The 144,179-nt window shown below is 35.9% G+C and overlaps 1 protein-coding gene across 1 annotated transcript; it reads left to right on the top strand.

Annotated features, from left to right (window-relative positions):
- The first annotated feature begins 33,117 nt into the window (after nucleotides 1-33,117).
- On the top strand, nucleotides 33,118-115,668 carry LOC145672356 (endoplasmic reticulum transmembrane helix translocase). Its single transcript, XM_081741546.1, has 22 exons — nucleotides 33,118-33,414; nucleotides 42,488-42,577; nucleotides 46,129-46,325; nucleotides 47,792-48,020; nucleotides 48,267-48,420; nucleotides 52,579-52,731; nucleotides 60,456-60,638; nucleotides 64,639-64,776; nucleotides 67,821-67,941; nucleotides 70,729-70,883; nucleotides 73,553-73,728; nucleotides 77,560-77,796; nucleotides 83,057-83,269; nucleotides 88,263-88,452; nucleotides 91,481-91,644; nucleotides 94,612-94,662; nucleotides 99,878-100,016; nucleotides 103,855-104,051; nucleotides 107,035-107,177; nucleotides 109,318-109,432; nucleotides 111,752-111,895; nucleotides 114,965-115,668. Exons 1-22 carry the CDS (start codon nucleotides 33,154-33,156, stop codon nucleotides 115,070-115,072), a joined length of 3,558 nt encoding a protein of 1,185 aa, XP_081597672.1. The 5' UTR covers nucleotides 33,118-33,153; the 3' UTR covers nucleotides 115,073-115,668.
- Nucleotides 115,669-144,179: the final 28,511 nt, after the last annotated feature.

Genomic DNA, 144,179 nt, shown 5'->3' with positions numbered 1-144,179 from the left:
TTAGTGGCAGAGCACTTGCCTCTGTCTCGTGGGTCATACAACATTTCATCCCACTTGTCACCAAGTGGGCTTTGTGGTGGACAAAAACCGCGTGCATGTTTTTTTTTATTTTTTTTATATAGTTTACCCGTTTTCTCCCACTTTCATTTTCCCACCTCATCAACCATCTTGTCATCACCACGGTCTTCTTTAGCTTCGGTGCATAAACGTGGAGATTTTAAAATATACAAAACGGAATATCTTAACGATATCAGGAAAGTATGACCAATAACAAGAAAAAAAAATGTACTCAATAAGCAGAAAAATGATTCCTTCCATGCTTTCCCCCGCCAACGTTTCCCCATATCAATAAGGAAATTACATTTTGCGTTCTTTTTGATTTGATTTCTGTCTTATTTTTGCTTGATCGTATTCAACGACGTGCGATCAACGCCACTGATGGCGTTTTCAAGAGAGTAACTGAATGCAATTCATCAATAAATACGAGATAAGTGATTCCGTCATGCAAATGTTCTGCAATGTTCGCCTTCTGCGCGGGAGAGAGACATCTGCCATCTGTTGGTAACTCTTGTAAGCATTTGAATGATTCTTGGTAAATCAGCCTACGAAAATCTTGCACCTCTTATTCTGAATACTGGCGCAAATCCGAGGGGATGAGGGGGACATGTTACCCTCAATCTTGGAACTGGGGACACTGTCCCCCCAATAATCCGAATTGAAATATGTTTTTTTGGAGAAGAAATGTGATGATATGTGTCCAACTGCTACAAAGAAAAGTCAGATGAAATTGATGTCGCTCCCAATGTTGAAGACAACTCTGTTCCCCTGATCCTCCACAGTATTGTTTTCAACTTTATAAATATTTTGAACATCGCTTAAAAAAAAATAAATAAAATGGGAACGTTCCCCCTCTTCCCTAATGTTGAAGACAGATTTGCGCCGATGATGCTGAAACCACAGAGCAACTCTCCAATTCCAATTTTTAGTGGTCAACAAAACTGTATCCAGGGTAAATTTTTTTTGCCTCTTTTGAAGTGGAACATTGGAGGGTACTCATAAATTGATTCCAAACCACCGTATTATTGCATCACATTAGACATTCAAGGCATGGGAGTGAAAACGTCTTTCAAAGAATGGCTAATTGCTTCGAGGTGTACAGCGTTAACTGCAAACATAAATAAACTATAGAATTTCCTTACTTTTGGGAGATAGTAAGTTGAGAGCAAGCGGTGAAGAAATGTAAACTTTTATTGTGTATTAATATCGGCTAAAGTTGCTGTAATATAATAATATTCAAATTTATAAAGAGAAGAATACTTTAATATCTTATTAGTCTTTTAATGGTTAGTAAGAAACAAAATATTTCATAAAGGAATTTGTACTAACTATTAAAAAAATGAAAGAAAAGAAAACTACACGGTTTCGATTATACATTAGTACTATTCGTGTCCTATTAGTATACGAGCAATTTTAACTTTCAAATAAACTGGAAAAGAAATTTCAACATTATTATGCAATGGACTACAATAACACATACTAAACAAACTCCCCTTGCCATTTGTAGATATATTTCCGAACTTAAAATACCTACATACTGCTCTGTGGTCGGATCCCAATTAGTTTAGTGGTTGGCTATGAAGCTGTATGCATTTCGATGTGTACGGCAACACTCACTATGAAACGATTTTAATAAGTCCCCTGATGGTAAAAAAATCAGGGTGTTCACTTGGCACCGTGGCAGTTTTTTTTTTTTTTTTTTTTATAGGCCTCATTTCAAAATGACGGCCAATATAGCGTTCAGGTGAGTGTTTTGACATAGTCACGACATTTATATCCCTGCAGCACCTGAAACTTTTAGGACAGTTTTAAAATGGCAAAATAATGTCAACAATGATTAACGGAGTAAGTACTAGTCACTGTCGATCACTTTTTCCCGATATTGACAATTTTTGTTTCTATTACTACAACCACTGCCACGTAAGTTTTGTCGTACACATCGAAATGCATCCAGCAACCGGACTATTTCTCGAAATGCATACAGCTTTTTAGCTTATAAATCGTGTTTCTTTGTAAACAAACTATATAATAGCTATACTGATAAATTAGCTCTGATACGGAGCGGAATGTTGGACGACGAAGAAGAGAGAGGAACAGAAGTTGCATGCTACGAAGATGAAGATGCTGCGTTAGATATGTGGAGTAAAGTGGAAGGACAAAATTAAGAATCAAGTGGTCTGCGGAACAGTGAAGATGAGACCAATAGCAGAAAAACTGCATTAAAGTAAACTGAGATGGTTTGGGCATGTAAGAAGACCTTTGAAACATGTAGCTCAGCGAGCCGAGTAGATGCTATAGAACTGAATGGGCAACGAGCCTGAAGTCGGTTAGACCACGTTTCCACTTTACATGAATCTTGTAGCTGTCATAAAAAAGACATTGCTACCCGATCTTTCTATCTACTGTTTAGATTTTACAACTTCTTGTAAGCAAGAAAGGTATCACCACCCATGCAGCACTGCAGTCTAGTGGACAAATAATTAACCTCCTCACTAAAAACCAGTATTTTGGCGCACTCCCCCTCCCTGTCCAAAAGAATCCGTTGTTTCGGAAGCGGCGAAACTGGTTTTTCCTTTATGTCAGTGGGAGGGCGATAGCAGGTAGCAAGCAAGACGTCCCAGAAAGTTGGACACTGTTCGGTTCCTTGCAAGATGGAAAAAAATGTTTTATGACCCTTTCAAGACTATGTGTACACGGTGAAATATGGTAGGGTTTCAAGATTTTTTTTTTAATGACAGCTACAAGTTCTTCTAACGTGGCAACCCATCTTTAAAGAAGAAGTGGGGAGATTGTGTTAAGAGCAATATAGTGCAGTGTGGTGACACAGCAGATATGATGACACAAGATAAGAACAGGTGGAGGACAGCAATCTGAAAAGCGACCCTAGCCACATTGTCACATTAGACTTGTAGCTGTCATAAAAAAAAAAAAAAAAATCTGGAAACCCTGAAGAATCAAATAAATTGGTCATTTGCTAGAGAGGGAAAAAAGGATAATCAGTGCAGGCAGTGAGTTTTCTAGTTTCAACGAATTGTTTCTAGAGATATTAGAGTAATGTTAAAAAACAGAAATATTTTAGTAAAAAGTTTAATAGCTTAGCAATCACTGTTCTTTACGTGGAACATTGTCGTTTACAATATATATAATCTACTCACTTAATAACGTTTTAGAAGCTAAAGACATATTCTATGTAGGAGATTATACGGAAAAAGTATATCCAAATTTACACATAGCATTTATTCAAGTCATTTGATGTGAGTTTAGTGTCCATTTAAGCAGCACGGCTATATGAGACATGTATCTACAACTTAATGGAATCCGAACCACATGGCTTCTTGACTGGAATTGAATCCGGGTCCAAAGGAGCTTAGCTGTACACCTAGCCACGAGAGAATTTAAAAGATTAAAAACGCAATATCCAAATTTCCTATTTCAAACGTGTTGATAAGACGTAACAGAAAGAAAAGAAGTGTTTTGAATAATGAAGCATTACTGTCGTTAAACTAATATAATTCCCAAAACTGTTGGTAATAGTTATGCTTTTATAAAATGAACTTCGGTGAGGTTCTAATAGAATATCTCAAGCTCACAGTAGTGTTCATAACGGAGAACAAATGAAAATGAAATTTTATATAAAAACTAACTTGCTTTTGTATATGTTCCTTGCTTTATGATATGTTTTCCTTGCCTCCGTGTTTGAATTTAGGAAACGTGTAAAACAAATGGGTAGTCCCATGTCAAAACGAACTAACTGCATTTTTGATCAAGCTGAGATAGAGTGCCATTTTGCAAACTGAGAGCTTTATCATACCAGAATAAACCAAATTGGTAGCTTCTTTAGTTTGCAAAGGAATGGAGTAAGTTGTTGAGATGAGTGGATTTGATGAACTTTTGAGCTCGCAACACAAATGTCACTCTTCTTCAATTTAATCAAAAATGTAGTTAGTCCGTTTTTGACATGGGACCACCCAAATATGACAAGATGTATAATTGTCAGGCACTAGATAAGGTGGTTAAGCAACCAAAGTGTCACTAGTGAAGCGTTGAGTTGCATAACTTAACAATTGTCGTGAACTAAAGAAATGTCAGTTTTGAAAACAAATCAAGATAGCCTGCCCCGAACTGAAAATAGAACTCATAAATAGTTAATGTTGTGCAGAACTTTATTTAATAGTTGAATCTAATACAGGAAAACAAAGGTGCTCGATTAAGGAAGTTACAGAAAGCGAAAAAAGCCAAAATATTTGTATTTATTTAAAAAAAGAAGCAATTTCCTACAGGAAAAAATCCTCCATCCCAAAAAAGCCATCATTCTTGCATCCCTATTTACTACTTATAATAAGAAATTCTATGTACATTCAAGGACTCCGGCTTCCGGTTTAAAAAGAAGGAAAAATTCACTAATGAATTCAGGAGAAGGCTTGGCGGATCCCTTCCTCCTATCCCGGAAAATCAAATACCTTCCTGAAGTAAATTTTACTCATTTCAATTCGATTTAAAAAAAAAATCACCAATACTACCAGACGAAGCTTTCCTCCCTTCCTGAAAAGTTCATACACACTCCTGGGTGAAAATGTTTGACTGTGTCCTAACGGTGAAATTGCTGTCCTTGATACTCTCATAGCTACGAGGGGGACCATGATACTCTCATAGCATATGTTTACTAGTACTGATGGAATAAATTATTTCCGTATTTACTAAATGACTTCACTTTAGGTGTCACTAATAGGTATAAAAATAAATTCTTTAGAAGTATGAAGATCATTTCATAAAGTTTTATAATACCGTTATTGACGTCCATTTAGACAGCCCCCACTATAATACCGTTATTGACGTCCATTTTGTTTGCGCTCTAGCTCATTTTCTTTGTTGCACATACGAAAATTTGTGTTGCACATTTCTGCACAAACGATTGACACCATTTTCGACCGATTTTGACAAGGTGGGGGTCTACCGATTAGACAGCCCCCACTTTGTTTTCACTCTAGCTCGTTGTTCATAGTAGCACAAGCGAAAATTTGTGTTGCACAGTTCTGAACAAACGATTGACACAATTTTGATCAATTTTGACTAGGTGGCAGGGCTACCGTTTACACAGCCCCCCACTTTGTTTCCACTCTAGCTCATTGTTCATGGTTGGAGAAACGAAAATTTGTGCTACACATTTCTGCACAAACGATTAACACCATTTTCGACCAATTTTGACAAGGCAGGGGGCTACGGTTTAGGAGCCCCCACTTTGTTTTCGCTCAATATCATTGTTCATTGTTGAACAAACGGAAATTTGCGTTGCACATTTCTGGACAAACGATGCACAAACGATTGACACCATTTTCGACCAATTTTGACATGGTGGGGCTACCGTTTAGACAGCCCCCCACTTTTTATTCGCTCTAGCTCATTGTTCATTGTTGAACAAACGAAAATTTGTGTTGCACAAACGATGTACAAACGATTGACACCATTTTCGACCTATTTTGACAAGGTGTGGGGGCTGTCTAAATGGACGTCCTATATTGGTTGCCTTGAATATTTTCATGTACGTACATCATTTACTAAAGAAAGTAATGCTAGAACCAATAATAGTATTTCCATGAATTTACCGTTCCCGATTTATCCCAACGTATTTTATTCGAATTTGTTAATTCTTTAATGAATTGGTTTGATTTCCTCCGTAGTGTTTTCGGTACTGATTGTAAAAAATCTGGTATAAATGGTAAAAATAAATCTTGTTTACCGACTACATTTTCATCTTTTTTAATAATAGGTAAAGTAATAGGATTTGTGAAATTGATGAAGTATAATTTAAACATTGATGTAAAGCTTGCTGACATAATTCCCATTCTTCACCAATACATGCTAAGATCCTTACGTTTTTTTTTTTTAATATTTAGTTCTTCATCCAAATGTGATTGACTTGTATTTTTCGATTTTATATTAGAATGTATTTGCTACGTGGCATTGTCAGAAACTGGAATCATTTTACGTAATTTAGACATTATCTACCAAAGATATGCTTGCTACTGTACCAAGCAATGGACTTAAGATTGATGGTAATTATGCACCAACTTTTGTAATAAAATTTTATTTTTCTTCTTAAGTGCTGTACGCTGTTAGAGTAGAGCACGTAAAATCTTTTCATGTCTACGTAAACACTGTTTCTGACGTGGATTCAAAGGAATGTTTCCTCTTATTGTATTTTAGCAACTTGTGAAATGGTGCGTATTAAATCACTGGTTGCATGTTGTAATATTTATTTCAATTTTTCAGCTTACATTTGCGCGAAGCATGGATAGTTCCAATGTGTTGTTTTACCTTCAACATTTTGAACTCAACTAAATGCAATGATGTCGACCAGAAACATTATAAAAATCCCATCTCCCATTTTACCTCTGAATTTTTCCTTGTTATACTGATTACAAATATGATATAATACGAAAACGAAACTTTTATGTGGTTACTCATTTTTTACAATATTACAATGAAATATAAGTAAATTTTGACTTTTAAAAAAATAGTTCAGGAATAAATGTTTCCTTAGTCGAAAACAAATGTTTTGTAGTTAGAAATGTAGTGTTATATCATGACTGTGCCATCACCTTGTGTTGGGAGTAATGATACTAAAAGAACTTATTTCTCCACATATTTTGTGAGAAACGTCTTGAAAGTTGATTTTTTTCTCGTTTGCTATTTTACATTTTTCTTTCATGTATTTTCATTTCTTAAATACCTGAGCCGTAGCTGTTGATGCCCGAGCACAAATTGCGTTTCTTGGCGCTTGAGTTTTGAGTATTGAATGTGATTAACTCATTCCACAAACCACTACCCTACTAGCATGCACTTTCCCGGTAGAAAGGGAATACTTCGAATTTGTGAATCAACATTCATTTCGCCCTTACTGATGACTCATTATGCCTATGTATTTCCGCCCGCCCGCCAGAATTTTGTTGGCGTCGATTTTATGTATGTGTGCATATCTGAAAATTCCCATATGTGTTACCCTTTAACACTTTTCAAAAAATTAAGGTCAAAAAAATCCCATGAAATGGCGTTCTCCCCACAGAATGGCATCACTGACTAAATGTAAACTGCTGAATTTTCATCTTTTACATTCGCGTATACATACATTATTTCACCGGGAAAAATATTCGTAATGCATTATTTGTTTTCTGTGTTAAACAACAAATAAGTGTGAGTATTACGTGCTACACTTTCGAACTCACGACTTGTTTACTTTGACGTGGCATAATTTGTCTACCTAAATTGTATTTATATTTTTATCATTTGGATTTTTATGTACCGTACAATATTATAATGTGCGTTTAAACTATGACCATGTGTATGTTTCCCTTTTGGGTAGATTTTGTACAATGAACATAATATTTTTTATGATGTGTCTTTTTCTTAAATAAATAAGGACCATTGTAAATGGCATTAAATCATTTAATACCAATAATAAATTTTCTTGAATGTGAAATGTGTTCATATCAGGTATATTATATTTACACTTAAATCTAACTTCGGTAATACTATACTGTAGCACTATACAATTTCATTAAATGAAATATTGAACATTTTCGTTAAGTAAATGGTTTACAAAGCAGATTTTACCTGCTCGTAAAGGACTAGCAATTAAAATTGTAGAGGAATGATTAAACATCATCATCTCAGTAAATAGATGTACACAACAAATAGTTTATATATGCATTCACTTACAGGTACATACATAATGACTAGAATATATATGACTACAGTTTTTATAAAATTAAAGCTCAATGGAGAATAAATTAAACAATAGATAATTTATTGTAAACACGATGTTTTTAAAAATGGATGGAAAATAAATAAGAATTAAATAATAAAACAATAAATTAGATAATAAACACAAAGGAAGAGCACTGTAGAGTATATGAAGGAAAAAGATGAGAGAGATAAACATATGATTTCGTCCAAAAGTTCCAGGTCGAGATGATTAGGGATAAGGTAGAACAAAAGAGCCTGAAAAGGAGGTGCAAAGGCATATAGTAATAACATGATTTGCACAGGTGAACTGCAAGGTAGCGCACAGTATCGAGAAGTAGAGGTTTTCGACGAGAGTAACGATCGGTGGGAAAGTTACTGCGTAGCGTTTCCAGATGAAATTTAAGAATAGGAAATGTAACAAGAGAGTTAAGATCACTGGTGAGACTTGTAAAGTCATATACACTATGTAATGTTCTGCTCCTTCTTGCACTGCACAATTGTACCGGCATTATCTTAATACGGGTTAAGTTAGTCTGACCTTTCAATTTAAACAACGTAGAAAATAAACTTTAAAATTATTAAATAAAATCTAATCTCCAAGAATGAGCAACTGTTAACTGGAATATAAGAAAATTTCTTCAATTGCCAGAGATATATGACGGTACCAACTATAGTTATACTTGCACTAAAATGGCTGATATATTCTCAGTTTGCACCATAATTTGCACTATAACAAAACGAATTGACTAATATGGAAATCATAGTTATAAAAAATTGATAGATTTAAAAACGTTCCTAAACTAGAATTAGGTATCTTGAATCCTGCGAACTACGCGTCTGCAGGAGGCACCAAACTGAAAATGCATTTTGGGTTTTAAATGTGAATATTTATTGGAGAAAATGCTATGATGAAACACTTTCCAAACAGCTTCAAATAATAATTGTACAGGCTGATATACAGATAAAATACATCAAAAGGGCAATAAAGTTGAATCTTTTGCGTGGTTGGTTGTAAAACATACCTTTACAATTGAAATAGACTAGTACATCAATTGGCACCAATCCCACTGACAAGTCATACTAGTTTGAGGAAAATTTACCACGGCGCAGGGAGATTTAGGAAAGATTTTTTAAAGAGGGAAAAAGGGAAATTTTACGAATATGAGATAAAATGCAGGGAAATTTAGCTTTTCAATAGATGTTATATTAAACACTACAGCAGTACGACTAAAGACAGCGGCATTCTTTCTACAATCCCACCATACGCACAAACTACAAATTATAACAGACTCTTCATTCTTCACCCAACAACCCTTCCGCGACCTTCCTAGAGAATATTATCGGTCATTGCCAAAAATATCTTTGAAATGGGGATAGACCAACAACAAAAGGAAGTCAACTGCACGTGTTGCTTATGGATTGGGTGGCATTATCACAGTAGAAAGAAATGTCTTCAGAGGTACTCCACGTTGTTATAAACAGTGTCCCTGAACAGTGCTTCGGTTCATTGACCACAGTTAAAGATTGAGAAAGGTCAGCGTAAATGAAATACTCATTATCGAATTTCAGGTGACTAGGCTTTTGTTGTCCATTGGTCCATGGATGGGGGCAATCTAAGAAAAGACAAGTAGTACAGATGGAATTTTTTATCAGTTCTGAGGGAAATTTAACTTTAGTTCCTAATATCAGTGGCTCACAATCGCTGCCCACTGTTTAATGCTCACTTTGTTAATATATATTACGCCATTTGTCATTCGTCAACATTTTTGTTTATATTCTGAGTCATTATTATTATTATTATCATTATTATTATTATTATTATTATTATTTATAATGTGTGTTTTCACTTTTCAATAGTGTTTTGTTTTTCATGTAATAATGGTTAATAATAAAGAAACAAGTGAGCATTTTATCGGAAACGAAAACTACGAAACTTGAAAGAAGATGAGAGGCCAAGTGAAGTCTCTAGAAAAAAGTTTCTATCGACTTCTGAACAAAATTTCGAAAGTGACAATCATTCAAATGTCGAGGTGGGAGAGTTGCCAACATTGGTTACTGTTAACGAAGCATTTACAAGTCCACAAACTTTTGAAACTATAAGTTTATTATACTTGATTGCAGTAATTTAGTCGTTACATTCAAATGAAATGGATACGGTCTCTTCGGTTACAGGTCTGAGTTAAATATAGTGTATTTCAAAATTTGTTTGAATATAATTAATTTTTTGCAGTATATGCCTGTATAACTCGAAAGGGTAACTGTACTTAAAATGGAAACTGTAATTGAAAGGTCATTAAGATTATAAGTAACTAGGGATGCATTCGAGTCGAGTCGAGTCGAGATTTAAGCCTGTCTCGACTCGTCTCGAGAAAATGTTGTCTCGACTCGTGTCTCGACTCGAAAATATATTTCTGTCTCGACTCGTGTCTCGACTCGACAGTCTCTGTCTCGACTCGACTCGAATTCGAGTCGAGACGTCTCGAAATTCGAGTCGAGACAAAATGTACGAGTTAAAATATATGCACACATCAGCCAGACCATCATGACTACCTACCTAATTGTCAGTATGTCGACTTTTGGCATGGATAAAAACGGCGACACGTCTTGGCATACACGCAATGATCCTTGATAGGTCGCTGGAGAGAGCTGGCACCACATGTGCTCATTCAGGTCACCTAATTCCCGTAAATTCCGGGAAGGGGGGCGATGTGTTCTGACGTCACGTTCAATCACATCCCACAAGGGACATCACTCAAATGTCCGGCTCCAATTTCAATGAAAATTTTTTTGCTGATAGAAGGCATGTATGCATCATTACTTGTGATGACAAATTTTTGCCATGGTGCATGTTTTCTATTTTTTTAAATAACTTTTAAGAGTTGTGATGTGGTTATTAGAGATTACTACAGAAGTCCCTTACTACCCTTTGTAAACGGAGCGTTAATGAAGAAAAGTGAAGAAAAACCATGTAGATACATATAAGTCCTGGGGGGAAGTCGTATGGTAGATATGACCTTGAGGGCAGCCATCTTGAAATCCTCCATTTTGAATTAAGGTCAAGTTTTCAAAATGGGAATAGGGTAATATGATACATAATTTCGGGCTAGAATTTAATTAGAAAAATAATGGTGAGGTTAGTTTTAAGATACACCCATTTGGGGGAAAGTTACAGGCATATTAATTGTTTTTACTTACTGTGTGCGTAAGTCCCTTCTTACTTTCGTCTCAAGACCTGTAAATCGATCGCAACGGCAGAGCCCGGTTTCACACTAGTGTTTAGAAATCTTTAAACTCACTTGAGGCAATATTTGTGGATTATTGTATTGTATTTTGCCTTTAATTAAATTGGAATCTACTTCGTGATTTTGAGTAAAGTATCACTAAAAGAGAATTCCTGTTTTTATGGAGAACTTAACCATAGCAATTATAAAAGGTGAGTAAGGTGCGTATGTATTTATAAGAAAGTTTATTTTACGAGTCTTTTGTGGTTCCGCCAACCTATTCTTTAGTTGTTGTTTTTTTCAAAATACTCATATCTCATAAATAAAAGAGCTATTATAAAATCTCTTACCACTATTCTTTAATACTTATAAAATTTGATTTATTGTAAAAGCACTGGCGAGATATTTCTTATCGCCCACTAAAATTATGGTGGAGCTCCTTCGTGGCTAACGGTTAGCATACTTGCCTTTGGCGTGGGAAACCTGGGCTTGATTCCCGGTGGGAGTTCATGTGGTTCGGATTCCACGTTAATCAGTAGGTCCACGTCTCACATAGCCTCGCTGCTGAACGGGACGTTAAACTCAGAATCAATTCAACTCAAAATTATGGTTTTGACTTTATTATGATGTTATTAGTTTAAACGCCCAACTGCCCAGTAATTATAAACATTGACTATATTATAAAATTGTAATTTGTGACGACTAAAATATCAGAAATGAAAGATTATTCTTTGGGTTTTGGAACATTTTGAAAAACGTGAAAAACTGGTACTGCACCGATACAACATACCTTTTGGATTTGTCATACCATGTCTTACATAGCTTTGGTTCGATTCTCAACACGGACTGCAACTACCCGTTAAATTGTGCATCCGAAAGGCACTCTTTGTTAAACCTCGCATATCACCGCTCATCTTAATAATATATATAACTTCACAGCGAAGCAAATGTTGCATTTCTCTCTTTCATCCTAACACAAAACAAAACTAACCACAGCTGTGACACGAAGGAGCTATTTCGAAAAGAAACAAGCTGTGCTTCATAGAGATGTGTACCAAATGATAGAAGTATAACGTATTGTTTTCTTTCCTATTTATTGATATCAGTTGGTGTTCTTAATGAGTTTACTCATTAGTTTAGAAAGAGTATATATGGAATTTGGACATATGTTGTACGTATTCTCCTGAGAAATTGATGAGACCAGAAAAGTTATAAGGACAGATAGAATAGGTTTAAGCGCATCTACGTGACTTTATCAAATATTTATTCTCCATAATGGTACCACGCGGAAAACTTGGTATAGGCCTACTTTTATCTTTGCCTCCCTCTGTTAGCTGTTTTGTATCATATATATCGGATGGTTTTGATATTTCTTCTGATCATTAAAACAACAATGGTACCTGTGTGCGTGCAGAAATGCAAAAGCACAAGGTAACTTCCTATTTGTTTTGGAAACAACAAACCCATTTCACGTGTGCGAGAGAAATTGAGCACAGCGAGATCGGGTGTTTACTCACGGTCAGTTCGCAGTAGGAGTCCATGGTAAAAAATTTGGCTATCTCGAAAACACTCGCAAAACCTTACAAACACAAAAGACTGCGTTTCAAAGAAAGTTTAGACACAGATGTTTCAATTTTCTTTTAGCATCTTTCTTCAGCAAAAGAGTCGGTTCATTGTATTCGAAAAAGGGAAGGGAGAAAGGGTGAATTTATATTTTATGTGGGGGGTAACGTTGTAAGTAGTATAAACAATACATACCCTTTCGACTCTGTACTGAAGCACTTCCTTTAGCGGTATATCACTAGATCTATACTGACCCTCATCCCATCTCAAGTTGTAAAGTAGAAAGGGACAGAAGTATTCAACATGACTGCGCACTTGAGTTTCAGTTCACAATACGAAAACCAGTGAGCAAGTAAACAGTCTTTTGTAGGATCGTGTTTTACTTCTTCAATTTATTTTTGAACATTTCTGTGAATTCAACAACAGAACGCAGTAGAAATACGGACTAGTTTTTACTCCAACCATTACTTTCGCTCCAACCCAGGGATGCCACATTTATGATTTCGTACTAGATTTAGTGATTTTACTATTGAACTAGTGATCTAGTACGTACTTTGGGTAAATAGGCACATTCTAGTGTTTTTTTTTTTGCATTTTTTTCTGATGCAGACAAATGAGAAGAAAATGGTTCTTAAAATAAAAGGAAGAAGTATATTGCAGTTCAAAACAAATGTAGAAACCTTAAATTATTTTTTCTTTTCCCTCTGACTGAATGAAACCCCTGCTGTGTAACGACCTTAGGTAAACAACGGCTATCTTTGGTCCGCTACCTCCTTTTGTTAGCCGACATGAGATGGGTTACTTTTTTTCTGGAAGAAAGTGAAGAAATAATTATCCAGTACATTTACGTTTTGTCAGGCACACAGGCGCAGTCTGTACTTGTTTCCTAACGAATTTTAGCAACATAACATAAATGAAACATATGTACCAGAAAATAGAGGCAGTACAAACGGAAATTTTCATCTGTGACACATTTGATGAGAAATATAGTTAGATGTCACGTGCAAGCACTCTAAACATGTCCTATCCTGTAATTCTATTCGTATGTTTATGTAGGTGAGAAATCAAGAAACAATAATAACTGGTTTTCTTCCAGGGGAAAAATCTAAATGTGAAGGGGTGTTACACTGGGACTTTAATTGCGTCCTTTGTACAAGATTAACAAGTAATAGCAATTTTTTAATTTATTTTAGTTCTTTGGGAGAGGAAGATGGAAGCGAACCCTCGTAAGGACCTCTGCAAGGAAACATGAATACTATCCGCCACTGTTTGTTACATTACACAAAAGAGTTTTATATATATATATATATATATATATATATATATATATATATATATATATATATATATATATATATATATATATTGAGTTTTAGTGAGGGTTTTCATTCTGCAGGAGAGGGGGGATAGTAATACCTGACGAACATTTTCTATTCTCAGTGTGTTGCAATGACAGCATTTCCTCCATTATAACTTGGCCAAGCTAGTTGCATTATATGTAAGGATTAAGTTAGCCTAAAAAGCTTAAATTTCTATGGCTGTTTTACTCTGTACCCATGTTTCTCATTTTCGGTCTACGGGACTCTGTGTCCGGAAATTTTCGATGGCTTCCATGTCGGAAAATAAGTATATCAAAGGCATATATATTATATCTATGGTTATATGAGGCATGGATCTACAGTTTAAAGTGGAATACCGGTAACAACTTCATGAGCTTCCACTGTAAATCGAACCAGAGTCTTCCGCGATCAAGGCGTATGTGTTAACCATACAGCCACGAGGAAATTCACATAAGCACACACACTTATATATTGTTGAGTTGATTTTGACTTTACCGTCTCTTTCAGCAGCGAGGATATATGAAATGTAGACCTACTGATTAACGTGGAATTCGAACTACATGAGCTCGCGTCGGGAATTGAACTCGAGTCTTCCACGGCAAAGACGTGTACACTAGCCGCGGAGTTCACACACACACACACAGAATCAGAGTCCTCACACACCAAGGGTGAGAGCTGTGCCACTGAGTCACAGCGGCCACGGGGCTAGGTCGAGTCCACTTTACGTTCATAGTTTCTTAGTACATAAATGTTACGATTATGAAATAGATTTTCCTTAATGAGCTGCATAAAAACAAAAGCTTTCGAAATGCATTAAACAATTAGCTCGATTTGAGTGTGAACTTAAAGTTATATCAGAGTGTAAATACGGATACGCACCAAAACTCGAAAACTTAATACACTATTTCTCCTATATAGTCAGCATGTATCAAGCAATCGTTCAGCTTTCATTTGAGAGGATGGAAATCGAAGACCCCTGAACAACTATGTTACTAATGTGCGGAATGTATTTATCTTACAGTGAACTGCTTTGATGCCAAGTGGCCCAACTCCAAAATTGAAATTTTCCAGGAGTGAAAGTTGAAGTTCAATATCTCATGAACAATCCATTTCTTTTATGTTGGGAACCAAAACCATAACTACTGTATGTAGTTCATTGTTTTATAACTTAGTGTTTACAAAAATCCTTTTAAAAAATACCTATTCATAGAAGTGAATGGTACTTATCTGTACTAGTTCTTGGCATCCAAGTAGTCCATTTATTGTAATACTAGCTTAATATACCCATTCTTCGCATGGGGGCTGTATTTGGAAGTCAACACCTGTGGAAGTATCACCATTCATTTCAGTGACCGCGAAAACTATGGATTTGACACTAGTATCAATCAATATGGGCTATTTATACATGTCTCGGTATTCCTCACCCGCTGACACCCGGCCCGCATACAGTAGTAGCTGAATTTGCAAGTCATCGCTGATGGAAGTGTCACCATTGATCTCAGCGACCGTGAAAACTATGGATTTGACACTAATGTCGATCAATTTGGATTACTTTTACTACATGTCTCGCTAAACGCGCCCCCTGAGACCCCCTGGTTCCAATTTTGACAAAAACGCTTCGCCTTAGACTGGGACCTGGACCAAGGTATCCGTGACCAAAATTTGGTAACTCTCGGTCAACTTGTCTGGTCCCCAGGTCGGTCCCAGTAAACGTCCCCCCCGAGACCCCCCTGGTTCGAAATTAAAAAAAAAACGCTTCGTCTTGATCTGGGGCCTGGACTAAGGTACCCGTGACCAAATTTTGGGAACTCTCGGTCCACTCGTCTGGTCCTCAGGTCGCACAGACAGACAGACAAACACACATACAAACTCTTTATTTTATTTATATTAGATAAGATATACTATGTAAAATAGTCTCGTATCATAATATGTGATGTACAACAAATGTTACATTATATATTATCCGTAGCTCGTGATATGCTGCAACATATTAAAGCCTCAGAATAGTTGGGCAAGTGAATAATCCAGAAGTTACGTAACCCTATTGCGTTCATGGGAACGAAAACACAATAATTATAACTATGCTAAATTACTATAGACTACCAACTGCTCATTCAGAGAATTTATGAAGTTCACTCTATCGCAATAGTTTTATACAAACTAGATTTAGACTACGGATAATAGTTTTATACAAACTAGATAATCAATTATTATTATTATTATTATCATTATATTTGCAGTACAACCAAATACAACGACATTAACTATTAGTTCTAATTAACTGAATTGAGCTGAAAATTAAATCTTGATCTTTAAAGATTAACTATTAATTTTATGCGTTCTGTACCTTTCTGAAGGAATAAAAGCTGAAATTGGTTTCAAGGCTGTTTCTGAGTGAATACTTTCTTCAAAATAATATTAAAAATTATAGAAAGATTTTCGAGACATTCGAGTCGAGTCGAGATTTTTAAGAGCCGTCTCGACTCGACTCGTGTCTCGACTCGAAAATTCGAGTCGAGAAATACGTTTGTCTCGACTCGTCTCGAATTTTACAAAGTGTGTCTCGACTCGAATCTCGACTCGAATTCGAGTCGAGTCGAGTCGAGATTCGAGACATGTCTCGACTCGAGCGCATCCCTATAAGTAACATATTTCTTCTTTCAGAACTCTTACTGTCAATCACAGTAGCGTATACATACATATGCTCGCTGTGTTATAACACTGTGACAATCATTATCATTGCATTCTCTCGTATGAAATTTAGATGGAACGATATTTTTAAATATTTGGTTATAGTCCTAACGCAAAGTAGAGTTTTGATTATTAGTTACTTGGGCTCAGGAATGCACCGATGGAGGTTGTCCGAGTCTGAATCCTCCAGAACTTTTAATTTTAAAGAAAAAAATTAGTACAATTTCAGGGGACAAATACACAAAATTATTTGCATTTTGTATATTACTCTAAAAAATTTTCGGACCGAAAAGAGAAATCTTGGGTGCACCACTGCCTGTGTTTACATTGTGTTCCTCATTGCCTGATTTCGAACGTTCATGTTGGAAAGAGACATGAAAGAACTGATTTTTTTTTATCCTAAGGGGCCCTGAAAAGAATATTTGCAGGAACCTGATTTTGAATTTCCGCTACTGGAACGAAGACAAATTAAATATCGATTAAGGCACATACTTTTGTCATTTGTCGTGTGTTAAACAAGTTCAACTGAAATTAATAAAGAATTATTTGAGATCAACTATATCTCTATGAACTAGCTTTGGTGGCCATAGAAAATGGATACGGATGTAATAATAAGAAATTTTGCCAAATTGAAAGCCAGAAAAGTGTCTTTACAACATGAAATTTTCAATAACAAAGAAAACGAGAAACTAAGCTAATTACCATAATCGTATCACTAGAAAACACTATGTAACTATGGTTTCAATGAAGCATATTTACATAGTGTTTTCCGTCTAGCATACCTCTTGTAGATCTTACCGTCTAGTATACATCTTTGTAGATCTGACCGTCTAGCATACCACTTTGTCAAAATCAAACTTGTGTTCATGTTATTTAAATAGATTTGAAGCTCATGAGTTTTATTCTGTTCCTTCAATTGCACTTGTCAATATACATCTCAGGTATATATATATATATATACAGTGGCGGATCCAAGGGAGGGGCTATAGCCCCCCCTTGACGCTCAGGTATATACTGGATAAAATGAGCTTCAATCCTGCTTTACACTGGATAAAACGGCAAAATATGGTTTAGCCCTCCCTTGATCATATCCTGTATCCGCCCCTATATATATATATATATATATATATATATATATATATATATATATATATATATATATATATATATATTAGTTATGTCTTGCGTTTATTTAATAAGAAATGCTATTAATTACTAAAATTGGAATTTTGTTCAGTATTCATCCACAGTCAATTAGTTGTAATTTCATCATTTTTCATTAATATTCATAGGGAGACTAGAGATATTGAAGAAATTTGCAATTGTAACATTTATTTGAAGAATTTTTGTCCATTACAACTCTCTACTCTTTTATTATGATTTAGGTGGGGCACCTAAATAGTGTTTGCTTACACTTAAGAAACGTCTAGAACCGGCCCTGTATCCTTCTGGTATGGCGGAGCCAAAATCAATTACAAGATTTTAAAATACGAGTGCTTTATATCTTGAAGTTAATATAAAAAGATTTGGAGTTTACGTACACAAGGTACGTAGGCCTAACTAATGTGACAATCAATATGTATATTTCCCCCTTTGAATACGCAATTCGTTGTCACATGGCAGATGAAGGTAAATATGGCCCCAGGAAGAATTACACTTTAGAACCATATGATGAAACTACTAGACAGGCATACAGTATGATGTCGCATATCGATACAAACAATAATTTCGGATAAAATTTAATAGTTTTCTGCCAATTAAAGAGCCCTCGTTTCTCTTTCTGCGTTTCCAAACACTGGTCATCTACAAACTTAGATATGAAGTTAGATATGATCATCTACACTTATATGAAGATATCGCACACAGTTAGTGTGTTCCAACAAGTGAATGGCTTAATACATATTTTTTTAATTTCCTCGAAGAAGATCTCTTACCTGGAATCTTCCTAGTTCTTTCAAAACTTGAACTCCATGGTACGTTGAATGCGACCACAATGGCGACTTATCACACTCTGCCTCAACCCTGCTATGTTCGGAAAATTCATTCCTCACTGTTGAGCACTAATTAAAATCTACTTTGTCACGTTGAATACCATAATACACTCCAGTTCATAGAACATTTTACTGATGACGTTAATGAATTTTATAGAATTCTAGATAATTTTGACAACAACAACAGTTTTATGTCGACTTCATCTCCTACTGCCTTCAATGAAAAAGCATGGAATGACAAAGAGAGGATCCTTAATTGGCTACTTTCTGACATTACAGTAAGAAGATGCTTTTAAATATCGAAAGATGAAAGAATAGCGACCATGTCACCGTCGCATTTGCGCTCAAGCAAATGAGAGAGATTGCATTTTATCTCAGTTGCGCAGACGGCACGTGGAGTGATAGAGGTGGTTTCGTTTCTACGAAATAATAATCAAAAATTAAAAAAAAAGTTTCATGTATTTTACAAATTTATATACGGATAACACAGATTCAGGTTATACAGGTAAAGGGAAAAGGTTAGATACTTAACATAAAAGTCCATTATGCCAGCCACACTTCTCTCTTGTGGTCTGCCGGAAAGAGTAGAAGAAACCCTCATCTGCCAGGAAGCTGAGGAATCCTCCGAAGATATTCAAGAAGAGGCGAGGCGATGTGGTGGAGCTGCCTACCACAATCCAGCGACAAGATATTGAGTAAATCTCGACCTATCAGCGATTTCCAACTTCTAATTAAGATGATCTTGTCGAAACAAAGGAGCTTGTTCATGAAGAAGAATGACTGATTTTTAGAAATTAAATTTTAGAAGATATTCCAAAATAAAATTTTGGAATTTCATAAGATGACCTCGAATTTCTCAGAAAAACAGCAGAAAAAAACTATGGAAAATGACAAAATACATCCTTAAACAGTATAATACCTTAATATTTATTATAAAATACACAAAATATAGAATATTAATGATCCTGCGACAAGTGACCTGCCAATAAGGACAGAATACGTATATATATATATATATATATATATATATATATATATATATATATATATATATATATATATATATATATATAGATATATATAGATATAGATATAGATATAGATATATAGATATATAGATATATATATATATGTATGTATATATATGATATATATATTTGTTTGTTTTACACTAACATCTTCAGGCAAATATTACACTGTGTTCCAAAACTCATGAATATCCCACAGTTATGTCTATTACAAAAAATAAGATTTGTGATTAATGGAAGTGAATAATTATGGAGAAATCACTGAAACAAAAGCCAGGAAGAAAATGTGTCCTCGCCTTCAAAGAAAGACCACAAGCACGATGTTATTCAACACTTCCCATTAGAGGTAGACTGCCTATTATTCAGCCACTGTGCTTTCTAGAGTAGGAACCTTTGTCTTTGTTAATCAATAGTGGTAAAACATATTTACATGTTCCATTTCCAACACTGTTAGATTCAAGAGTCGTTTAATTTGAAGATTATATTCAACAGACTTCAGTAACAGTTGCTTATTTATTTATTTTTTCTCCGTTTGATGATACTTCGCTAAGAAATGGAAATATTCCAACACATAATTTATTATTGCTATTGATGTTTAGTGGCTTCCGCAGATCTGTATTAGATATTTTACGTTTCTTAGGCCCAAGAAAATTTTGCGCTCCTACCTTAATTCAGTTATATATAAGCAAACACAACACAAAAATTCACAAAAGACGAAATAGTGTATCTCTACTATACAGTATAAGTTCAACAATACTTGCGATTTTACTAGCAAAATAATCTAGTTTTGGTATTAGCGTACACACTAATCACATTTTCAAAATCCAACTTCACAATCAGGTAATTTTCTATAACTAGTATAATCAGAAGATTCAAGCGCTCCTGAGGCCGAGGAAATTTGTCGTACTGAACCCAGGCCCGTGTGTCCCGTGCGTAAATACGGGAGGTTTGGGAATTTAACTCCCCTCTTAAACAAGATATTATGTGAAAATAAGGATTTTCCATATGACGATATGTATTGTAAAAATCCTACAATTATATGAACTTTACAGCTTGAACTTTGAAGAAGTTCTACATGCGCCACTGTTGGGGAATATATATATATAGCATACATTCAATGAAATGCAGTGGTATAGAATAAGCCCTTGTACTGGTTTGCTGCTGAATGATTAAGACCATATTTTGTTGTCCTCATTTCTTCGCTGCTAATAGATAGCGCAATTTGCTCTGAACTGCTAAAATGACAGAGACATTGCAAAACGTTGTTTAGTTTTGGAAATACGATTTTTGAGTGGTTGATGAAGGAACATATATACAACTTTTAATCTTTTGCAAGTCGTACAATAACGAACAAACTCGAGTTTCTAGACAGACAAACAAGTCTTTAGTTTAGGGTGTTTCTGGTGAAGGGAACAAGGAAAAATTGCAGAAAGATAAATAAACTTATTGATCTAATATCTGTATTTCTAATATATCCATGTGACCTCGAGTAGCATAGTCGCTAACGCTCTCGTCTTCGATGCAAGCGGTCCCGGGCTCGATTTCCGGTGAGGGCACTCGGTCGAAAAAGTGTAAAAAGCTTTTTCAGGCCAGCTAATCTGAATGAGGTTTTCCTGGATTTTCCTCATTCACACCAAGCAAATGTCGGGATGGTACCTCACGTAATGGTCCCAAGCCGTTTCCTTCCTTCCCTTTCCTCAGATAGAGTGCTCGCTGAGGGAAGTCAGCCCTCATTCATGACTGGCTAAATGGCCATAGATGCCGAAAGCCCAGAAATCTAAAATCATAAATCTAATATATCCATTTCAAGCATAAAAGTTTTAAAAGTCTACACCTTTAACAATGGAGAGAGATAAGTTTAAACGTTCATACACATATTATATATAAAACAATCTTATATAATAGAGTTGAGTTTCTTTTGTTTTAAGTGTCCACTTAGACAATACCGACGTTATGAAGGACAGGATTTATGAGCTTCAAACCACTACCCCGAGTTGATGAGTTGATGGTTGGTTGATTTAACATCTCTTTCAGCAGCAAGGGTATGTGAGACGTGGACCTACAGCTTAACGTGGGATTCGAACCACATGAACTCCCTCCGCGAATCGAACCCAGATCTCCCGCGTCAAACGACCGGGAATTGAAACCGGTGCAGTTGGTGGGTGCACAGATCATCATGTAAGATTAATCCTCACAGTATAGGCCGTTTCTCACTACACTATATCGTCTCCAAGAGAAATAGATTACAGCATCCGTTTCCTCATTACTAGGTTGGTGTATTATTTCGTATCGTTGTCTTTCTAATGAAAGATTAGAGAAAAACGATTTTTATATTTTATGTATCTTACTCTTTTAGATTAGTTTTAGTTTTACCACTTGAATCAGTGGTGGCTCGTGCTTTGAATTGTAGGTGGTGCACAACAGATGACCTCTCCTTTTTCATTATTATTATTATTATTATTATTATTATTATTATTATTATTATTATTATTATTATTATTATTATTATTATTATTATTATTATTATTATTATTATTATTATTATTATTAATAGTTAGTATAAATAAGGTCCTATATTAGTGAGTGTATCTAACTCTGATCGCCAAACTGTTAGCTCGCGGGGACATTTTCGGTAGATAACGTTAACTCTCCGTTTGGCAAACCTTGATTCCTCCACTGAGTAAGATTTAAAAAAGAAATAATTTTGGTAGTTCTTTTGATTGGTAGCTCACAGTAGGATTTAGAAACAGTATGGTAGCTCAGAAGCTTCAGAAGTTTGGTGATCACGGATCTAAGACATCCATACATAATAATTTGTAAGGGCTCTTATACACTATAGGATAGATCCTAGGGAATCTCTTACAATTGTTCCTGGAGTCAAAATCTCAACGTGTATGGCATCAGATCGCATGTCATTTCCTATGTACTGAATGATCCTATGAGATTTCTCTTGTTTGGAGCACGCTCTATTTCGGAAAGAAAATTCGTAAGATTTCGATTTAAGCGACATCAGGTGGGAGAAGGTGAAAATAAATTTATTTTCTTCCCGCCAGCCGTATGTGGGTGAAAGAGCAAAAATACTCGATAAAATGAAGAGTGGTGCAGAGATTGATGAGGTATGTTTTGCTAATTTATCTTCTGATTTTTATGCTTTTTAAATTTTTTTTAGAGATGTGCAATTTAACAATATAGCGCCTGGTATCAAATATCAGTAGGATATGCAGTGTAGTTATGTGTATGGTACCAAGGGGTAGGATTTCCTACGATATATGTCGCAACATTTTTCCTCAGATAAATCTTAAGATATTTCCTAGGACTTATATTATACAGCAGACTTAAGAGTAACGATCGTATCATACTTAGGAAGAAGAAGCTATACGATACTAAAGTTATAAAGTTGTAACTGATAGGGGAAACAATCAGAAAAATAAAGAAATTAGCGCTATTCTATATGTTTTCAATATTATCTGCCTTAATCATATCAGATATGGTAGGTAGGGGGAAATCAGATTGAGATTCAGTATGTTAATACAAGCGGTTTTAAGCAATTATTATGAATCTAAGATTGTCCAAGTTAACCATGAATTTTTGTTGATTGATTTTGAGACTGCTTTCTCTTGAAAACAACTTTTTTCTCCATATCCTACTTTGAAATTAATTATTTTAAGTCAACGCTCCACGATTATGCCCTTTAGACTGAAAGAGGTGGATAATTAATGAAAGTGAATTATTGTGAAATTAATTGTTTTGCCATCCCATCTGGAATCGAAGCCGGAACGACGTACATTATAGGCGAATGCGCTAGCCATTAGACCAGCAGGAAAGATCCCATATCTTACTTATATCCTTGCCAAAGTATAAGCCAAACTTATATTCTATCTATACCTGGCACGATTAAACAAGATAATCCTTAAAATTTTGAACAATGTAGCTAGTTTTTCTTTCTGGTTTTCCCACTTTGTCACAACTTTTTCTCTTTAGTTTCTCGTACCTTCTATTCTCTAAATATGATATGCCTGTTACATTTACAAATTATTGTATGTAGATGTATTTGAAGGATTTATATCTGTACGGGGATTACGAAGTGTTTTATAGGATTTTATGTAAACGAGAAAGGTCAAACTTTCAAGAGTAAGATTACAAAGTGGAGCTTTCATTTTTATCTTATTCATTTTATGTTCATAAATTAAACTTTCATTGTACAGAAAATATGTAAATACTTCATAAAAATATCAATAGAATTCCGTTATATGCACTCGTTCAAAAGCTATTGGATTTTAAAACCTGAGTTGCATCGCTCCTCGAACATTCTATGTGGGAAAGAGGAATCGGGAACGCAAGAGGGGCTCATGTCTTGGTGGATTACCATGCTCCTTAGCAAAATATCCTAGTTACACCAACAATAAAATCATATTTATGCTTAATATGATATAGGTTTAATGGCTGTCAAATTTATGGCAAGAAAAATTGGACTTCTAGTCCTGCTTTTAGAGAATCACTTGAATAATCACATTAAAATTAAGTTGGGTTTAGCCAAATACTATTTATGAATGTACAAACTGATTTTGCATACTTGCCTTCCATTCTGACAAGTTACATTCTGCCTCATGAGTTATGATCTGAATTTGTATGCGCTGGTCCTTGAGAAACTGAGTTATACCATACGAAGCTCGAACATCGGGCCTCAAGCCTTGTAAACAACTGTTAATATCCAAATATCATTGTCAAAAGTTTGAGCACAGTATTGGTTTATCAGAATTTTCCAAATGAAAGACTGTGTCCATACAAAACCATGTTCATTGGACTCATTTTTGAAAATAAACAACGTTGTTCAAATAAGAATACGAAAATCCATGGACTAGTTGACATTGAGACACATTTCTTGACGAAAACTGCTTGAATAAACAGATAACTAATGAACAGACAATTATAATCACGCTTTGTTTGATGATACATCGTTTCAAAGTCACCTACTATTGTGTATATGAACCCTTGTCAGAAGTTGACTCTTAAATTCAACGAACAGTTAGTTGTATATGCACTATTTAATCGTGTTGTAATATGGGTAAAATTGGATGCAAATCTGTGACATCTTCATCCCATGAACCAGTTGAATAGTGTGAAGAACATACAAATACTATAAAATATAGAGGAGAAACTGTTAACTAAGAGTCGAAGCACGTGTTCAAGTGCTTATTTTGAGAGAAAGGAGTCATTCCGTAAAAAAAATCGCTCAGTGATCGGGCGGAGAAGTGTGTCGGACTTTTAAAAGATAGTCACAAAGTGGTGTAAATATTACACGGAAACGCATTGATCATCCAAAAAAATATCTCTTACGGAGAAGTTCACTAGAAAAACAAGCAAACGGAATAGACGTTAAACTCTCCGGAAGAAGCAATAGAACTATGAGAAGGAAGTAAGGAAATAACTAAGCTAGAGAAACAGACAATTGACGACAATAATAGCAAGTCATGATTTTATTATTTAGATTAATCAAGGCTGAAAAGATAGTGAAGTTTTAATTCGAACAGTGTACTGATTTATTTTACCGTCATTTAACGTCGTGCAATATTTTACTTCATACTTATGGAGATCTCTCTGTGCGGCGTTTGCGTAGACAGATCTTTCTTGACGAATACCTAGCTACGAATTAGTTCGTTTTATCCTAACAATACTTTTCTGTATTTAAACCCTTGAGGCAAGAATGTACATTTAATCTCTGTCAATTTGGATATACTCTGTCGACACAAACGCAAGAAAATGAATTAGATTCTCCAGCAATACAATGACACTCGTCTTTCAACTTGCGATTGCAAACCCTTGCATATCTTGTAAATCAGTGGTTCTCAAAGTGGGGTTCGCCAAACCCCTGGGGGTCCACGGGACCTAGCCAGAGGATCCGCGACGCCACAATTGAAAAGTGTTGCAATAAAATTGAAGTCATAACTGATATGCAGGAAATATTTTTAAGATTAAGAAACTGCAGCTGTGGACAATACGAGTACAAAACAATAACTATTGATCATTTCCAATGATCAAGGATTTCATTGTCTTTTCAGCTGAAATGCACAAAACACTCGTAGGACACTTGAGAGCATTAGCTGCAAGTTTTCCAGAATATTTTCCTGTCCACAACCTGATAATGGTTGAATTGAAAATCCTTTCACTAATGTAGAAATCCATGACATACAAGGTATTTATTCGTACCTCTCTAACACAGAACAAAAACAGCTATTGGAACTATCCTGCCATTCTTTATGAAAAAACGTTTTTTAAAAAATGAACTTTGTAGTTTTGGTTGCGTGTGCATTGTGAGTATGAAGAGTTGTCTAAAAAGGCACTGTAACATTTGATGCCTTCCCCTACCACTTACTTATGTGAGCATACCTTTTCTGCTCTTTGCAGACCTTAAAGCGAAATCATCTTAATGTGGAATCAAACCTAAGATTGATACAGACAAAACTTATTCCAGATTTCAATGCAATTATGAAAAAGCACAAAGAATTTCATTTTTCACATTAGTGATCGTACATTTGAGAACATCGTTTATCATATGATTTCCTTTAAAAAAAGACAAAATACATTAATTTTCAGTCTTGAAAGTTACTGTATCTTGAACTGAAATTTCGTTCCTTAGGAAACAATCATGTATCTTTAGAATAAACTAGCTGAATATGCCCATTCTTCGCATGAGGGCTGTATTTGGAAGTCAGCGTCTGTGGGAGTATCACTATTCATTTTAGCGACCGCGAAAACTATTGATTTAACACTAATATCGGTCATTTTGGGTTATTTTTATATGTCTCGGTATCCCCGCTGACCCCCGGCCCGCATGCAATGGTAGCTGAATTTGCAAGTCATCGCTAATGGTAGTGTCACCATTGATCTCAGCGACCGCGAAAACTATGGATTTGACACTAATATCGGTTATTTTCGTTTACTTTTATATGTTTCGGTATCCTCCCACCCCCGGTGACCTCGGCCCGCAGCGGAATAGGGTGAATTTGGAAGTTAATGCGATCAGAATTTCACCATTGATCTCAGCGACCGCGAAAACTATAAATTCGACACTAATATCGGTCATTTTCTACTACTTTTACATGTCCAGGTAAACGCCCCTCTGACACATGAGAACCCCCGGTTCGAATTTTGAAAAAATCGCTTCGCCTTGATCTGGGGCCTGGACCAAGGTATCCGTGACCAAAATTTGGTAACTCTCGGTCAACTTGTCTGATCCCCAGCCCGGTCCCATTAAACGCCCCTCCTGAGGGCCCCTGGTTCGAAATTTGAAAACAGCGCTTCGTATTGGTCTGGGGCCTGGACCAAGGTACCCGTGACACAAATTTGGTAACTCTCGGTCCACTCGTCTGGTCCCCAGACCGCACACAGACACACACACACAAACAAACAAACAAATTCTTTATTTTATTTATATTAGATTACTTATTGCATTATTTTTCTTGTAAGTGGTAATTCTAATTAGTGTATTTTTTAATACAATACCATAAGAAATTTGAGATAGCATTGCAAGGGGGTCCGCAGATCACTTTCCGAATGAACAGGGGATCCGCGTTATCGGAAAGTTTGAGAACCACTGTTGTAAATGATTAACACAAAAGGAATTTTCTCTTAGAAACAAATATAACAATATAAAGATTATTCTACCCAGTTCATACTTGTAAAGTAATTGTTTTCCGAAACATCTAGTCGTATAATATACTAATGGTTCATACCAGTGGTCCTCAAAGTGAGGTCCGCAGGACCTAGCCAGGAGGTCCGCGACGCCTAAAAATTGAAAAGTGTTGTAATAAAATGGGACTCATAGCTATTATGCAAGAAGTATTTCTAAGACTAAGAAACTGCAGCTGTAGGCAGTACGAGTACAAAACAATAACTATTCATCATTTCCAATGCCCAAGGACTCCACTGATTCTTTAGATGAAAAACTCTCTGCTGAAATGCACGAAACACTTGTAGGACACTTGAAAGCATTAGCTGCAAGTTTTCCAGAATATTTCCGTGCTAATGGTTGTATTGAAAATCCTTTCACTAATGTAGAAATCCATGACATACAAGGTATGAATCTCTCGAACACAGTACAAGAACAGCTATTCGAACTCTCATGCGATACTTGATGGAAAAACGTTTTCAAAGAAAATGAACTTTGTGGCGTTTGGTTGTGTGCGCGCTGTGGGTATGAAAAGTTGTTTAAAAAGGCATTGCAACATTTGATGCCTTTCCTTGCCACTTACTTATGTGAGCAGACCTTTTCTGCTCTTTGCAGTATTGAAATCTTAAAGCGAAATTGTCTTAATGTAGAATCGGACCTAAGATTGATGGTGATAAAACTTATTCCAGATTTCAACACAATTATGGAAAACACAAAGAATTTCATTCTTCACATTAGTGACCCTACATTTGAGAGCATTGTGTATGAAGTGGATTTTCTTAAAAAAAAAAAAAAAAAAAAAAAGGTCTTGGAAGTTACTACATTTTCAATTGAAATTTCGTTCACTACGAAACAATCATATATATGTACAATAAATTCCTTATTGTATTATTTTTCTTAATCTTTTTCTTGTCAGCGGTAATTCTAATTAGTACATTTTTTAATACAATGTGAAATTTCAGATAGCATTGCAAGGGAGTCCGCAGATCACTTTCCGACTGAACAAGGGGTCCGCGTTATCGGAAAGTTTGAGAACCACTGGTTTACACTTTAGCCAATTCTCGGATAAATCAGATAGAAACACATGAATACCAATATTCATTTTTGTTCCAGATTCTCTCGTTATTTATCTATTGTACCCTATTTGACTCTAGAAATCTTACATTGAATCACAGCTTGAAATTTTGAACTAAACAAGATTCAGCTAAATTTTCTGCACGTTATATATTTGAACAAACAAGCAAAAATAATGTCTATAAAATAAAATTGGAATAAACCTTTATATCAGAAAGATAACTTTCTACTTATAATTAGATGGGTAAATATTGAATCATAAAACTAAAAGAAATAATCACAAAGGTAAATAAAAGATACCTTAGTTTTGAGTTCTAAGTAGTTTCTAAAAATTGGAGGTTAACTATTCAGTTTGTCAATGACGGATTTTATTACAATTTAACTCACGTCCTGATATGTCGATAAATTTGGCGGAGTTAAGAGGATGTAATCTGCCATGATAATGTGGCTACAAGTTCTTAATTGAAAAAATAATGAAAAGGTTTTGTCATACCTTCCAAAAGATTACAATGTACGATATAAATTGCAAATGAATTATAACGTTATTGCAAATGAATTGACGGCATTACCGACAATGTCAAAAATGATATTCCAGTAAAATTCAAAATATGTTTTTTATATACTAGAAATATAAACTTCAACTTAATTAATTATCTTTTAATTTATTCCACTACAGCTGCTAAAAGCCTGCTATCTGTTCCATCCTACTATGGCCACCATCTAATTTGTATTTTGTTGTTGTGTGAGCGTGAGTCTTACATTAATTATAACATGTTCCAAATTTTCATTATTACTTGAAATCCTTTCACTTATAAGTTTTCTGCTTGCTATATAAAGAATCATACACAGTATTCCTGTTATGTAGTTAACTTCTAATTGTTTTAGAGAGTCTTTCCTCCCTGAGGACTTCTTTGCTTTGGGACAAATGTACAACATAAACGAAATAAATTCTGAATCCTCTGAGAATTATTTTTTAAACATTTTTTTTATAGCTCACGAAATTACACAGTGCAAACTTTATTCAATAAATACGAATTTGAGTTCTAGAAGTAAAGGTAAGAGGTCATGTTTCCGTTCGATTACAACACCTCTCCTTGACTCCTACGTGTCTCGAAACAATCTAGTTTGTTTTGAGTGCGATAATTGATTGTATGATTTGGATGCCTACACGTTTGTTCAACGATCTTGAGTCTTTATCTTGAGTGGAAGACAAGAGAAAAGAGGGAAACGGATACCCAAATCTGAATGCTAGCTTAAAAAAAAAAAAAAAAAAAAAAAAAAAAAAAAAATCACATTGACTGTACCAGACAAAAAAGTGTTTCTTTTAAAAATGTTTTACGGAATGTGATGTTATTTCTTACTTTCTTTAAACTAATGGTCGCGGTGGCTCAGTGGTAGAGCGTTCAACTCTGGTGCTTGGGGTCCCGGGTTCGATCCCAGCCTCCGCCAAGTGAACTTTGTGGTGGACAAACACCGTGTGTGGGGGGTTTTCTCGGGGTTCTCTCGTGTCCTTCAACTTTCTTCATTCCACCATTTCATTCATCACTCATCATCACCGTCTCCTTTAGCCTAACCGGCATAAACGTGGGACGTAAAACTCAGAGATTTCATTTCTTTAAACTACTCGTATTATTTGTATGGAAATGCTTGTAAAAAAAATGCAATTTCATATGCATGTAGCAGCGAAAAGAACCAAAGTACAGTTGAAGACTGTTTTAGCAAAACATTTATAAAATTTTACAGGTGAGATTTTTCTAGAGTTGTACCCAATATCATTGATTCAAAAGATTTCGAAAATGTAATAGTGGTCATCCACGTAGATAGGAATTGATGAAGGAATAATTGAAGTTCATCACTAATGGCCTTTATTGAGAAAAAGAAAATAGAAACTACAAATTTTTACAAAACTCAACATATCCATGCAAGTTTCTTCTTCTTATTATTATTTGATTAAGCCTGTTGTTATAAATATAGATTCTAAAATACGTATTTAAATTCAATGAGATCTTAAGAAGTATATTATATTTTCTAGATAATATCAGAAGAAGAAGTTAACAGTGTATTAGCAAATTTATAGTTTTCTTTTAACACATGAACATGTTTCCACAGTAGCAAATTCTGTTTCTCGCACGTTAAGCCTATTACGAAACTCATAGGCATACATTGAAATAGAAACTAAAGCAACAGTATATAATACAATATTAGAATTTTTAATGCTCTGTGAAAACAATACAGAAACACAGTCCGCTTTAATGTAAAGGTTCTTCATAATACAGAATTTTGTCTTCGGTATCATTAGCATTTAGGGATGGCCACATTTTTTTCGAAAAATACTTTTTCAAAAAATGAATTTTTTGAAAACGAAAAATGAAGAATGAAACATTTTTCGAAAAGCGAAAAATTTTTCGAAAAAAAACGAAAAGCGAATTTTTTTCGAAAAAACGAAAAATGAAATTTCCGAAAACCGAAAAACAGATTTTTGAAGAAGGCCATCTCTATTAGCATTCCCTTGCACAACTTTTGAATAGAAGAACTCTTTACTTTCCTCTGACTATAGTTCTAGTTCTAGTTATCTCCCTTTCGGGAGATTTATAAAGAAAGTCCCAGCCTTATAGCCAAGTGGACTGCATCATTAAATTTGTTTTGATTGTTTTTGAAAACGTAGATTTGTATAAAATGGTTCGTTCCCACATGGAAAAATTCTCCTGTTCTAAGTAAATTTGTTTTTACACTATTTGTAAAATTACTTGGGGGTTAGAGGCTCAGGACATATAAAAAATATGTAATAATATATAAAAATTGTAAAGAAATTAAATGTTGTCAAAATTTAAAATTATGAACAAATTCACAAGTGCACAATTGTAGGAGCATGACATTCCAGGTGTAAAGATGTCCGTCGCCATCTTGTTCCCCCTTCCTCTGAATCATTGTCAAAATAAGACATCTACTTCTTCACATCATTAGCTTTACTTTTGCTTGCATAATTCACTGATGGAAGTTGAGGTGCTTTAAAATTATTGAAACACTTCTCTTTCCAGGTTTAAGCACCTCAACATCTATAGTTGAAGCGAAGTATGTATTTTGAAAATGGCATTATGGCATGGTCTCAGGTCTTTTTACAGAATGCGGCACTATTGCTTCAGATATCTTAAAAGGCAATTTGGCTGTCATTCAACGTTTGAAGATTGATTTCATATTGTAATTATACCAGTCTTTACCCAAAACCTGAACCTCCCCAAACTTTCCGAAAATGTCATAACATTCTGAGGGCAGAGTGATTATTTCGTGTTTTCTTAGATCTTTTTAAATAAGAACTAAAAACCCTGTCAAGAGGCAAAAAGATATGCCTACGTATTGCGAAATAATCTTGATAAATGGAGATGTCGAGTTTGTGAAAATTTGCTATATTTAGGCTCCTTTTACAACGGTAAATATTCAGTTTCGTCGTATTTCCTATTAGCCATTGTGTGAGGCTCATATTAAAGTGCCAGAATCCGTTAAGAAAGCATTTTTTTTTTTAAAAAAAATTGGCGTTTGTTGAATTTTGTTAAAACAGTCCTCAGTTACTAAGTTATTTTGCTTTCTATCCCAAGATAGTTGATTACAGGTTCGCTTTCTTAAGAAGAAGTATTTAACAAAAACTTGAGTCCAAATCTGCTCGCACTTAACACGCAAGATAACTAATTCTAAAGATAATTACAATTGTTTTATATGGCAACATTTAAAAGTCTATACCAGTGGTTCTCAAACTTGTTACCGCGACCCACATTAAATATTAGAAGTATTTTGTGGCCCACCTACTTTTATTCAAATACACATTGTCATTCTACGTAATGGTGGTATTTCAATTTTGTAAATCATAATTCTAATCTTTACATCCTAACCCAGCATCTCTACTGACTGTACAACAGGGCAGGGCTCTGAATAACCACTTACTATTCACCTCATTAACAAACGCTTTCAATTTTCACTTCCTGAATGGTACTTACTTTACAGCATGTTTCTGCATCAAAATAAAATTTTCACAATTAAAAGGATAACTTCTCGCGACGTACCAAAGAAACGGCCCGCGACCCACACTTTGAAAAACACTGGTCTATACCATATCAACAAGTTGACATAAGAAACGAATTTGCACGTATATGCTCATAGTTCATCTTTCTGTTTTTATTTTATTTTATTATTTTTTAGTGCGTCTGTTATTGACAACATTCGCAATAGTGCGAAAAGTCAGTATATGCTGTCGTCTGCCGCAAATTGACAATACTGGGCAACTGCGATTGGAGAAAGCAGAAAGCCATTCAAGGCCATGTAACTTGTAATTTGAAAAGCGCTATAAATTAATAGTGTTTATCGGAATCTGTTTTCTTTTCACTATTTACTTCACAAATTCTTTGGTTATTATAAATATGCAATTACAATCTATAGAGCAAATTACCACATATCGTTTCACGGTATTGCGATATGGATTTGTTTTTCATGTCGATGTGGCGTATATACAGCAGCTGTGACAAGAAAGAGATGAATAACGGACTGCGACATCTGTGATCAAGAAAATACATATAATTTGAATGATGTATTATTAATAATGTCTAGTATAAACGTAAAATAATTTTAAAAAGTAATGGAATAAACATTTGTTTTTTATGTGTAAACATTTGTAGAAAAACGATAGTTTATATTTAAACGTATTACATAGTATTGCATTTTAGCAGTCATTTGTTAGATAGAATTTAGTATGAACTTTCTATAGATGGCAGATGTGGTGTGGAAATCATGGCCGCTCCCTCTCGTATTGATGATTTAGTGCAAAGTGTCAGTCTCCATGTCCCTCGTCGATTGTTATTTCATGGATATATTTTACCATTCTTAATAATTTATGGAGTGTGGGTATATTATTGGTTATTTGTCTTTGGAACAGAAGAACATTTCGAAGCAGGACTCATCATATTAGCCGTCATCGGTCTGCTTCAAATTCTTAGCTGCTTATTTTGTCACTGGTCTGTTCACGTGCAATGTTTTCTGACGTGTAGAAGCGTAAGTAGATACAATTAGTGTTCAGTGAAAATGATTATGTACATTAAAGAATTTCCTAATGACCTTAGCAAAATCTAAGTTGTTTGCATTGTTTACAATACTCTAGAATGGAAGTTACAGACTGTTCATCTGTAACCATAATCGTTTAAATGTTCTAACAAACTCGCTTTAATTCTTTTGATTAAGATTTCAAATAACGAATGATGCTCTTTATGATGATTAAAGAAAGAGAAAACTAGTATAGTGTTGTATTACAAGTTTTGAAAGCAAAATAGCGTAGGACCTGTACTATACAAGGGATGATGGTCTTTGCTGCTGGTTAACTATCCGAATTTAAGTTCGGCATGATTCAGCGCTCCTTTCTTCATAACCTCTGTATCGTGTTGGGACGTGTGAAATAAAAGTCAATCAAGGCATAATGTTGCGCAACAATATGGCTGTTTCAGAAATATTAAATCCTTATCAGTGTAATATTTCCCATGGAAGTCCAATTCCGTTTTTTTTTTTTTTTTTTTTTTTGAAATTCTAATTACGGGGGCAAGAATTTTTTCCTAACAATTCATACATTGTTAAAAAATAACTATAGCCCAATTTTGGTGAGGTTATGTTACATTTTGTTGCATTTACGACATTACACGATCAGATGGTTCTATCAAATTTTGACACATTTCTCAGATTTTCAGGTTAGGTTAGAGCTTCGTATTTTGTATTTAGCGCATAGGATGCACTAAATGAGGAGCTCCATTACTATCTGCTGATTGACTACAGTGTGTATGTATGGCATAAAAACTAGAATGCATAAATCACGAACCAACTTGTGCTAGGTGGCCAGTGCAAAGAACGAATGCTATCTAACCGAGTTTGGGCTGGAGCGGAGTAAGGGAGCCCAAGCGGTAGCGGGGCGGTGCTCCATTGGGAATAGGCACGTCTGCGACGGAGAGTATACGTGTAAACGAGGATAGTGGAAGAGCACGCTTATACATACTATAAATACTTTCACCCAGAATTCATTTCAATATGGTGTGCACTGACAGTAATTATTTATATTCATGTTCTCATTTCTTCACAAAAAATATTTCACATCGTATTTTACCTATAAATTTTCTGTTTGGTAGAATCGTCTGCTCAAGCGAATCCTCCTTATTAATGTCGCCTAAATGATTTGCCCTGGACAACATGAAAATATCTCACTTGGCATAGATAAAATTCAATGGGGCAATCACAAGCGATTGTTGTAAAATTACAGTTCTTTTACGATTAGAGTATAAATACGCGTCCCGATGTATGGGATAATGAATACAGTAGAAGAAAAAAAAAACAATCTGTCTTAAGTGCCGCTAAACAGCATTAACCAAGTCAGCGTAGGGCGAAGCGCGGGCCTACATTCGAAGGGAGCAGGCGCGTCAGCGACAGTGTATGTACGCGTAAGCGAGAGTAGTGAAAGCAAGTGGGTTTTGGCAGTGATATGAGTTCCAGTACCACTTGTCATCGTCTCATACTAGTAGCGCTCCGCTTGTAAACATAAAGTACAAGTTCTGTACGCTGTACAGAAATACACCGGTAGAAGGTACTATCTAATACTGTCATCGTTCATATGCACTCACTTATTTTACTCGTCGTCAGGCACGTGTAATGATTTTACACCAATAACCCTACATTTATAAAGAGCTCCTCCGGGGCTAAGCGGTTAGCGTACGCGCCTTTGGCGTGGGAGGCCCGGGTTCGATTCCCGGCGGGAGCTCATGTTCGGATTCCACGTTAATCAGTAGGTCCACGTCTCATATAGCCTCGCTGCTGAACGGGACGTTACACTCAAAATCAACTCAACCTGCATTTATAAACTTAAAATACAGCTATATTGGGTTAAGTTTAGTTACCCCTCCGCTTTTTATAAAAATCAGGAAAATTTTCAGGAGAAATGAGGTAAGAAATGATAATTTGAAGTTTTTATTTGATGTTTAGGAATGTAAATACGGCAGGAAAGAGTTATGTTTAATACGAGAAAAGGTATATGAAAGTTAGTACTATTTGCCGGATGCGAAAGCATTCGCGGAAGGTTTCACCAGCATGGTATTGTAAAATATGGCGAACAGGTGTAACGGATGCGCAGAAATAATGAAGAAAACCTTTTAAATTTTTGTGAAGCCCACGGAGTACTGAAGTTAAGTGAAATGTAACAATCTTTAATACTTTAAGCACTGTTTTTTGTATGTTGCGAAGTCCAAGGGCAACTCTGGACTGGAGGGGCAACTCTAAACTTAAGCCGCTATATTAGTTGTATTTAATTCTGTCGCCTTCAGGAATTTGTTCTTTGTCTTTTTATGCAAACTACTGAATTTTATTCTAAATCTTCCAAAATGTGGTATGCCAAAGGTAAACAGCGCCCCGATTTCTATTCCCGGTGGGGACACTCAGTTTTAAAGTTGTAACGCCTTTTCAAGCCAGCCATTCTGAATGAAGTTTTCCTCATTTACACCAGGGAAATGACAGGATTGTATCTAATATAAAGGTCCAATGCCTCTTCTCCGCTTCCCCAAATAGTTCGCTCATTGCAGGATGTCATCCCTCATACGTTAGGGCTAAAATGATCTTAGATGCCGAACACCCAAAGATATATTAGTTAATTGGTATCCTGAGGTGGATTGTTATCAGTGGCGTCCCCTCACGTGAATGTTAGGGCGTTGGCAAGAGAGGAAAAATATATTAATCCTCACAAACATAGGAGAAACTAGAGGAGAGCCCAATTTACGCATAATTATTTTAGTGGCATTTGCATTCGACGTCCGAGTATTTAAAGCCTGTGACAAACATCTTGGCTTTTCAGATAAACGAATAAAACACAAGCTCTGGGGCGACGTTGCCAAGTGGTAAAGGGCTGTGGCTAGGGCTAAGCAGACAGACTACAGCGCGATCAGGTGGCAGGGGATAGACGTGGATGTGTACAAAATAAACGTGACAATACCGCTGGCCTCTCATTTGCTAGCAGCATATAAAGGAAACTTGGAGCGCCGCCTTCAAATGCCAGGATGTTTGTCACGCTGTTTAATAGTGACTACACTTTGCCCACCTATTGATTTCTTAAATATAGTGTGCGCCTGGAAGTTCTGACTTTAAAAATTCAGGTGCGCAATTATATTTTGAAGTGTACAAAATTTTAATTTTTCTGAGTTACAGTATTTGAATAAAGTCAATTTCAGTTGAGAGATGTTTTACGAGAAATAGAGCAGGATGTTTAGGTGCGGCTGTTTAGGCCGTATGTCTAAATAGGTTAATCTGCTTAAATGGGTTATAATGTATTTCATATGTTTACGCACTGAGAGCCTTGAAATAGGCACTAATATCACAAAAACTTTGTCATATAAAGTAACTTCACAACGTAAAATTAAAAAAAAAAAAAAATATATCAGAAAAATGAAATTTGACCTCAGTTTTCTCTAAAAACCCATTCAGAAACTCAGGATTTTTGTTACGTTATGTATGTCCTATGGTCAACAGTCACTGAAAGTCTCAGATGCATTAAATGCTTGGTTCAGTTTTAGTAAATTTTTGTATAATGCAGAAAGAAAAAAATACGGGTCTGATTATTTGGTTTCTAAAATGATAAATCCTAATTTCAGGAAAATCGGAGACCATGACCTGCAGAATTTTTTTAAAGCATGAATCTGTATTGGCCTAAAATAAAATTTGCTGAAGACATGCTATGACCCCCAAAATAAACTTCTGTGAAGATACCTGTATAATATCTTTAATATAAAGGAATAGGCATTTTGGATATGTGTAACTTCATAGCTATTCAGAACATTGTATTACTGCTTATGTTTGCAACAGATAATTGGAAAAGAAACAACAGTGAAACAAGAAATAAACAGTGAAATCTAATATAGATATTAAATAATTTATTTTGTCATGTGTTACATTTACCATTATATTATCATTCCATTAAGTAATTATAGGCCAGACCCCGCAAATATTGTACAATGTCAACAGTTTCAAAATTCTGTACAATACAGCGAATTCTTTCATCTGCCTGAATATATTTTGTTCTTTTCTTGGGCGGCTCTTCTTCTCGAAGCATTGCCTTGTACACTAAGTCCCCCTTTTTATGTGTCCTCCAGAATGCATTAGTAAAGCGCCAAATTGACGATCCATTTGAAGCTCCGACTGCAGTACCCGCGATGAGCTGCTTCGGCTTGGTTGTTCGTTGTTGACTGGTCATTGAGAACTCTGTCATACAGATTCCACACCCTTATTGAAAATGATGCTTGTGCCGTTCCTATTCATTCGAATCTCGCATTCTGATTGGTTCGTCATTTCTATCTACAGGGTGTCAACAGGTCAAGAAATGCCACGGGAGGTCAAGAATTTGTGTTTTATATCCCAACGACGATATACAGCTACGTGCTGATATATAGCTGCAGTGATGTTGTAGCTGAGATATGAGGAATGTTAAAATACTTTTTTGCAAGAGTGAAAATCAGTGTTAATAACGGGATGTGTATTAACCTGGAATTTACTACTGGAAAATCTGGAAATAGCCTGGAATAGAAGGAAAAACCTTACACTTGAGAGACAGTTGCACTTGAGTTGGAGCTTTTTGTTGGCACATTTCAGTCTAATGATTCACTTCTGCCATTCATGTATAGAGAACTGTACAGTATTGCAACCAGATTCATTCGCAAAAATGTCGAATGGAATAAACATCATCAGAAAGCTTACTACCGTTGACTTGACAAATTCGTCCAATATCAAGATGGCTTAGGATATAGATGTTTGTTTTGGTACTTCTGCTGCTTGCAAAGGTTTAAAAGATCTGGAGATACTGTCATGTAGGAACCAGTGCAGATAATTTTGATCAGTCTGTTCAAGAGGCCTCTTGTCTTTCACCAGATGTAATGGGAATAGCTTGTTTCGAGTGTCTCATGTAACCCCTACCCTTGAAGAGTTTGTATCTAAGAAGCATATATCTCCATCGTTGGCCGATTGTGTGAAACAGGACTACCTTCAACTCTGTAATTCCCCGTGTTTTAAGGAAGTAGTTAAGTTTTTTGATTGGAAGAGAGAGAAACTGGATGTGTTTCTTTCTTACGTTCTCCATGACATAGATGTGAATAGTGTTTCGACAGCTAAGTTTTTCACTAGCTTCTAACCTTGTTTCTCGGCACTGCTACTGTGGAAAGAGGTTTCTCATTTAATAAAGATTGTTTGGTAGAAAATTTGACAGAAGAGTCGCTTGTTGCTCAGTGAGTAGTGTACGGAGCAATTACAGCTGCAGGAATAATTTTTAGTGTTGAAATAACTAAAGCAATGATTTTGGCGGTAAGAAATTCATCATCTAGAAGACAGGAAGCCATAAAGGACAAGATGAGTAAAGAAAAGGAAGTGGCTAACAGTAAGAGAGAGGCTACACAAGAATTAAGTTTGTTGGAGATGAAGAAGAAACTTATACAGTAAACACATGAAGAAGTTGATTCTTTGGACTGAGAAATTACAAATCTAAAAAAGAAATTGAGTATGTAAGTGTGCTTAGTCTAACATAAATGTTCTGTTAAAAAGTATTTGTTACTGCTTACATTTTTGCTTAGTAATGTGTAGTTTTCATTTATGAGATGAGTGAAGATGAATGTTTTATCCGAGTTACCATATATGTTGTGGTAACTTGACTTTTTTGTCCGGTAGTGACTATTTGCACTTATTAGAATGTCATAAATCATTGTAATCACCTGTAATCTCAGTCATTTAGTAATAGTATATTCACGGAGAAAGTGTTAATTATGACATAGCAATAAATAAAGCTATACCCCATCCAGGATGAAAGTTCTGGTAAGTAAATTTATAAAATCATCAAGAAAAGGTCAAGAAATTTGGATTCTCAAAACTTGTAGATACCCTGATCAAACATCTTGATTTATTTCTTGGGCCACAATCGCTCCTTTACGATAGATATATTAAAAATGACAGAAGTTTATTTTGGGGTATCACAGGCTGCTGCCTACAGTAAATTTTATTTGGCATATTCTTCCTATTTCAGTGTATAGTTTGTGCCTATAAGTGTTTATTTTATGAAATCTAAAATAATTTTCTATTAATAATGTTTCAGCTATCCGGCCTAACAAAGAAGCATTCAATAAATACTCCCTAAAGCACCGATAGCATTAAGAACACCATTTTTATTCTGTAACCAGCTCTTATTCATTTTTGTGACGTCTTGGTACAAGCCAGTACTTAAACATTTCTTATGTTTTGTACCATGCATTAAATAATTTATTACAGAAAAAGAAAGTGCAAAAAGGAACACATTTACAGTATTATGCATATTTTAGGATACATTTTATGATGTGTAACTCAAAAAATCAAGTACATAGTGCAGTATGAAAATATGGTTACATCCTTCAAATAACTAAACATTAACGAAAAACATACTTTTTTTTTTTTTTTTTTTACACAAATTACACGTCTTTATTACATATGTCTTCATTACTTAAAAAATTAAACTAAGCCGCATAGTACCGGATATTCGCGACTATAGTCCCCCCTCCCCCTTTACGCTCAGGTATATACTGGATAAAATAAGCTTCAATCCTGTTTTACACTAGATAAAGCGGCAAACTTCGGTTTAGCCCCTCCCTTGATCATATCCTGTATCCGCCAATATATATATATATACACTCCTGAGAGAAAATATTGCTAATTCGTACCATTGCACCGCAGTACTTGAAAATTTAGTAGCATTTATGCAGATTTTCGAGCGCAAACACTGAAATTTTAGGTAAAGGGAAACTAAGTTGGTTGGTTTAAACCGTGGTTTGAATCAACTGGTTTTCTAATAATAATAATAAATTTTAAAAAATCGTGTGAATTTCATGGTGACGATTCACGTATCAAACCATCTGCATTAGTTTTATCTCCTTTTCACCTTTTAATCAAGGTGTCTCATGTTTAATTCTCGGTCGTACCACAACCCTTCTTTCAAGTGAAACCAAGTAGCGGTTCGGATGTCACTTTAAGCAAAAGTCTTCTTGATAACCTCGGTATTATGTAAAGATGTTACACCTGAACATACGAAACGAAACCATATTGTATATTCCTACTTGTCTGAATGCTTATTGTTTTGTAGCTTCCAACATTAGCTTGAATTGGACTTCGTTTTAATTTTATTGAACGATATCTACATACTAAATCTGTAATTTAATACTTCAGTTTTAGCGTACTGATTATGGTACGTTGATATCAAAATTTTACATGCAAAGCAAGAAGGGATTTGCTTTGCATTTAAAGTAATAACAGGATTTTCGCAATGGCTAAGGCGGGAGTTTCCCGATTTATATGTAATTCTGTATAATGATTTCACTTATGCAACTGTTTATCTTTTTGTCCTTCTAAAAGTACTCTTGACAATTATATTAACAAGTATGTAAAGATCAGTACAACGTATTTTTTATCAGGAGTCCTTCCTGAGAGTCGGCAGACTTATCGCATTTATGGCGAATTAGTCCCGGTTTCGAGTCCAAATGAAGGACAATTTATCTCAGATGTAAGCCGGGAAGCGGTTTAGATTCCGATTTAAGCTTATGTGACCCCTTCCACCATAACCATGTTGTTGCATAATGATACCAAGGCGAAACAAACTTATTTCTGTCCATATGTAATAAAAATACATAAAGCAATAAACGGGTTTAAACCAATAAAACAAGTCTTTTGCTGTTTTTTAGGGCTTTTGCCAACCTGAAGGGAAACCAAGAACTTTCAAAATTAATAATAGATTAGATAATAGTGAAAAGCCCCAAAAAAGGTAAATACAATGATTTTAACCATTTCGTTACCCATAACTATTAGAAAATTGAAATATTTGAATGTCAGTACTTTCTTCAACTCTCATTTGAACTCGAGTAAGAAATTTACGTTGCTGTAGTACAATTGGAAAAACCTGTGAATTTGATACTTATTTTACTGAATGAAAACATGCCGTGTGCCATGGTGCCTATGCTTTAAAGAAGGACAGAAAATTACTGTTTGATAGGATGAGTTGATATCTATTAACAGTAAATAGAAATTCTCACATTTTAAAACATCCAGAATTACAAAATCTGCGAAAAGTGTAGAGGCATTTCTACATGAAATATATAACGTATGGAATTTTGTTCGTCTATCCTATAGAATAAAAGTGATATGATAAATTTGTAGTTCTATAGTAATATTTCTTATGTCTTTTATAGTAGGAACAAGTTTTTCTTTAACTATTAAGGGAGAAAAAAAGCTTATGCAACACACAAAATAATAACCTATTCCTTTTTTAAGGACAATTTTGCGGAATTTTTGTTGGTTAAAGTTCCTATCTTTATTCGATGCGTTGTGTTAGAAGAATACAAATTTTGAAAACTACTACGAGCCTCCAGCAAACATTTTGACCTTAAGAGAAAAAATGAACGGTAGAACTTTGAAAAAGAATATTATTATAAAAAATCATTATTCATATTTATCGTAGAGCTTACCTAAACTTACACAAGCCCTTAATTCCTTCTTAGCTGAAAAGCTCGGAAAAGGGTGGTAGCTCTAATCACCAAAAACTGACCATGACTTGCATTTAAAGAGAATTCACCTTGAGAGTTGCGGTAGCATGGGAGCACGGATTCGATCCCCGGTCGGGGTAGGAAATTTTCTTGCTCCAATTTGATTTTGAGGTTCACCCAGCGCCTTTAAAGTGAATACCTGAGGCAACTTCGGGACGTAAAAGGGGCCAGAGTGTGGTAGTGATGGCATCATGTCCATGAGTGCCGAAGAAAGTGTAGAACCCTTACCTCTACACACAGCCCTTCGACTTCCATAATGGCCTGTCCCAAATGGGGGTGACCTTTACTTTTCTATGTATCCATATTATAAGAATATGTTCTTTGCACAGTGTACACGTATATATTAACTAATATACTGTTGTATAGAACAGTCGTTGAACGAGAAAAGTTCGTAATGAGTATATATTATATTATTCGTATTATTCTCTGCACAGCGTATATGATAGACTAATGTAATTCTTGATAATGAAATTCTCTCTCTTACATGTCTGTTTCTTTAATTACAGGAAAAAGACCCATTAAAAGCAAAAGTAGTGAAAGTTATACCGACGCCAAACAATGGGTCGTCTGAACTTGTATCTCTTCACCACTATAAGGTAATTGTATTTTATTGCATTTTGTGGACCTAACATACTCGTATATCTTGTTTACTTAGGGTTATTTCCACTTCCTTTTGATAGTAATATAGAGTTATGAAAAGGGTATTATGGAATCATACTCAGTTTTAAACAAAAATTCCAGTAAATAAATAAATTATGATTTTATTAGCAACATTCAGTGAATACTTTGTACACAGTTCGCAACCACTATGTACACAGTACATTGTATACAAACAACAGTTAGAAGATCATAAACAGTGTGAAATGGAAGCATTTTCTTCAAAATTCTCGTGAGTTTTAGTTACATAGTAAGTTAATTGAAATTACGAAGTTTGCTACCTCTCTTAACCTAAATTTTACCCTCCTCCTTTCTAGTTTGTAGCATGTCAAAGAGAGTAACTGATTTTTCAAAACTTTGCTGGGACTAAAATAAGAGGACTGTTGAAAGGGTAAATCGTATACTTTATGCAATCTAACTGATTGTAAGATATCAGTAAAATTGATTGCTTCTGGATTCGAATCAAGGACCAAGCGATAGGTGCAGCAAGATACGACGAACTACAGATGTTCTTACCCGAAAGTTAATTTGATCTAGGAGTTTGGGGGTCGGTCTACATGGAAATCAATAATTAGTTACACTTTGGATTAGTAATCACTAACTTAAATATATATTATTCTGTGTGCCCTCAAATTCCTTTTTGATGATTACTTTCCTGGTATAGTTTCAACAATCAATACACCTGTTGCCATCATCTATCAGACGCTAATTGAAGAACGTTGGCTTCTTAGAATGTGTACATTAGTGATGGGTCGTTCATGAACGAACTGACTCTTTTGAACGACTCATGTGAACTAGTATGGAACTAGTTCATACATTTGGAACTGTCCGTTCAAAGTAACGACAGCTCCGCAGACGACACCAGCAGTTGAGTAATGAGAGCACCGTACACAATTCCAGCAGTTCAAAGTAACGACGACTCCGCTCCGAAACAGCCAATAAGAATGCACCAAACTACCGCACACGCCTACCGACACCTATATAGCCAGAAGCCAGTAAGAATGAATACAGGGTTTTCATAATCTGAAGACAGATCTGCGTTACGTGACGATTCGCTGGTCGTTAGTACCAGTCTTTTTCGACAGAGGGACTCTTTGGCTGCAAAAAAGCTACAAAGCAGACGTTGTCCTCCATCTGTTAGGAAACATGGGAACTCAATGAATGTAGTCGTTACCATTTGAATGACACAACATCAGTTAACAAAGAACTGGCACCTTTCAACGACGACTCCCAACCATTCAAAAAAAGAACAGGCTCCTTTTTGAACGACAAATCCCAACCGTTCAAAAAGGAACTGGCACCAACGACTCCCGTATCGGTGCCGGAGCGAATGAGCTAGCTCCACCAAATGAACTGCCTCGACCCATCACTAGTGTACATGTTATGCACCTTAGTCCTTTTCGAGAAAATCATAAGCATTAATACCTACAGTTTACTTTTTAATTGTTGGTGAACCGATATTTTACATATGAGGAATTTAGAAATTGTGCTCCCTTTTTATACATCTTCACGAATTCGATACCCATTTCGGCGAGTTCATGTAAAGCCTTACGTTGTTCATAACATGTAAATCTGTTTTTAGTGTGCAAAAGGTTGTTCGATTTATATCGGACCGATTTGGCAACATCACTGTTTGCTATGTAGTTGAGCCGGAATCATGAAACTGGTACCGTTATCACTGTGGTATCTCAGCTATCAGATGCTAGTGAAATGTTCCCGAAAGTGAGCCGTTATTGATAATAGTACTAGGTGACTTTTAATGCGGCATTATAAGGGCCATATTTTAACATTTTTGCTGCCTCTTCAATATAATTTAAAACCGATGTAGAAAATTTGAGACTGTGGAGTGAATAATCAAAGTGAGTGTGGAAAATACGTTAAAATAAATTTTAAAATCCCGTGTCATGTCCATACGCGTACTCAATAAATTTCTGAAATTTGCAGAATTGAAGTGTATGTATATAAAACTGGTTCTAAAAATTTGCCTTCCTGAACCATGGCTCATATTAGCACGTGCGCAAATATGGCTCTGGGCACTATCAAGAAGATGCTCTTAGTCCGACGAGCTAGTAATCTTTCATATAACTAGCAGGTTTTTGCCTGTCACACGCTTCCTTTATGTTCAGTAGATGGCGCAGACCCACACCGTCGACTGCGATAATCGGGAGCAGATTCCCTGCTTCCTTCCTTAAGCGTCATAGCGACCGAACGGCAGGTGTGATGGTGTGGGGTGCCACTGAGTACAACATATTATTGGCATCCGTGCATTGATTATTAGGGGCCGAGATCATATCTTTATTTCCTTCAATTTGGGGCTCCATATTTCAACAGAATAATGCCCAGCCACTAGTATCACAGTTGTAAACATACTTCGAGAGTCACTAGGTATCACTGCTTTCCTGACCTACTATTGCGTGACCGTGTAGGCTGTTAATTGTGTGTGGGATGTCTACTCTTAGTTCATTGTTGTTGTTCATTGTTTGACAATGTCGATGTGTGTGAATACATACGAGCAGCGTGGCTGGCGATTCCTCAGGAACACAACTAATGTCTTCATGATTGGAAAATGACGTATAGAGGTTCTGATTGCAAGTTGTGGAGGCTTCACGCTATACTGCTTTATCTTGGTTACAGGTGTTGTACACTTCGGACATTATCGTTCCTGTATTCTAATGTTACGAATTTGTAGTTTAACTTCCATTCCACTCACATGTAACATAGTTTCAATTTTCATGAACAGTGCTGTGTGTGTATATAAGACAATATCATTGAGAAAACTACTTTTATGATTGTGTGTAATCATAAAATAGATTGTGTAAAAAAAGATAAATAAATACTGTTCATATGTAGTGCCAGTAAGTGGCACATAATCGATTTGTGAATTTTGGATTCTTCAGAATATGAGAAAAGATTTCAGTATAATTTAAACATATATTCCTCTTCTTAAAATAATAATGTATAATGATTTTTTTTAAAAAAGTAGCTATATAAATGTGTAATTTTATAGTGGAATTACAAACTAAATCAGCTTTTCTTAACAGCAGTAAAACTGTCAGAAAGGCATTATGGGTCATCCTTTTTCCATTGTCACCCGGAGATACAAGAAAGACTAACCTATCTTTTCCTTGAATAATGTTACCCTTAGCTTTACCTTTCGAGGGGTGAGGGGGAGTTTCGTTTGAGTGCTTACTATACATACACTTCCACATAGAGATCAATGTATCAATGAGTCCTCGGGATTTTGTACTGCTCGAGAACCCTTGAAGTATTACTTGAAGAATGTGAAGAGATCGTATTTATGAGACAGGGTTAAAGCTCTCTAAGTTTTGAAACTTTTCCAGAATTAATATCTGGGCATGTTAGTGCGTGAACACTAATTTTTCTTATTTATTTCTTAGTATTGTTAAATGTTCGTTCTTTCCAGCTTAAGTGTATTAAAACATATTTCAAGTAAATTTAAATGTATAAGACAACATGTTAAATTTGACAGGATGATTCCAGAGGGAACGGTGAAGTGGTTATTTGGTTTATATTCCAAAAAACAAAGTACGAGTGGGATTACGACAAAAAGACGTTTCGTGGACTACAATTTCCCGTTGATAAGCCTTTTGGAGAATATATGGAGTGGAAAGGATATCAAGAAGACCACGATATCCAGGGAGCAGAGATGCATTATGGGAAAAATCAGTAAGTATTAGTTTTCAAATGTCCTTTTGTTTCTTTTCTAAGTACTTATAAATTGAGAAAAAGCAAAACGGCTAATACAGCAAAAAGTATGTAGCGGAATTTTCTTCTACATACAACAGGTAGCGCTTTCGGAAGAGGCTACTTCCTTCTTCGGCCTGTAAAAGACAAATAAATAAATAAATAAATAAAAACATGAAGGAAGGGTAAAGAATGGTTAAAAGGTTAAGATATGTAAAAAACAAATCTTTCAAACATTAAAACACATGGAAATAGACACATTGACATTGTGATTCTTAAAAATTGTTCGATATGGATTTTAGTTTAGTGTTCCTCTCATCAGCGAGGCTATATGAGATATGGACCTACAGTTAAAAAGTGGAATCTGAACTACTTCAGCTTCCTCCGGGAATGGAACCCGGATTTCGCACTATTATAGTTGAAATGAATACTAAACTTTAAATGAGCGTATTGATGAAAATCAAATCTTTTGAGTTTTACGTCCCACGTTATGCCGATTAGGCTAAAGGAGACGGTGATAATGAGTAATGAATGAAATGATGGAATGAAGAAAGTGGGAGGAAACGGGAGAACCCCGAGGAAACCCCCACACACGGTGTTTGTCCACCACAGAGTTCCAGATGGTGTGGTGGGGGCTGGGATCGAACCCAGGACCCCAAGCACCAGAGGTGAACACTCTACCACTGAGCCACCGCGGCCCCCTGTATTGATGTTTGAGTACTTTGTGTAATTTTAATTTATTTTAAGTCTTCACGTAAGTATATATATATTACGGACATCTAGATGGAGTGCAGAATGATATGAATGGAAGAAGTGCGTTTATAAGCCTCTTCTGATTTTTCTAAATAACTGTAGTATATCCCATTTTAGTAATTATTGATAGTCACATTTATTTCTTCAGATTTCTTTTACTTTGCAGCCAGAGGAAAACGTACTGTAAACTCGTAAAATATACTTGTATAATACATATGTTACTGTGGTAATTACATAACAGATATTCTCAGGTCTATGAAACAAGGTGATCTATTGTTTATCGCTGAAAAATATCTTTTCTGAACACCACTATGATGATTAGACAGAATATATTTTTCCTAAATATAAACTCTTACGGTATTTTGTTACGTTGTATATTAATATTCAAAATTACGTGGAAAATGAAGAAGTGTGATAGAAATGATAATTCCTTTTTCTTTGTGTCTGTTGGATCCCTAATGCTACTCTATAGTCTCTGAAGATAGGGAAATTTATAAGAAATGTAGATGAGATCATTTCTACGAGGTATTGTCGCAAACTCACATTAAATTGCACTTATTTCCGTATTGATTTTCATGCTTCTGACTCCCTACAATTTCTATTTAAACTCTTGAAATGCGTAAAATGTTTACAAAAAATGACTTAGTTATTATAACACCAATGATTTTTAAAGCTAAAATTGTCTTTTATTTCAGGTTAGATATGGTTGTACCTGAATTTATGGAATTATTTAAGGAAAGAGCAACCGCACCATTCTTTGTGTTTCAAGTATTTTGTGTTGCACTGTGGTGCTTAGACAAGTATTGGTATTATAGTATTTTTACTCTGATCATGCTAGTCCTTTTTGAGTGTACACTAGTTCAGCAGCAGCTTCGAAATATGGCTGAAATCAGAAAAATGGGAAATAAGCCATATATGATACAGGTAATTGTTACTCTTTTCATTGTTTTATATAAATGTGGAGATGTTTAAGGTACTGAAAGATACGTATAACTTAAAGATACTTCTACCTTATTTAAACATCCCTTTAGAAAACATCAAGGAAGTATACTTACATTCTGATGTCTAAGAAAGAATTTAATTATTTTAAATATAACTTCATGTTGATTCATGGTTAATTAGAATAAACTGTGAGTTTGTAACATTCCATAATTGTTCTTGATTTTGCAGGTGTATCGAAATCGTAGATGGAGGCCTATAATGAGCGACCAGCTCGTTCCTGGTGACATAGTATCTATAGCACGTTCACAGAATGAAAACCTAGTGCCATGTGATATGTTGCTCTTACGTGGACCTTGTATTGTCGATGAGAGCATGTTAACAGGTAAGTTATGAATTACGGTGAGAAGCTTATTTGGTCTTTTTTAATCAATTCAGATGACATAAATTAGTTAAAATGTCAATTTGTTAAAAGTTTTGTTTCTTCGGGAAACAAATCTCAGTGACGTTTTCAGAAATGGGATAAAATATTTAATAATACGCGTGACTCTGGGCTTAATGTGTAAATCTTGTTTTTTATACATTCTGGGGGCGCGGTGGCTCAGTGGTAGAGCGTATCCGTCTGGTGCATGGCGTCCTTGGTGTGGTGAACAAACACCATGTGCGTGAGTTTCCTCGGGGTTCTCCCGTTTCCTCACACTCTTCATTCCACCATTTCATTTATTTCTCCACTGTCTACTTTAGCCTAGCTGGCATAACCGTGGGATGTAAAACAAAGATTTCATTTCATTTCATTTTATACATTCTGATAGATAAAATTTTTGGTAAATTAGTAGGCTCTTCTGACGATGAGTTCTCCCATACGAGGTCTGAAATATAACCAATCTGTTAAAAAAAATTTCGTAATTCAAAAATTTCAGCTTGCACCCCAGTTTCTAACCCTCTTTAGAACATCATGTCATTTCACAATATTCTTTTCTCACTGCACCCGTGTTCACGCACAGATGTAACATAAACCGGAATTTCTGTGTAATTATGTTAGATATATAATTGAAGAAAATAAATAATAATAATAATAATAAATAAATAAATAAATAAAACCTTAATGTACTCTAATCAACTCTACTCAACACTTGTAATGTTTGAGTCCAAATACTCCCCTAACTTGAACCTCCGTTTTCAAACCAACCACTTTCTGGTACTTAAAGCTTTCTTTACGATATTGTTCGTAGAATAAATATCAATTTACACTGTTTTTCTGACTTTAACTAAATACTCGTATTTTGCAGTTTAACTTATCACCTTTGTTATTTACTGGAGTTATTTTCGTTTTATAACATTTACCTTGCTTATAATTTCTTTCCTAGTTGCTTCAAAACTCATCTTCCCAAACTGCCAGAGCCAAAGTTTGGAAGCTTAGGAATGTTACAGTGCATTCCTAAACTGCTTCACAGTTAGCAGTAGGTAGTTAATTTGTATTCTGTTATGTAGTTTCCACGTTCGACTTCTAGTGTGTACATACTCAGCAGTACACTACTTAAAGTTAGCTTACAATTCAAACTTAAGGTACATGTGATATCTTCACAAGCATACACATGTTCAGTCAAATTATTCTAGACAAATTATTGAAATACAAATAAAATGCTTAGTAGTAGACAGTTGGTGCGCTAGTCCAAACGATAGCTATATTACTTCATATTTGAGAGGTCATATTTTTGAAGGATGTAGGATTGCTTCATCTGATCAGAAATTAAAGGAAGATGGACTAGTGTGTAAGCATAAGATGTCAAAATTGACTGTTATTACAAAAATTGAAGTTCAAGTAACAAGTGTACGCATACCTTGTATTGAAAACTCTGCTTACTACTTTTGGTTATGTTTAAGGACTTAATTTCATTTTACAGCATAAAGAGAAGTTTTTACAATGTAACATATATATATTTAAATATGAAACAAAAGTTGGTAAATTATGTAGTTAGTGTTTCGGTGGAAATACCCCATCTTAATGGCTACTTATTCGATTCATTTAATGCGAGCTTATGTGAGACAAATATGAACAGTAATCGTTACTCAGTAATTGCAGTATTGCCATCTAGTACAGACATTGCTTTGACTTTAATGAAAAATTGCAGAAAACTTTTGGGTTGAAAGTAATAACAAACCCTTAAATCTAGACTGTATTTGATAAACAATTCTTACTGTAAAGCAGCGTTTCCCAACCGGTGTGCCGTGAATGGGCCGCTGGTGTGCCGTGAGTAAATCGAAACAAAATTACTAATTCTATAGCAATCAAATTGCAAGACATAGGGAAAAATATATATTTGTATTTCCCATTACTAGGAACCTCCACTATAAATCTACAATTTTAAGTTTCATACCGTGTTACTTTTCTGTACATTTTTTAATGTTGAAAAAAGTATTTTTCATTGTTACGACCATTATTGCTTCTTCATTGTTGCAGACTATTTTGTAACTTGAAATGTTAAAATATCATTCAATCTTTTCGACAAAGCAAACATGCATATAAATTACCTACATTTGTGTTTTAAAAGTAAAAGATTTGTTTGTTCGTTCGTTATTTAGTGATCTTCCGTCTCAGTGAAAGATTGGATACCGTTTTCAAAAATTAAAGCGTATTTTTAAAAACCCGAGTCCAATATTTCATTGCAATTGTCTTCTATTTTTAAATTAGAATTAAAAATAAGCATAATGATTTACCACAGGGGAAAACCAGTGATCGAGCTTTCTTCTCTGTGAGAAGGAGATCAGTAATCACAGAAAAAAAATACCACGCTATTTTATATTTACAAATAATAATTTTTGAGCGTGCCGCGAGAATTCAAGTTACATCTGTAGTGTGCCGCAAGTTGAAAATGGTTGGGAAACGCTGCTCTACAGTATCATAGGTTGAGGAAAAAGAACACATACGCTGTAGAAAACACTGTAAGTACCAAAAACAATAGTTACTGTAACAGTAGAGACAAAAGATGGTAAACTGTGTCCAAGCGTCACAAAATAGAAAATGCAATCGCTTAGAAATACAACCTGGCATATAACGAAGTGAAGCGATGTATGAAAATCTAACTAAGGCATAAATTTATTTTAAAAAATAAGATAAATGAAACAATTTCAAGGTGGCACTTACATTGTTTTCTATAGCAAATCTTCAGTTGTTTATCAAATGCAGTCTAGATTTAAGGGATATATATAAGATGTGAGATTTAACAATGAAAGAATTGGACAATGAATTTGCAACATGTTTTCATATAACATACTTCGGTATTAAATGAAGTAAATTTCGCTGTAACATTAGGCGCACTCTCTTAAATCTAGAAAAAGATTATATTGGTACTTACTTAGCAAAATGTACAGAATCCTTGTTATCTTCGGTCCTTGATCTATCCAGACTCCTACCAGACTTCTTGACTGTCTGTCTTAGTAACTACACAGACCCTGTTTCCTGTTAGGGGTGCCAGATCGAACTGAAGATAAACCCGGAAACCAACCTGATGTAAATGGCGACTCAGATTTGAAATTGGAGATTTCTGCATCTTATTACCACCGTTAATTCTAACACTTATAATCATTATTACTAACCACCAACATTAACACTATCAAACGTATATTGTACTAAAATAAATGAATATAACATAATACACTAGTGGTTATAGACGTCTACCTATTATTCATATTTACGTGAAGCTCCCCGTTGCATTAAGCCGTTTTATTTTCCTGAACCATTTTGTGGAAATTTTGACAGGTCATTTTCAAGTTCATATGAACACAGATGGCTGTCATAAGTTCTGTTATCATTCTGTTTACACATAATTTACAATTATTATTATTTCTGTTAAGCATTGATATAGATTTCTTTCCTTCACCTTTTTTGTATGTGCTTTTTAGAAAACTTATTGTACAGTTCATTTCCATCGAAACTAATTTAAAGCGACTAAATTTGTTGCTGTCAAAGCATTAAATAAAAACATTGTTGATGTGCGGTAATATAAGCACAACAATGAAAAGAATTAAATATTAGTAGAAAATAAAAGTACAATCTATTTAAACAACTAAGAAAGATTAAATACAGCTTATATTATAAAGCATAAATGGTATAGATTATTAACAATAGGTAATTTAATATTTAAACCCGTAGAATCTATTTCGAGTCTCTGCATTCCAGATGGCTCCCGGAAATGTGACAACTCTATTTTCTGTCTTGCCTAATTTGGCTTTGCTTACCCTAGTTTGCACGAGAAAGAAAGAGGATAACTTTTGCTGTAAATAATTTTCTAGTCATGTAGTCAAAATAGAATATAATATAAGTTCTTAGACAAATCATGTCGAGCATAAATCTTTCTTACATTTTGGTAAGAAAAATACGTTCATTTATAGGTAAATGTTACTTAAGCATAAGTAAAAATTACTTTAAAATGAAAAAGAACGATTTATTAATGTTTTATTGTGATTACCTGGAATACATTTGCTGGGTTTTATATAAGTGGTTGGGCAAGATATAAATATTATAATTTATTACTTTTTGTAGGTGAATCCGTGCCACAGATGAAAGAGCCAATCGAAAACATGGAACTAGATAGGTATCTAGATCTGGAAACAGACGGAAAGCTTCATATATTGTTCGGTGGGACCAAAGTAGTACAACATACACCACCAAGTAAAACATCAGCTGGCCTTAGAGGTAAGAATAGTTATTTCTTTTGTTGTTTGGTTTCACCTATTAAGGGTTTATAAATAATCTCAAAGGGTATTTACGTTGGTTTTTTGTAACCTGTTACAAACTTATTAAAAATATATCTAATGTTGACGAATGTTGATAGCATAATCAGCGAAAGTTTGACAAGTTAATTTTTTGAATGAATTCATAGGGACTTTACAGAGGAGCAAGTGACTTTAAATTAATATGAAATTTTTCTTCAGTTCGTGATTTCGGCTTTCTGAGCATTGTATGTTGATACTTCATGTTACGTTGATCATTAATACCTTAGTCCCAGTCCTACCCTTATAAAGTACTTCTCCAGACCACTGAACACCAACCCCAAGAATGAAAATGTGTTATTGGTTTGGGAGAGGACTGTTTAACGTAGTGGATAACAGACTAGCTTAGTATTTTAAAGTCAGGTCCCATTTTCACCCAGTCGCACATTTTCACTCTGAATTTTATTGCATTTTTTACACATAAAGAATTATACTCGGATCAAATTAAGAATCAAATTGACAGTTCAAAAATATATGTGAAAGGAATATACGTCACGGGGTTTACTAAGGTCACAAAGAGAAAGGACAGTCATAAAAGTGATCATGATAACTGCTAGTGGGGTGTGTCTTCAGGCACGAAGAACAACATTATAATGTTGCCACCTTGTAACTCGTGTTCAGAAGTAAATATCAGTTGGCCGTGTTGATGTTGTTCCGTGTTTGGCATTAGTCTGTGCATATAATCCTATATATTTGTCGTCGGTGTGAGGAATGCTAGTGGATCGAGCGAGCTTACTTACTGGAAACGAACCAAAGAAAGAAGTCTTTTTTAGAAGAGGTGTTCCTATTAAAGGACAAACGAGAGCAGTTAGTTGTTCAGTTAGAGATTACTTCGAACAAGAGAGGGACAATGTAGGGCCTCTTATAGGAATAAGTAAAGTAATTGATAGAACTGCTGCTGTTACAGAAATAAATAAACATATCTAAAAATTGGGAAAGAAAAGATTGAAATAGAAGATAATTAATCCGGATCGTCAAAGTTAGAAACACCAGGAAAAAAGAGAAAAACGTCTAAACGAGTGTCACCTAAAAAGGATCCTATTGGGTGACATATTTATGCCTATTATTATTATTATTATTAAAAGAAAAAAAAAACTACATGTCACTCAAAGAAACTAAACTTTTCCAAGGCAGCAAAAGTCTGCTTACAATAATAATTGTTAGAAATTTTGGGATTTTTATACAAGAAAATAAATAAACGAAAAATTCTTACGGAAATTAAACCGAAGATTTCTGCATTGCGGTGTAGATTTCTTCGGGAAGTACTAAAGCATAATTTTTACCAAATAGTGTTGATCGACGAAACGTGGGTGAACCAATTACAGTGTTAGTAAAGGATGGATTGACAACTCGCTTCTAGAGGGGACAGTGGGATGACCATTAGGCAAAGGGGGAAGGATTATACTTCCTCATGCTGGTGCGTCCTCTGGGTTCCTGCTAAATTGTTATCTTCTATTTACCTGGTAAAAAAAAAAAAAAAAAAAAAAAAAAAAAAGAGAGAGAGAGAAAATCAAGCTACACTTCTTACATGGTCTCAGAAATCTCTTCTTCCCAACGGACGTACACAATCTATTATTGTATGGACAATGCTAAATACCATTCAGTGATTTTAAATATAAATTCCAACAAAGGTCAGAAAAAAGTTATACTGTATTTAAAAAAATGAAATCTTTGAGTTTTACGTCCCATGCTTAATTCGACAGAATGTACCCGTTTGAGAGGACCGTAAAAAAGCAAAATTGTTGGAACATTAAGAAACACAAGCCTCAGTTCCCTGCCTACGTCGTGCTATTTCTGTCACCCCGGAAAACTGGAGAGACGCCGTATACCATACTAAGAATATCATTCAAACTACATGAAAAAATGAAAGTGTACTGGCGGAAAGTGTAGAATAATCTATTATAAGTGTTCGTGGATCCAGTGATTCCTCAAATGAAGAAGAGGGTAGCAGCAGCAGCAATGATAGCAGTGACATTGACTGCAGTAAGTTTTATTACTTACAAATACGTCTGTTTTTAAAATTCATTTACATTGTTCTTTCCACTAACAAGTATCTTTTCCTAGGAAAAACAAAGGAGAAAACTGCAATGCAAGTTTCTGTTTAAAATATTGATGGATTTCTTCTTATTGTGTATTTAAGTTATCAATTGTAGTGTCAGGATCATTATTTTAAGAATTTTACGGTCGTCTACCGACAGTAATGAACAATATTCATCATCTACCAGTGTTTATATCCGCGATGATCAGAGTGAAACCACTGAGATTCGAAAAAAATAAAGTTTTCCAATTTTACATCCATAATTATGCCCTATAAGCTAAAGGAGAACAGATGATTAATGGAAGTGAATGATTATCAAATAATTTGCGGAATGAGAATGTTGAAGGAAACGGGAGAACTCTACGGATACAAAGTATCCATCAAAAACCCACATGGCTTGGGATTGAACCACTGAGCAAGCGTTTATGATTACATGTAAATGTCAACATATAAACAGAAAGTTAATGTTTTCTTTGTTAAAGATGATGATGTCACAGCAAGTACGCATGAAGTGGCAACAGCTTAACACGTGCTCCTCCAAATGTCAGTTTGTTCATTATTTTGATCAGAGTATAGTTTTGTTTCCGCACTTTCTCAGTATTTATGCCGTGATGAGTAGCGACGCAAATACGCTAGTTGTCGCCCAGTGCAAGAACTCGCCTTGGCGCCCCCTGACCAACCAAACCAAAAACGCTCCCCCTCCCAAATATTTGCCCAGTTTTGCGCCCTCCCAATCCGGCGCCAGGGGCGTAAGCCCCGTTTGCTCCCTCCCCTAGTTTCGTCACTGGTGATGAGAGTATGTTTGTCTATAATAAGGTTCATACTTTATTTTAATACACATACGATCTTGTGTTAAAATTAATTAACGCTTACCTTTATGATACCAGTCTAAATGCAGTCTTCGATGTTACTGTTTACACACTGCTCTTACAATTTGAAATGTAAACTTCATTATTGTCCTAATTTCGTTTCCTCTGATTTTTGTTTTCATAATTTATCCATATATATTTTTTTGAGGATGGAGAGTGTTAAAATACAATAAGCTTTGATTTAAAGAAAAATGTAATTATAAATATAAGTACTGCACGTCGTTCAATACATTTTAATTATTTACCGGTTTATTTGGTAGCTTCTATATATGTCTTTCCACCATCTAACTTGCTGGTGGACAAAAGTACATAGTGGCTGCTTTATCTAACCACGTGCTATCCTTAAAGCATTTTTCAAGCTCTTTAAACTCACCTATTCAGAATTCTATATATCAAGTGCTACATTGCTAATATTTCAGTGATTTTATTGACCTGCAACCTTCATTAGAGCAAGCAGAAAGGATGGATTAGGGAATTTTAGGTATTAGAGCAGGTAATTTAATGAGAAAAGATAGTTGAAAATAATTGCTCTTACACTGTGACTCCTTATTCTTTGTAAAAATATATGTACACTCATGTCCAAAATGATTGTCGCATATCTATATCTGTCTTCTTGTAGGAATATAATTTCATAATGATTTTGTAGGGTACTTTTAATACTGATACTATGTGTATAATCAGGGAACATATATTTGTGCTAAATTTCATAGGAAAAGAACTATAAATACGAAAATTAGAATGAATAAAACAAAATGTTGCCAAATGGACAAAAAAGTTTTATTTTCATTTTATAGTTCTTATTTAGTGCTCTTTTGACATGAAATTTGCCACATACATATCTTTGTCGATTATACACATACTAACATTATAAGAAATACTGGTCGAATTCGTTATCAAATTATATTCCTACAACAACATATTTATAGACATGCGACAATAATTTTGGACGAGTGTGTACTTAAGAATTCCTTCTGTTTTTTCATCAAATTTTCGATTTTTTAAATTTTATTTATTTTATCAGTATTGTCAAAATGCGAGCTGTAGTAATTGAAAAATTGTAAAAACAAGTTAAAAATATGTGTCAAACTTGAGCTATAAAATAAGTAGTTTCGCTCCAATCGTTGCTGTGCTACCATACCCGAAATCGACCTGTTTCCTATTCATGGACTGAAGAAACCTTTAAATACGTTAACAACTAACATATTTATTTCTTGACCGTGTTGATTTAGTGATTGATCATATTGAATTATGTAATCCCACTTTTTATCTAACTCCCTACTATCCTGATTTAATTTAGGGTTCCTGGTTCTAATAAAATATAATTCATACGTAATTCTTTCAATTCGTGAAGACGCCTGTGAATTACTTTTACCTTGTTAATAGGGATAGTAAAAGGAAGACGTACTAAGATAGTTTTATTTAGCTTTATTATTATACATAAACATGTACATTTATTTCAGTTAACTCCAATGAACATACGTCAGCAGTAATAGGCCATTTATTCATATAGTACCAGCGATTTTTTTCTTCGTGCTGCCAGTGTAATTGGTACTACATTTATGTAGGGCTTTATAGACTACTGAATAAATGTCTTGGTTTACGAAACCATGTTCATATTCAATTTATATATTGTATATGTATATAATATATGTGAGTCTCATGTCCTTAAAATACATCAAATCACATTTATCATGGGGGCACGGTGGCTCAAGGATAGAGCGCTTACGTCTGGTACATGGGGTGCCTTGTTCGATCCCCGACCAAGTATGTGGTGGACAACATCGTGCCTGTGGGTTCTTTCGGGTACTCCCGTTTCCTCCCACTTTCTCATTCTACCAATTATTTTATCATAATTCACTTGCTTTAATCATCGTCTCCCTTAGCCTAGTAGGCATAATCGTGGTACGTTAAGATGCGAGCGGTCCCGGGTTCGATTCCCGGTGGGGGCACTCGGTCGAAAAAATGTAAAACGCTTTTTCAGGCTAGCCATCCTAAATAAGGTTTTTTTTTTTTGGGTTTTCCTCATTCACACCAGGCAAATGCCGGGGTGGTACCTAACTTATAGGTCCCAGGCCGCTTCCTTCCTTCCCCAATCCTTTCGTTCCTTCCATTTCCCCGGATAGTGTGATCGCCGAGGGACGTCATCCCTCAAACGTGACGGGCTAAATGGCCTTAGATGTCGAAAGCCCAGAAATCTAAAATCTTAATCCTAATCGTGGTGGGACGTTAAACTGAAATATTTCGTTCCCAGACAGAAAATGCAGATGGTTTACAGGCGCTTGTGAAGCATGTATAAACAGGCATATTTTTACAGGCGCCTGTACATGCGCCTGAAAATGGAACACTTTTAAACGCATGAGACAGGTATCGATTTTTTTCACGATCATTGCATGTTCACGAAAACAGGTAGTTTTCATGTTGATAGGGTTGCAACCTTGCAACATGAAAAATGCGTGTAAACAACATGTACAGAGTGGAAAGACATGTACGTAATCGGCATATTCTATGTAGTTGACATATACGCTACCTCATGAGGATCTGACGACATCTGCTTTTCATTTGATGAAAATGTAATTGACATGTGAAATATTGGGCGTGTTAGCGAAATATGCATGTTAAGTACATCGCATTAAGTACTATACATGTGTCAGGACCTTGCATATGTGCATGGCAAACTGGAGATTTGGTGCCTGAATATTACATGTTTCCTACACCTGTAACATTAATGATTCACTCCAATCAACCTTGTTCATTGCATGCACCTGTTTAACCCATTTATTGGCAATCATGATCATTGCATTTTCCGTTTACCTGCACATTGCCCGTATATTGCATATAGGTGGATTCACACTTTGCGTGTACACGGAGATAATACAGGCAATGTATTCAGTTATAATCCCATGTATTATACATGTGTCAGAACTTTGCATAGGGAATGTCAAATTGGAGACTTGTGCCTGAATATTGCGCGTCTCCTATGCCTATAACGTGAATGTTTAGCTCCAATCCACCTTGTTCACCACACGTATCAGTTTAATCCATTTATTGGCAATCACGATCATTGCATGTTCCCGTTCACCTGTACATTGCCTGTACACTGCACGTAGGGGAGTTACACACTTCGCATGTACACGTAAATGATAAATGTAAAATAACATATTCTACATCATGCGTTTTCCCATGCTATACGCTAATACAGGGTATTTACATGTAATGCGAATGTCACCATGTATATTACATGTTGATAAACAAGCACCTTCCTTGTACTTTTCATTCTTACTGTATTGCGAATATTATCAACAATCCATTCAAGGTACTTTATATGCATATATTCCCTCTATTTACTTGTATGTGAGTGACTACGTGTACATTGCATGTTCTCATTTTAATGTACAGGCTCTGTACAACGCGTGTTTCCGTGCAAAATTTCCAACGGAAATTTAATACTTCTTCGACATGCATATCACCTGAAGACAATGTGCCTGTAATATTTTCTTTACATGTGTTTTCGCCGAAACAGGCGCCTGTATAATGTCTCTCAAAATCTGTACAAAACATTGGATGTTTCCTCAAAAATTTTCATAATTTTTTTCATACTTGTTATGTTTCTCATCAATCTTTCCTCCGATATTTCGAGTGAGATTCTTGGTTACTCTTCTTCAGGGACACACAATGGCTTAAGTCCTTTTCACAAAACGATCGTCACTTTTTTATTTTTTATTATTTTTTACAACAGTGGTAATTATCAGTATTGCGTAAATTTTATCTATACTTCATTCGCGTCTACCTTTTTAATAGTTTATATATTGCTCTTACTATTTTTGTGTATAACACAATTATATGTAGTCCTGATTTTAGAATAGTTAAATTTAAGTATACTCAGAAGTAATTTAAGTATAAGTATAGAAAAGACAAGTTTGTTTTTGTTACCAAAGTCTGTAGAAAGCCTGTTCACAAAAGATAATCGTACTTAAAAAGAAGTCAAATGTCTGGATCATTTTTTTAATTAAAGCACGTTGGCTGGTAGATTTAATAATATCTAAAATGAAATTGTTAATTGCAGTTCTAATTTAGGCACAGAAAATGGGTATGATGTTAAGACTAAAGGAATGACAAACGTTAGCACTTTGTAGGAGACAAATAATAAAAACGAATTCAAATTCAGAACAGAAATCTATTGCCATTATTTTGTTTCCGTGGTTATATGATACAAAGGAAATTTGCAAAACTAGAATTCCAAATTAATAGAATTTCTTTCTATGATAAACACTGAAAAATGTAGAAAGTATTTCATACACCAGACGTTCATTCTAGAGTATATGAAGCTATATATTTTGACACTACAAAATGCAATATCAAAATAAGAATCAAAGAGCACATCAGATTTAAAAGGATCTGCAATCTCAGGCTGGTTTAAGCATTTATTGCAGCAAAAGTATAACGTGAACATGTACATTTGACACATATCGAAAGAAACATTCTTAATTTGTTTTATGGTAGAACCAAAAACTAGGTGAAGTATAGATAGATGTAATTTAAATAAAGAATGGAATACAATAATAAAATAACTTTACTAGTTCTCATTCTACCTTATGCGATTTAACATTCCAGCGCAAGACTACTAGTGTACTTTAAATAAAATGTAAAAAACGAGGTGTGATACTCATGTTACATGTAAGCCAAAAGTTTGACTTTTTCACCATTGTCAGGAGAATTATTTGCTCGTTTTTTCATTTTCAGCTCAGGACAATGGATGTGTTGCATACGTGTTGCGTACAGGATTTAACACCTCACAAGGAAAACTTTTACGAACTATTTTGTTTGGCGTCAAACGCGTGACTGCTAACAATCTGGAGACATTTTGTTTTATCATATTTTTACTTATTTTTGCCATTGCTGCAGCAAGTTACGTTTGGATAAAAGGTAAGTGTTGTTTATCCTATGTTATTATCATTTGTAGAGTGATGTTAAAAAAAAAAATAGTTTTTATTTTTAAACAAAGCTTTACACTAAGTGTCGTAAGTGAAACTTTTTCGGTTTATGAGTAAAGTTCTTTGGAAATACATCATCATCATGATGCTTCTTCTCTTACCAAAATACCATCTTCATTATGTAGGTCCTTCTTCAGTATCTCTTCTAGATAGATATTAAATAACGTGACAAAAGAACATTCCTGTCCAACTTCCCTTGCAGTTGCATTCTCTTCTGTCATTTCTTCCCGTATTCCAGCACTTGTTGTTTTATGTATGTTTCGTATGAGTTTTCGATCTTTCCATTCCAACTCAATCTTCTTTCGATCTTTCCATTCCAAGAAGTCCCAGTTCACGCGATCAAAAACCTTTTCTAGATCAATAAACATAGCATACACATCGTTCCCTTTTTATATACACCTTTCACCAATTACTCTTAATAAGCCAATTGCATTTCTTGTACCCTTACCTCTCCTTCGTAATTTTTGCTGCGTGAGACTAATAATTCTGTCGACTTCACATCTCTCTGGGTTCGATTTCTTAGCCAACGTTATCATGATCGTCTTTAGGAAATCTTTAGGCCACTCTCCTGTTTTCATATATTTTATAAAGTAGAACCAATTCTTTCGCGTAATTGCCTCCCATATTCTTAATGAATTCGATCGGAATATTATCTACCCCAGGGCCTTTCCATTCTTCATCTCGGATGTAGCGTTTTCAAACTCATCTCGAAGTATATTAAACTCTTTATCATCCTTAACTATTACAGTTTCTACTTCAACATCTAGGCGTCGCGGCCTATCTCAACTCTTACACAAGTTTTCAACATATTCTTTTCACCTTTTTAAGGTTTCATTCATCTCACTGGCTTCTTCTCATTCCTATTTTCTATTGTCATCGTAATACCCCCTTGTTTCCTTCGAAGTTCCATGGATTTTATTTCCTCAAGTTTCCGAGCTCTTGCTTCTCTCTCTAATTCTTTTTATATCTTCAGATTTTCTTTTGTGAAATTCTTCCCTTACTCTGTGGGTTTCTCTTCGTAATTTGTTTCAACTTCGTGCACATCTGTGTTAACCTGTTTATACGTCCTCCATTCCCTCATTTTCTGCAACATCTGTTCTGTAATCCATGGTTCCTTAGCCGTTTTCTGTTCGCAGTAACCCACTATTACTTCTGCAGCGTGCTGTATGCATATCTTAAAATATGTTCCATCGCCCATTACTACCTGCATCTATTCTTTCCTCATTTAAATGCTCGGAAGTTTTGTGCGAGAAAATGTCTTTCTCAGCTTTCAACTTCTTATTGCTTGCTTTCCTTCTGGCTACATTTTTCAGTTGAAAATTCATTTCGGCCAGCACAAGGTTATGATCGGAGAAAATGTTGGACTCTGGGAGGGTTTTCTCATTCCTAAAGTTACTCGTGAATCGTAACATACCTTCGGTCGTCTGTTGAGGATTTCTGTGTCTTCTCTTGTGCTGGTTGAACCAAGTGTTCCCAAGTACTAGTGAATTCTGTTTACAGAAATTGATCAGTTCTTCCCCCCTTCTTGTCCTTTCCCACAACTGCATTGTAATTTCCTATTACAATTACGCATAATACCCTATTATACCCTTCTTCTTCCAGTCTATAATTTCTTCTATTTTCTTATAATTTTCCTCTGCTTTTTGAAGTGTCGGTATGTATATCTGTATCAATACTAGATCCTCCTTTTTACCTTTAAGTCTTTGTCGTTAATTTCTGCTTTCATGACTTTTTTTTTCTCACTCTTATTCAGAACTGTTCCCACACCATTACAACTTTCCTTTACATTACCTGAGTAAAACATTCTGTGTCCTTTGCTTCCCATTTTCCATTACCTTCCTATCTAACTTCACGAATTTCTACCAAGTCTAGATTTTTTTTTTCATTTCTTCTTTAAGATATTTTAAAATTTCCCTCCCGTAACATGGTCATTTCATGCCCGTGTCTTTTTGCTTTTTTTTTTTTTTCATCGATCTTTCTTGCACTGTTACGCTTGTTCAAGACATTCCAAAGGAAAGTTTCTGAGTCAGTTCTCATTAAATCTAAAAGCTCAAAATTAAACCAAGAAAATGTTGATAAAATATTTATTCTACATCAGATAGCAACTGCTTACACGTTAAGAATAAACACAATAACCGCCAATCATATCTTTCAGCGCTCATGTAGATTACAAGAATGTTTAAGATGCATTTACTCACTTTTCTCCCCAGAAACAAACAAACAAAAAAATCTTTTGATCAACTCTGATGATATTCAACCAAATTATTGAAGAAATTGCATTTACTTGCGTACAGAGGATAATTGTTTTAGTGTTCATGTATCTATTCATTTATTTGCCTGTTGTGTAAAGTAAATGTAGTTCTCATATTCACTAACTAAACTTGGTATCGTTACGGCCCACGATAGGGTACAGCCGGCCAGATCTCATAAGTTTAAATAGGTAATGCCTAATTATAGCATCATATCGTGGTGCTATTATTTCTGATTTTCTGAACTGAACTGATTTTCTTCTTCTTAGTTCAGATAACTTTCCAGTTACTTGAGGATGCTGAGGCAGCACTGAAAATGCTATTCCCCTTACCGGAAATCGAACCGAAATGACGGGCACACCAGTCGTTTTGGTTACATGGGAACAAATTAAATGAGATATCTGGTTTTACATCTCACGATTATGCCCTTTAGCCTAGAGGAGGGAGATGATTAATCAAAATTAATGATTATTAAATAATTGGTGGAATAATACGAGGACCATTGCAAAAGTCATGGCAACTATTTTTTTCTCGAAAATGGTAACGAACAAAAAAAAAAAAAAAAAAAAAATCTGAAATATGCAATTGGAAGGTTAATTCATATATAAACATTACTTGTAGGGAGATGGATGAACACACACACCACCATAAAGATATAGCACGAGGAAAAATAAAAAAAAAAGAAGAAGAAGAAGAAGTTTGTCGTTTCAAACGTGTTTTACTGTCACTTGCAACAGTACACAATATTACAGGGCAAAAACACGTACCTGTGACATCTTAGAGTTCCTCGCAGTAGTCTCCCAAAGAATCCATGACACACTACGTACTTTGTAATGTACTATTGTGTACTGTTGCAATTTACAGTAAAACACGTTTGAAACGACATAATTATTTTTTTCTCTTTTCTCGTGCTATATCTTTATGGTGGTATGTGTGTTCATCCATCTCCCTACAGGTAATGTGTACATATGAATTAACCTTCCATTTGCGTATGTCAGATTTTTTTTATTTATTTATTTATTTATTTTTTCTTGTTCGTTACCATTTTCGAGAAAAAAAATAGTTGCCATGACTTTTGCAATGGCCCTCGTAATATGGTATGGTAGGTAAAGTGAGAATTCCGAAAAAACGTACGAACACGATGTTGCCCACCATAAATTCTCAATCGGGTATCAAACCAGGGCCCTCTTGGACCACAGGTGAGCGCTTTACCTGTGAACAACCGTGGGATCAGTTTTCATATATTACCAGTGCTGAGATAAACTCTTCGCTGGATGGGGAGAGAATGTGAAACTCCCATCTGCGACTTGCCTGTAGAACATCAAATTCTGTTACCATATAGAACAAAGGCGTTTTTTACATGATAGGACAGGTGTAAGTTTTATAATTTCAAGTATAGAGCACTGTTCAAAAATTCTAGTCATCCACCTTAATTTAAAAAGTTTCATTCTCATGGACATAATGTCAAGAAATATTTAATATCTTACCTTAAAGTAAGATCTCTTGGATGAGGAAGATTTTATTCAGTTTAGTTCTTTTCAAAGAAAGAATTTAGTTTTCAAACAAGAGGCGAATGGTCAGTGTTTTTAAAAGTACATATACATTAAATAATCAAAATATATAATCCAATACTATTTGTATATGTGTGTGTAAAGAATTCTGTTTTATTTTTTTATTTATCAGGCTCAGAAGATCCCAAACGGAACCGCTACAAACTGTTCTTAGAATGTGCGCTTATTCTAACATCAGTTGTACCACCAGAATTACCGATTGAACTGTCGTTAGCTGTAAATACTTCGCTTCTCTCACTGTCGAAATTAGGTATGTCTTTTATTTTTTATTGTTAGTGCTTTTGTAGTAAATAAGTGTAGCTTTATGTAATAGTTACATTGTCTGTTTTGTTTGCTTGTGACTAGTGTGTAATTGGAACAAGGAAATTTCAAAGTGCATACACACAGAAACCTCTTTTTTAAAGAAAAAATAGAAGGAAAAATCAATTCCAACGGACAGGTGATATATAGCGTAAACATGCCAAGATCGGGGAAGAGTCACAAATTCATAAGATGACTGCTATCTTGTCCGAACTACCAGGTGAACCACTGTTATTCTTACGGTTTTGGGTACAGGGCGGACTGTATCAAGACACTTTTTCACAGGTTTTATCTATACAAGAAGAGCTGTAATCTGTATACCATTGACTCCAGCGCAAAAAAAAGTCGCAGTCTGAAGTGGTGTCATCAATATCATGACTTGATCCACGTTAAGTGGTCGCATCTTCTGTTGCAGATGTGTCAAAGTTCAGATGAGTACAGATTAATTCCTGCTTTGAACTTATCTGGCGAAAGTCGAACACGAGATTCCATCTATCTGACATCACGAAAAGAAGGTGATGATATGTGTTAGTGGGGAGTGACATCGTGTTTGGTATCCCGTAGACTTCATCATTGAGATTTTTTTCTCGGACCTCTTGAAGATACAGAGATGAGATTCTGGAAAAATATTATGTCGGTTTCGGGCAGGATTGTTAAATCGCGGCGAGCGTAAAATGGATTTTGGGTTTCGGTTGCGCAATCGGAACTGATTTTCTCGGAGAAAAATTCCTGGCGCAGAATCTAAAGAGATTTTCTGATATAAACAATTTCGGACTCAGTACAAAACCAATTTTTCGAATTGACCTCCTGAAAAAATGGGTTCTGGTTCTAGAACCCGAAATCGATATTGAAGTGAAAGCGAAATTACAGAAGAAAAAGAAATACGATTTTGCCATGAAATCACTGTAGATCGTTCTTTTGAGTTATCATTTGACAGTTGCTCAACATCGTTTACAACTTGTATCAATGTATAACGCGATTTTCGGTTCCACGAAGAGAACCGTAGTCTTTCCGAAGCATTCCTAATTGAAACGTTTATTTAGGTTCCGAGACCGAAACCAGAACATTTTCCGTCCCGTTACCATTTAACTCTGTATCGGGCTATTAGTCCCGAATGAGTTATCATGTCCGCATAGAATAGTTTTTCTCGATTGCTCAGATGGAATGACTAACCAGGTCTCTCGACGTATTTCGATGGACTATGTGTAGGGTGCCATAGACAAATGAACTATTAAGGTTAAAGATCCATTTAAGGCAGGATACGGACTATGTAAAATTAAATTTGACGTATTAAATATAGGATCTGGCTCGTTGAAAGAAAGAAACATGAAATAGCTTTTACCTCATAGTGTTCAAGTTCCAGGTTTTTTCAGTTTGTGTACAGTGCTAGTACCAAATCGTCTGTTACTACGGAACAGGTGGCTTGCACATCATCATCTGAACCTTGTTACGGAAAAGAGTGACAATGCTACTAGTCCAGCAGAAATTAGTTGTGTGTTTGAACAGGTACATAATCAAAGATCACGTGATGAAAGCTGAAATAATTTGGACCTCAAACAGGGTTGTTGGAATTCTTCCCAGCCCAAAAATCTTAATTTTTTCTAAAACCCACAATAAAACACATTTCCAAAAATTGTACTTCAAAACTTTAATTGAAATAATAACGTTGATGTAATTATAATTTCTTTCTTCGATCGTGTTTCGCAGTACATACCTAGTTTCAGAATTGGCTTAAAATATATATTTATCAAGATATCATCAACAGAACAGAATACCATTGAAAAACAATGTGTAGGAATCATGCATAACGAATTTTATTTGCGCTGGATCAAATTCGCTTTAACGGTGTTCAGCTGTAATCTATCTATTATATAAACATGAAAGGGATCTTGTTTGTGATCGCTTCATGGGAAAACGGCTAAACAGTTTGAAATTAATTTTTGAATATAGTTATCACGTACCTCGAACTGGACTTTCATCATGCTACATTGATTAACATGGGTATTCTAAGAGGGGAAGTGGAGATCAAATTTAATACGAAAATTTTAGTATCTCACGATTCTGTCAAATTGGGAAGATGAAATTTAGTATATAAACTCCTCATTAAAAATAAGTAGACCCGTGTCCCAGCGTTTTGTGAATCTCTTTTCAAGGGAATGGGAGATTTTCTATAATTTCTTTCTTTACATTGAAAGCAGTGTTGCCTGTTGTTTATTATCGCATCACGGGGAAACTGTTGAACAGTTAGAAATTAATTTTTAAACGTAGTCAACACTTACCTTGAGCTGGGTTATCATCATCTTACTTTGATTCTAGGGTGCATCCTAAGGGGAGTAGAGGGGTTCAAAACTTCAGTCAAAAATACAGTATCTCAGGAGCCCGTCAAGTTAAGAAGATTAGACTGTGAACTTTTCATTAAAAATAAAGGGACACATCTGTTTCTATTTTTGAAAATTTCCGTTTTCAAGGAGAAGGGCACTTTCCATAATTTCTTTCTTCATATTTAAATCAACGTTGTCTGTATTTGTTTTTCTCGTATAAGTATGTTGTGCTCAGTAGCGTAAATCGTAACTTGAAATGTGCATTGAGCTTATTTGTGTGCTTGGTTTTCCAACAGAGTCAAAGCGTATTGAACCAAATATCACATGAAAATTAGCATTATCTACTTGATGTCTCACCATCCAAAATCTCAGAGTATCCACCAGTTAACATCTGAAAATAAATTTTAAGCGTAAAAGTTTAGTCTGATAAGAGATCTTCGCGATCCAGTACACTCTCTTAGAACACACCAATGGGTCGAAATCATTGCTTTATATGATACACAACTTTATAGTACTAACGAAAGTTTTGTTCCTACACTTTTGAACATGGAGAAAGTGCATGGATGTTCTACATATTGTTCTACGTAAGGCTTGAATTATGGTGTTTGTTGTAATTTAGCGATTATATCTTAACAAAATAACCTTACTTATATCTTTTAATATTTTATTCCAGCCGTTTTTTGTACGGAGCCGTTTAGAATACCATTTGCTGGGAAAGTTGAGATCTGTTGTTTTGATAAAACAGGGACACTAACTAGTGATAATCTTGTTGTGGAAGGTATAGTTGGCCTTAAGTAAGTAAATGCTGTGCGTTATTGTGATTTTCTTAGTTAAATAATTCATTTATTTTGTAGTAATAGTCGACTCAGTGAACCTTGAAATATCGTGTACTATTCCCTAATAAGGATGTGGTATCTTTATTATACATTAGGCTAATTTTGTACATAAAATCTAAGCATAGTGAAGGAAAAGCTTGGTCACCTCTGTAGAACTAAAATTAGACCGTTTATATCGTTATGGATGGCGTTTCATTGATAAAAAGCTGAATGAAAGTTGAGGCAATGATCATTGCAGTTTAACTGAAGTAAATGCGCCTGTTAGTTATATGGAATCTTTCCGTCAGAGTAAGTCGAAGCAAAGGTGTAACAGAGTATCAGAAGAGGCCATTACGCTTGGCTCGTGTGGAAACACAGTAAGTGAAGTTCTCCGATTTATTAGTGTATCCAAACGGACTGTAGAACATGCGTACAAGAAATAGTTTTGCCATGCGTGAAGTCGGCGTGAGAACTATGGTCGAACGAGATCCCAACCCAGATCGACTGCCGACTAGTTTCACACGTAGTCAAAAGCAAATATTTTTCAAATCCGACAGGAATCGTTATAGTCTATGAATATAAGTCCCTTCCAACCAATTTCCGAAACAACATTTCAAAAGGAACACCATTATTGGTCATTTGGAGTCGAGTACCATGAAAGAAGTCACTGCTTCCTAGGGTCAAGAGTAGATACTGGATTGTAGCAGACTCGAAACATGCAGTGTGGTCTGAGTTTTATCTATATTCTAGTAATGCAAGACGTTGAGTGCACCGAAAGCCCAGTGAAGCATTTCATCCATAATATATGGAGGCCGTTGTTCAAGCTGGAGAAAGTTCTTTTCTGTGAGGAGAGGGGATTATATTATGAATTGGGCCTGTTAATGCAGTTGAATGTAAAAATGAACCAATATGTTTATTTGGACATCGCTAGTGACCATATTTTGTCATTTCCACATGGTGATGATGAATATACAGTAATTACTCCCATGTTTCAAGATGACAACTGGTGAATTTACAGAACCTAAGACGTACGTGAAGAGTTTGAGAAACATCCATTTACCTTGTCGCACCTGCTCTTGCGTTTTAAATTTCCAAGGAGCCGTGCTAGGTTAGTGGTAGAGAGCTCACCGCTGGTGCTTTGGGTCCTTGGTTCGATCCCAGTTTACACCAAGTGAACTTTGTGGTGTACAGACACTTTGTGCGTGAGTTTTCTTCATTCCACTGTTTCACTCATTATCATCATCACCATCTCCCATAGCCTCGGCGCACAATCGTCGGGCGTTAAACTAGAAAATTTATTTCGAAATCTCCAGATTTAAATCCAATTGAAAATCTGTAGAATTATTTGAAACTCATAAGGGAACTCAGAAATAAGCATTCCGAACCTTGCTGGAACTACGAGTGAGTGAGTTAATTCATACTTTATGTGGTGTAGCTGTAACATCTTGTGAAGTCAATTCCAAACAGAATTCAGACGGTTCTCCAGGCCAGAGGTGGTGGTATTTGATAATAGGTAAATTTTTGTCTGTTATGCTTACTTACTAAAGTTATCTTACAATTTAAAGTAAAATCTCTTTAATTCGTTGAAATTCAATTCTGCCAGCTTCCCCAGATTAATCACACACTCTTACTCTACGACATTAAGTCTGCATTAAGCAGCTTTAGATCACTTAAAGTGCACGAAAATGACTTACATTCATTGTAATTGGGCATCTTAGTGAGCATATATGTGCAGAGATACATCTCAAAAGACTAAACTGGCTGAAGACCGAGTTCTAGAGTGCAAATGCGTAGTTGATCTGGGGGGAAAAATATGTAGCATAGTGGCTAATGCTTTGACAGGTAAAGCTGAGACTCAATTTCGAAATGCAGGCCCAACTGCGTATTTTAATTCATTTCGTTTCGTTATATTTTGCCTATAGAGAATAAGTGTTTAAAGAAATGGTAATTTCTACTATTTCTCTGATATATGTTATAAAAATATAAGTAGATTTATCGTAAAATTTTGAAGTATTTTTTTTTAAAGATCACTTATTTTGTTCGCTTGTTTGAAGTTTTAACGCCCTTTATCATTGGATTATGTAAGACATTGCTCTACATCTTCACTTGGGACCCGACTTATAAGTACTTCTTCCGGGTGTCTGGGGGGGCACGGGAGCTCAGTGGTAGAGCGCTTATCTCGGGTGCGTGTGGAGTCTGGTTCGATTCCAACCAATGAAATTTGTGGTGGACAACATCGTGTCCGTGGGCTTTCGCGGGCTCCCACATTATCATTCCGCCGATTCTTTCTCCATAATTCACTTGCCTTAATCTCCGTCTCCCGCAGCATGAAGGGCGTAAGTGTAGGGCGTTAAACTGAAAGATTTCATTTCGTTTCATTTTCCTTCCAGGAATCAAATCTGTACCACAAAGTCGAGAGCACTAATAATTTAGGTACGAGGGATCTCATAAAGGATTGTTCAGACTATCACCTTCAGTAATATGAAAAACAGTATACAGTCACAGAAAAACCTTCGAGAAGTTAATTGCTAGTTGATAATGCATGAGTATTGGAACGAGTTTGGCAACTGCAAAATAAATTAATGGAATTCGAGACTTTCCTGGCAAACAATCCATAAAGATGCTACAGGATGATATGCAGAGATGTTATAGCAGAAATGTTACTGTTTACTCGCTAGTTTCAGCAGTATTTAACGTAATAGTAAAGAATAAATAGATATAATGAATCTTGATTCTTACATGAATAAACCTCTGTTTGTTTTTCAGAAATCAGAACAAAATAATTTCTTTATCAGAAGCTCCACTTGAAAGTGTTCAAGTGCTAGCTACATGTCATGCGTTAGCACAATTAGAAGATGGATTGGTGGGAGATCCTCTTGAAAAAGCTACTCTCACAGCAGTCGATTGGAATCTAACCAAAGGTATGCATAATTTTTCATTAAATAAAATTTGTAAAATGAAAAAAATCCTACATTAGTGAACATGTGCTCGATATATTGAGTTCTTCAGGGATTAGACAGTTTTTAGTCTAAATAGGTTTCAGAAAGGAATAAGAGCATTGAAAGACTTCAAGATTTAGTCTAATGTAATGCTGTAAGTTTGGTGCAATAGCACCCACTTTAAATTACAGATACTGACTCGAATGAAGTCTCATAAGTCTTTTTGGGTGTAGATGATATATTCGTAGATTTTCGTTCGTCTCGTCAAATGGTTTATAAGATCGTAAATTTAGACTGCATTTCAAGTTTTGTTTGGCAGGGTTAGGTCCACTGATTGAAATTTCTTTCAATCAACAGCACTGAGACACTATCTTCTGATGGTCTAGTCACCGTATCGTACACCTTTTCCAGTAACGGGTGTTCGTATTAAGGTGTCAGGTTGTAGTCCAATACATTCAGGTCTGCTTATTTCAAATACATTGTTTTTATTTTAATCTTATTCTGTGCTCTGATTTCAGTCCTATTTATGTAATTTACATACTGTTATGCAAACACGTCATCATCACCATTTATCATCATTTACTTGTCTTTAATAATCTTTAATATTGGGAGCGCGGTGGCTCAGTGGTAGAGCACGTACCTCCGGTACATGAGGTCCCTTGTTTAATCCCCGACCAAACAAGATTGTGGTGGACAACATCGTGTCCGTGAATTTTCTCGGGTACTCTAGTTTTCTCCCACATTCTCATTTCACCGATTCTTTCATCATCATTTACTTGCCTTAATCATCCGTCTCCCTTAGCCTAAAGGGCATAATCATCGGACTTTAAACTGAAAGATTTCATTTCATTTCAATAATCTTCAATAATAATAATAAAATGATTTCTTGTCTGTGTGTCATCAGTTTTTTTTTTTTTTTTTTTTTTCGTGGAAAGGAGTGAGCTAGAGCAACCAACTTTTGTACACAGATACATCTTCACCAGATCTGATCGCGTACGAAGCCGTTTTTTTTAAATTTTCGTCTCGAAGGAGAGAATTTAAGAGGCGAGTCGAAACGTATACATAAAAGCAGAGGGGAAATAATCGGAAAGACGAATATTAGTGTCAGATTCATAGTTTTACGGGTTGCTCAGATAATAGTGACACTTCTGACAATGTTCGAAGTTTAAGTTTAGCCGTCATCATCATGGAGAGATGAAAAATAACATATCAAAATGACCTGTATTAGTGTCGAATCATAGATTTCGGAATCGCTAAGATAATTGGTTACTGTCCTGATGACATTTGATCCCAGGTTTAGGCAAGAAGGGACATTTTAGCTGATCCGGGAATTGACAGGGACAATGTCAAAGGTGCTGCTCTTCCTTATTTATTTATTCCACATTTCTTTATTTTCAGACATTTTCCATAAATTTTAACCTCCCCGTACGAAAAACGGACATTTGAGCTAGTAAATAATAAAATTAAGAAAATGGCTGATTTTATGTTACACCAATTTCTCGATAGATTCGAATTCAGTAATGTAAAAATTTTTATATACAGTATATATATATCTGTGCCGTGTTTTGCATTTTCACACTACAGTCCAATGGCTGAGTATCGGACTCGAATGAAAATTCGTAACTGATCAGGAAAGGACTAGGTATCAAGCTGATTAGTATACAGGCGTGGTAAGCTGGAGACACAGATTTGATACCTGGTCTGTAGAGTATATGGTGTCACGGGTACACCACATAAAGGAGTTTGGGTTTTTGGCGTGATATTTTCTCAATATTTAAACTGGGTGGTTTTCCACTTCCGGTTTTGCTAAAGATAGAGTAGAGATGGAATTTATTTTCGGGACGATTAGTTGATTGCAGAAAACCGTTTCTTGTTATCTGTTACTATTTTTACTCTATAGCGATCACTGTTAAAACAGGAAGCGGTTGATTTCGGCCACTTCCGGTTTGAACGAGGAGAGAGTAATGGTGTCCATTCTTATCACACTAAATTACTTCTCTTATAAAACTGCTTGTCGTCACATCGTTTTTGCTCAGTGTAGGTCAATATTGAAACCGGAAGTGGCAAATTATCACTTCCGGTTTTAGTAGAGCGTTAAGTATGAAGATGAATGCTCTATGTTAATCAAAGTTAAAATCGGAATTGGTTAGTTTCTACCACTTCCGGTGAATGGATCACCTCCATCAACGAACGCGGTTCTCAACTTTTGACCCTCTGTGTCCTGGCCAAAATTGGTGATGATCCATTAAGTGGATCTTGAGATTTTTTTCTCTCCTGAACGGACGAACACACGGACAGACAGGGTAAATATATAAAGGAGTTTTGGTAAAGCAAATTCCTCAAAAAAATGTTGTTTCCTGCATTTATCACACAGTGTATCTCTCGATCAATTTGACAAATTCTTACAAAGTCTGTGATATGTTGGATGCTACATAAATTAATGAACGAATTAAATGAATAAATATAATATCCAAATTAATGAGGTGTGGGTTTTTTCAGGACTGTTAATTTAAGAGGTGTAAATCGATCAATTGACTTAATTTCATCACTTGACCAAAAGCTAACAAAATGTCAAATGTGTGGCATGGCATAATCGTAGAACAAATCATGTGTTCCATGTGAGTAAATTAATATTTTTTTTCTCTTTAAAGGTGATGCTGTAATTCCGAAAAAAGGAAAAGCTCCAGGAATGAAGATATTTCACCGACACCATTTTTCCTCAGCTCTTAAGAGAATGTCTGTTTTGGCAGGCTATACTTTACCAGGAAGTACGGATACCACTTACATAGCTACTGTAAAAGGGGCTCCAGAGACTCTCAAATCAATGGTAAATTTCAATCCCTTCTACAGCTGAAACGTATGCTCATTCCTTCGTTTTGTTTTCTGAATGCTAGAGAATTCATTTATCTACTTTAGATAGAGACTATTTATAATTTTCATTTAAATATTTGTCACCTATAAGAGAATCCATATCAAGATAATTTTATCATATAAAGAATATTGTATTCTAAGTTGAATTTACAATCACTTTCATATAGAATACGGATATTCATAATTTTGATGATTTATTCAACAGTTATTGTAGAGGAAATTTTCTCTGTAAGTGGAATAAATTCGTTATGAAACAGAGGGCACGGTGGCTCAGTGGTAGAGCATTTATCTCTGGTGTGGGCTCCCTGGTACGATTCCCGTTCTAACAAATTTATGATGGACAACATCGTGTCCGTGGGTGTTCTCTAGGGACTCAGTTTCCTTCCACATTCTCATTCCACCAATTCTTCTATCATCGTTCACTTGCCTTAATCATGTCTCCCCCTTAGCCTAAAGGGCATAATTGCAAGACGTTAAACTGAAAGATTTATTTCCATTTTAAAACACACTGAAACCAAAACATTAACTGTATATATATATATATATATATATATATATATATATATATATATATAAGAAGGATATGGGGGGAAAAGAAGGAATGTCACAAAAATTTATTTTCGAGAAAACGACGTTTTAATATTGCAAACCGCGTACAAAATAAATAGGGCCCTTTCCTTGGACATTTCTACATCTACGCATGCATGACTTATACAGTCAAAAAATACCAAGAGTCATCAACACATAGGGCAAAGCACCCGTTAAAGCACACACATGGACATTCCTTGTTTTTCCCCCTTACCCTTCATATATATATATATATATATATATATATATATATATATATATATAATATATCACTAAAAAGTGTGGAAAGAAATAAAGAATACCTTTTATTCCACTTATAGAAAATGCTTCCTCTATAATAGTGTAAGGTTTTTAAATACTATGATACTTATATCAATGTCATTCTTTATTTTTCTCCAGTTTTTCATTAGTGTTATATACACTGATCACCAGTTGAATTAGAGACACCTACCTAAAACCGTGTAGCACAACCTTTCACTCTGATAACGGCAGCTATCCTCCGCAGCATGGACTCCACGAGGCGCCTTAAGTGTTGTTGTGGCATCTCAATCCATATCTGCTGCAAAGTCTCTCACAAACTCCGCAGGTTGATCGGAAGAGGGGTCCATAGCCCGAAGGCGTCGTTCCATGGCGTCCCAGGTGTGTTCGACGGGATTGAGGTCCGGCGACCGTGATGGCCAAGGAAGTGTTGCCAGATCAGAGGAGTGCTAATCAAACCAGTCTGCTGCCATCCTAGAGCGGTGGGCCGCCGCATTGTCGTGCTGAAAGATGAGGTCACCATCCGAATGTTACAGCCGAATAAATGAAAGGACATGGTCATCCAGAAGGTTGCGATAGCGTTCATCTGTGAGGGACCGGGTCACAGGTGTTAGGGGACCCATTTCAGTCTACGTAAATAAACCCCAGATGAGAATACCAGCACTACCGCCCTGCACATTTCCTTGCTGACACCATGGATCGTTGCCTCGTGCAGTTGGCGACGCACCCTTATCCGTCTATCGGCATGTACCAATGTGAAACATGAATCATCTGTCCAGGCAACCTTTTTTTCACATTTCCACAGTCCTGTGGCGGTGTTCTTTTGCCCATGCTAGACGTTGTTTCCTGTGTTGCACGGTTAGAAGGGATATTCGTGTGGGCCGATGGCTTCTATACACCATGGCGAGTAGGTGGTTGTGAATTGTGTAGCTGCTAAAACGGCATTGTTGTCCTGCATTGAACCTCTCCGCGATTTGACGCGCTCTGGCCCCCTGTCGGCTGTTACGATGCGTGGAAGTCCGGCTACCCCTGTCGTCGACACGCCCCTTACCTCGGCAGTCTGCCCGTGTGGGTGCGGTTTGATCGGAAGCCTGGTACTGACGATGCACCCTTGACACAGTTGCCTTTGAAAATCCGAGTGCCGCAGCCACTTCCGAAATCAAGCCGCCCAGTCGTCTTCCCCTACGATTTGATCACAGTCAAATACACTCAAGTCCTTCGTCTTGCCCATCAGACACTGCACTGACACGGATACAAAGAGAGGAAGCACACGGTAGGAGTACATGCGCGATGTGTTTCATTCACGTGCACTGGAGGGGCCTCTGCAGGGCAGTTTCTGCAACTGTCTTGCTGTCTCTAATTTAACTGGTGATCAGTGTATATAGGGTGTATCAAAAGTCCGCGGACATAGACCAGCTCCGTTAGGAATAAAGATACGAGAAAATAGAGAAAAGAGGAAATTTTCTGGAAATGGTTTGTTTTCAATCTAAAATGGTAGAAATTTTCCAATAGCACCAGCCGTTTTGATTACACACTGGTAAGCCACCCTATGTTAAATGAGAAAGTAATGTTTCCAGTCCAGCAGGATTTTCGAACGGAGCGTAAGGGACATGCAGAAATGTCCCGGGAGACGTGAACATTGTTATGTAAGGGAATTTAGAATACCTCGAATCCGTTTCCTGAGAATGCTGTATTGTCGGTATAGTGAGGGCCCAAGGGAAAAGCCTTGTGAACTGGCAACGTTGCTTTCTCATTTAATATACGCGCCCTTACCAGTGCGGAGTCCAAACGGTTGGTGCGATCGAAAAAATTCTACTTTAGATTGAAAACCACCTATTTCCAACAACTTTCCATTCTTTCATATTGTTACTCATAACGAGATTGGCCTATGGCATCGGACTTCTGATATAGAGACCTCAGGACCTTTTGATCACCAAAGTCACTCACAACATTACAGCGAATTTTTATTACGTCAAAATCAACTTCTTAACAAAACAGGAGAAAAGCTATTTTACTATAAACACAATGAATTTTTCTAAGGTTCAGAATTAACTCCTCATCAGTTATTTTTATAATTAGCACGAAACATAGGCATAAAAATTCTTGTAAATATTCAATTTTTCAGTCGTTGCATGCAAGTTTCTTTATATGATAGTAAGAAATGACATTAACTCAATGAAAGTTCATTAGATATTAGAAGTTTACGTCAAAGGCGTAGTGTAAGTTTCTCGTTTCTAGAGCTTATAAGGAAAAATCTTTTCATTGAAAACACCGAAAAACAAAGGAATCTTTTATTTATTTATTTATTTTTTAATTCTTTAATGTAATTATATCCCACCTTGCACCAAAAACTGCAAGATGTTATACATGTGAGTGACAAGCCCTATTGATAAAAACTGTAGTAAGGACTTTCGCAACTATATAGGTTAGATTTTTTCATGACGCAATTTAGGCCAAGTACTCGAGTACTTACCATTCTTATTACTCTTGTATTAGGTTAACTTTCCTGCTAAATCCTTTTCCCAGTACTGTAAAAAAGACTACTAAGGATAATCGAGATACCAGTATATATGATTTTTTTTTTTTTTTTTAAATTTGTATTCCTTGGACGATATGAAGAGAAAATTTAATTTTTGTATATTCAGATCAGAAATGATCTTTCTGATGGTTAGTAGGTGGTCCTGTGTTCGATTACCATGAATATATTGATATTGAGTCAGCATCTAGAGAGAACAAGAAAGTTACTTGAATCACGGAAAGTAGTCGATTGTAGGTTAGAAGTGTCAGCGTTGAATCTTAACGCGTTCCCAAGTATATGTGTACCATCTGTCTAGACATAACCCTTCATGGTCTGAAATAAGGATACAGTTTTAATAATTCAGTGGTTACAGGGCTATCTCGAAATAAATTATCTAACTGTAAACTTTTCTTTCCTTGACAGTTTTCATCAGTTCCAGCGAACTATGATCCTGTGTATCTTGAAATGTCACGTCGTGGCGCTCGTGTTTTAGCTCTGGGTTGGAAGGAGCTTGGACGACTGACTCCTCAACAGGCACGAGATCTAAATCGTGATCAACTCGAATGTGACTTAAAATTTGCTGGCTTTGTTGTCATCTCATGTCCTTTGAAATCAGATTCCAAGAGCGTGATTAAAGAAATTCTGAATGCATCACATCAGGTAAGTTGTTTAAGGTGATATCGTTGTAAATAATGTATTAGAAGCTTTTATGATAGGAGATAAACGATAAGTAAATGAATATTTTATACTTCAAGAAAATTATCGTGTTTCGTAGTAATAGGTGTACTAATGGTATTTCTTTGGTGATCTGTATAGTGATATATTCTCGCAGTTAGGAAGTATGACTCGAATTCATGGTACCACAGAATTAAGTGATTTGAAAGTAGATGTTTTGTTAGACAATCCGAAGGTGGTGTAAGGTAACGGCAAATTACCCCTAAGATTCCATTGTTCATAGTCAGGCAGACGATAATTAGTTCAAAATAGTCAAATAACCAACTCTTAGGATCCGTTCAGTCGATCTAGGCCAGAAATAGTCAATGCGTCGACCGGGAAGTCGTGAGAGAGAGCTCACGGAGATCTGTGTCATACTGTCTCAGTGGTTCCCAACCTGAAGGGCCCACTACCTGGGAGGGAAGCTGAAGAGCAAGCTACTGACAGAAATAAACCATGAAACTATGAATAAAGCACACTTGTATTAACCATTTACCATTGACTTTTGTAGTTTAATGTCCCGATAATGTGCCAAGGCTAAAGGAGATTATGATAATAAAATGAATTATAATGGTGGAATGATGTGAGAGGAAACGGGAGAACCCCGAGAAAATCGCACACACATTGTTTATCGACCACAAAACCCACTTGATGGAAATTGGGATCGAACCAGGGACTCCATGCGCCAGAGGCAAGCGCTCTTACCAGTGAGTACCGATACCCGTAGAGGGGAGCGTGAAGTATGCAAGGTTTACGAAGGGGGCACCAAGTAAACAAGGTTGGTAACTAATATGGTTATTGTATTATGATTCCCTGTAGCGGATTAGTGAACAGTCAGTACTTTCTGAAATGACAAGTAACTTTCATCCTAAAAATGTTGGCCACCCCTGATTTAGCTCAATAATTTCCAGCTAGCCGATATATGACATAAGAACACACTGTTGCAATCTCATCACCGTAAATATCAGAAAAACACTTTGTGCAGAGGGAGGTTTTCTGTACACGTCACTGCTTGGCTGTTCAACTTTCCACAAACACTTTAGCCTGAGAAATCACATTGAGGCATGCCAGTGTCATTTCGACGTAAGGCAATTTGTTGGATTCCTTTGCACTTTTAACAACTTCTTGATAAATCTTAGGCTATTTTTCTTCGAACTCAATGCCATAGTTCTCTTCGCCCTAAATCTTAGGCTATTTTTCTTCGAACTCAATGCCATAGTTCTCTTCGTCCTCCACTTCCTCTTTTCCTTTCCGATTTTCTGTCTAATTCTCTTTTAAAGCACGTATATTCGTTGTCTGTTTCGGTTTTCACATTACTTTCTGTTTTTCAGACATCGTACTGTATGTTGTATTTACATCTAACCTGTTTTAAAAATTCTAAATGCGGTTCTGCGAAACTTGAAATTTTCTGTTAAGAGGCTTATTTTGTCTTCTGTTGTCTGCGTATTACTGTTTCTGTTCAATGAAGGAAGTTTAACACTATTTTTGCTACTAAATTCATGGGACTGTGAAGTATTTCTGTTGAAGACAAGTTTCCGTTTACCGTGGCTCAGTGGTAGAGCGCTCACCTCTAGTGCACGGGGTCCTTAGTTCGATCCCAGCTCGCGTCAAGTGAGCTTGGTGGTGGACAAACACCACGTGCATGGGTTTTCTTGGGGTTCTCACATCTCCTTCCACTTTCGTCATGCCACAATTTCATTCATTTCTCACCATCACCTTAACCTACCCACATAACTATGATGCGTTAAACTTAAAGATTTCATTTCATTTTAAGTTTCCGTTTAATGAAGAGTCCGTTAAAGACAGATTTTACTGTATTGAAATATATCTTTTCAAAGTAAAATAGAAATAGGATGCAGAATCGTTTCAGTGTGATTGTACGTAGTAGAAATCACTTAAATTTAAATCTGTATGCATGTAACTTGAGATTCCCGTATTTCTTTTGGCTGATATGAAGTTGTGTAACGGAAGTACAAACCTGTATAAAAATGGCCTTGACGTTACAGATTCTTATAGGGTATAATTTATAACTTCAGCAATGTAATGCTCATCTTTAGTATTTGTACATTGAGTTATAAAATTGAGTGTATAGAATCCGTAAGAACGCATGAGTGTAAGTTCGTTGTCTTTTATATATATATATATATATATATATATATATATATATATATATATATATATATATTAATCAGTTATTTATCAGGACCTTTACCTAGGCCTGATGACCTTTTCAGTATCTAGAAAATTTTATTCATGTGCCAATGTTGTATTCGTTATATAGACCATCTAGATTATGAATATATGTATAAGTTTGCGTTTTGAAGAACATATTAAGAGCGTACAGAGTGTGTCAGTAAAATGCAGTGAATAGAAGGAAAAACGGTAGTGATCCGGAAAAAGTTCGTTACCCTTCAAAATATTCCTTTTCAAATGCAGCGCCGTTTTGGGATTTTTCGTGCAAATGTTTAAAGTTTTAGGGAAGTTTTTCTTACGTACCGTCTTAAGCAGGTCGTAACTATGGCTGAAGAGCTTCGAAACTTTCCATCGTTCAGAATAATTTTGGCCTTGGGGATAAGAAGTAATCTTTTAGAGCTAAATCAAGTATATACGAGTGAATAGTTTGCATTAACAACCTTTCTGGGAACAAACACCTACTTAAGATTCTGTATTCTTGTGCCGTGAGTTGGTGCGTGTTTAGTGACATCTCTAAATCCTTATTCTATGCATACTGAAACGTACAAGATGTGTGAGAATATTTATGGAAGGTATAGAATATATATTTAATATTAAAACCTATTCTTGTCTTGCCCTGGACATTGAAATTAGAACGAACCGTTTCAGAGGTTTTTTTTTTTTTTTTTTTTTTTTTTTTTGTCCCTTTTTCAGTGTACATGTTTTTCCCACTGAAACATGGTTATATCTTCAGTTCATCCATGAAAACCCATGCTTCAATTAAAAACCTTTGTATATCATAATATGGGTAATTATATTTGATGAATTGAGGAAATAACAGTTTTTCTTTCTTTCTTTGTATCATACTAATTCATCTGTAAATGCAAACTTTAATGATATGCAAAAAAGTAAGTAAGTTGTCCATACTTTCTGAATCATTTCGTTGGAGGCGTAGAAACTGTATCAGGTGGAAAGCCGTTGTAAGGCAGTAAAATGTTTTACATAAGTGTCAGTGCGAAGTTTTTCTTGGAAATCTTGTTACCACAACAGTTTTCATTATCTAACGTTGTCAGTTACAATACATTCTATCTTTTTGTGACATTTCAACGTTAACGCCATTTCAGAAGAAAATACTCACTTAACTTCAAGATGAAACACTATACTGCCTTATAATTACTTAGCATGTGATGCAGTATCTACACCTTTAATCGACAGATTCAGAAAGTGTGGATCGCACATATTTTTCTATTAAAACTTGTGTTTTTACCTAAGGGCAGTTTCTATAAAGGTAGTCAAGAAAGTTCTGTCGCTTTTTCACGAAACACCTTCGAACATCGATATATTGCCTAAGACGTATCTGGAAGATCAAAAACAGTCCCTATTAGTATCGACAACCTTCTGCCAACTTTTTGAAATGCTATTGATTCCATCGCGGTAGAACTTTGTAGACCATGAAGCGAAGAAGGTATCAAGTGCATTTTGCACCTCTACTAAGGATTTGAACTGGCGTCCTCTAAGGTGATAGTCCAAGGAATGGAACATTTGATAATCAGACTGCGCAATGTCCGGAGAGTGTGGTGGATGCAATAGTGTATCCCATCCAAAGCATAGAATGGTATCCTGAGTCATCCCAGCCACGTGGGACTTAGCGTTGTCCTGTAATAGGAGAACCCCTTTGCGATTCAGAAGTGCTGGCTCCAGAGTTTTGAGTTTTTCTTGAACTCAATTGCTGACAGTACACAGTTGCATTGATGCTCTGACCAGCTTTAGCAGTTCCCGATGCACGATGCCGCGAGCAATCCACCAAACACACACAAGGACCATCTTCTGGTGCAGTGTTGGTTTGGGCTGTTTGGAACCGCTTCATGGGATGCTAACCAATTATTACGGCGCCGTGGAGCTTCATATAGGACCTACTTCTCATCACATGTCAACACCCTGTTCCTGAAATGGCTCCTTCCTGAGACGAGACAGCAGAGAAACAGGTGTCTCCTCGCATTGCCTTCTGGCCAGGAGTCAAATCATGTAGGATCCATCGACCCAACTTGTAGTGCTTCCCAAGTTAATGGAGGTGCTTCCGAATAGTTTCTCCACTCACACTGAACTGTAGTCCCAGTTCCTCGCATGTCTGGCCACTGTTCGCCTCAATTGCTGCCTGAAGATCTTAATTTTGTACATGTGTTGATCTTCCGGCATGTGGTGCGTCTTCAAGTGTTTCGTCACAATCCTTAAACTTGTTAAACCACCGCTGCACTGTCCGCGTAGTCACGACACTCTCACTAAAGTCCTGGCATATCTTCCGCTCCGCTGCAGCGGCGTTTGACCCCAGTTTGAACTCTTACAGTATACACACCTTTATATACTCTGGGGAAGTCCCATGTTCACTCTGTCCTCTCAGAACTTTCTTGGTTATCTTTATATAACCAGGTTTTAGCGAGAAGAAAATATATTGAAAAAGAGATGAGAGACCCTGAAACAATTTGTGATTTTCGAGTCCGGAATGTTTTTTAATGTGTGTGAAAAGATCAGGATTAACTTACAGTTTAAGGCATGAATTTATCTATTTAATTTGTGAACTCATAAAAGTATTTGTGAACTCATTAAAAGATTCAGACTCATCAGAGCTGTATTAGACTCATTAAAAGTTAACAATGCTATTCATGAACTTTGACAAACTTCCTAAAGTGAAAGCAGAAACTTAGGTGAAGTAACAGTTCGAAGAATCTAGGTGTAACTGTAACACTAGTCGTTTTAAGGCTTTCTTTAATCTTGCCAACCTCATCCTAAGATCATAAACTGAACCGAAATAATTTTGATTCATATAGATAATATCTTACTTCGTCGTATGACTATGATTATGTAATTTAATAAATGCCTTCTGTTGTTTCCATAATGTGTACCGGAAACGTGGTGAAATATAAAATTTCACTAGACATAAAAAAAAAAAAAAAAAAAAAAAAAAAAAAAACTGTAGTAGTGTGATTAAATATTCTATATTAAAAGTAGAATTAACCTAAATTAACATGTTTTTCAGGTTGTGATGATCACAGGTGATAACCCATTGACTGCATGTCATGTTGCAAAGGAACTGCGATTCACCCAAAAAGGCACGACGTTGATCTTGACTGAATTTTCCAGAGACGAATGGGGCTGGGAAAGCATAGATCAATCAGAACGATTGATTCTGATTCCTCCAAAAGGTTACAAGGAACTTGTAACCAAGTATGATCTCTGTGTTACAGGAGAGGTTAGTATTGTTGTATTTAACGAGAGGGAGTTGAGGTTATTTCTGAGTTGTTGTGTAGTAAGGGTGTAGCTCCTTAGTGGCTAAGCGGTTAGTGTACGCGCCTTTGGCGTGGGAGACCCGGGCTCGATTCCCAGCGGGAGCTCATGTGGTTCGGATTCCACGTTAATCAGTAGGTCCCGTCTCATATAGCCTTGCTGCTGAAAGGGGCGTAAAAATCAACTTAACTCGAAATAACTGATAAAGATAGCATGTACTTAAGAGATGGAAGGGGTTGAAAAAATATGTTCTTGCTGTAAAAGATATGTTTTCCATTTTTGAGAAAATTTTAAGGTAGTGGTGATGATTACTATTATTTTTGATGATTCTTTAAAAAATTCAAACAGGAGAAAACAAAAGTAAATCATGTGTTTGGTAGGTACTTTCGTTCCAGCGATTGATTTATACATTAGTTTCATGGTTTCTAAAAATTCAGTATGTGAAATAATCTTCAATAGCAAAAATTATCATTCAGAATATTAGTTCTGTCAGTGATAACTGTCCTGAAAATGTAGTAGTTACATTTTTTTTCATGTAATTATAGTTTATTAAGTACTAGCGTCAATTACTCGCTTCGCTGGGTTAAAATACGAAAAATTAGTAATATGTTCCTTTACTATTACTGAAGCACTCTCTGATATCGGTCATCCCCTTCCCCAAGTTGCGGGACTGAATTTGGATTTAAACGGCATCGGAAGTGTCAGTGTTCATTTCAACTACCCCGAAAACTATGGATTCGACACTAATATCGGTCATTTTCGATCATTTTTAAATATCTTCTCCTCCCCCTTCCATAAGTTGCGCCGTCAAAGTGAAATGATAAAAAGCATCTCAGGCCCGAACCTCATTTATGTTGAAAATTTGATCGAGATCGGTGGGGTAGTTCAAGACTTATTAAGTCACAAACATAGTCCTTTCATTTTTATTTATATAGATAGAATAGTTAGCTACATGTTTCAAGAACTAAACTTTCATTTTATGTAGCAGCATATGCATTTGTCAGTTTTTCAAATTTGAGGAAAGGGAAGTTATTTTGACATTATTCCCAAATTTCCCATTTCAAACGTATTGACACTATGTATTGTGGAACTCCCTTGTGCTATATAGATAGCATATACACTTTTGGTGCGGGAGACCTGCTTTCGATTCCCGGTAGGAGCTCATGTGGTTCGGATCCCACGTTAAGCTGTAGGTTCACGTCATACATACTCTCGGTGCTGAAGAGGACACTAAACTCCAAGGTAATAAACTATATGCCGGTACTGTACTTGATACGCAGAGCAAATTGTTAAGACTTAACAGAAACTTCCATTCACCCCTCTGCAGCAAAACAAAACCAATTTCAGAATACATTCTATGATCTCTGTTACTTTCCTCAGTCGAAAATTTGAAAGTTGACAAAGTTTCTTCTTCTGTCTTCACTCTCTTCCCTTTCCACTTATTTTTATTTATTTGTTTGTTTATTTATTTATTTCAGAAGAAAATAAGCCACCCACTGAATACATTCTAAAATTGGTTTTGTTTTCGAAGCAGAGAAAGAGATGGATGATAGTTTTAGAGGATATAACTAACTAACTCTATGGCCTATGGAACCCGGAGGTTCAGTGCCGCGTTCACAAAAGCTCTCCACTGACTTCTATCCTTAGCTAATTGCATCCAGTTTCTACTTTGTATTCCTATCTCTGCGAGATCCATCTTAATATTGTCCTCCCATCTGCGCCTAGGTCTTCCTAATGGTCGTTTTCCTATGGGTCTACCAGTCAAGACTTTGAAAGCGTTTCTACTTTCTTCCATTCTAGCTACATGACCTGCCCACCTAAGCCTCCTAGACTTAACGACCCTAACAATGTTGGGTAAACCGTATAAACTATGTAGTTCCTCGTTATGAAGCTTCCGCCATTCCCCATTCTCGTTCCTCTTGGGTCCGAATATTCTTCTCAGAATCCTGTTCTCAAATACTTTCAGTCCATGTTCTTCCCTCAGAGTAAGCGACCATGTTTCACAACCATACAGAACAACAGGCATGATTATCGTTTTATATATTTTAAGCTTCAAATTCCTCGACAGAATTCGCGACGACAAGAGATTTTGAACCGAATAGTAACACGAATTCCCTGCTTTTAGTCGACATTTAATTTCTTCGTGAATATGATTTTCGTCTGTTAATATTGATCCTAAATATTTGAAAGTATCCACTTTATCAAAAGTATTATTTAATATTTTAACGCCTCCACAATTTGCCGTATTACGGTCCCGACGCACTTCCATGTATTTAGTTTTCTCTGCATTTACTTCTAAACCCATGTCCCTGCAAGCGTTTAATAAGATCTCTGCATTTATTTCTACTGTTCTCCTATCATCCCCTATTAAATTTACATCATCAGCATATGCCATAACCTGGTGAATGCCGTTCAACTCTAGGCCCTGGTTGCTATCTTTGATTTTCCTTATGGCGTATTCCAGCACAAAGTTAAATAATAATGGCGACAACCCATCTCCTTGTTTCAGGCCATTTTCGACGTGGAAGCTCATGGACAAAAATTTTCCTACCCGGACTTTACTTTGGGATTCACTTAAACATATCTTAATTAATCTAATTAGCTTTCTCGGTATTCCAAGTTCTGTAAGAACGTTGTATAATGTTTCTCTCCTAACCGAGTCGTAAGCCTTTCTAAAATCAATAAATAGTTGATGTACCGGGGTATTGTATTCCCACTTCTTTTCGAGTATTTGGCGAATGGTAAATATTTGGTCGATAGTTGATCGATTTCGTCTAAATCCGCACTGATAATCTCCAATAATTTCATCTGCGTATGGGGTCAATCTTGCTAACAGAATATTTGAAAGGATTTTATAGGATGTTGACAGAAGAGAAATGCCTCGATAATTATTACAGTCAGTTTTGTCGCCTTTCTTGTGAATTGGAACAATGATTGATTCTTTCCACTCTTGTGGCAATTCTTCCTTGTTCCAGATAAGGAGAATGAGTTTGTGTATCTTGTTCCACAATTTTTCGCCTCCAGCTAAAATTAACTCAGCCGGAATTTCATCTACACCCGGAGATTTGTGTTTCTTCAATTTCTTTATAGCGGCTTCCACTTCTATTCGATTGGGTTCTGGAATATACGGTTCTGCGGTGTGTATCTCCTTTTCTCCACGCACATTAGTTTTTGGCTGCGTGTTCAGCAAATCGTCAAAGAAATCTTTCCATCTATTTAAGAGGCTATCCGTATCGGTGAGAACTGTTCCGTCAGATTTCTTTAATATATAAGCACGAGGTTGATAGCCTTTCTTAAATTCGCTGATCCCCTTATACATGTCCCGAATATTTTTATTTTTACTATTATCTTCAAGTTCCTTAATTTTAGCTTTCAAAAAATCCCGTTTCTTTGTTCTAAAAGTTTTGGAAGTTTCCCGCCTGGTATCTGCGAAATTTTGTGTAGTTGTTTCATTCGGATTTTGTAGCCACCGTAATTTTGCCTATTTTCTCTTCTCTGCTAGTTTAATGCATTCTTGGTCGAACCATGGTTTGTTCCTACGTATTTCCGCGTGTCCCAATTTTTCTATTGCTGAACTTTTAATGCTATCTCTAATTTCAATCCAAGTATCCTCAACACTAGTGCACTCCGAGTCTTCTAAAACCGCGAATCTATTCGAAACTTCAATCTGGTATTCCTCTCTTACCTGGCTCTCTTCTAATTTCTTTAAATTAAATCTCTCCGTTTTCGGACATTGAATATTACCTTTATTCAACGATAATCTCTCCCGTATTATCGCTACTACCAGGTAGTGATCAGTGTCAGAATCAGCCCCTCTAAACGACCGGACGTCAATTATGCTAGATTGTCTTCTTCTATCTACTAAAACGTGATCAATTTGATTATGTGTTTTTCCGTCTGGTGATGTCCAAGTGTATTTATGAACGTCGCGATGTGGGAATTTTGTACTCTTCACGATTAGGTTTTTGGATGTTGCAAAGTTCACGAGTCTAACACCGTTGTCATTACTTTCCTTATGCAAACTTTCGTTCCCTATAATCGGTTTGAAAATATCCTCTCGTCCTACCTTCGCATTGAAATCCCCTAATAGAATCTTCATATGGTATCGCGGGAGTTGGTCAAATATCCGTTCCACTTCTTCATAAAAACTATCTTTTATATCGTCACCCTTATCTTCAGTTGGAGCATGTACATTTAAAACAATAATATCACACCACCGTCCCTTAAGAGTAATAAAGGAAAGTCTGTCAGTAACAAATTCAACCCGTTTAATTGCTGGTAATATTCGTTTGTGAACGAAAAACCCTGTTCCTAACTGGTGATTTTTATTTCCTTCCCCGTAAAAGAACGTAAAATTTCCGGAATTCTCAGATCCATTTCCTTCCCACCTAACTTCCTGAACTCCTACTACGTCCATCCTGTATTTCTCTAACTCACTCGTTACAGATTTTAACGCGCCTGCCCTATAAAGACTTCTAATATTCCATGTTCCAAATCTCATGTCCATTTTCTTTTGCTGATGTCGTGCCAAGTTATCAGTCCTTGTCCGAGGCTTTTGTGAATGTTTCTGAACAAGTACCTTTTTTTACAGGATGAGGGTGTTAGCCTTACCCAAACCCCCAAGCTGGAGGACCACTCCTAGTCGTCTGTCCGCGACTGCTTATTCAGTATATTCGCAGCTAACCTCTATATCTAGAGGCCTTCTCCTCGATCCGCAACCTGAGGACGCGCCATGCCGTGGATATAACAGTAATATTATATATATAGAGGATATAACAGTAATAATAATAATAAAGAGGTTTTATGAGTAAAATAGCTTTCACTGCCATGTTAATTGTACAATATCAACAAAATTATAAATCAAATCATTTCTTTAATTTAGCAGGACGTAAATAAATAAGTGAAAGAAAAAGTAAGATGATAATTTGCTCATTATATATTTTTTCTCGTGTTTACAGGGTTTGAATTTTCTAAGTACAAATCAGAAAAAGTTCCTATGCAGTATTCTTCCTCATATTCGTGTGTTCGCTCGTGTAGCTCCTAAACAAAAGGAGTTTGTGATAGTTACTCTCAAGTCTTTAGGTTATACAACATTAATGTGTGGAGATGGAACGAATGACGTTGGAGCTCTCAAGCATGCTCATGTCGGTAAGTACTGAAAGCTTTAATCTTTTGATATGCACTGTCAAGTAAATAAAAGTTTTTCCTTTCAAAAATGTTGGCTCACAGTCTGCAATTTCAAGCTTCCTTCCCTTATATGATTCCTATGAATTGAATCTTAAAAGTAGTACAGTAAAATTTTGCATTAACTTCTGCCAGTATAATGAAATGTTCACTTTTGCGAAATTACTTTTAGGTCCTTTCCCCCTTCTCCTGTTTACTGTGTGTTATAATACGGCAGGTATAACGTTGTTGACTTCCCGCGAAAAGTTGTAGTGACATTTATGGGGAGTGACCAGCTTGGTTACTCGTGACTCGCTGAGCGAAATAGACTATTGATGGTGATTGGCTACCCTCTTACCACACCCCCAGTGACGAGCAGGTCCAAGCGCGGGAAGCCAGCGACGTTATACCTTTTGGACTATAAAAATATTTCATTTTAACGAACTTTTAGTATCATCATTATGATCATAAGTATTCTGCCATTAGGTAGGTTACTTGCTGCAGCTGAGATGCTTCCATGTTCTACGGTCTTCCGCTCACTTCTTCGTTTTCACGTACGATTTTTCTGTTTTCATATCTTTCATTAATTGTAGTCTCCTTCACTCCCTCCTCCTCTTTCCTGTGACCATACCCTCTAGCACGTCCCTCATAATGCTTTCCTTCTTAGGCAGTGTCCCAACCAGTTTTTCTTCCTCTTCTTAATAATGTCTAAAATTGTTCTTTTCTCCCCCTCATCATTTCTAAGACCCTCTCATTCGTTTTCCGCTCGACCCAGCTAATTCTCTCCATTCTTCTCCACACCCACATTTCGAAAACTTCTAGACTTTTTTAATCACTTTTGCGTAATGTGCATGTTTCTGACCCATACAGAACAGTACTCCACACGAAGCTTTTTATGAGTCTTTTTTCTTAACTTTTTATTCAAGGTCCCACCTCCTAAAGGCTTCTTTCGCCATTCCTATCCTTGCTTTTAGTTCACGTTCACACTTCATATCATCATTAATAATACTATCCAGGTATCGAAAGCTAGTCACCTGTTCTATTTTCTCCCCTCCTACTTGTATATTTGACACCGACCGCTTCGTTCCAATCACCATGGCTTTTATTTTTCAAACATTTATTTTCATTCCATATTCTTCACAGCCCTTCCTCAAGTTTTCTAACATCTTATTGATTTTTTCTTCAGATTCAGATTCATTTTTAGTGTAGTGAATGATTTTTTTTTTCTTTTTGCCTATATTTATCTTTTTAGAATATAATTGAAATGCATACTGTTTTATAATATAAATACTTTTTCTATTGCATAGTTTTATTATTTAGATTATTGTTAACCATTTGTTACTTTCGAGCGACGATAGGAGAGAAGAAATTATGGTAATCGTGAAAAAAGAATCGATTCGGGCGATTTTGTTCATCTTTTAGAAATAAATGCTTCATACAATACAGGTTAAGTCATTTCTCACGAATTAAATCCATAAAAGTTAGTGCTGTTGGGAATGGGTTTATTTTTGGATGATTTTCTCTACTGTTGGAGGTGAGATTACTTTTGAGTGAGTTCCTCAAAATCGATTCAGACGATTTTGTTCATATTTATTTAATAACCCTTACATATTACATAAATCACTTTTCACGAAACTATTCACAAGGTGTAGTTTATTTTTTTCTTGTTTTGACAAACTGAAGTATATGGCATAAATAGTTTCTCATGAAAAAGTCCACAAATGGTAGTTTACTTTTCGGGCTGTGATTTCTTCGAAAAAAGTTTCTCGAAAACAGTTTTGTTCCTATTTCATAAATAAATGTCTAGTAACAAATGAAGCATAACATGATTTAGTTCAAGAAATTAAGAGGGAAACAATTCAGTGCGGTGGTCTGTACCTTTCATTCATACATACACACAGAATGGCGATTTGAAAGTAACAAATGACCAGCATTCTTCCATTAAGTAAGCTTTGCACATCTTCCAATGTAAGAAATAAGGAGCAAAGTTGCGGCCAAGATAGATTTTCTTTCATTATATAAAGCATTAAAAATTAAGTGCAGCTATTACAGATTTGTTTCAATTATGTATATGCTCATTTTAACGTAACATTCTCCCCTTGTTTAACACATACTTTTATTTAAAAAAAAAAAAAAAAAAAAAAAAACAGTTGCTTAATGAATGATGGAATAAATGCGGAAGGACTACACTTTATGCTAGGGCCGCGGTGGCTCAGTGGTAGAGCGTTCACCTCTGGTGCATGAGGTCCCTGGTTCGATCCCAGTTCACGCCAAGTGAACTTTATGGTGGACAAACACCGTGTGCGTGGGTTTCCTCAGTGTTCTCCCGTTTCCTCCCACTTTCTTCATTCCACCGTTTCATTTATTTATTATCATCACCGTCTCCTTTAGCCTAACCGGCATAAACGTGGGACGTAGATCTCAAAGATTTAATTTCATTTCATTTTTACACTTCTTGGTGCTACACTTAACACGCTACCATGGTCATGCATTATGCAGTTTATACTTTTTATCTGTAAATTCATGTTAAAGTAATTTGAATCCTGTAGTGGATATAAGAGCAGATGAGTTTTTGAGAGTTGATATATTTCAGTACTAGAAGTGCACTTTTCCGCACGGATTGAAGTATGCAACCTTTAATTTAGCAATGTGGGTTGTCGAACTTGAAGGGTTTCTCAGATACATTATACTTTTTAAGCTCGTAGAACGTGTGCGTTCCCAGTCGAAAATAATAAAGCTCCGTATGCGATTAAGTCTGGTAAAGGTCTACCTTGTACAAAATTTGATGGCTCTAGGCGACTGTATAAACATCTGATGACACATACACACGCATTCTTGTATATATTAGTAAGGATAACAAAATTTCACTAAAGCAGTTGATTTTAAGAGAGATTTAAAATTTCGTTATACTGGTATTTTACCGTTATGTATTGTTATGTTCCTGAGTTTTATAATAGATTTTCTGCTGATGTTATTTCTAGCGAGGTTGACAATAATGTATTTCTCTATATAGGTGTTGCTATCCTTTCGAACGCTCCTGAAAGGTTGCCAGAGAAGAAGAAACCAGAGAAGCAGGAACGAGCAGAAACCGAGAATAGTGCTGGTGGTGGAAGAGGAAGAAATAGGCCGTCGATTGCGAATAGCCCTAATAGTTTACGTAGACCACAAGATCTCCAGGTATTTCCTTCTCACATATTCAGTTTTATATATCTTGTGTTTTTGAAAATAACCTCAAGTCTGTCTAAAGCCACGTTAGCCAAATTAACAAATGTAACAACATTTAGTATCTGTTCATGAAACTTCACTTGTATAAACATTTTTCGTCTCATATCATTTATGGAGAACATATTGGGAATATAATGCACGTTGAACGATCGTTTGGCGAGAAACCTTTCAGTGAGAAGGCTGCGATCCTATTTCTGCATCAGGAGTATCCGGAGCGTATCAGTGAGTTGAAATACAAATTATTTAATGGACTATGTTACTGCAAATTTTATGAAGGCTAATTAACGACCGGTCAGACGCTCAGGAATTTTAACATTTATTTCACTTACTTTAAACTAGCTGTTGCGCCCAAGCCTTCGGCCCAGTGTACATCATACATTAAAATCATGCTTGATGAAAAGCTGTAATTGTTTATTTTTTTGAGAAGCTCACCAACCAATATGGAATTACTCAAATATTAATGCTTAATTCTAATACAGTTACAGTCCTTGTAAAAAAAAAAAAAGCACGTTCATGTTCAGTATCATCACTGTTCGTTCTAAAATAATTAATTTGAAACAATGCACTTTCAGTTGCAATTAAATCATCACAATATATTGTTTTAGAAATGCACAAATGGCAATTAAATCATCATCATATATTATTTTAGAAATGCACAAATGGCAATTAAATCGTCACAATATATTATTTTAGAAATACACAAATAGCAATTAAATCGTCACAATGTATTTAGAAATACACAAATAACAATTAAATCGTCATAATATGTTACTTTAGAAATACACAAAGAGCAGTTAAATCGTCACAATGTATTAGAAGTACACAAATAACAATTAAATTGTCACAGTGTATTAGAAATACACAAATAGCAATTAAATCGTCAAAATATGTTACTTCAGAAACACAAATAGCAATTAAATCGTCACAATATATTACTTTAGAGATACAAAGATATTAATTAAGAAATACACAAATATTTACGCTCAAATCTATGGCACCAGGCATCGACGAAATGTTTAGTGCAGTCATCTTACAACGTATTTAAAACAAATTTTAATTTTGGTCTATTTTATATTGTACTACTGTTTCATAATGTGTGGACATACTTGGTGTCAACACATCTATGGTATTTCATTTGTTTACTTTGTAACAATTTATCATTTAATGCAGACAAATTCGGACATATGTTCGCACCATTTTGGTTGCAGCTTGTACTGTGACTAAAGAATGTTATTTAGTTAATATAATTTAGTACAGTTTTTAGCTTTAAACCAAAACTATTGCAACAGTCGACTTGGCCAAATCCTGCGACTGTAATATTAAAAACCACGTAGTTGAAGAGTAGGAAAATATCATTACAGGCCTTATCCTATTTTGAAATAAATAAAGAAAGAAATAAAATGATACAGTATAGTTTATTGTGTAATTCAATTGTCACAGTAGGGGCCGCGGTGGCTCAGTGGTAGAGCGTTTACCTCTGGTGTTTGGGGTCCCGGGTTCGATCCCAGCCCCCGCCAAGTGAACTTTGTGGTGGACAAACACCGTGTGCGTGGGTTTTCTCGGGGTTCTCCCGTTTCCTCCCACTTTCTTCATTCCACCATTTCACTCATTTCTCATTATCACCGTCTTCTTTAGCCTAACCGGCATAACCGTGGAACGCAAAACAAAGATTTCATTTCATTTTTTTTCAATTGTCACAGTAATTTTAAATTGCCTGCACGTTAGCGACATCTATTTACGTGAATTAGTATGACACTTACACATTTGCCATTTATAAATAGGACTCTGAATCCTAAAAATTCCTTGCATTCCCAAGCTTTCAGACCTTCCCTGGCCGATAGCTTGCTGCACTACCATTTGACGTGTGACCAACAGCAATCAACAAAAGTGTTTTGTATATTACTTTATCTGAGTGAGTCCATTCCTTTATATTTCCTTAGTACTCCTAGTTTTATCCTCCGTGAACAAGGCTCCAGGAGAGAACCGAAAGCTTGGAAATGCAAGAAATTTTCAGGAATCAGGATTTAAAGTAAGTTAAATATAACGACCAATCAGTTTAACAGTGTTAAGAAACAACTGTATAATGATTCTCAAGGAAAGATGAATTTTACTTTTTCGCTACAATGTTTTTGTTGCTTTTAGAAATCTAATACTTTTAAAGTCAAAAGAAAAAAGAAAAAAACGCTCAGTCACGCATGGAAATGACAATAGCAGAGTACATTTTTCTTTGTTGCCTATACTAAATTGTCGGTATAATGTCTGAATATTATTGGTTATAAATTCCGAATTATACTGAATTATTATTGGTTGTGTCACACAACAGAGACGTTTCTGAAATTTGTTGTTAAAGTGTGTTTTTTTATTTAAAATATATGAAATCTTATATATAAAAGTTTATATGAATACCACAGTTTATTGCAAGACCCGAATCATATCGCACACTGTTGAGTTTACGTTTCTTGTTTTAGATCTTACAGTAAAGCTACAACGGATACCTTACACCAATATGTTTTATTACTCTGAGGGAGTCGCGGTGGCTGGTGCGTGGGGTACTTGGTTCGATCCCAGTTCGCGCCATTGGCTTTGTGGTGGACAAACACCGTGTGCGTGGGTTTCTCGGGGGTTTTCCGTTTCCTCCCATTTCATTTCATTCATTTCTCATCATTACCATCTCCTTTAGCGTACACAGAATAACTGTGGGACGTAAAACTTAAAAATTTCATTTGTTATGTTACTCTGATTGTAATAAGTTAGGAAAGGTGCAAGAAGTCTTTACCACATTTATCACTAGTACAAACTGAAATGTAGAACAGCGAGTGTCATAGTTATTTTGACACGGTTGTTTATTATGCATTTTCTGGTTTCTTTTACAATTTATTTATGTAATGTAATAATCAGTACATGTTTACTTCGTTGTAGGCGCATAGTGGTCCAAGCAAAGGCAAAGGAAGGCACATGAATGAAGAAAAGGTATTTCTAATGATTTTCTTTTATGTGACATTTTAAAAATAAAACAGTTTGTCTCATACAGCCTGTTTCAAAAAGAATATACGTATTACGAAGAATTATTTTGTCCAAACTATCGATCGCTGCGCCTCGGCTCGGCTATTGGAGAAACGAATACATAGTTTAGTTTATATTAATAGCCGCTAGATGTCAGTTGTCCTCTGTTTTGCTTGGTAACCGTCATATGTTGAAAATGGCTACTCCGCAGCAGAAACACTTTTGTGTTCTCGAGTTTGCGAAGTGCAATTCCGTGATTACAGTGCAAAGACGTTTCAGGTTAAGGTACCAAATTGATCCTCCGAATGGGTGGAACATTCGCAGATGGTATCGACAGTTTGTAGATACAGGATGTGTATGTAAGGAAAAGAGTCCTGGCCGCCCTCGTGTTCCTGAAGAAAATGTTGCACGAATTCAAACTGCTTTCCAGCGTAGACCTTCAAAATCAACTCGTCGTGCCAGTCAGGAGTTACAAGTGCCGACAACAACAATTTGGCGTGTTTTGAGACGTCGGTTGGTTATGAAGCCAAGTTACAGCTGTTACAAGCTCTGATTCCTGATGACAAATGCAAACGTGTGGTATTTTTTAACGAGATTCAGGATGCTATTGACAATGATAACACTTTTGCACAACGCACCGTGTTCAGTGATGAAGCGACTTTCCGTGTTAGTGGTCAGGTAAACAAACAAAATGTTCGAATTTGGGGCCTACAGAACCCACATGCAGTCATTGAACATGTACGAGATTCGCCCAAGATCAATGTGTTTTGTGCGATATCCTGATCATCTGTTTACTGCCCATTCTTCTTTCATGGAAACACAGTTAACAGTTAGTAGTATCTCGCTATGTTACAAAACTGGTTGTTTCCGAGGCTGCACGGATACAACTTCATTTTTCAACAAGACGGGGCACCTCCTCATCGGAGTCGCCAAGTGCGTGAATATATGAATGAAACTCTACCGAACCGTTGGATTGGGCGTCAAGGAGCTGGTGACTTAGCATATCTCAGCTGGCCTCCACGGTCACCGGATTTTCACCCTGTGACTTGTGGGGTTTCGTTAAAGACAACGTTTATGTACACCACTCCCACATAACCTGGAAGAGTTAAAGAACGGGATTCGTACTGCTATAACATCAGTGACGCAGGACATGCTTGCCCGAGTATGGGAGGAATTTGAGTATCGATGTGATATTGTTCTTATCGCTGATGGAGGACATATTGAACAGCTGTAATTTGAACTTTGAACTGTAATTTGAACTTGAGAGGTTCGTAAATATGTGTGTAAAATTTCATATTCGTATGTCCTAAAGTTTAATAAATATATTCATTAGAAATACATATATTCTTTTTGAAACAGAGTGTATATATAGACTGTTCTGAAATGTTTACAAGTAAAATTAACAGCCTCTGTATTAACCAGTATTTAATACTGTATGCTTAGCTGCTTCTATCGTTAGGGTAATTCAGGGATCCATCACAGATTATGCCCCACATTATTGTGGCGATCTATTGGAGTAGGTTTTTTAGAAATTATGAAATCTCCTTGGCAGAGTAATGTACTAAGACATCTACGTACCCAGTCATTTACAACAGTAAAAATGAGTAAACGATAAACGTTCTGCAACATGAAGATTAGTCAATGAAAAATTTTGAACAATTTATTGTAAGTCAAAAGTTCATACACATATTCATTAATATATGCCTATATGCCAACATCCTCGCGGCACTGGTATACACCCATACACTAGTATCCTCTAGGGCTTTATGTATTAATAAATTAAACTAACTTCTGACGCAACAGCCCTTGTGAGGATATGTACTGAGCATGGCTCTCCTTGCATATATTCATGAGATCAGCAAAAACCATGTAGTACCAGGTCTGGTCAAGGAAAGTTGAGTGACCGTTTGTACTCACCAGATGGTGTTGTTATTTGGTGTCCACCTAACGTTGTATAGTCAATTGGGGAGCCACTAGGAAGAAAGAAGTAGCGAACTGTGGTTTAGAAAGCCAGCATTAACGGCAAGGAGAGCCATGCTCAGTACATATCTTCACAAGGGCTGTTGCGTCAGAAGTTAGTTTAATTTATTAATACATAAAGCCCTAGAGGATACTAGTGTATGGGTGTATATTGTATATTTATTTATTTAAATCAAATAAACAGAACCGGTTTTAATGAAACTTTCGCTGATCGTTCTTCAGCGAACTCTTCAACTAGTCAACACAAACCAACTGAATATTCTTTGCAGAGATATAATTGGATTTATAAATAGTACATAAATTAAGAATAAGGCCGCTAGGCAGACAAAGGACATTGCCAATATGCCCGTGCCTTGAGATGTCCGTGTCATTAGAGGAAGAGAGTTTGAAGACATCCAACCAGGCTGAGATATTCGAGCGCTCTCAGGCATTTGGCTTCTGATGGCGAGACTCGCCTGCCATGAGTCCGAATTCCGCTCACGGTATGGGTATTTATATATTGTCGTTCCACCATGTATTTTTCATACATTTCTCATCCTTAAGGATAGAGGCGTGGAACAGAACACTCAAAAATACTTACAATGCAATTGAAAGACATTCGATTGTAAATCAACTTCGAAATATGAGAGAACATATTTTTCTTCATTTCTTTAGTTAGTTTATCTGTGCAGTTAAATAGCTATTTGGTCTAGGAATTAATTCGTGCGGGTGGACAAGAGATGGCGCAACGAACGGAGCGTCCCACAGTTCCGTGTATCCACACATGTGTTGCAAACCCCTGTCATCGCGTATCGTTCGTAGTATAGGGCAGTGGATTAAAGCGTCAACAACACCAGTTTGTAGTTAAGTGAACATGGCGCAATTTGTGCCTGATAAAGTGTTTTTGCGGGGTGTCCTGCTGCATTACTTTAACATGCAGAAAAGTGCGACTGAAAGTCATCGTATTTTGGTGGAAGTGTATGGTGACCATGCTCTAGCTGAGCGAACGTGTCAGAAGTGGTTTGCACGGTTTAGAAGTGGTGATTTCGGCTTGGCAGACCAAGAGCGAGCTGGACAGCCAAAAAAATTTCAAGACGAAGAATTGACAGCATTGCTCGAGCAGGATTCGTGTCAAACGCAGGAACAACTTGCAGCAGCATTAGGCGTTGATCAAACAACAGTCTCCAAACGCTTGAAAGCCATGGGAATGATTCAAAAGATGTCACATTGGGTTCCACATGAATTGAAAGACAGAGACGTTGAAAGACGAAAAACCATTTGCGAATTGCTGCTTCAACGACAGAGCAGAAAGGGGTTTCTGCATCGAATTATTACGGGTGATGAGAAGTGGATCCATTACGAGAACCCTAAACGAAAAAAGGCCTGGGTGAAACCAGGTGAACCAGGTGCATCACAACCAAAACGAGATATTCACTGTGCAAAGGTTATGCTTTGCATATGGTGGGATATGAAAGGTGTGGTGTACTATGAGCTGCTGCAACCGGGTGAAACTATGAATGGAGAACGTTATCGACGACAATTAATGCGTTTGAAGCAAGCTCTGGCCAGAACACGACCAGAATGGGAGAACAGACATGATAAACTTATTGTTCAACATGATAACGCTCGCCCACATGTCGCAAAACCGGTCAAAACCTATTTAAAAAGTGTCGGATGGGAAGTTTTACCCCACCCGCCGTATTCACCAGACGTTGCTCCTTCGGACTACTACTTGTTCGATTGCATGAACAACGATTTGATTGGACAGCGGTTTACTTCTTCAGAAGATATCGAAACATGGGTCTCTGACTGGATCGCTTCCAAGGATGAGGACTTCTTTCGCCACGGAATCCGTACATTGCCTGACAGATGGGCGAAAGTGGTGGCTAGCGATGGACAATATTTTTCTTAAGGTATTTATGTATTTTGTGTTTGTACTACAGCTTCAATGTGTGCGTACCAACCGCAAAAATTAATTCCTAGACCAAATAGATAATCAAATGCGTAGACCACTCTGTTTAATACAAATTCCATTTCAAGACTTTATCGAAGTATTCTGAGATTCTTGTTAAGTCGTGTGATCTTAACAACTTCTAATCGTCATTTGCAGTTGAATTAGGCTCTGAAATTCAGCACATAATATTTCTTTTCTCTTAATCTTATTGTGTTCAGAATAGTACCTAGGTATATGTAATTGTACATTGTATCTATACAGTAATATCACGCTCAAAATTGATGTTTCAAAAAAATGAATGAATCAACGGACTTTAGAACGAACATTTACTTGTAAATCAATAAGAAATAGAGTTTTCTTTAAGACAATATTCTTAATTGGTTAACATTTGAAATGTATTAATCCGCCGTCGCACGCGCCGCGGAGTCACACTCCGCGGATAGAGAAATTTTAGTTTTCTTAGAACTGTTAAAAGAGTTTGTGCTATAAAATATACATGCGCAATTGTCAAAACGGTGCAAACAAAATATGAAACAGTTTAATATCGCTTCAAAACAAAATACACATTAAAATTAAGATATAGGCCTATAAATAAATATTGTGGAGTGAGACTCCGCGCGCGTGCCTTGATGTTACAATTGACCACGCGTGCGATGGAGGGTTAAAAAAGTACTTTTCATAGTAGGAAAGCTATTTTCAAACGTCACTATACAGTTTAATATATGTTGACACTTCCACAACAATTATGTGAATTCATTTTCATAATTAAATAACTATATTTTGAAAGGGCAAGAATTTTCGTTGGGTTTATTTTTATGGTATCTATTTCTCCGGCAATCATTTCGCTAGGTACTCTGCAGTTTCCTCAGGCATGCATTAACACATCACAATTCTGAGTATAAATATTGCGTGAGGAAGCTAATAAAGAAACTAACGAATCGATTGTTGGGAACAGTTGTAAATAAAATAATACGACGTAAATCACCAGCCATTTAATGAAGAGTTGAGTTGAGTTGATTTCAGTTTAGCGTCCCTTTCAGCAGCGAGGCTATATGAGACGTGGACCTACTGATTAACGTGGAATCCGAACCACATGAGCTCCCGCCGGGAATCGAACCCGGGTCTCCCACGCCAAAGGCCACGTAGGAGCTCTCCATTTAATGAAGAGTTCTTGTTGAAACAAGCCTACGTATTACTAGATATGTATATAAACGTTTTAAAATTGTACTTGGAAATTAACTTTTATGGCGATATTTTGCATATTTTCAGAATTTCCACAACCAAGCTCATAGTCATTTGCAGAAAATCTTAAGAGAAATCGAAGAACAGGATCAAGCACAAATAGTAAAATTGGGTGATGCAAGTATAGCTGCACCGTTTACATCCAAATTGTCGTCGATTCAATGCAGTAAGTAGTTCAGTAATTCCTGTTCTATTCTAGTCGCTCTATACTATACTCAAATCTAGTTTTTTTTCTACAATTCTATATTAATATGAGTGTAGTAAAATATATGTATTGTATTAAATGTACATATATGTATAAATGATTAATATGAGATAGCTATTGTTCAAGTGGTAGGGTGTTTTTTGTCAAATCCTTAAGTGGAACGGATATTTGACCAACTCCCGCGATACCATATGAAAATTCTATTAGGGTATTTCAATGCGAAGGTAGGACGAGAGGATATTTTAAAACCGATTATAGGAAACGAAAGTCTACATAATGAAAGTAACGACAACGGTGTTGGACTCGTGAATTTTGCATCATCCAAAAGCCTTATCGTGAAGAGAACAAAATTCCCACATCGCGATTCATAAATACACTTGGACCTCACCAGACGGAAAAACACATAATCAAATTGATCACGTTTTAGTAGATAGAAGAAGAGAATCGAGCATAATTGATGTCCGGTCGTTTAGAGGAGCTGATTGTGCCACTGATCACTACCTGGTAGCAGCGATAATAAGAGAGAGATTATCGTTGAACAAAGGTAATATTCAATGCCTGAAAACGGAGAGATTTAATCTAAAGAAATTAGAAGAGAGCAGGTAAGAGAAGAATACCAGATTAAAGTTTCGAACAGATTCTCGGCTTTAGAAGATTCGGAGTGCACTAGTGTTGAGGATACTTGGATTGAAATCAGAGACAGCAGTAAAATTTCAGAAAAAAAAAAAGGACAAACGGAAATACTTAGGAACAAACCATGGTTCGACCAGGAATGTATTAAACTAGCAAAGAGAAAACAGGCAAAATTACGTTGGCTACAAAATCCGAATGAAATAACTACACAAAATTTCGTAGACATCAGGCGGGAAAATTTTAGAACAAAGAAACACGATTTTTGAAAGCTAAAATTAAGGAACTTGAAGATAATAGTAAAAATAAAAATATTCGGGACATGTATAAGGGAATCAACGAATTTAAGAAAGGCTGTCAACCTCGTGCTTATATATTAAAGAAAGCTGATTGAACAGTTCTCACGGATACAGATAGAATCTTCAATAGATGGAAAGATTTCTTTGACGATTTGCTTAACACACGCCAAAAAGTAATATGCGTGGAGAAAGGGAGATACACACCGCAGGACCGTATATACCAAAACCCAACCGAATAGAAGTAGAAAATGCTATAAAGAAATTAAAGAAACACAAATCTCCGGGTGTAGACTATATTCCGGCTGAGTTAATTTTAACTGGAGGCGAAAAATTGTGGAACAAGATACACAAACTCGTTCTCCTTATCTGGAACAAGGAAAAATTGCCACAAGAATGTAATGAATCAATAACTGTTCCAATTCACAAGAAAGGCGACAAAACTGACTCTAATAATTATCGAGGCATTTCTCTTCTGTCAACATCCTATAAAATCCTTTCAAACACACTATTAGCAAGATTGACCCCATACACAGATAAAATTATTGGAGACTATCAGTGCGGATTGAGACGAAATCGACCAAATATTTACCATTCGCCAAATACTCGAAAAGAAATGGGAATACGATACCCCGGTACATCAACTATTTATTGATTTTAGAAAGGCTTACGTCTCGGTTAGGAGAGAAACAGTGTACAACGTCATTACAGATGAACGGTGTTCACCAGGTTATGGCGTATGCTGATAATGTAAATTTAATAATGGATGATAGGAGAACAATAGAAAGAAATGCAGGGTCCTATTAAACGCTTGCAGTGACTTGGATTTAGAAGTAAATGCAGAGAAAACTAAATACATGGAAGTGCGTAGGGACCGTAATAAGGCAAATTATGCATGCGCTAAAATATTAAATAATACTTTCGATAAAGTGGATAGTTTTAAATATCTAGGATCAGTATTAATTTGCGAAAATCATATTCACGAAGAAATTAAATGTCGATTAAAAGCAGGGAATTCGTATTATTATTCAGTTCAAAATCTCTTGTTGTCGCGAATTCTGTCGAGGAATTGAAGGTTAAAATACATAAAACGATAATCATGCCTGTTGTTCTGTTTGGTTGCGAAACATGGTCGCTTACTCTGAGGGAAGAACATAGACTGAAAGTATTTGAGAACAAGATCCTGAGACGAATATTCGGACCCAAGAGGAACGGGAATGGCGGAAACTTCATAACGAGAAACTATATAATTTATACTCTTTACCAAACATTGTTAGGGTCATCAAGTCTAGGCTTAGGTGGTCAGGTCATGTAGCTAGGATGACAGAAAGTAGAAACGCTTTCAAAGTCCTGACTAGAAGACCAATGGGAAAACGACCATTAGGAAGACCTAGGCGCAGATGGAAGGACAATATTAAGATGGATCTCGCAGAAGTAGGAATACAAAGTAGAAACTGGATCCAGTTGGCTAAGGATGGAAGTCATAGAGAGCATTTGTGAACGCGACATTGAACCTCCGGGTTCCATAGGCCATAGAGTTAGTTAGTTTTAGGGGTCAGATCCTTAATTGCTAATTATTATAAAACGAAATAATCAGTGCTTTCGAGAGACCGATTTTAACTGAAATTTATGTTCCCAATCGATAACGTGATAATTCATAAGCTGGTAAATTAGAGGAGGATATATATATATATATATATATATATATATATATATATTTCAAATATTTTTTACAGTTCTGAAATATTGTACTCCAAAGTATTTTGTAAACACGAGACACAATATTTTTAAAATGTCAATATTGTTTTTGTTGTATAAATTGTAGACGATAAACAGCTTAGAACCCACTTCCAAAAAACGGGAATAATGATTGACAAATTGCTCCTTGATTCAATAAAATTCACGTTAAATTTTTACTAAATATTCCTTTATATGGTTATTGAAATTGTACTTATGTAAATTCTCCCTTCCGTGTATTTAACTGTGCGTTTAGGCCAAATTGTTACTATAAACTATATTATTCATTTTCGTTCAGTCTTTTCCAAAAAGTACCTTCAGATTTCATCTTGACACGATGTATAGTGTGACGACGGTGAAATTCAGAAATCTATTTTATTTATTTATTTTTGTAATTTATTTTTTGCTAGTAGTCAACAATGAAATAAAAAAAGAAATGCACAAAAAATTCTAAAATACAGTTCTAGATAAACAGAAAGAAAGAAACAAACAGACTGTTTTTAAGTAATGGTATAGATTGAAAACGACACATTGAACGGAGTAAGCGACCAGATTATCATTCAGTCGCATGTGGTCTGCTTCATTAGCTCAGAAAGTATAATAACTCATAAAGCGAATTCATACGCCAACAGCAAAACCTGAAGTTAAGGACTGTTACTTCTAACACAGTCAGTTAATACACACGTAATATCAAGGGTCGAGCATTCTTTGGGGAATAGCGTAGATTAATCTTAATGTGCGACGTTAAAAAAATACTATGAAGTGCAGTACTAATTTTCAATTGCAATTTGCGTATTGCACACGCGTTGTTGGTAAACTCAGTTTCGCGTTTCCAAGCTAAGCTCAGTTTTAGTGTAGTTTATTTACAAGCTCTGCCGTATTTGTTGGTTTCATATATTTTGCAAATCTGTAAAACCAAATTCATAATGTTTTCCGTTTTCTGAGGATATATACAGGATGTTTAGATAATTAGTATTACTTCTTGTATCTATAATTTTAAATATTGTGTTATTCTTAAAAGTACAAGGAACATTATTTTCGATGTTGAAATACTGATATTTCATCATAAGTCAACGTCTGTTTACATTGTTTAATTTGAACAATAGTTTAAAGTAGATGTGTATTTCTTTTTTCAGTTTGTCATGTAGTAAAACAAGGAAGATGTACTTTGGTAACAACTCTTCAAATGTTCAAGATCCTAGCGTTAAATGCCTTAATACTAGCTTACAGTCAATCAGTATTGTACTTAGACGGAATTAAATTTAGTGATATGCAAGCAACGCTACAAGGTCTTTTGTTAGCCGCCTGCTTTCTTTTCATATCACGGTCAAAGGTAAGAAATTGTTCTCTGTATTGTCATTAAGTAAAATAGAAATTGATTTTACTATGTGCGTATGTCTGTGTTAAGTTTCCACACAAACAATTTCGTAGAATTACCATTATTATTTGAAGAACATGTCCTCGACCTTAAAATATACTACGAAGTGCAGTACTAAATTTTTCTTTGTGGTTCAGAAATGCATCATAATGCAAACCAGGAACTGACCAACTAGTAATTGTTGTCAGCAGGTAACTGTTTGCTTTTAAGAGCGCATGTATTCATGCTATTTTGAATTAAAACAAGTTTGAAAAATTAAAATGTGCAATTTTATGAGATTTGTAAAATTTCTATAGTTTCATCCCAAACAATATTTAAATTTCTGGTGGTTACGTTTAGTGAAAGGTTTCTTATATATATATATATATATATATAATAAGATTCAAACTTGTTTCTAACTGTTTCAGAATTTTAATTAGTCTAAAATTCGGATCCCGGAAATTTTATGTTTGTTTTCAAGAGGATATTTATAAAAGTACTTACCTTCGAAGTTTCTGGTATTTATTGATATTGAGTCCATCATGTTGTATCATTAAGCATCATGATCATCATGTTCATGTTTTATATTGTTAGTTGTAAAATAACTTGAGCAAAACTTGTACCTGACTATTTCCTTTTACTTTCAAAATTTCAGAATACTTCTATGCTCCTTCAAATTTTAACTTTTCCAAAATTTTAGAAGGTTAAGTTTCTCCAATTCTAACTTTTTCTTTTGTTTTAGTTACGAAATACATAAAAAAATAGCTAGATACTGTATAAATCTAGAAAAAAGTAAACAAAAAAGTAAACAGGTAAAAGACTTCAAAGAAACATTGGACGAAAAATTTTTGTTCGTAAAGTTAATATATAGAGATGCTTCGAAACTTTTAGGTTTTCTTTTAATCCAATACAACAATTTTAAGAATACTGGCACGTATATTTCGTTGTGGAAGGTTTAGTTAGGTCAAAATCAAGAGTATGCATCTGTAGCGTAGAACGCTGTAGCAGAAGTACTCTCTCAAGATAGAACAGTTACGAAAGAGATTCACTAAGATTTACGTTTTAAAATAAGATACTATTTTACCGCTTTCACTTGTGAACAAAGAACAAAAATTTTAAACATTGTTAAATGACCAAACACTAGTAAAAAGCTTTGAAACAGCAATTGTCCAGCACATAGGTTTCCAGTTTTAGAACAAGACAAAGAATCACGTACGTTAATGACTGTAATAGATATATTTCATGTAAGTTATCTAGAAACTACGGACAAGAAGGGGAAAAAATTACAACACGAAGTATCCGTCATAAAGTAGGTTAACAATCTTGTCTTGTACTTGTATTCTGTTTTGTATTTTTGGTCATAATTGTTGATATACGAGGGTCATTTAACTCGAACTGGCAACATAATTGTGAAATGGAATGTAGTGAATCACTCACCTCAAGAAGCTTAGTCCTTCGATGTAGTCTCTGCCAGCCTGTTGAATCCTTCGCCAGATGTCTGGTAACCGTTCAATACCTGTCAAAGCCCCACGTTGTGGGAGGGTGTTGACAGAGCGCCCTAAAGGCACGAACAATGCTAGGAATGTCTGAAACGTTTGTCCCTGAGAGGTTCTTTCATTTTTGGGAAAGGATCAAAATTGCAGGAGCTCATTTACGGGGAGTATGGCGGGTGCTTCAATACGTCCCAACTCCATCGTCGTAACAGAGTCTGTATGGAATGGGCTGTATCGCATTTGGAATTGTCGTGTAGGAGAATTGATCCAGACTTCAGGAGGTGTGGACGTTTGTGCCGCAATGCTGGTCGCAAATGGTGACTGAAGTATGAAGCATAGTATGCAGTATTGACGTTAACGCCCGGTGGAACTTGATGTGACAAGATAATGCCTTCGTGGTCGTATGACATTATTATCATAACCTTCACGTTTGCTGGCTCTTGCCTAAGCTTTTTCGGTCGTGGAGATTCTGGGTGGCGCCATTCACTCGACTGACGTTTCAATTCAGGCTCGTAGGATCTTCCCCACGTTTCGTCACTTGCTATAATGCGGTGCAAGAAGTCATCGCCTTCCTCATTGTAACATTGGAGGTGTAGGCACGCACATTCCTACCTATGCCACTTTTAAACCTCGGTCAGAGCATGGGGTACCCATCTGGCTGCAATTTTTCGCATGCCAAGATCTTGTGTTAGCTTGCGGAACACTGATCCGGAAGAAATGTGCAGCTCCTGCGCCAATTCACTACAAATCCAGCGCCGATCACTGTCAAGCAGTGTCCGTAGTCTTGCAAGATAAATTTCGTCCGTAGCCATGCGCATATGCCCTCCACCGTGCATTTTGCCTGTTGACTGTCGTCCCGCCTGAAATGCTGCAACCTATCTCGCCACTGTCCGATACGGTAGAGCAGCTTCACCACAGGCCTCTACTAATCCCCTGTGAATCGTCCTAGTATTTCGCCCTCGTGCTATCCGGAATTTGATAAATACACGCTGTTCTGCACGCGAGAACATTGCGTTAGGGCAGTATTTAACACAACAATCACTTTAACAATGTCTGCACACACCGTAATATGGGACCGCAGCAGTGTTGAACTGACTCGTACACATCCACGGAACACACTACGTTCGTCATTTGTCTCCTTCCCACACGACATTCCAATCGTAGCCGTGTTGCCAGTTCGAGTTAAATGACCCTCTTATTTGTTTACTGTAGAATTGACGGTTGGTAGTCATGAATTCAACTTCCCCCAAGCACTATTTCTCTCCCGTACTGTGTAGATGCCAATGTACTAAAATTGCAGTTCTTTAAAATATTCATAAAACCTGCAAGTAGCAGGTGTCGGATAGTCATTTATGATTATTTCTGGTAATACTTGCATTAGAATTGACATTTAGAAATATGTTTCCTTACTACCGTTGTTACCCCTCTCTCAGTAACTAACTGAAAGCTTTTATTTTATTTTACAGCCTCTTAAAACGTTGTCCAGACAAAGACCGTTGCCAAATATATTTAATTTATACACAATATTAACAGTGATGTTACAGTTTCTAGTTCATTTTGCTTGCCTCATATTTCTTGTACAACAGGCAACCATGAGATCACCTAAAAGGTAAGAATTCTTTTTCTCCAGTTATTTTAAACATTTTATTTTAAATAGTTAGAATTAACAGTAGCACAGTTCTCTTATCTTCGTCTGGAGAAGTAACTTATGCATTGACTGAGTGCTTCCCAAATGTTTTCTATTCACGTCTCCCGAAGGGACTGGGATTTTCTCATTATTTTCAAAGTCAAGACTTAGGTAAAAGCTCTGTTAAAATGTGGACATTCCGACTAATATTACTGTTGAAAAGAGAAACAATGATTGATACCAGATCAGTTACCTATACTTTCCATATTTATATTAACATAAGTGATTGGATTCTAAAACCACGTAATTGTGTCATTTCAGTGTAAATATTGGAATATTTCAGAGGACACATTCTGGGAATCACTGGTCTAAATCGATTTTCCTGAAACGGGTGTGTGATATTTATAGTTGCAGTTAATTTTTGTCATTGTAGCTTATCCTCAGTCACCAATCGGACCAAAAGAGTCGGAGCATTAGTCTCCGACCCTAAACTGCCTTGGACGCTTCAACTCATTCCTTCTGATCACTATAGAGACATTTCGGTAGCCACCTTGCTCAAAGCTTCGACATGTTCAGTATACTGGTGATAATGAACCAGATACGTTCCCGTGAGATGTTCTATATCTGGGCTATTTTTTCCCCTGTCCTCAGGACATTGATGCATCACATGTTGAATCGGATGAGTTTGAATGGTGCCTAGTCCGGGGCTCATTTTCAACTGTAAAATAGTCGGTCTTGAAACGAAGTATCCAGGTTTTGATGGTCCTATGGGAAGAACACTGCTCTCCCAATGTTTGAGACATCTGAGTGTAAATGTCTTTTGGAGACTTCCTAGGAGAAACGAAAACTTTATGATTGCCCGACACTTCAAAGCTGTGAAACTTTCTTGAACCTCCACCATCACTGCTTCAACCTTGAAGAAGAAGAATAAAAACAACCAAGAAACCTATGTTTGCTTGATGAAAAACGAACTTGATTCGCGTCCCAAATATGTGGGTACAACATAAGTTAGGAAATTAACACTTACGAAAAATCAAGTTACTTTGTTTTTGTCATAAAAATATAGGTTTGCTTAGTGGGCTGCATAATTCCCGTTTGTTGACAATACGGATTCAACATTTAATAAGAAGTTCCATATGGGCATATTTAAAACAGATAATCTCTTAAGCAATCTGTAGAATGACAAAGTTAGTACTTAAACAAAGTCATTACTTTTCATGTATTTTGTCTCATTATCATTATTATTATTATATACAGGAGTTGTTTATTATACCATGTCTACGTAAAACAGTAAAATAAGTAATTTCTATTTCCATTCCTGCCGAAAATGCTATACAAAAATAATAAATTGCTATGCACATTTAAATTTGTATAAAAATTGCTGCGTAAAAAGCAAAATCTCATTAAAAAGAAAGAAAAAACTGAAAGTATATATAAAGCATACGCTTATTAGAATATCCTATGTGAAAGACAGTGATGAAGATTTTCCTCTTTTATTTTATTCTTCTTTCCTTCTTTATATTTTTAATACTAAGATGTTTTATAGCAATAACAGGCCTCGCAAATTTCTTTGAATTCTGTAGTAAAGCATCAACTGTTCCCTAGTTGATCCTGCCAGTAGTCATATTCATCATGCCTCAGATTAAGCCATGCATGTCTCAGTGCAAGTCGAAACAAGGTGAAACCGCGAATGGCTCATTAAATTAGTTTTGTTTCTTTAGATCGTACGTACCCTATTTGGATAACTGTAGTATTTCTAGAGCTAATACATGCAACTAGAATCTCGCCGAGCAATGGAAAGAATAATTTTATTAGATTAAAGCCTTGGCGGCTCTGAATAACTTTGTGCCGGCGACACATCTTTCAAATATCTACCTTATGAACTGTTCCTGGTTGATCCTGCCAATAGCCATATACTTGTCTCGAAGATTAAGCTGTGCATATCACAGTGCAAGCCAAAATAAGGTAAATTTTATAATATTTACTATCTGCAGTGGAAATGCTTTGCAATGAAATGAAGAAAGAAAGAAAGTAAAACAAAGAATAAACAGTTTTTATTTATAAGAATATTTATGTAATATGACTTTGCTAATCGATAAATTTTTGGATTTTTTATCCGTAGGGAAACAAAACCAGTTGATTTGGAAGAAGAAGAATTTGAGCCTAGTTTGTTAAACAGTACTGTGTACATAATTTCTATGGCCCTCCAGGTGTCAACGTTCGCCATCAATTACAGGGTAAGTAATAGTGGTCGAGTAACCTATTCTTTCAGGTATAAAAGCTGCCAGATACGTAGGAAAATAAAAGTCAATCTAACTATAACTCAAAAACTATGAGATGTAGAAACAATTTGAGGAATTAAGTCAATCTAACTATAACTCAAAAACTATGAGATGTAGAAACAATTTGAGGAATTATGTACAAATTAGTATCAGCTGTAAGTGAATAAAGGGCTAAGTAAAAATCTAAGATTTTCTTTAGACTACTTGTATTTTGTATTGGTGAGGTTGAGTTCACGGTTGGTAGCAATGGATTTTTTTAAAGAGATAAGACTTGTTATTACTAGATAAAGGAAACTTATTAAAACCAACCCAAATCGAGAAAAAAAATCCATATCATGTTGTAAGCGAGGATGACGAAGAAGTAATTCGATGTATAGTTTTTGCCATTTTAAATAAATTACACGATGAAATCTTCAATAATTAAAAAAATAAAAAAGAAAAGAAAAATATAATTTTTCTTTATTTCGGCACTTTCAGTCTTCTTTTTCTTTGTTTTGGCAACAGATACATATCAAATTAGTTCCCGTTTGCATTGAAGAAGAAATACGTAGACAGATCTTCTCACATGATGTTGAGAAATGTAGTGATTGCTGGGCTAATTAGAGTATCCGTGCCAGTGTAGGATTCAAAGGAGAATGAAGCAAGGATTGTACAATAGATTATTATTTATTCATCGATTTTTTCGGGAATCGCTGATTAGAAAAGTCTCCATAGTATTTGTAAGCTGTAGAGGCCTTAAATTAGGTGAAAGTTCCTGTAGCTACTTTACGGTAGTATGAGGTGCTGCCCTAGGTATTAGAAGTACGGTATAATTTTAAACATGAATATTTATGTAAAATGATTAATATAAAATCAATTTGCATAATGTCGAATGTTTTTGCGCTCTGTTTAGATTTCTGACTCGTGTCTGAGATATAGGAAGTGCAGGAGCGCCTGTAAGGTAACGGTTATAGATAAAGAAAACTCAGTCTGATTAAAGTGTAGTGTAAAGTATAACAATAACAAATCGTTCCAGAGATACGAAAAACATGATTCGAGATTGCTATACTACCTAAACTGATGTTGTTGAGGGAATTTTTTTTAAAAAAAATGCTGCTTTCTTGTGGTTCTATAATATTACAGCAATAACTTTTAGCTGCAGCTTCAACAAGGTTTCACAATTTCATAATTTTAAGCAGTGTTGCAAAGTTATATTCATCATTAGAATGTCAAATTATTGTAAATGATGTTATGATCCTTACATTTATTGTAAACCATCTACGTGATTGAATGTGGGATTTATCTGAGCACGTCTTCCATGTAATTAATTTTGAAGAAAGTAAAACTTTCCATACCTTATAAATTTGTTGCTACTTGTTAGAAAAGCATCATACCATGGTCTTAGTATTCGGCACTTAGTACTTCCGATGCACATTGACACGTCAGTCTCATTTACGTTATTACTGTTGTAGAAGTCTCCAAAATGGGATGTTTACGGATGTTTGCGATACTATAGCGCCCGTAGTTTATGACACTGAATGATAAATGTGGTATTGTAAGTTTTCGAATAATATGTAGATTTGAAATCTGTGATAACAAGATGTAGTGCAATTTTATAAAATATATTTTATCCGGTTGGCAACACTGTTTGTCTGGTGGTGTTGCAGAGAATACCAAACAATAGCCTTTTCGTCGAATTTTATCAATAGTTATATCAACCTTAAAAGTTCAAAGGTTGTTTGAATTGAAATGGCCCAACCTGCATATACATATAGTAATTCGAACGAAGATGTCCTAGAACGGACACATGAAGATATAAATATACTATGAATGAGTATTTCACTTAAAAAACAAGCAAAAAATTGTCAAGTTTTCAGCCGTCAGTGAATGCATTTGTAGACTGGAAGATAGATAAAGCTAAATTATCAAGTAGACCTTCTTGCTATGTTCGGTAATATAATAAAAAATCAACTTCCAGGTTAATTTTGGTAAAAAGAATTTCCTGAGTACAAAACAGAAACTATTGAGGATACAGCTTACAGAAAGTGACCGAGGATGAGCTGTGTAAAACAAGTTTGTACCGAGTGCGGAACGTTGCATAAAAGTTCAGAACTCAGGTTGCTTATTATTACGCAAGCCTAACTTACGTAACACAGGAGAACCATGGTATTTTTCTTGAAGTGTATGGTTCACAATAAAAATGGAATAAATGTTGTCTACTTTTGTGTTTAAGGAATAATGTCTGTAATATTTTGAAATTCGATTTTTAATTTGCTAATTATGTTTTTGTTTCAGGGACATCCGTTTATGGAGTCCTTAACTGAAAATAGAGCACTTCTCTACAGTGTGTTGGGCTCTGCGGGAGCAATTCTTGCTCTTGCGATGGGTCTGTTGCCTGATATGGCTCAGCAGTTTGAAATTGTTGAATTTCCTTCAGAAGTAAGTATTTACTTTTGCAGATTTTATTCTTGCATAGAAAAAATTGAGGTAGAATTAGGTTTTCTAAACACGTCTTTGTAACATATTTTTTATGAGGTTAAGGTATAGGATACGAATATAAATATCTCAGTATTATTTATTTATATATAGGCCAGTGGTCGAAGTGAGGCGGTATGCGGTGGTATGGTTTTTCAATGATGAAGGCGTACCGTCGCTGGTTTTTCAATGATTAAAACATACCGTCACTGGAAACTAGTTGCTAAATACTTTTAACAAATCCATTTTTATACACAGTAATTGACGAATAGCTTTGCACGTAAAAACATTTTATTTATGTAGAAATAATTTCGAAGTTGACAACACTGGCATTTTTGTTATATTTTCCCTACCTTTTGTTTTTAAAATGAGGTGTCCTCAAAGAAGTTCATCTAGTTTATATTTTGATGTCCCATATTGAATTATTTCTTTGTTGTGTGTGTCTTCTTGCCTTAATGCTTATAAATGCTGTGTTTTGAACATGGGTGGATTTAGGGGTTATCTGCTGTGGAGTGAACTTTCCGGGGGTTTTGAATACTCCACAGTCGAGTTGGGGGACCGGGAGTTTTCCCGCAGAAAATTGTTAATATCATCAATCGGGTTTTGAGCATTTTCATGTATAATTCTCTATAATACAACATAAAGGGATATTTTTATTTTTATTTTTTTCAGAAAGTTGTTGGCGGGGATCGAAGTTTCTCCATAGCTCCCCCCTCCCCATTACTACAGAGAAGTTCTCTAATGCTTTTCAATCATTATGTAAATAAAAATGCGATACCCTCACATATCCTCACAACAACAACACCCTCACTGCATTTAAATATTTTGATAGCCGGTATGTCGAGACAAAATCGTAATAAAACATACCGCCTTTGCTTTCATTCCACTTCGAACACTGTATATAGGGATACAGGTGAATGGAAAAAAGGGAAATAATTTATTGCCTTTGGGAAGAGTGAGGGTGACTCTTTTCACTTTGTGTTTACATTTAAGGTGTTATCCTTGAATTGATCTTCCGAAACTGTTACACAAGGTCGCGAACATAGCCCACCATCAATAATACAATTGTATTATAAAATAATAACTAGGATAATAATAAATATAAATAAACAGTGATTACTGTTAATTATACTAAATAACCAGTGATGGCGCTACAGAGGGGCTAAAGAGCCCCCAAAAATTCCTTCGTGGTGGAAAATCTCTCCGTAGAAGCTGAGTGAACCACTCCAACGAGTTTTGTAGATAACTCTGTAAACACTTGAACATTTGGAGAACATGCTGTACGTTATACACACAACAGCATATCAAACAAATAAATGTACGAAGCTTTTTACTGCATAGTGATAGAGAGTACACAGTTCGTAATACAATATTTATAGTAAACATAATATAAAACATACCTGTTGCAGCATGGTTTTATCGAAGTAATACACAATACGGAATTTGAATACATAGAATTCCCATTCACAAATTGCTATACAATGCAAAAATTAAATTACTCAATTTGAAACTTCACTTCGTAATCCATTATTTACATTAACCATAATGTAAAACACATTATTGCAGCATAACTTTGTCGAAGTAGTGCATAATACGGAATTCCAAATACACACATTGGAATACAATACACAATTTCACCTTCAGAAATGAAAACCTGATAGTAGTATGACCAATAGCTCGCAAAAAGCTCTTGACGCCCTTTTTACCATCTGATTTCTCTACACAGAAACAAGAGCTTTTGACCTAGTATTCTATGTTTCCTTTTGTGACGTTTTGCAGGAAAAGTTCCTGATTGATGCTGCAGAATAATTGTTCTGGATGCAACTTTATCCTTTCTTATGTTGCTCGGAGCCTTCGAGAAGGATCGGTGACTCTCATTGACAAGGTCGGAAAATCCACGATTCCACCCTACACTAAGATTTTTTTTCTCCTTAAGTGTAGTTTCATGTACGTTCCACATTTGAGCTTATGTCCACTGTTGATGAGCTATTGTCCGCATTTCTAACGTAAGACTGGCAATGAGCTTATATCTTACACTCGTAGTGTCTTGATCAGTTTTATTTTATTAATACATCTCGAATATTTCCAAAACCATAATAAATAATATATAAGAAATTATTTATGTAATGTATATAAAAATATATGAGGGGTGATCAGAAAGTACGGTTACAAAGCTTGCAGTGAAACGTGTATATATTATTTCATACAACCAATACAGCCAACAGTTCGCCTAGTCTCCATATCGGTTGAGGTACTTGTCGCACCGTGGGATGAGTTTGAAGATTCCCTCCTGGTGAAAATCCTGTTCTTCCGTGTTCAGCACGTTGTCACGAAATGCTCCACCTCTTCGTCTGAAGCGAAGCTCCTTCAAGTGCGGGAGCTCCGAGGTGCTCCTTCAAGTGCGGGAACAGATGAAAGTCGTTTGGAGCCGTAACGTGATCATCCTGCTGTCCTGAATCAGCTCCTCCACGCGAGCTGTGTTCAAATCTGTTAATGCTGTGCTGGGTCGGCTACTGTGTTCCTCATCGGTTATGTTTTCGATGTTTTCTGTACCAGCTGCAAACTTTCGAGACCATTCTGCGAAATGCAGATGAGACATTACAGTCTCTTCGTAAACCTGGACCAGCTGCCGGTGAATTTCAGCCGCGGTTACATGTTTCACTCACGAAATCGAATAACTGAGTGAACTTTTTCGCAAGATCAGTTTTCCAAACGAGTCGCCATTTGTGTTTACCTACAACTAGAGCCGTAGGTGGCAGGTAGCTGAAACTCTACACGGTTGCCAACTCCATGTATTAAAATTAACGTACACTTCTCATTTCTCTCTAAGAGACGAAACTCCAAAATTATTGGCCTTGTAACCTTAGCTTCTGATCATCCCTCGTACTATTTACTAGCGGATTGTATCGGTTGTTTCTTTTCGTAGTGGTGATACATATATTCCTATACGCACATCTTTCTTGTAATATTTTTAATATTTGTAACTGGCTTATGTTGTACGTTGTGATGTAATTCATCTTATTTTTGTTTCAGTTCCGCGTTATTCTGGTGCAAGTGCTTGTGGCAGATTTTGTCTTATCATTCCTTGTAGACAGGATATGTCTATATCTTTTTGGCGAAGGCAAATTGAATATACAGTGATTTTTCTTCTCCTAAACACTTGACTGAAATTTGAGAATGGAGGCGCAGTATGTGGTGGACTGGTGGCGTTGTTTGGTCACTTTGCATAATGCACATGTGTGTGTGTTTGTGTTCTGCCACGATTTCTTTCTCAAAAAACAATGCGAAGAAATTACGTAAAGCAAGAACTTTCTCTCTGAAGAAAACAAGAAAATGTGGGAACAAGACAACACAAAGAAACTGTGGTTCAAGGTGCTTTTCACAGACATTTTTTTTTTTTTTTTCTGGTATGGATGCGTAGTCGTGTGTAGCACAGTTATTGTGGTAATCAAAAACAATGAGTTTCGAGAATAAAAGGATTAAAATGCAAAATAATGTGCTTATGTGCATATTGTTGAATAGTTGTGTATATATATATAAATCATGTGAAGAAAGATTCACTTCATATGGGGGTGAATGAAATTCACTTGAAATCTCTGGAGACTGTCTCTGGTTAATTATGTATGTATTAAATTAAGATGGTTTTTGTAAGGATTACAGAAAAAAATGTCAAGTTTTGTTGACTTCCCTGGAATGGAAACTTTTAGAGCAAATACAGATTTATGCCCTTCAGTTCAGCTTTTTCTTCTTTTCTTTCTTTTTTTTAATATATATATATATATATATATATATATATATATATAGTTTACTCATGTAAGAATTAATCGTACAAGGTGTGATCAAAAAAGACGGCGTTTTTTTTTTAAAGCAGCAGCAGCTGCTGACGCTATAACCATTTGATGTACTTTGTCCGATAGCCTCATCCATTGAGACTGGTAGCGTCAAGTTGAAACACGTTCTGACTTGTCAGTGAGCGTCCAGAGCCTCTAGAGTGAGGTTGTGTTTACCGTGTCTGTTGTGCATCATGGATATCGAACAATGCGTGAACATTAAGTTTTGTTTGAAGTTGTAAAGAAAGCGCCAAAAAAAAATAAATAAATAAATAAAAAATAAATAAATTTTGAAATTAGTGTGTGACGATAATGCTGTAACTCGGAAGACTGTTTATAAGTGGTATAAGCGATTTAAAAGCGGAAATGAGTCGGTAGAGGACGAGCAACGTTCAAGGCGTTCATTAACGTCAAAAAAAGAAGAAAACGTACAAAAAGTAACAAAAATTGTTCGTTCAAACAAACGAATAACTATTCGAGAGCTTACCGAAGAACTTAGCATCTCGTACGGGTCCGTGCAAAAGCATTTTAACCGATACTTTGCAAATGAGAAGAGTGAGTGAAAAAATTCGTTTTCCAGACCTCACTTTTGATCCGCGAGTTTTTGACCGAAAAAATATTCCTATATGTGCACATCCACCGTATTTTTCGGACCGTATGTGACTTCTGGCTTTTCTCAAAAATTAAAACCTGCTTTAAGGAAAACGTATGGACACCATTCCTGACAGTAAGGGGCCACGACGGAGTAGCTGCACCCCCTTTAAAAGAAGCCTTCTAGAAATGCTTCCAGTCGTGAATTCAAAATTGGGAAAAATCCATCGCTAGCCAAGGACAGTACTTCGAAGGAGATTACATCAAATTCCAATAGTAAAATCCTATTGGAAATTGATGACATGCCAGTAAGTCATAGCAACGTGGGTAACATATATGAAGTTCTTTAAAATGTAAATCCTGTGTTCAATATATAGCAGGTGATTTTTACTATCATTCTACGATTCGGCATATTCTGTAATATAGCACTAATCGATTTTCTTTTTTAAGGGGGGAAGGGGGTCCAAAGAAAGCTACAACTCTGTAGAATTCGTAAATTTGTGTATAATTCGTAACGATTTCTTGAAGTGATCCAAATCCCGGAGGTAACGTGATATCAGATTTTTTTCTTTTTTTAATAAAGAGTTACAGTCATGGAATTTATTTTTCCTTGCCATAGAGAGCCTATTACAACTTATTTTTAATATAATTGTAGTGGATTGATATTTCTTTTGTATATATATATAATACAAAACTATTTCACTGTAACAAAATTACAGACAATTTTAATGATTAGAGTGAATACAGAGACTGATAACAAAGAGAACGAAGAGGAAATAGTGAAAGTAACGAGGAAAAAGAATGTAACGGCAAGAAATTCAAACGAAGCATATATTACGATACCATTTGCGAAGACATTTGAGGTCATAGACTGCAGGAAACCAGAAGAGATGACATCGAATGACATGATTCGAAGCCTCATCGAACAGATTCTGATTGGACGTGAAGCAGAGATTGAACAAACTATCTAAATATGTGTTGATGCTGCGAACGGAGATGAAACACGGTATAAAAAAATTTGAAACTGAAGTGTGACAAAATTTGAAGCAAAGAATATGCAAGCCAGAAACCAATCCCGTCGTTGACATTGAACGAAGATGAAGGTAATCTTGAAATGGTGTTAAATAATGATAGTAATAGCAATCTTATTCTTAATCTAGCCTTGAAATTGCACCCAAAGTAGGTGAAAAAAGCACAATTGGCAAAAAGTCCTCAATTTTGCACCTGAAAAAGAACTAAAATATATGATTATTATTAATGAAAAAGATGGATATATATATAGTTTGAACTTAAATATTATTTATAATTTAACCTTTTGAAGTGGGATAGATTACTGAAGAGGCAAACATATCAACTAAGTTAACCTTAAATATTTAGGAGAGTTATGTGTTAATAATTTGTTTGTGACTGAACAAAGAAGAGTAGTGTACGGTAAGTAGGAAGTTCGATCGAGTCGGGGTTTTCTTCCCCGAATATCGCCAAACCACTGCTAGGTATAGCTCTGTACAACGTGATGTTTATGTATGAAAGGGGATGAATGTATTATATTCAGTGTGTGAAAATGTCTCTCGGGAAAAAATGGATTAATTGATATGTGTATAAATCGCAATTACCTTCTGTAATCTTCTGGTGAACATAGTTTGACGCATTAGAGTGTCTGTAGTGTTAATAAAACACTTAATCAGTGTTCTACAATTAAAAAAGAAGAGACAGACTCTTCAATCTCCTAGGAACAGTACCTGGTGAGGTGAATTTATTTCATTTTTTTTTATCTTAATTAACTTATTGGTGCAATTGTGGTGTTATAAAGAGGTGAAAAATAATTAATAATTCGAAATTACCATAATTTAATTGTAATTTCTTTCGTGGAAACATTTCATAATATTTTATAACACAATATAAGTATTAGCAAACATGGCGGATAGTAATGATATGGAAATAGTTATTAATACGACTGACTCCAATGCATCAGAAAACAAGAATACACAAGAAGTTCCTAATGCGAATGGCAATCAATATACAAAAATGCACAGTACTAAAATAATAATAGTCCCACAAACAATTATTTCTACTCAGGGCCAAACAATTCCAAATGACGCTAGCAAAGTTAATGTAGCTATTCGAAATCAATATAATAGTAAGCATACGGGTCCATATTTTGTTTTCATCAAATCTAACACAGAAGATCTGGGTCGAAAACATCTTATGGCTATAAGTCGAAAACTATATTTAGCAGGTATCGAAGACATCAAAAACTTCGAAACAATAGGTAAAAATCTAATAGAAATACATTTCCACAAAAGAACATCTGCTAATAAATTTCTAGACCATCCTATACTACTAAAAGAACAGAATTGGGTTGCTTATATACCTAATCATGCAATATATACTATGGGAGTAGCCAAAGAGGTGGACCCCACGGTGGAAATAGATGAACTGTTACAGGAAATCAAATGTGATGTTCCAATAGTATCTATTCGTCGCATATTCAGATTAAATGAAGAACGTCAAAAAATCCCGACTTCAACTATAATATTAACATTTAACTCACAAATTTTACTTTTGATATTAAACTTTTCTTCCTAAGACAGAATAGAACCATACGTCCCAGCTATTAGACAATGTAAACTATGTTTAAGATACGGACATACTGAACGCACGTGTAAGTCGACAAAGCATTTTTGCCATAATTGCTCACTGGAACACAATGCACCTGTACTTCCACACCTAAGTGTTTTCACTGTGGAGAACCACACGGAGCATTTTTTTCAAGACTGTACGGAAAGATAAAGACAAGAAAATAATGCAATTAATGGCTGAACAAAATATTTCATTTAACGAAGCCAATAATCAAGTAAGGAGATCGAAACCTAACCAAGGCACAATACAATATAGCACTGTTTTACGACCCAATGTTACGAATAAAACAAACTCCGTAAACAATAAAGTCAATACTTTAAATTCGCCTGTTCTAATCGAAAAACCATATACAGCAAATAGTTCTTCAACTGCTCAATTAGAATCGGCTCCACCACCATGGAAGAAAAGAAGGAACACAGACAATACGAACATAAGCATACAACCGGGATCTCCTAGATTTTCCACCTTTAATGAACACAATTCTAAGAATTCAATGTAAAGGACTTACGTATCTAGTTAATCTGACAAAAGTTACAAATCTAATCCTTTAACAAGAAATAATAGATTCAACTTTAGTCTCGAACAAGGTAACTTTAGCTCCGAACAAGGACACTTTTCCAAAGATGAGTCTTCATTCTGCCTAGAGCAAGGGGATATAAAGAAATTAGATAAAGAGAGAATTGGAAGAAAACAGCTTACTAATACAAAATGGGAGACACGTACTGGGACACCCGGCTCACTTCAACTTTCACAAGAATTACAAGAGAAACGAATACAAAAATTTAATATATCGAAAGACAATGTATCTAAAATTAAAATAGCAATCAAGCAACTCTTGGGGAATGTATTATCTACTGTTAACAGTAATCTCTCTAAAGATGCAATAGACCAATTAGTTCAACCATTCTATAGTCTCATAGACTCACTACAATATTAAAAAAAATGTGTGCAGTTTCATCCCTCCCCCAACAAATAATTACTATAAGAGTGATAATGTATTGTAGCAATAAGAGGAGTTGAATTATTTTACAGTGGAACACACAAAGTATTTTTTCTAAACAATATGCCATCAGGCACCTCATTCAAAACTTCCACCCTCATGTATTTTTTATACAAAAAACATGGGGTAAGCCAAACTTCCCTATTATTATTCAGAACTATAACGTCATAGAACATTTGAGGGAAGACGGTTATGGAGGATTAACAACATGTATTCATAAAAATATAAAATATACATATTCAAATGTCTACAACATATCAGGATATACAAATGTTTGGTGTAGAAATAGAATCTATCAGACTTTTAAATATGCACATTCCTCCTGACACTATACCTAGCATTAAATTTTGGTCAGAATTATTTTATAGAAATAACTTTGACTATATTATTGGTGATTTTAACACACAAACAACTCTAACTGGAAGTACAAAACCAAATAAGGCGGGAAAAATTTTTTCTAAAGCATTACACAATTCTCAATATCTACTTTTAAATGATGAAACAGTCACAAGAATTACGGTCGATGGGATTAGTGTTCTTGACATAACACTTTGCAAAATACCTCATTACATAAAATCTTCTTGGAAAGTTTATCACGACGCATTTGGTAGCGGTCACTTACCCATTATAACTAGTACTCATCCATTACTCTCACAAAACTTCGACCAAATTAATCAAATAGCAACTGATCAACACCTTCAAGGCTTCAAGAGACTATCCAGAATAGAAACGAATCTCAATTGGTCACTATACAGTACAAATTTCTCACGCCTCTTATCCAGAAAAGACATCAGAATAGACAACTTAAATGAATTGAATAATTTAATAATTCAGACAGCAGCCATCACTAAACATGAATCTACCGATAGATATTCACAGACCAGTCGTAAAAAATTACAAAAAAATAAAAAATTCAATAAACCTCCATGGTGGACGATAGAAGCTCAAAAAGCAGTCAATTTCCGACAACAAGCATTCCGTATATTTTGTCAAACACGCCCAGCATAAGATTTTTTACATTATGTAAAAATTAAAGCAAGTACAACTCAAATTGTCAAGAAAATTAAAAGAAAGAGCTGGGAAACATTTTGTAATTCTCTCTCGTTTCAAACACCGAAACCTATAATTTGGATTTTTTTTTAAACAACACCTCAATAAATTTTCTTCGTACCCGAATACAACGCATATCGATGATTTTTCATGGATACAGAATTTTCATCGTTCCCTAGCGCCAGATACGGTGAATATGTACAATGCAAAAGTACAGGATAGTTTAAATACTTCAACTAATACAAACCTTGAATCAAATTTTACATTAAAAGAGCTAGATCTGGTTTTGAACAATGTTCGCCTGGCATAGAAGGAATACAATATTGGCATTATAAACAACTTTCCATTGAAGGTAAACAGATATTACTTAATACATATAATAACATATGGGATACTGGAATAATCCCAAATACTTGGAAAAAATCATTAATTGTACCAGTGTTAAAACATAACAAACCATGCCATGTGGCAACAAGTTATAGACCCATTGCTTTACTCTCCTGTACTCTAAAAATCTTTGAACATATGGTGTTGAACAGACTTCAGTGGTATGTGGAATATCATCAACTACTTCCAACAAATATGTCTGGCTTCCGGAAAAATAGTAGTACATATGACGCAATAGAACCTCCAATCTTAGATATATGGCGTACTTACCAACAAAAACAATTTTTAATTGCAGTTAGTATTGATTTCCAAAAGGCTTACGATTCAGTAATTTTGGACATCTTACTCCAGAAAATGATTAACCTCAAAATTCCTAACAAATTCACTAGAATTATATATAATCTTCTATATAATAGAAAAGTATATATCAAACTACAAAAAATAATAACTAAAGCAAGATTCACTTCATTAGGGTTATTGCAAGGCAGCAAGCCTAGCCCTTTGCTTTTTAATATATATCTCAGAGATTTATTATTAATGTTACAACCCAGATAAATGTTCAAAGTTACGCAGATGATATTCTCATTTGGAATAATTATTCATCAGTAGAATCAGGAATTATTCATCTTAGCAAAATTCTAAATAATTTACAAGAGTGGAGTTTCAGGAACGGTCTAGAAATCAACTGGTCAAAATCATCTTACATAATCTTCACCAAACAAATAATTAAAAAGACCCCGAGTCTTAAGATACAGAATAATAATTTAAAATGTGCGACGAAAATTAAATATTTAGGAATAACCTTGGACCAAAAATTAACCTGGAAAAATCATTTACAATATCTCATTAATGAAACACATAAATATCAAAACATATTAAAAAGTCTATGTGCCAGAAAATGGGGACTTAATCCATATTTAGTAAATAAAATTATGAATCAAGACTTATCTTTGTCTTATCTTTATGAAAACCAATCCTACTTAGTTTCTGTTAAGGCATCCGAAGTTTCGATTTTCATATTTTCCAGGAGCTGACACCTTATTTTTCCCCCTCTTTCCCTTCCGGACACTAATCCTTTCAAAGGACCTCTTGAACAGGGTCTAAATCATTTCTATTCCTTTTTCTTCAGTATGTTTATTTGCATTAGAATAGGAAGTAATATTGAGGTCTCAAATCTTCGGTAATAATAATAATAATAATATAATATAATATAATATAATATAATATAATATAATATAATATAATATAATATAGCAGACAGATTCCGTGTGAGGACAGATTGTATTAAAATCTATAGAATCGCCTCTAGCGTTAGGCAAAAGTTACAAAATAGTCGGGATTGGAGAGAAGCAGTGTTGCCACACTTGGTACAATTGTACCAAATTCAGCCCTTTTTGTCATTCATCGGCCCGTTGGTACCACGCTGGCATTTTCAGCCCCTTTTGTGAAAAAGTTGGTACAATTCTACCCAATTCGGCACCATTTAACAAATACTTGTCACATTTTCTAAAGTGTCGGTAAGATTTCTCCTGTATCTCGCGTTACTTATACTGTGTGTTGGACTCTTAAAAATGCTGTTGAACTTGTGTCCTGTGGCGTTGCACCGCTTAACACTTAGGAACTTTGTGCGGAAAATTCGCTGTTCTAACTATACTAGATGCAAATGACGCTAGGTGGGCGCATGTCCGCCACGCATGAAGGAGACGAGAAGGAAGCAGTGTGGTGGAAATATTACCTTCAAACCTTAAAAAGAAATAGAACCACACAAAGACGTTGTATCAAATGTTGAATATTCTGAAGACCAGCGTGTGCTCAAGTACGTCTATAATTTATGTCATTGCAAAGATTCTACACTAAAAGATAATAGCACGAAAAATACATTGACATAATTGCTGGCTTACAAGGCATTAGTGACGCCATATTGACGAATATAAATATATCCGAACATTTCTCCGTTTTATAGATCTATATCGACACGTTGATTTCTGTTCTTGGAACAGAGAGGTTGTTTTACAACATTACCTCTTTCAGTTTCGTGTTATAAAGCCATGTATTACACTGGTATAAAATTCAGCCCTTTTTGTTTCAATTTGGTACTATTTTTCAGCCCACTTCAGAGCTAGGACTGTGGCAACACTGGAGAGAAGTGTACGCACCATCAGGACATACCCTCTGCATACGTCCTACAACTAGCTAAATGTTAAACGAAAAGTTCCCACGCAAATTTCATGTAGAAAGTAAAGCTACTGAACTCAGAAGAGCACTAAGAATTTTTTAAAGTAATGGTTATGCTGGCTAAGCTAAAGAAGAGTCGATGAAGAAAATGAAAGAAATATTGCAGTAAAGAAAGTGGGAAGAAGCGGAACCCATACACACGTACACACGCGTTTGTCCGGCACAATGCTTACTAGGCGGGAGCTGGGTGGAACAGGGTGAACCTTTAAATTCACAACACTTCAATAATAATAATAATAATAATATTAATAATTGTATAATAAGTTTTAAAGTTGCCCCAAAATTTGGCAAAACTTACTTAAAAGTAGGGATTTCGGGGAGGGTTGTCCGTACCTCCGAGAGACAGCTCTGCAACTACCCAAATTTTAAACGAAAGCGTTCCTAAAGTTTCATGTAGAAAGTATTCTACTGTATGTCTTAAGGAAAATAAGTGTAATAAAAATAACTGAATATCACTGAACAGTAAGGCATATAATAAACTAACATGTAGGATGTGCAGATGTAATTATAAAAGCTTTGCTACAAGAATACCTACACAGACCAAAATTCAGTGAGCTCTGAAATACAAAGTAACAAAATAGCGTATAAGATTCAGTCTATAGAGCAATTGTTTCTTAAAGAGTGGACATACACTATTTCGAGAATCGAGATAAGACGAGAAATGTTTACAATACTTTTCGCCTCGTCTCGATTCTCATCTCCAAAGCGAGGCGATAATTTGGTTAGCCCTGTCCAGTCTCGAATGTAAAATGTTAATTGTCGTCCCGATTTTGTTTATTTTGTTTTAGAAACAAGATGAGAAATTCGTCTCCTCGTGGGCAACATTAAGCAAAGCCGAAATATTTGCCAGATGCCATGTTTTTGCTTGTAATGGTATAACCTGAACGATAATAATTTCCTAATTTTTAATCTTCTAGGAGATAATTGTTTTTAGTTTATTATTATTACTATTATTATTCCTGAAAATTTGATAGTTCAAGTATTGAAACATCCGAGTATTCAAATATCTGAATATAATAAAACGTATGTCATCGCAGATCAATCGCCATAAAAAAAATCCTAAAGTAAAAAATGTCCGTCGTGGATTCGATTCATGAACCTCGAGATTACTGGTCGAGCGCCTTGACCAGCGAACCACCAGCACTACACGGTAACCGCTTCGTCTTTAATCTGGTTACATTAGGTTTCTTTGCCTCTGCTTGCGAATTTGTATGTTATTTTTCTTCGTTTCAAAACGTCTGTATTTCTTTTATGACGATATTACTAAGTGTTGATAAATGCAAAATGGAGAAGATTATAACATCTTATTTCCATGTTGTGCCTCGAATATAGGGCATTGGATGGCGAAGGATAATACAGGTACAGTAACATTTTGGTAATATTCGTAAATACATGATTCATGTAAAAATATTTTTTTCTAATTGCATTTTATTTTGTTTACTAATTTAGGTAAGAAAATATTGAAACGTCTCTGAGTCAGACACCCAGTGGCGTATTTAGGGGGAGGGCTTCCGGGCTTAAGCCCCCTCCGAAATCTTACTTACTATAGTAAAGTATATGAAATATCTTGCAGAATTTTCAAATTTTCAGGCAAAGCCCTCCCCGAAAGTTAGCAAAGCCCTCCCCGAAACAAAATCGTAAATACGCCACTGCAGACACCTCTTTTAGCGGACATTTTTTGATTCACCACTGGTGTTCACTTTAGAGAGGTTTCACCGTAATATCTTAAATTATTTTTATCACTCAAAAAACTGGAGTCCTAGGCTCCCCAGCCTCAGGTTAGATCCACCACTAAGAATATGCCCCTTAAAACAGAATTTACACATTGGGACACGGCTCCACTTATTTCAAATGAAGAATTCGTATACCAAGTTTCATCTTCCTAAGTTAACAGGGTGGGAAATATTAAATTTTTCGTGTAAACTTTGACCTTCATTAGGAAAATGCATGTTAATTACGTTTGTTGTGTGCCTAAAACCTAAGCTGGGTGAGGGCCAAGTCAGATACCAAAAGTTATCAAAAATCGATCCAGTGGTCTAGGAGAAGTTGGAGGACGAACATCGTTATATCGGTACTCAGTTTTATATATACAGTGTGTTTCAAAACATCACCGATAACGTTTGGGAGGTGATTCCTGACACCAAGATAAGACAAAAAGTATAGACCAAAATGTGTGCACAAATGCTTCCTTTCGAAGTTATAGGCTGCCGAGAACATGAAAAAGTAAATTTTAAAGTTTCATAGCTCCAAAACTATGGGATCTACCGTAGTCGGGTCAAGACTTCTCTTAGGAACTAATATGTGCGCTATCTAAAAATACATGTTTCAGAATCCTGCAGTACTCATGTAACAATTTTTATAGAGGGAGTTGATGAGTACCTCAAATTATATTATAAACAAACTCCCTCTATAAAAATTGTTGCGTGTGTACCTTAGGATTCTGAAACGTGTATTTTTATCTTATCTTGGTGTCAGGAATCACTTCCTAAACGTTGTCGGTGTTGTTTTGAAACACTATGGTGTACGCAAGAGGGTTCCGGTTTTTAACTCCCATGAGCAAGATATGAAAAATAAACATTTGTAATATATATATATATATATATATATATATATATATATATATATATATATATATATATATATATATATATATATATATATATATATATATATATATATATATATATTTATTTATTTTATTTATTTATTTATTGAACAAATTCCCAGATACAGCATAACTTTGCCATTTTACACAGGGACATTGTAACAAAAGAAAGAAAAAAAAAAAACAAGATAACAATAACAACAACATAGAAAGAAGAGTGTAAGAGTAAAACTATTCCGTCAAAGCTCGCTTAATTGCTCTTTCAAACACTGGGTAGCTCGAAAATATGTCCACATCAGTTGTTACTTGATTATAACAGTTTGGTATTCTATAAAAAAGAGACCTCTGTATAACAGCCAACCTAGGACGGGCAAGATGGAATAGGTGGGTATTCCGGGTGATGCGGGAAGGGACACGTAAGGATAGTTCCTGAAGTAATATTTCCGATCTTAAGTTTCCATTAACTATTTTATGTAGATATTTCAGGTCAGAGATAGTTCTGCGTACTTCAGGAGTCTGAATATTAAGATGTCGCAAGAGTTCCTTCTTAGATAATATTCGAAGTGCAGGAACACGAAAACGGACTATAGCGATGAAGAAATTGAGAACAGAATCAAGTCTGGAGAGATGTGTAGGTGCTGCCATGGCCCATATGGGAGAGCAATATTCGATCTTGGGCGCTATTAATGTCTTATAAAAAGTTGCTAGTGAAGAAACAGTGCGTAGTTCGGTGAATCGATAAAGAAGTCCCAACATGCGCATTGAATTCTTTAGTATTGAGGAGATGTGGTCAGAGAATGTGAGTTTTGAATCAAAGATGACACCAAGATCATTATGACTAGCAGAATGTGTGATAGGGGAATCGTTGATATGGTATGTGGAGGGAACAGGAGACTTTTTCAAAGTAATAGTAATACTGTCACACTTCTTACTGTTGAGTTTCAAGTGCCACATTTCACACCAGCCTGTAAGGTAATTTATGTCTTCCTGTAGAGCAGTTGTGTCATGGAGACACGATATTTCTCTGTATAACTTACAATCGTCAGCAAAAAGCAGAAGGCCACTAGGTTGAGCTGATAAGTGCGTGTAGAGATCATCCATATACAGGACAAACAGCAGAGGGCCAAGTACACTCCCCTGAGGCACCCCTGAGATCACGGGTTGGGGGTTAGAAGTCGCCCCTGAAAGAACAACTCTCTGTTTACGGTCCTTCAAGTAGCTTGTGATTAGAGAGAGAAATTTGCCATGTACATTAAATCTATTGGAGAGTTTATGAAGAAGATGAATGTGACTGACAGAATCAAAGGCCTTCGAGAGATCAAAATAGATAACATCTAATTGAGTATTGTTATTCATACATTTGACTGCACAGGAAAGAAGAGTACTTAAGTTTGAGAGACTTGAGCTTTTCGGTAGAAAGCCGTGCTGAGAACTATGGATGTAAGGTGAGGTGAATTTAAGTAGCCTGTCTTTGATTATTTTTTCGCAGATAATTGATATTACAGAAAGAAGAGATATTGGCCTATAGGAGGATACATGATCTTTAAGTCCTGATTTATATATTGGGGTCACGTGAGCTAGTTTCCAACTGGTGGGATAATACCCTTCCTTGAAGCATCTATTGAATAAGATAGATAGAGGAACCGTAATAACTGAAGCAGTTTTGTTGAGAAAGAGAGGACTAATTTTATCAGGTCCAAGTGATCTGTGTGGAGATAACGATAGCAAGAGAGCCAGAACTTCGCCCGGGGTGGTAGAGAGATTGGATAAGGTGTCCGAACAGATGGAGCGGAGAGGGGGAAGATGGGGTGTAGAGGGAAGGGAAGTAAATGTTTTGCAGAAGTAGTTATTGAAGAGGTCGGGTCTTTGATCATCACTCGCTTCAGTATTTTCATCTTGAACTGTTGCCGGTATGCCCGGAGATTTTGTTCTAGATTTAATTACAGACCAAAAGACTTTAGGGTTACTAACAGTAAAATTACCAATTGAGTCCATGTATTCAAAGTATTTACGCCGCTGTACCTTCTTGGCAAGACTTCTAATTCTAGCAAAGTTTTTGTATGTGTAGTCACTCGGATGTGATTTCCATAGAGTCCAGGCAAGCTTTTTGTTTTTAAAAAGTTCACGAAGTTCATTGTCGTACCAGACCGGAAACCTGTTCGATTTTGATTCTTTCACCGGTACAAAGTCCTTTATGGCTGAGTGGACAACAGATGTAAATAAGTCCACAGCGTCGTCAACAGTTCCTACCTCTAACAAACACCAAGGAAACAGTTCAATAGCCCGGCAGATGTCACCCCAGGGGGCTTTCTTCCAAAGAAGTTGTGACCTACTTTTGAGGGGCTGGTTTGTAGTAGTGGAGGGGAGGAAATCGAAAGAAACATCCAAGGAATCGTGATCCGATGGAAAAAGATTTCTGCATGGGATAACACAACGAGGTTCTAGGTTAGAGAGAATATAGTCAAGATTGCTATTATTGCGGGTATTATGCATATTATGTTGACCTAGACCAAGTCCATGAATAAAATTGTCCATGAAATAACTGTCGTTTCCATCTTTAGTGACGCCATGCTTGCTGTCCTGCCACGTGATGGAAAGATTGAAATCACCCAATAGGATGACGTCACCGTGTGACAACGCATGTAACAGTGAGTCATGGCAAGCTTCTAAGATGTGCTGGGGGGTGTTCTTGTGCGGCCTATAGAAGCACCCAATAAACACAGAACGACGCTTTGGAATAAATACTTCCACCCAAATGAGTTCACAATCCCGTTCGAGATCCAGTCTTCTCTTGCTCTTCCACTTATTATTTACACAAATCATCACTCCACCTCCACGAGTTATGCGGTCTTTACGGTAAATGGTGAAATTATTTGAAAAGCTCATTTCACTGTCGTTCACTGATTCATTCAGCCACGATTCGGTCACTGCGAAACAATCCAGTTCCCTTATCTCACCTAGGTTCAATGAGCACTCAAGTAATTTGTTTTTAATACTACGAACATTTTGATAATATATATTGAAAGCACTGGGGTAATATGGACAGGGTGGGCCAGGGTTTACGTGAATATCACCACAAAGGAGGAGAAAACAAACGAGAATGAGGCACTGTTTTTTTGCTTTTGACTCATACCTTGGCACAAAATCACTGGTAGCATATATATATAGTATGGCGCTAAATTTATTGTACAAAAGTAGAGGGGTGATTCCTGAGAGCAAAACAAACATAAAAGTTCTAATCAACATTGGGTGAAAATCGCGTCGTTTACGTGTGCCGAAAGCGTGGGAAAACAAACTTTAGAGTTAAATATTGCACAAACTAGGGTAACTGTCCCAATAATTGACAGTATACCAGTAATTGACATTGTCGTCTTTTTTCCGACGCTACAAGACTGCGGGACTAGGTACAAGCAAATGCTGCCACCTTTTCTTCCTTTGCAGTGTTGTTAATCCCACACCACTGTTAACATTTGCCTCTAAGTAGTAGTTCTCCAAAGAAAACAGAAAATCGATGGACAGTGCAAAATACTACTATAATAGCTATATTAGCGAAAGAAATAAACATGTTTATCCAGGTGGAAACTTATAAATCAGCTGGATAAGTTGGTAGAAAATTATATGGTTCATTAGAATAAGATATTAGGAGATGTCAATTACTGGGTCACAAGGTGTCAATTACTGGTGAATCTCACAAATCTTGGTGTCAATTACTGGTACAATGATCAACTTTTCGTATACATATTGTAAAAAATAATAATTATTAGTCTATTATTTTTATGATGGTCTATATAGGTGAACGAAGGATGCCTTCGTACCTCTACGAGAGATCAGTAAGCCAGGCTCATTTAAAGGGTGAAGAAACTTGCAATTTGTCAAACACTGTTCTTATACTGTCAATTATTGGGACAGTTACCCTACTGAGCGTAGACGTGATGCGGCATGATACCATCAAAGGATCATAACCTGCTCTATCCAAGTTTTCAGTTTTCAGATATGTGCAATGGCAGCGCAAGGGATTCCCTAAAGGACGTTAGAAATTCCCGGACATTTTATGACGTAAACTGAGTTGACAAGAGAATGCAAAAGACGTCCCACTACCTGGAAATAGGCCTAATACCACGTGGCAGGTCAATACACATACACCCAGATAAAAGATGGCGGATAAGGTAATGTTCACTGTGCGTGGTTGCATACCTCCTTAAAAAGTACTAGTAAAGACGTGCAAGATTTCACTGGAAACGTCAAGTCGCCACAATGTAAAAATACGCGATTTTCGCCCTATGTTTATTAGAACTTTTTTGTTTGTTTTGCTCTCAGCAATCACCCCTCTGTTTTTATACAACGAATTTAGTGCCATACTATATATAGCGAGAGAGAGAGGGTGTTCATTTATTATGTAGCCAAAATCTAAAAATCCACTGATGAAATCCTCACACCTAACAATATAAAAAAAAAAAAAAGTCTATGTGAACATAAGGCAAAAAACGCGTTGTTTCAAAGTTACAGGATACCGAAATCGAGGAAATTGTAACTTGGAGGCTACCTAGCTCAAAAACTATGAGAGATATCAAATGCGATTAAAGCAATATTAAAGGTACTAGTACACTATCTATCTAAATAACCATGTTTCGGAGTTGGGTCGTATCGGCGCAACGGATTTTATTGTTCCACTCTTCCAGCTCTTTCTCTAAAATCATGTGCGCCGGTACAACCCAACTCTGAAACATAGGTATTTAGATAGAGAGTGTAGGGAAAAGTACCCAAATTTCGTCCCCCATTCGTTTTTTCTGTCCTGTTGGAACAATAATAGGTTTAGACACATAAAAATAACGTACTATTGTAGTTTGGACACTTAGCTAAGACATGCTGTATTGGATTTTGGAAAGATAATAATTAAATAAAAGAACTGCTGAAAATATTAAAAAGTACGAAATTTTTATTTTCAAAAAAGTGTTCCTAATTTCGCACCCCAGTATTTTGAGAGAAAAGAATGTGTAAGTTTCATTTCTAAGTGTGTTATTTGTAAAGCTACTATACCCCCCCCCCCAAAAAAAAAAAAAACGCCAATACATAAGAATTACTCGGAAACTGGAGTATGATGCGTATAAAAATGAAGGGTTAAATTCCAAAGTTGGGCGTCCGTTTCCAGCGAAATTTTTAAAATTTACAGGAAATATATGGATAATTTGATCGTTTGTGTGCTTTATAATATATAAGAGTCTCGAAAAATCTGTTTATTTGTTATATATAAGCGGTTATAAACATGGGACTATATGGCGAGCGGAGGGAACTACTTGGCGCAAGGTAACCGAACAGTTGCATTGTGGGAAAGAAACTAGCATTTATGTTACCAATATGGCGAATGTACAAGGGCAATAAACTAGCAGTTTTAACATTTGTGAAGGAGTACATTGATAACGAGCAAAATCTTTTAAAAGTTTGTGAAGAGTATGGATTAATGAACCTAATAACAAATTGCAGAAAGTGTGGAAAGAAGATAGCAGTGGAAAAACTTGACGAAAGCGGACGCCCAACTTCGGAATATATGCCAAAATGAAAATGTCAAGTTTGTAATACCTTCCCGCAGCAACGTCGCTTACAAGAGCCCGTTAATACTTATGAAATTATTGGAAAATGAAATATTACCCCTATAAAAATGGCAATTAGGCCACTAGTTTCTTTGAAAATAATGTCCACTTTGTAATATAGCTTGCTACTTGCAGCATCACTTACAAAAAAAAAAAAAAAAAAAAAAAAAAAAAAGACTACCTAAGAAATATTCAGAGAACGAAATATTATGCTTCACTAAACTGCATTGAAGTTTCTTATTAAGAATTTAAACTAGGCATACATCATACATAAATGAGTTACTAGGAGAGGAAAAACACAATTCGTGAGACCATTGAAACACCGTGTACACCGTATCCACTTTTCCCCTTTGTGTGTGAGGCAGGGGCGGATCCAGGGGGAGATCGGGGCGATTGCCCCCACAGAAGAGGACATTTTCTTATTTTTTTTATATAAATAAAACCCATCCCAAAGTTTGGATCCCTTAAAAATAGCAGTATGACAACCCACCCACCCCCAGAAGTCGGTCCTGGATCCGTCCCTGGTGCGAGGAAGGACTTCCCACAAATGTTACAGTCAACATCCTCGTCCTCGCTGTCTTCATTGTCAGTCGATTCATATGGGATATCTTCGTTTTCTTCTTCCTCACTTGATGACGGAACATTTAGTCATCTTCTCTTCTTCTTGTTCTTCACAGAAACAGTATTTGCTCGTTTCCTAGGTCTAGATGATCCCTGCTGAGGCTAAAGGCAAAACGTAGAGGTGCTTGGTTCAGTAGGCCTAGATATTTTACGGCTACGTCCTGCAAAATTTTCCAGAGCTTCTTTTCGTGCCCCTTTCTAAAGGTTTATTTATATCAGTGAATACATAGCTAGAAATATTTTTCTTCTCATCCGTCTTCTGACGTTTCTCATGTGAGGAGATTCGGTGACAAGGGCATCTGAAATTAGGTGGGAAACGAATCATCAGAGTTTATTCTTTTAACATCTAAACCGAGGCGAGAGAGAAACATTTGTTCCAAATTTCGTCCCGGGGATGGAAATTGGGTATACCTGAGGGGACGAAATTAGGAATTCACCCATTCTCCAATGTGACGACAAGAACGCATAGTACTCGTGCTTCAGACAATTACAACTTTCCAGTCTTAAAATAGACATTATAATCTATTTGTAGACAGAAAATTGTGGCGCGTTTACTTACCTTTGGCTAAGAGTGTTGCCACAACGAGGAGAACAAAACGTTCTTGTTTCTGATAATTATTAAACAAGAGAATTATCACTACAAAACAAAACGACTTCACGCACCGATACGTCCAGCTCACAATTTCCTCCTTTACGGAAGTTTCAGTTAGGTGTCACCAAGTTGTGGCACTTATCAACGTCATAAGCCGGGGAACGAAATTAGGCGCGGGGACGAAATACGGTACTTTTCCCCTACTAGTTTCACTATTATTTCTTTAACCGTATTTGATATCTCTCATTGTTTTCGAGCTAGGCAGCCTCAAAATTACAATTTTCTCGATTTCGGCATCCCGTAACTTCAGTAGCGTAACGCAAAAATGTCGCCCCCCACAGGATTATTTTTGGGCCCCCCTTCCCATGCCCATTAACTTCCCACTATATTATGTCCATGTAGAAGACGATGGTTCATAAATCCATGGTCCATGGTTAACATAGTGACCATGAAATATAATAAAATTACAATTAAAATTAATACTCACCGAAAAAGGCAAAAATTATTTTCCCTTAACCTTCGAGTGCTGAGATGATTCTTTTAAACTGATGTTGCTAGAATGGATGAATTTTCACCCAGAGCATATTTTTCTTTTCTAAAATAAATAATGTTGTTCAGGGAAATGGATATTCCGTATTCAGCTCACTTTTTGTAGTCTATAGTTCTTGGCATTTGCTTTGCAGTGGGCCCCCAAACCCTGCGGACCCTTCAGTTACGCCACTGCGTAACTTTGAAACAACAACGAGTTTTTCGCCTTATGTTCATATGGATTTTTTTATTGTTTAGGTGTGAGGATGTCACCAGTGGATTTTGGCTCAATACCACCTTTGTCTTAAAAGGAAATGTCCTTAAACCACCTCTTGACGAAATTCTGAGCACGCCAGTGGCACATGAAAAAAATAAGCGGGAGTGGCTGATCTTATTTTCCCAAACATTCCAAGAGAAGAAAGAAAACTGGTTCTAAGTTTTTTTAAAAGTTTTTTTTTTTTTTTTTTTAAGTATTGTGTGCCACGATTGGCCTAATGTCCCGAGTGAGCAAGATTCAAACCCTGAACTGAAAGGACTGCAATACATTAGTTCGCTCGACCATGCGAGGCGACGAAGTGACCTTGTTTGTGGTGAACATCTTGTCTGTGTGTTTTGTCGTTTTCCATTATCTTCATTCTGCAATTAAAATAACCATTGATTTGCTTTTGTCACACATCTTCTTATGTTTATAGACCATACGCATAACGTTAAAAATTCTATTACATTTTACCACTTATTCATCATTGTGACTTTCGCACTTTAGGCTTAGTTAACGAAGTGTATTCATTCATTATCCCGATATTTTTATACATTAACATCGTTGGAATCAAATATTATCATATAACGAGTCTTTATACCAATAATTAAAGAGTAAAGTCGTATTAGATATATAAAATTAAGTTTGTAGTCTATATCAATGTAGAATGATTCGTGATGAAAATATACAAACTATAAACAAGCAACTCATAACTCCTTTTGTTTAATACCTCCTTTGGACTTCTGAATGCCTGGTAGATGGCGGGCACATCGGTCCAGTTCACCGTGCTCGCAAGTTCGTTGTCGGACCTAGCGATTTACTCCAAGGTAGCTGCCATGCTTCTTGTGCCGCCCTCAGTTTGATTTACTTGCAGGTTTGTTGTTTTCTCACTGACATTTAGCCCCCTTTCGTTGTCTCGGACCTTTTGTCACAGGGTAATTGCTGTGCCTTTCTTTTATTCGATTCTTGGGCAGGCAACCTTTCAGCTTGTGTTTTCAAGGTTAATAATAATTTATCACGTGTTTAGAAAAAAAACAACTTACAAATGGAAACAGTGTTTCCAATACTGGTAGTCTGAAATTACTAAATAATACTGATGTAAAGAGAGAATACATTCAATCGATTGTTCGTAGCTATGGCAGGTTTGGTCCAGTGGGCGAAATGCTCGGGATAGAAGAAATTCCTCACTTAATATTTTTAGAAGAATATTTCCTCCACTAACAACTTATTGGTAATGAAAAAGCGACATTATTGTCAAGAGTTTGCAAATTAGTTACAGAAAATTATACACAATTAACATGTATTTCATTTACGTATAATCAGTGGATGAACTAATTGTTAGCTGTATTCTTTGTCTTGCATAGTTTAATAATTATAGATCTTCAAATATAACTCTATGGAGTGTTTGTCGATTCCCGGAAGAGCTTATATGGTTCGGATTTCACGTTAGTCAGTAAATCCCGTCTCATATAGCCTCGCTGCTGAAAGGGACGTTAAACTCAAAATCAATTCAACTCTATGCAATGTTTCTTCCAGGCATGTCTTTAGGAAGGCACTGCTCCCCTTCCCTCGAAGCTCTGAGAGTGTACCCCTGAGGCCAAAATAATACGTCTATATTATAATAGTACCGTGTGAAAATAATACTGTATGTGCACCTCTGAATACCAAAGTATGCCCCCCCTGAACATTTTTTTCTGAAAGAAACACGGACTCTATGTCGAAATATTCCAGTCGTAGGCTCTTGCAGCAGGGCACCCAGGAGCAATATCCCTCTGGATTTTTGAAAGTTTTTTTTTAATAAATTTCCAAACATTTTAAATGTGTTTACATATTATTTACTGTAATTAATAAAGTTATACAACGCAATATGCGTTAATAATAATTGTTTTACACGAGGTATTATCTGCATCAAGATGTGTATAATCGCAACTTCGATTGTATGACTGCCCGTCACCCACTTTGGAGAAAATCATGCTGGTGTTTCCGATTCTAGTGCAAAGTAAAGTCCCTTTGATGCGTACAAGAGGAAGGGAGTAGTTGGTTGACTACAACTTTTCTTTAAAAAAAAAAAAAAAAAAAAAAAAAAAAGTACAAATTACGAAATTTGAAAACAAATGTCGCTGAAGAATTAAAATTGCATGGAACATAATTTATTTCACTTGCCACTACAGTGAGCAATGAAAATATAAAAGATTATTATGTCATTCAAAAAAATATATTATTAGGTGCTACACGGAAATAATAATAATAATAATACAAACAGTCTACTATTCAACTCAAGCCTTATTACATGAAGATTTAAACATTTCAGACATTTTCTATAAGGGTTTGCACTCTGAATTTCATCTGACAAATCGATCTTCCACTACTCGTGTGTGAAACTAGCGCCACAGCCTATGGTGCTCATGAGGTACCACATAAATTGTAAGTTTTCCTTGAAACCCTATTTGACCTAACCGTGAAATGTGTTCAACAACCAATCCTATTCTGGTTTTTATCACTTCCTTCAGACATTCAGGCAATCTTAAACGACTTTCTTAACCAATGGGCGGAGCACGTTAGTTTGCGGGGCCCTTACCAAGACACTTTGCACAGGAGAACATAGTGTGGTAAGAGGTGATCAATGTATCGCTACTTGACAAATGTGCGTGTACGATCTTCAAGACAACGAAATACTGTATAGCCTATTTAGGATATATTTTCTAATGTGATAATGAGTCTGAGATGTACAGATAATTGTTCAAATAACGTTTCACGAGTTCAATATAAGAACTTTTTTTTTTGAAAGTTGTTCCTGGCAAAAATAAGTTTATTTTTTACTCGTGTGATTCTGATATTATTTGGGAAACTCGATTTTGTGTGCATTATTAATATAACTCAAATTTAATTCATATTTGGGTACAAAATAGCCTAGTCAATGGGAATATTCGAAAAATACATGTAGTGCTTCTTCGCTACAAAGTGGTTGACGCGTGTAAGGTTTGATCCACGGCATAGGCTGCTAAGTTATATAGTAGCATAGGGCCTCTCAAAATTTCATGAAAGGGAGGATTCAAGTCAGTGACAACACCAACTTCAATTTCTTAGGAAGTAGGGGGAAGTGGAGGCGGAGTAGAGGGAGGGGCAGACAGTTATTTTTGTATATATCAAAAAGGATAGTTCTATATTATTTGAGTTTCAGTTTAGCGTCCCTTTCAGCAGTGAGGCTATGTGAGACGTGGATCTACTGATTAACGTGGAATCCGAACCACATGAGCTCCCGCCGGGAATCGAACCCGGGTGTCCCGCGCCAAGGGCTCGTACGCTAACTGCTTAGCCACGGAGGAGCTCTCTATATTATTTGACTCATAACACATGTTTGAGGGGCAGGCGCAAGGCCTATACGAAAGATGCAGCCGTATAGTGCGCTGAGGTTAACGGGCGGCGGCGCTTGCCAATCCCATCCTTATATTTGAAAAAGTCATGTATTTTGTGAAGCATTTTATTTTTACAGTTATTTTTTCTCGAAAATGATTTAGACTTACATGTAAAAACCTCAGTAAATGGTAATACACAATACATCAGCTCCGTTTCACTGTATCGCGTTTGATTTTCGGTTTCACTTGAACTACTTTCTACGGATCACCAGTGCACTACAGTGGCGTATTTAGGGGACTGGCTATCGGGCTCAAGTACCTCTCCGAAATCAATTTGTTATATGCACAACTTCATTAAAATTTGTCGGCACACAAAATGAAAAATATAAGTGCTTATTCACGTCATATCCATAGCCCCCCCCCGAAAAATACTAAATACGCCACTGCGGATCACGTATCTTGAGTGTTTTTGAAATATGCTTCTGCATCACTCTTCGTGACTATCTTCAATATGAATATTATGATCTGAAATGAAGTTCGTTCAAAAATGCAATTTACGAAACACCTGTACAAACTTGTCTAGATTTATGATAATAAAATGCATTTATCTAGCAACGTGCACTACAAATAAAGAACTATTTCTTATTGGGGTCTCAGAAACCCCAGGTATGAAAACTTGGAGTACTGATACAAAATAATAAAAATCTCGGAAATTGTTGTTTGCACAATTAAAATTAGGGTAAGTGCAAAACCACATTTAGATTTTAGATATCACGATAGATGAAGATTTATTATACCACAAGATACTTTAATTATTTCTATGGGGTCTATCAAGCACCACACAGGATCTATGCGTTCTAGGATTAATTTGCGATACCAGGCATATCGGTTATAATTGATTTTCGCACGATTTGCATTGCGTTACGCTCCGCAATTTTAGCAAACACTGGTCCGGTACAGGTCTCCAGTGGAGACGTCTCGTGAGCCACAGTTGAAGACCAAAACCGAAAATGCAGATTTCTCTGCTCCCTGGTGGATATTCTTGAAAAGTTAAAAAATGAAAATGAAATCTTTAAATTTTACGTCCCACGTTTATGCCGATTAAGCTAAAGGAGACGGTGGTGGGGAGAAATGAATGAAATGGTGGAATGAAGAAAGTGGGAGGAAATGGGAGAACCCCGAGGAAACCCACGCACACGGTTTGTCCATCACATAGTTCACTTGGCGCGAGCTGGGATCGAACCAGGGGCCCCTTGCACCAGAGAGGAACGCTTACCACTGAGCCATCGCGGCCCCAATTTGAAAAGTCAGTATTTTCAAGGAGCGAATTTGAAAAAAAAAAAAATGCTCCTTCTACTGTAGACTATGCAATTCATATTTGTCTGCGATATGAAATATGGAGTGGCGGAAATGTGGCAAGTTCATCAGTGGGCATCCTATTAATATGTACAGTTGGCCACAAAAATACTTGAGCCTCTGACTGCTATAACTCCACTAGGTCATATACAGAACATTTGCTGATATCAGAAACGCCCAGACAGATACAACTGAACTTGCACATAACTTTCCAAGCCGTTGATAATCTTGTGAAACACTGAAACTGGCTTTTGCTGTACAATTGATGTGTCAAAAGAAAAAAAAAATTAAATTAAGAAGAAAGAATTCCGCTTTAAGATTAATCTCCATTGCTTGGAGTGTGCTGTCCAATGAGTGCCATATATAAAAGACATTATAACTCGTTGAGTGCATAATGTAGACCTATTACTTCACTATGTACTGCAAATGAGAAGCAAAAAAACCTTATCATACACGAGTTAGAAAATTTTTGAAATAAACTAAAAATATCAAATCTGGAAGAATTGAGAAAATAAATTTGTAAATCTTTGTCTTCACTCATGATCCTACTCCAACGACAAAAGTATCATTATAGAGCACAAATTACCTATAATAATTTTCATTATAATAGTCAGTTGATTACTTTTACTGCTTCAGTGTGTCAACAATATGTTAATAATCGTATTACGCAGGTAAGAGATTCCAACTCTATATCTCAATAGCTTGATCGGGGAAAAAAGATGACAAACCTAGTTCTAGGACTTACTGCTAAACTGGAATCTGATCAACTACACTGCAAAATGATATTTACCACTAGATAGAGAGTAGGTGGTTTTAAAAGATAGATAGGAGGTGGAAGGTAAAAGAGGGACAGGGAAAGGATTTTAAGCTCATTACCCTTCCTATATGAGTTGAATCCTTGAACGACTTTTGGGGTTCTTGGTGATGGTCGTGGATGTGTAGACATGAGTGGCGCTGGATGGAGAAACGACTCGTGCACTTGTGCAGTTTAAACCTACATTGTGCTCGCTTGTAGTTCTGGCCCGGAATTTATTATTATTATTATTATTATTATTATTATTATTATTATTATTATTATTATTATTATTATTATTATTATTATTATTATTATTATTATTATTATTATCGACCTGGGACTAATGAATTTTTCTTCTCTTTTTAAAATTTTACGTCTTTGGCCTGGAAATGTTTCTTCTACATTTCCTGATCTTCAGCTTCCTCTTTTAACTCCCAATATTTTCTTCTATTTTTCAAATCATCGATTAGTTGTGTTCTTCTTCTTCCTATTCCTCGCTTTCCTTCCATCTTTCCTTCGATGGCAGAATGAAGAAGACAATTTCTTCTCAAGATGTGTCCAATCCAATTATCGTCCTCTTCTCTCCTATCCGTTTTAAAACATCTTCTTTTGTTGTTCTCTCTCTCTCTCTCTCTCTCTCTCTCTCTCTCTGTCCATTTTATCTTCTCCATTTTTCTCCAACACCACATTTCGAAACTCTCTAAATATTTCTTCCTTAACTTCCGTAATGTCCAAGTTTCTGAACCGTCCAATTCTCCATGTATAGTACTTGATCAACTTCTTCCGAAATCCAATGTTAAGCTTGCTAGTAAAGAGTGATCTTTTTTTGTTGAATAATTCTTTGGCTATGGCAATTCTTGACCTGATCTTTTTGATGCAATAAGGTCTCTCGTCAAAATACTTCCTAGATAGCCTACTTGAAATGATCGACCACTTCAAGTTCTCTTTGTTCTACTCTGACCCGTAAGAGCACGTTTCCACGGGATATTCTCATGACTTTCGACTTTTCTATGTTGATTTGCATTCCATATAGTTTCACAGTTTCAACTATTTTGTCAATCATTTCTTGTAGTCCTCCTTTGGTTCTAGCTAATAACCGTATCATCTGCATACCTGATCTTGTTAATGATCTGCCCTCCAACCTTGAAATCGCCAATTCCCATTAATGCTTCCTTCATTAAACATTTATTATAAATATTGGATAATTGTGGCGACATACTACATCCTTGTCTGACTCGTCTTCCAATCTCCACACGATTGATTTCTCCTTCATTCATTCAGATATGGGGTCTATACTTCCACATTTTTTAATCTACTTCTGCAAGATGAGTCGGGTGGCAACTCTTCTTGGCGCTGCTCTCGAGCCTCGGTTTTCTCTTTCTGACTTCACAAACATTGTTTTTAGTTGTTCGATATACTTCATATGATGACCGTAGTATTCCACATTAAGGTAAATTATTCCGTTACTAATGACGCGTGATTACTTCCGTTACTAATGTTGTAGAACCCTCGAAAATTTGTTTGTTTTTATATGTGTGTATACTATAGAGTTCTTAGTTTGCAACACTGCATGACAAGTATACTATTGTAAGTTTTCGTTTTATATGTAACTACTGTAGCATCGATTACCCGCTTTACTGGGTTAAAAGGAAAATTTAAATGCACAACTCCGTATCTCATATGTTTGGTATCCCTGAAATATGATGTTTTCGCTTTTAGTGGCATCAATTTGAGCGGCATCGGAAAGATCACAGTCCATCTCAGCGACCCCAAAAACAGACACTACCCGGCCATTTTCGATCATTTTTATACTTCCCCCTCCTCCATGCGGGGCATGGCATCGGAAGTGTCATCGTTCATCTCAGCGACCCCGAAAACTACGGATTTGACAATAATATGGGTTATTTTGATCAGTTTTATGTATTTTCCTTTCCTCTCCCCGAAGATGCGGAGCTGCATTTGGATATAAACGGGATCGGAAGTGTCATTCTTTATCTCAACTACCCCAAAAACTATGGATTCGACAGTAATGTGGGTTATTTATCAGTTTTATGTATTTCTTTTCCCCATCTCCCAAAATGTGGGGCTTAATTTGGATATAAATAGGATCGAAAGTGTCATTGTTCATCTCAGTGACCCCGAAAACTATGGATTTGACACTGATATTGGTCATTTTCGACCATTTTCTATATCTAGAAAAATACTCCTCCCCAAGTTGCGGTGCTGAATTTGGATTTAATCAGCATCAGAAGTGTCACCAGTGCCGGATCCAGGGAGGGCGATCGGGGCAATCGCCCCCCAGAAGAGGAAACTTTAGTATTTTATATATATAAATAAAACCCATCCCAGAGTTTGGAGTTCTTTAAAGTAGCTCTAAGTAGTAGTATTACAACCCACCGTCCCTCCCCAGAAGTCCGTCCTGGATCCGCCCCTGAGTGTCACTGTGCCTCACAGTGACCCCGAAAACTATAGACTCTACACTAATATCAGTCCTTCTCGATCATTTATAAATGTTCCTCCCCTAAGTTGCATCGTCAAAGTGATATCACAAAACCATCATAGATCTGAACCTCATCTATGCTGAAAATTTGATCGAGATCGGTTGGGTGTTTGAAGAATAAATAAGTTTTATTTAATTATATATATATATATATATATATATATATATATATATATATATATATATATATATCCGCTCCCCTCCTCCTCCTCCCATAAGTTCTGCCGTCAAATAAAAAAATAAAAAAAAAAACTCTCCAATCCTGAATCTCATCTATGTCGAAAATTTGATTGAGATCGCTCGGGTAGTTCAAGAGTTATTAAGTCACAAACCTAGTCACTTTTAATTTGATTTATATTGATTTTTTTATATCTCCCCTCCTTTTTCTCCCCTACGTTTTTCCGTCAAAGTAAAATGATAAAATCCGTTCCAGTGCAGAATCTTATCTATGTTGAAAATTTGGTCGAGATCTGTATGGTTATTCAAGAGTTATAAAGTTTTATTTTTTTATCTCCCCTAAATTCTACCGTCAAGATGCATAGCTAAAAACACTCCCAGGCCAGAACTCCATCCATGTTGAAAATTTGATCGAGATCGGTCGTGCAGTTCAAGAGATTAAGGGTCACAAACATAGGCAGTTTCAATTTTATAATATAGATTTGAAATACGTAATTGCCTGACGTAATGCTATTCTAAAAATTACAACTTTATGTTGAGTAGGCAATAAAGTTAATCTTGTGGTACACATAGTACCAAACAATGCCCCCTACCATTATTTACATTGTACAAAATTTCAGCATTTTCTGTTAAAGGGCGTATCGAGATAAATGGTCAACCCTGAATATATATGTATACAATTCACTTCACTTTGGGAAATTGTTTCATGCTAACACCATAGGTACTGGTCAGAAAAGTTGCTGATGGAAATAATGTCTCCTTTTAAATTGCTTAATATCTTGTAAATTGTTTGGGCATTTCTTAGTTTAAATCTAGTGTCTATATTTTCTGCCAAGCATATGTCGATTTCTGGAATTTAGATTTTGTACGAAAATATAGAAATAGACAGAAGTAACTACTACCGTATCTTGGGAAAGGGGGAGCGGGACGACGGCCCGGGCGCAAAAGTAAGGGGCGCAAAATTCAGGAGAAAAAGGGAAAGTGATGAAAAATTACTTAGAATATATGTATGGGGCGACATCTTAGGCCAGGGCGCTGATTTTCCACGGTACGGCACTGGAAGAAACCCCTGTATTAAGGTTCAAAGAGACTCGCTATGGCTGGAAAACGTGATTGTATAGTAAAAAGTAAGAAGTTAATTCAGAGATGTTAGTGTGTTGTAATCGATAGCGTTACAAGCCGAACTCCGAATTAGGTTTTTACCTCTGGTCAAGTCCCATTCCATTTTCTAATCCGTTCTTCGCTCGGGGATTTTAAGGTTTATACAATATGTCATATTTGAAGGCGAAGAAATGAGTGAAGTAAATAAATGAGGAAGAGCAACGCCTAGACGTTGCCCATGTCTATGCCAGAAAATATATATACCCTAAATGACGAAGAGCAACAGCTTGGGCGTTGCCCCTGTTAATATGAGTAAAAATAAAGAAATAAATAACAAAGTGTAATGACTTTGGTGTTGACTCTGTCAATATAAGTGTAATAAATTAATAAATAACGAATAGCGACACCTTTGATGTTGTTCCCCTCAATATGAGTGAAATAAATGAATATTGAGGAGCAACGCTTTTGCCATTGCCCATATCAGTGCACGGACCAGCTTCTATGTCCATTCTTGCCTATACTTGAACTCAAATGCCTTCGATGCTTTCACCAATCAGCTTAGCAATCCCCAAAACAGAGGATTCGACGCTAATATCTATCATATTGGAGATGTTTTCTCCATGCCCACATAACGGTGGCTGCTGAAGGTGGACTTGAATAGCGTTGGAAGTGTTACTATTCATCTCAGCGAGCTCGAGAACTATTAATTTGATATTAATATAGGTTATTTTGGACATGTTATTGTTTACGCCCACAACCTCCATGTTGATGGGACTAAGTTGGACTCGAATGGCGTCGAGAGTGTTATTATTCATTTTAGCAACCTGAAAAACTATGAATTTTACATTAATATAAGTTACTTTGGATGTTATTTTTCACAGTCCGCAATTCTCCATGACGATGGGGTTAAATTTGGAGTTGAACGGCATGTGAGTGTTACTATTCATCTCACCGACCTCGGAAACTATGGATTCGACATTAGTATAAGTCATTTTCGATTATTTTTAAATGTCCACCCTTCCCATTCCCTTCCACATGC

The sequence above is a fragment of the Thermobia domestica genome, chromosome 2, assembly GCF_964235325.1.
Source record: "Thermobia domestica chromosome 2, izTheDome1.hap1.1, whole genome shotgun sequence".
NCBI classification, from domain to species: domain Eukaryota; kingdom Metazoa; phylum Arthropoda; class Insecta; order Zygentoma; family Lepismatidae; genus Thermobia; species Thermobia domestica.
This window is presented reverse-complemented; position numbering and strand designations above follow the sequence as displayed.

Excerpts from the sequence above, each read along its gene's own strand:
- LOC145672356 (XM_081741546.1), top strand. The coding sequence starts at position 33,154 with ATGGCCGCTCCCTCTCGTATTGATGATTTAGTGCAAAGTGTCAGTCTC. Across the intron at positions 60,639-64,638 it reads AAGTTACGTTTGGATAAAAG|GCTCAGAAGATCCCAAACGG; the intron begins GTAAGTGTTGTT and ends TTTATTTATCAG. Across the intron at positions 111,896-114,964 it reads TTGTTGAATTTCCTTCAGAA|TTCCGCGTTATTCTGGTGCA; the intron begins GTAAGTATTTAC and ends TTTTTGTTTCAG.